Source organism: Anastrepha ludens, chromosome 5 (genome assembly GCF_028408465.1).
Source record: "Anastrepha ludens isolate Willacy chromosome 5, idAnaLude1.1, whole genome shotgun sequence".
NCBI classification, from domain to species: domain Eukaryota; kingdom Metazoa; phylum Arthropoda; class Insecta; order Diptera; family Tephritidae; genus Anastrepha; species Anastrepha ludens.
This window is the reverse complement of record NC_071501.1, coordinates 52,940,709-53,064,952: the sequence shown is the minus strand read 5'-3', so window position 1 is coordinate 53,064,952 and position 124,244 is coordinate 52,940,709. Positions and strand designations below refer to the sequence as shown.

General features: G+C 36.7%; 8 protein-coding genes across 14 annotated transcripts; 3 read left to right on the top strand and 5 right to left on the bottom strand.

Annotated features, from left to right (window-relative positions):
* Positions 1–30,136: 30,136 nt before the first annotated feature.
* On the bottom strand, positions 30,137–36,374 carry LOC128864495 (tektin-4). Its single transcript, XM_054104187.1, has 7 exons — positions 36,216–36,374; positions 36,090–36,167; positions 35,756–36,030; positions 35,465–35,691; positions 31,028–31,322; positions 30,737–30,959; positions 30,137–30,653 (listed from the first exon to the last, which is right to left on the bottom strand). The coding sequence occupies exons 1-7, from the start codon at positions 36,261–36,263 to the stop codon at positions 30,276–30,278; spliced, it is 1,524 nt and encodes a 507-aa protein (XP_053960162.1). The 5' UTR covers positions 36,264–36,374; the 3' UTR covers positions 30,137–30,275.
* A 9,715-nt stretch (positions 36,375–46,089) lies between these two features.
* LOC128863859 (ciliogenesis-associated TTC17-interacting protein) lies at positions 46,090–53,041 on the bottom strand. The gene is made up of 4 exons (XM_054103232.1): positions 52,965–53,041; positions 52,380–52,906; positions 48,549–48,762; positions 46,090–46,694 (listed from the first exon to the last, which is right to left on the bottom strand). The coding sequence occupies exons 1-4, from the start codon at positions 52,969–52,971 to the stop codon at positions 46,237–46,239; spliced, it is 1,206 nt and encodes a 401-aa protein (XP_053959207.1). The 5' UTR covers positions 52,972–53,041; the 3' UTR covers positions 46,090–46,236.
* A 2,090-nt stretch (positions 53,042–55,131) lies between these two features.
* Positions 55,132–69,262, bottom strand: LOC128864248 (alpha-tocopherol transfer protein). 3 transcript variants are annotated; one of them, XM_054103816.1, is made up of 6 exons: positions 69,120–69,262; positions 59,128–59,278; positions 58,962–59,056; positions 55,776–56,120; positions 55,510–55,688; positions 55,133–55,443 (listed from the first exon to the last, which is right to left on the bottom strand). In XM_054103816.1, the coding sequence occupies exons 2-6, from the start codon at positions 59,264–59,266 to the stop codon at positions 55,338–55,340; spliced, it is 864 nt and encodes a 287-aa protein (XP_053959791.1). In that variant the 5' UTR covers positions 59,267–59,278; positions 69,120–69,262; the 3' UTR covers positions 55,133–55,337. The 3 variants fall into 3 exon arrangements, with proteins under 3 accessions (XP_053959790.1, XP_053959792.1, XP_053959791.1); XM_054103815.1 differs by lacking the exon at positions 69,120–69,262 and having other exon boundaries at positions 55,132–55,443; XM_054103817.1 differs by lacking the exon at positions 69,120–69,262 and having other exon boundaries at positions 55,132–55,443; positions 59,139–59,270.
* Positions 69,263–78,460: 9,198 nt separating this feature from the next.
* Positions 78,461–81,530, top strand: LOC128863094 (F-box/WD repeat-containing protein 5). 4 transcript variants are annotated; one of them, XM_054102025.1, is made up of 7 exons: positions 78,464–79,011; positions 79,171–79,328; positions 79,401–79,584; positions 79,638–80,428; positions 80,480–80,817; positions 80,874–81,024; positions 81,085–81,530. In XM_054102025.1, the coding sequence occupies exons 1-7, from the start codon at positions 78,726–78,728 to the stop codon at positions 81,172–81,174; spliced, it is 1,998 nt and encodes a 665-aa protein (XP_053958000.1). In that variant the 5' UTR covers positions 78,464–78,725; the 3' UTR covers positions 81,175–81,530. The 4 variants fall into 4 exon arrangements, with proteins under 4 accessions (XP_053958002.1, XP_053958001.1, XP_053958003.1 ...); XM_054102027.1 differs by lacking the exon at positions 81,085–81,530 and having other exon boundaries at positions 78,461–79,011; positions 80,480–80,794; positions 80,874–81,022; XM_054102026.1 differs by lacking the exon at positions 81,085–81,530 and having other exon boundaries at positions 78,461–79,011; positions 80,882–81,022.
* Positions 81,531–83,896: 2,366 nt separating this feature from the next.
* On the bottom strand, positions 83,897–85,231 carry LOC128863095 (E3 ubiquitin-protein ligase PPP1R11). Its single transcript, XM_054102029.1, has 4 exons — positions 84,935–85,231; positions 84,772–84,880; positions 84,575–84,715; positions 83,897–84,516 (listed from the first exon to the last, which is right to left on the bottom strand). The coding sequence occupies exons 1-4, from the start codon at positions 85,010–85,012 to the stop codon at positions 84,485–84,487; spliced, it is 360 nt and encodes a 119-aa protein (XP_053958004.1). The 5' UTR covers positions 85,013–85,231; the 3' UTR covers positions 83,897–84,484.
* An 853-nt stretch (positions 85,232–86,084) lies between these two features.
* LOC128864003 (NADH dehydrogenase [ubiquinone] flavoprotein 1, mitochondrial) lies at positions 86,085–88,003 on the top strand. The gene is made up of 4 exons (XM_054103460.1): positions 86,085–86,194; positions 86,406–86,762; positions 86,819–87,653; positions 87,717–88,003. The coding sequence occupies exons 1-4, from the start codon at positions 86,149–86,151 to the stop codon at positions 87,901–87,903; spliced, it is 1,425 nt and encodes a 474-aa protein (XP_053959435.1). The 5' UTR covers positions 86,085–86,148; the 3' UTR covers positions 87,904–88,003.
* Positions 88,004–92,128: 4,125 nt separating this feature from the next.
* Positions 92,129–94,528, bottom strand: LOC128863566 (uncharacterized). The gene is made up of 2 exons (XM_054102786.1): positions 94,262–94,528; positions 92,129–93,361 (listed from the first exon to the last, which is right to left on the bottom strand). Exons 1-2 carry the CDS (start codon positions 94,378–94,380, stop codon positions 92,602–92,604), a joined length of 879 nt encoding a protein of 292 aa, XP_053958761.1. The 5' UTR covers positions 94,381–94,528; the 3' UTR covers positions 92,129–92,601.
* A 327-nt stretch (positions 94,529–94,855) lies between these two features.
* On the top strand, positions 94,856–122,183 carry LOC128864197 (uncharacterized). Of its 2 annotated transcripts, none has more exons than XM_054103753.1 (5): positions 94,856–94,938; positions 112,749–113,280; positions 113,342–114,036; positions 115,492–115,751; positions 116,579–122,183. In XM_054103753.1, the coding sequence occupies exons 2-5, from the start codon at positions 112,801–112,803 to the stop codon at positions 116,830–116,832; spliced, it is 1,689 nt and encodes a 562-aa protein (XP_053959728.1). In that variant the 5' UTR covers positions 94,856–94,938; positions 112,749–112,800; the 3' UTR covers positions 116,833–122,183. The 2 variants fall into 2 exon arrangements, with proteins under 2 accessions (XP_053959728.1, XP_053959727.1); XM_054103752.1 differs by lacking the exon at positions 94,856–94,938 and adding an exon at positions 101,732–102,689.
* The last annotated feature ends 2,061 nt before the right edge of the window (positions 122,184–124,244 follow it).

The following is a 124,244-nucleotide window of genomic DNA, read 5'->3' as shown; positions in this document are numbered from 1 at the left end:
TATGAACAATTGCGGAATGCCGAACAATCAGGGAATGACATATAGAGGCCCTGCTTACATACATACATACATATGTGTATGCACATCTACGTACAAATGTATATATGTATGTATGTGTGTATGTACAAGAGCATAAAAATAATCAGAAGGAATAAAATAAAATGAAAAGGGGACGACTAACAACGAAGACAATGAACATGGGGAGAGTCAAACACCCAAGCATCTAAATACTAATGTACATGGAACGTATCAATCGAAGCTTGTAAAAATTAAATTGAACACAATCGAATTATCCTTGCACGCTCCATTTATCTCGTTTGTGTTGGTGTTAGGCGCTGGATTGCGGTATGTGTTATGGTGGTTTGTGGCAAAGGTAAGGAGAAATTGAAGGCGGTAAGTGCCAGTCCTCTTTTGCTGGATTTCTCTGTTTTCGTGTACTCATAGATCACGGAAGCTGTTTCAAAATATTGGTTATCCCGGGCTTTCCGTTCTTATATTATCTGTACATTTATAAATTTGTTCATTTCAATGTAAGTATTTATTATGATACTACTTGTACATAAGTATATGTACATATTTATGCAATAATAAACATTTATATTCAATTTTTTATTTATGTACAATATAATTAAGTAAACAAAAGAAAACCAGTATATATTGTAAGTAAATAGATATGCTTTTATTCACGTACATATGTATGTATGTTTGTAAAATCTGTAAATGTAAGAAAATTTAGAGTATTTCGAGTACATGTCCAAAGAGTTCCATAACATCATAATTTTCCCTTCTCATTACAATTGTATACAACATGCCAACATGCTAACTGCTGCTATTAGTATGACAAAAATTTGCACACCAGAAGTAGAGGAGTGCTAAATTCGTTCGGAACCGAACTTTTTATATCAGGCCAAATTTTAGTAAAATTTAATTTGGAATGGGCAGACGGAAATTTAGACTTAGCATATAAAAAGTGGGAGGGGTTTTTCTTCGCCCTCAATAATATTTACATATGTATGTCGGATGTAAATATGGTCTGGAACAATACGCGTATTAAGCTTGGGGAAGTTTGATTAAACCGTGGCACCTCCCATTTTCCAAAATTTTCCTTTCACTGTATTTGTTGTTGGTATTGTTTTTTGGTTTATCACTTTTAGCAACTTTGAGTAATTTTGCTGTATATGCAAGGGAAGAATTACTTTTTTCTCTTCTTTGTTATTTAGAATTGTATACACACATACTCATATACTACTGGCGTATTCTTACGCGATTAACTGTTAGGGTTCATTAACTTTAAGCGATTCGACCAATGTTATTTTTGTTTACAGTATTTGTAGTTTTCACCAACGTGCTATTCAAAAACTTATGTTAGCTAACACTAAACAGCTGTCTTCTCCTATTTATTCAAACTGATCAAGAATGGCATCTCATCAAATTAAATATCAAAATGAGCGAATAACGCAAAGAAGAATAACAAAAAGATATACTAGCCATGCTGTTAAATTAAATTGACAGTGTTTTTTTAATTATATTTGCACAAACTAAGTAAAATAAAATAAGTGTTTATTTGGATTTTAGTTTTTTTAATACATACTTTTTGTATATTGCTTTAGGATGACATCGACAACTCCTAAAAGATGCCGTGCCAGAGCCGAGCAACTCAGTCGTATGCTTGACTTCTTAATGGAAATCCCGGGCCTAGCAGGATATACTTGTAGGTTCCAAATGCTCCAAGGTAAGTTCGAATGTGACAAAAAGTGGAGCAAGCTAGCAACAATATTAAATATGTAGTTGGTGGAGACAACTTAGCGATCACATTCCGCAACAAGTACATCCCCGGTCCGAAACGCGGCATTGTGATAAAGTAAAACTGTTCGAAATTTTTAGTTTTTGGATCGCGGCACTTGCCACTGAGAACACACGTTCGAAATTTGTTCAAATAAAGCGAGCAAAATTTTGCCCGCTACGTAATTCTAAATCTTTAAACAGTTATTGTTACAAATACTATGGAAAGCCTTAACCTCGCACATTAAATTCCCAACAATTTTACAAACTATACTTTGGCATACTATATGTTGATTAAATAACCATTTCTAAATAAGTGTTAATAGCCACCACGGCCAAAAAGGGACAACGTTGCCGCTAATTAAATTATGGGTGGCACTTGTTAATAAATGCCCCTTAAGGGGTCCCGGAGGTCTAGAGTTCGATAATTTCGGGTATTTTCACTCATTTTTATTTACAATAAAAAAAATGTTTTTTTTAGACTTTTTATTTAACTTATTTTATATTCAAAAATGAAAAAAAAATTGTTGTTTTTTAATTTTAAAAATGGCGCCGAAGTTGACTCTCCCGAAAAATTGGACGTGGTCGGTGTTGTCCATTTTGGCTCTTCTATTTAACTAAAACACAAAAAACCACAAAGTTATCATATTAATCAGTATTTAGATAATCAGTGTAGCTATGTCCCATACTAGAATGAAAAAAAACAGATTGACAAAATGTCGCGACTTTGAATTTGACACTCTAAAAATCGGGTTGTTTACAGTTTTTTAATAAAAAAAAAAATACGAAATAATTGAAATAATTACATATATGATTCTAGTACGGGCGATAGCCATTGATGTTGTGAACAACATATTAAAATATCAGACGATTCGGTTGAATAGTTTTTTTTTTGACAACACCAGGCCGAAAAAAGTCGTTTCGAGATAAATGAGTTTAAAATTTGAAGTACAGGAGCGCGCGGACCGCTCTCTACCTAGTTAATGGCCGCCTGTATAAGCTATAATATTGGGAATTTCCGCATGAAATTTTCACAGTATATTCTTAAGACACTATGCTTTCGAAATATCGAAAATACAAAAAAGTCGATTTTTTGAAATTTCTAGATCATCATTTAAATTTAAATTCTGCCAATAAGAATCTACAGGCGGTTTTTAGAAAGTTTGAACCATTTCCTAAAGCTGTAAATGTAATAAACGTATGTAAATGTATAAATATGTATGTATGTGCATATATCAACTAATAAAAATAAAAACAATTTTTAAAAACACTACAAACTATTACTATTTGAATTGAAATCAATTATATTTCAGTTATTTTGAAAAAAAAATTTCTTAGTACTGAGATCTAATCGCAGGTTTTCTAATTCAACTGCTATCACTACGTCTTTGAATGCACGATAAATATGTGTTATGCTTTTTGCGTTTTATAATAGTTTTCCTTTTCTTTTTCAGCTCATCCAATTTTTTGCTAATTTTTAATTTTCCTTCATTGTAGTCATCCCAAAACTCCTTTAAGCGCTCGTTTGTGCTCACCGTTATTGATGCATATGGAGCGCTAAAATCAGTGGAAGACTCCATTTGTCACTTCATTGTTCATCTCGATTCCTCCAACTGTGTCAGTTGGTGTTTGGTAAAGATTCCACCTCTAGTCGCTAGAGCTCCGAATTTGTTACGAGATATTTCATTTTTATTCCTTCCTTCAACTCAGTCCGTGCCTGAGAATAAAACTAGAACTCTCATTGAGTATAAAATTTATACTTTACTTTCTTCCATCCATTAACATTATTTTGGGAGACCGGCCTGCGCTATTTAGGGAATTTGTTCTTTCTAAGTTTTAACAAATTGGTCATCTCTTATCGCCTCTTGCGATACTCAGTTTATTTTGCATAAACCCTATGATAATGGAATTTTGAACATTATTCTTGTATTTCCCCTAGAAACATGGTTTTTCTGATAAAATTGGTTTCTATAACAACGAAAAATTACTTTACTTCCGATTGGAATACTGAACCGATAATACCGGAATGTTGGGCGCAATTGTCCATTTTTTATCGGTTTCAATTGCGATCCCGACAAAGGTCAGGTTGTACAACACCACTGAATATTAGTCTATGCAAAACGAAAACAAGTAATTATACCACTTGGTAGTAGTACAATTCATTAACTTTAAACGATGCGACAATTGTTATTTTTGCCTACTACATCTATTTGCCGTTTGTATATTTTTATGCTATTCACAAACTTACTTTAGCTAACACTAAACAGCTGTCTTCTTCTATTTATTCAAACTGATAGAGAATGGTATCTCATCAAATTAAATATCAAAATGAGCGAATAACGCAAAGAAGAATAACAAAACGATATGCTAGCCAAGCTGTTAAATTCAATTGACAGTGTTTTTTTTTAATTATATAAGCGCAAGGTAAGTAAAATAAAATCACTGTTTATTTGAAATTAATGTGTTCTCAATCCTTTTTTTATATTGCTTTAGAATGAAATCGACAACTCCTAAACGATGCCGTGCTACAGCCGAGCAACTCAATCAAATATTATTTTGCAGCTTGTCGCTCGACGTAGGTCATGGGAAGTCTGACCTTTGTGCAAAACATAGAACGGTTCATTGCATCCATTGCACAATATTGGACGACTGGTTCATGGATATTTCTCGTCACTCACCTACTAGACGTAGATAAAATCCAGTTGTGAAAAATAACAATGCAGCTAGAACCTAGTAATATAAAGCAGAATGTAGGAATTATTAAGCTTGAAGATTGAAGTTTTTCCTTCGAAATCGCTCTAACCTAAACATCTAAGTTGATTGCCAAGCTGAGAAAGTAGATCCTCAGCAAAGTTTGAAGTTAAACGAAATAGTTTTTGGAACTTCTCTGCAGCCACATCTCGGACTCAATACCTAATCTGCACGCGATAAGTCATACGCCAAATACTCGAAAGACGTATTCGCGTTTTTTTTTAAATAGCTTTTTAATAACGTAATTTCACTGTTTGCATACTATTAAAATTTACACATACTATTTTTTTTCGTTTGATTTACGCACAATAAAATTGTTGCCGATTATCGACTTGTTAATCAAAACAGCTGATTATGTCTTATCGATTTTTGCAATGAAAGGGGTTATCGAACAGCAAAATCGTTAAAATTATATTAAAGAAAAGATAACAATGCGAATATCGTTAATGCAATTTCCGTCAGGGAACTCCACTACAGATAACATGGAACTGTTAGCAGCCTAAACATTTTCTATGCACTTAATACACACGGTTTACATCCATTAATATTTAATTTAATTTAATTTATTTTTATTTAACTTAATTCAAATAATAGTCTAAAAATACAGTATTTCTTACAGACTATGAAAACAGATTAATGCTAAATTAATTAATCAAAGTAAAATTAAACTTATAGTTAACTAGCTTCAATTTTAATGAGTAAAAAGAAAAAAATAAAATTTCTTATAACTTACAGAGAGGATTAATTCATTTTAGAAAGTCAAGAAATACAAAGTTTCTTACTGACTACAATAGAACTAAGAGTATTTATATAGAAGTAGTTGACAAAATTAAAGCTTATTAAACTAAATTAACAAAATATATTAGGTAGTTATTTGGAATTCTTACAAAGGAAGAAATTTTTTAATTGGGTATTAAATACATGTTTCGCTCTGGAAAAGTCTAGATCCAAAAATGAGGCGAGATAGTTAATGTCAGACAGCGTTCTAACAAGAGGTGCTTTGGAACTATATAATGTCCTCCTAACGCCAACATGAAAAATTTTGACACGGCGAAAGGAACATTAAAATGTATTCTTTCAAGAAGAAACGGGCAGTCAATTAGTCCATTAACAAGATCGAAAATAAAAGAAACTGACTGAAACGTGCCTCTGTCACTTAATGGACAGAGACTAATCAAACGACACCGTGAGACGTATGATGGTTTGGGGTCTGAGAAATTGAGTGAATGTAGCGCGAAACGCACAAAAATTTTTTGAACCCTCTCCACTCGATTTATGTGAACTGCATGATAAGGCCTCCAAATAAAAGAGGCATAATCTAATTTGGACCGCACAAACGCGGAGTATAAAATCTTAAGAGTATATGGATCAGTGAAGTGCGATGAGTTACGTCTAACAAAGGCGAGCATAGCAAGAGAATTGGAAACGGCATAATTTAGGTGCGTTATAAAATTAAGCTTTGAATCAAAGAAAACCCCTAAGTCTTTTATCACATCAGACGAGGCAAGATATGTATAATTGATATGATAAGAGGTGTTGAGGGGGTTTTGAAGCTTAGAAAATGTGATTTTATGACATTTTTCAATATTAAGAAATAGACGATTTATAAGGCACCAGGAAAATAAATTATTCAACTCGGACTGTAGGGCGGCTGAATCACTAGAATTTCTTATTTCAGCGTACACTTTAAGATCATCAGCATAGAGAAGAAAATTAGCAAAGGAAAAACACGAATAAATATAATTAATAAACAAAACAAATAACAAAGGTCCTAAAATACTACCCTGAGGTACACCAGAGGTGGCAGTGTAGTGTTTCGAAGAAACACCATCGATAACTACAGTGCAGCATCTCTTTATTAAATAGGATCGAATCCAATTAAGGAAAGTAGAATGAAAACCGAGACCATCGTATGGGAGATTTTATCAAAGGCTTTAGAAAAATCCGTGTATATCACGTCAGTTTGGAAACCATTCTGGAAGCCAGCGTGGCAATCATCAGAAAAAACGGATAAGTTAGTTAAGGTAGATCTTGCAGCTACAAAACCATGCTGACGTGGACTAATGAGACGTTTAACACTAAAATATAACTTGTCTTTAACAACGCATTCAAAGAGTTTAGATACCGCAGATAATTTGGAAATTGGTCGGTAATTTACAATATCACTTTTATTACCGCTTTTGAAGATAGGAGTGACTGAAGTCAGCTTCCAATCATCGATAAATATTCCTTCGGCCAAGGATTTGTTAAAAATTAGTTTAAGAGGTTGAACCAAAGAGCGACAATTTTTAAACAAAGTTACAGAAAGCCCGTCTACATCCGAATGGGCCGAGTTTTTAATCTTTAACAGTCCCTCAATGACATCATCATCTGATAGAACAAGCGAACCAAAGTCAACTGAAGAAGACACTTTCCCCACGAAATTATGGCGAATGGCTGCCAAATGTTCTTCCTGAATATCATCATCAGACACGAAGTTAGATGAAAAGAAATCAGCAAATAAATTCGCTGCATCGCTGACAGAGCAGGCAGTTACGTCCCTATAAAAAACAGAATTAGGAATAGAAGAGGCCTTTTTGATCGATTTAATATATTGCCAAAAATTCTTCGGATTACTTTTTATATTAAGCTCAGATTTGTGAATGAATTCCTTATACAAAGACTTATTTAAAGTACGAAACTTATTCCTGTGGAGGATAAAAAAATCATAATAGCGGGTTTCGTTAGTTAACTTGAACTTCTTAAAAAACTTATTTCTCAAGTTTTTATGATGTTTAAGTTCTTTCGTGCACCAAGGAATCTTATAATTTACACGCTTAAAAATTGGAACATGTTGAGAGCATATATCAAGGACTAAAGTTTTAAATATCTTGAAGCACTCAGCAACTTCAATATTGCCTAGAGATACTTCCCAATCAATTTCACGTAAGGCATTATCGAGAGTTTGGAAATCACAATTAGCAAAGTTAAAGGAGGGCATCATATTGATAAGAGTCTTAACTTAATATTAATTATATTGTGTATGTACATATGTATGTACGCATATACTTGCTCCGAACGGAAGGGCATGTGTAAAAATATAATAAAAAACGACACTACCGCCAACATATGATTTTTATGAGACGACCCTTCCGCACATCATAATATACATAAACTTTCTTATACGAACCGCAAAAATGTCAACCACAGCAATAACAAGTGACCGAATGCGAATAATGATATGTAAAAAATAAAACGGTAATAACACTAAACAGTAGTGACCAGACCTTCGAGTACAATGATACACAGCATCAACTGTTGTAAACATAAAGCAAGCATGCATACAAATACATAAAAGCACCATATTTCGCCAACAGTATACGCACATACATATATGGTATGTTTCATGTATGCATGCATGTATGTATGTATGGATGCCGACCCAGCCGCATGTTGCTGAATGTAGCGTCAAAAATAGTACTTTTTGAAGTACTGATTTATCCGGAAATTATGACGTATCGTCTCTATTAGAAGACTAAAAATCTGGAAGTTCTAGAAATATCGGTTCTTCAATTAGCGTTTGTCATACTTCGACAAATGAAAAAACAATCATAACAAAAATAACTGTAAATTACTGTGTTATGATAGGCACCTTTGATTCGTCGCTTCTCTGCTAGCTAATATGGTCATATCTAATAAAAGTGGTATAACTCAGAGGAAGAAGGTTTGATGTCCAATAATCTAAATTTGGTTCTAAATTTAGTCACAATAGCTCGAATAGCCGCTTCAGTGGATCGATTAAACTGACCATAAAATGCAAGAAGCGCGCGATAAACTTTCTTAACAGAACACGCATTTTTATTATAAAATTCAATAAATTGCAAGCCTTGTTCGTTTGTAAGACGATTCATCGTTAAATTATAGACCAATCTGAAGATGTTTGACAGTGAAACGAAACACGAAACGTGCGTCAGCTGTTTAAACCAACTGTTTAAAAAGATAATAGCTAAAAAATCACCCTTTACCTTGCAATTGTTAGTTTTTAGTCCAAAGTCAACAACAACATTGGGAAGGACGAGAATGCAAAGGGTATAAAAATCGCAAGTAACGAGTAGAAGCACCAAAAATCCCTCTGTATGAACACGCTGTTACTAATATTCATTAAGGTCTTCCAAACAAATGTAATTTTTGGCAGCTATCAACATAACATATGCATATAGGCCTCTTTTTTTCAGTGAGTTATACCAGTTTTATGAGGTATTACTCGCTAGCGACGAATCTTGCTCCATAACTTTGTTATTGCTTTTGTATGTAAATTTTTCCTCAAGTTAGTCAAACAGAGAAGTGGCCAGTAGAAGAGGCCTTATGTTTCTTTATACCAATTGGGTCATCTAATCGCCACTTGCTAACGATTTGCGAACCGAAGGTGCCTAATATAATATTTGTTTTGTTATTCGATGAATAGAGCAACGTCCGGCCGAAAGACGAAAAACCTTAGTCGTTAGTGCAATTTTTTTGAGATTATTTGTATTATATTTAACTCCTTTTGCACCTCTAGTCTTTAAGGTTTTGTAACTGTAGATTTAATAAATCAAATGAAACGTGCAGTGCAGCACATGTTTATGCTTGCTATATCCTCCTGTTTTTGTTCTCAATATGCTAATTAATACAACAACCAAAGCTTGCTGCAACTTTATCATGTGCTCGCATTTGTGCTATTTGTTTTGCCAAAGTCAAAACAACAGCTACAAAGTAATGCTTGCTCAGGTGCGGACGCTTTTTTTTCAAAGAAAAAGCATAGACAAAAGCATTACCCTAATAACTGATATTTGAACAAACGAATCGCTTGCAATCTTTGTACTTATAAAATGGCTTCCTCTCACTTGCGTTCGTTAAGTGATAAAAAAGAATGAAAGAACCAACGCTGCGCACGTAAATTCAAACTTGCTTTAATATCCGATTTTAGAAGGGCACGTGGACGAATTGGGCGCGGAATATTTCGCAACATTGTTCAAGCGCAGAGCGATTCATTTTGGTTCCGCGAAGATATGATACTAACTTTCAATCAAGGTTTCTGGCGGCAAAGAGCTGACAGTGTCAAAGTAACATATGAATAGTGTAATTAAAATAAAAACTATATTTGTATATACAATAAATTAGAACTACACAATAGACCAAATGGACCAGCAGATCCGTCTCTTATTTGCAACCTTTTAAGAACTTCCAAAAGAAACAAAGAGATAGAATAATTGGCCTAGAAACCTTTACGGCACATGCGGATTCTGGACCGCGTTGTGAAAGCTGCCATTTCGTTGCTGCAGATTGGTGGTTATTTGAGCCTCAGCGGTAGTTTGTCATTTGTCGTCACATATGATTTCATTTTTAGTTGTCAAGCTTTCTTGATTTGATTGGCGTGATATGTAGTCATCTTATCATTCTGTAATCGTTTGCCAATAATTATTTCATTCACCAGGAGGAAGATGACGACCAAACGATGCCTAATTACATTTTCCCTCTGTGTCACTGTGACAAGGTAGCCAAAAGAGCAGAATATCAAAGTCGAGAGAGAAGTCAGGCATTCCCCGACTAATTTTGAACAAACCAACAACGAGTCCCGACCATAATTGCCGCTTGGCTGTCAGAGTAAATATTTATCTACCGGTTATTACAGAAACAAGTAGTTTCAGAAGTAAGCAACCTGCTCATTGCTTCTTTGATTGCGGCTACCTCCGCTTGGAAACACAACAGTGGCTCAGTGGCCTGTATTTGAGCTTGAATACTCCTCCACCAACTCCCCAACTTCGAGCCATCCTCAAACAGGTTCAGCATTCCCTGTCTCTAAATGTTGCACCCGGCCCACTCCTCCTTTGAGGGAATATGAGTGTATGAATGAAAAGTGCCAGCCACCCCCAACTCAAATTTTCTAAAGATACTGGAGTGTCTGTAACTTAAGTCTAGCTCGTGACACAAACACCTCAGTCTTATTTCGGCACGTTTAGCGACAGTGTTGCCTGCCATATCCATGTTTACCACATCCAGCATAAACGCTAGAATAAGAATAGTCCGAAACGCCCCACTGATTTCCGACACGGCAGAACTTTGGCATTCTCCAGCTTTTTAACCGACGTCGTTCTCGTCAAATTCCACCAGACGAGGATACAAAAAAATTATTTTATTATATACCAAATTAGTATTTAGAAATAAGTATGTATGTAATGTCTGTAAAAGATCCAAATATATATAGTACGTCAAGAACTTTTTATAAGATTAGAAAAGATTAAGCTTTCTATTATATTTGCATGCTTGGAAACTTATTCTTTCTAGCTAGGGTTTGTAAGTAAATTGAATCTGAAGTAAATGAAATGCAAATAAATACATACGTTATGTCAGTCTACATATAACTACATATATTTAATCATTTCCTTTGTATCACCCGAAGTTTGCAGGCAGTTTTAAAGACAAAATGTAGAGCACCGCAATGGAAGATCCTAAATAATTGCAAAAAAATGCAATGCAAAAACGCATCTGTAGACACTAGTGCTGACTTATACGTTGTCATCCTAATTTGAATGTACTATAATATCTGTGTTTCCAACAGGTATGGAAACAACTCTCACCACTCTAAGTGGCTGGGAAATATGGACCTTCCCAACGCTGGTAGATAGGGATAACAGGATGCCTCCACCTATTTCGGCAGCTATACAGATATGATGCCTATGGTCTCGTATTTTGAAGGGCTTGAAAGAAAGGAGGTTATGATTATCCAGTAAACCACCTCGGATAACTTAGCGGTGAGTCGAAATGTTCTTAGCTTTCTAATCTCAGATATGTACGCAAATTTCTAATCCTAAATTACAGAGTTTCCATTCCGGTTCCTATTATATAAGAACTTTTAGGCTGGGTTTCAATCAAAGAACACGACAAATAAACCGAGGCAAAGTAGGAGTGATGATCGACCACATGTGACAAACTTCAAATGAGAGATCACCTACATATATCACCAGTACTTATCGGGCATTGAACCTTCCAATTACTAATTTTTGGCGTATATGGGGAGAAATTAAATAATGCCTAAGAAATTATAGCGGTAGTTATAATATAATAATTGAAATATAAATAAAATAGAATACTTTATACTTGCCTTAAATTCTGTGACAAATTTTACAATGCAAGGCAAGAAAAAATTCATAGAAAAAAGTTCCGCTATTTTTGCTTTTGTTCGTATGCATTGTCCACTCATAACTAATTCGCAGTTTCGTGGCAAATTTCGCTTGTTAACAAAGGAGTGGGGAGCTAAGGAAAATCGCATTGTAGTGATTGCATTACATAGGCGTGGTAAATGTGCAAGCCACATTTACGAAATGCTATTGTAAAAAACTGAATATTTCGAGGATGTTTGTTTACCGCACGATCAATCGTTTTTCTCAATTGTCTGAAGTAACAGACAGAAAAAGAAGTGGACGTCCTCGCGTGGTTCGAACCAGTACAGTTATAAAAGCGCTGTACTTGCAGACATCGTTCCCGTTACCCGATTTGTACAATAGATAGGCTCAATCGAGCAAAGTTTCTACGAATCAATAAAAATCCCATTATCTACACATTTCTGGAACAACAGAGACATGGGATAAGAAACGGAATCAGAGCAAGTCTTGAATAATGGTGAAGAAACGTCTATTTTAGTGCTGGGCATACGCTTCATAATTGCAAGCTGCACATCGTATACGCAAATTTCAAAACTTCTTATAGTTTCTAACGATCCTCTCCATCAAGACTGAAACTGACGTAAAATTATACTTCTCAGTCACTTTATTTTTTCTTTTGGAGTTAATGAAATGCCAACAACTTTTGGGATGAGAATTAAGCTTCATTTCTACTGTTTAAGCAAAAACTTATGGAAGCTATTGAATTCTCTCCCTAACTTCAGAAAATATAAATGAGCGATCTCAGATTTGGCTTGATTTCAAAGTCCTGAAGACTTTTTTTCGATTTTTTAAATCCGACAATTTTGTATTAAACCATTTATTGGGACCCAGATGGATACCGCGAATGAGAGCTTCCGGCATACATCTATTGTTCATTTGCTGCAAGAATGTCTAACTCCAAACAAAGATAAAAAATGTCAGATAAGTATGCAGAAATTACTATGAACTATGCCTTTACACTGTTAAAAAAGTCTTAATGATACTTAATAATTTTACTTGGGGGCGCATAATAAAATTAAAACTTTGAAGCCGTCTTTTCGACCCTTTGGTGCACAAATGAGCGATATGTATGTGTGTTTAGATGTAAATGAGTTGCAAAACAATTTCTCTCCTCTCCCCTCTTTACAACGCCTTTGGTGCTCATAACTGTACCATATGTATGAAAAGTTTTTCTAGCTTTCATATTTCAATACCACAAATACCTTTTTGGTAGGTAACTATTTTTTATATTCCTTGCTTTTTATTATTTGTGCTTTCATAAAATTTATGGCAAACGCCGGTGCTGGCGCTATCATGGTGTGTAATTGGGTGTGGAATGTCAAATGAAATGCAAAAAATATCAATTTGGCGATTTATGTAAGTGCATATGTATGCTTGTACAAACACACTTACATGCATATGTGTACATAAAGGAAAATGCAAAAGGCAGTAGCATGAAAATATCTGGTAGTATGGCCATTTAGATAGCTGTATGATCTCACATGGTCTGCCACTCTATTGAAACAACTTTTTATCTGATTTGTGTTCGCCCCTCTTCTTTTAATCATTGGCGTTGTAGCATTACGCCAGCGGAAATGTAGTGTCCATTTTGAGCGTAGCCAATTTTTTATTGAATTTCAACAGCGCCCTCAATCGGAAGTTACTAGAGGCCTTATATGTACGAGTATAGTTCAATTGCCAATGATATACATATACAAAATACGAAAAGGGAAAATACAAGAGTAGCGAAAGCTAACGCAGATGGCAAGGCTGTGTTCTTAAAATATAAACTTTTCCGTCTCAGACCGTAAGAGGCTCACATATGGTTGGCATGCAAACAGTTTTACAAACATACGTCCTCTTTGCTATTGACATCTTTTGGTATGCATTGAAAATTAGTGCCGTATATCTATCGATGCGCCGCATACAGAGGGGAGTAAAAAACAAAACGTGAAACTGCTTCTGCCGTTATTAGAAATCGCCATTTGAAGATTAAGGGGACAAGATTAAAAAATTTATTGCGAAAATATTTATGGACCTTACCAATGAACAAAAGGTCAACGCATCAAAATCTTTTGCCTATTTAAAACAAAAACAAATAGCGGCTCATGGCTAAGGCAGCATCGATATCAAACTATTCCGCAAAATGTCACGAAAATCAGGGACAAATGATTTAGTATTCGCTGTGTGTAAATCGCAGGATGAGACGATTTACGAGTAAATTTCTGTTGCAAGGGAGTACATACATATGCACATCCATATGCTATGTATGCACGAGTATAATGTACAATTATTTTGCTTAGTAGTATCATACTATTTATTAAATTGATGATGATGACTTCAATGAACTACGATTTACCAGCCCTTTTTACTCAGATAAGACGGATTTATTTATTAAAATGATCAGCTAGATCTTTTTCGGAATGCAGGGTGTCTGGTGGGAGAATTGGAAATTAAAAACTAAATTAAAGACGAATCAATAGTGATAAAAGTTTATTTCAATAGCTATTACAAAGAAGGCAAGTGTGAATTTTGGTTTTAAAAAGTATTTCCTCTACGTTCACCGTTGCGTCGGATGCACTCTTGGAATTTCCGTACTCCGTGCTACTCGATGGAGAAGTGTTGTCGGGATGTCGTTAACCTCCGAATGAAATAGTGCTGAAATAGAAACTGGGTTTGTTTCATATACTCTACTTTTGAGGCACCCCCCACAGAAAAATGTCCATAGGGGTAAGATCGGGCAATCTTAAGGATGATAAAAAATAATTTGCGCCCTCCGCTTAAACAATCAAAAAGAAGGGGAATTACTTCTTTGTGAAGAGGAAAAGTAGGCGAAAGCAATAGATTTTTCACCAAACACAATAAATTATAGCCACACACACTTTCTTGCCACGGTGTCATCCGCATAAAAACGCAAAACAAAACTGCATTTGGAGGTATTTTTATAGTTCGTGCTTTCACAATCATTCATTTCATTGATTTTTTTTTATCTAAATCTCACAAATCACAATATTGGAAAGCAGCCTGACGCCGGACTTGTCGAAATTGGGAAAAATAAAGTACATGTTTCGGGAAGACGCTAACTTCGGTATTCTATTCGCCTAGGGGCGACCTGGGTGGCCAGGTCAGTTTGTTTGGGAAGAAATCATGCAGTATCGACGTGATATCTCTGGCCCGCGGCGTGGCACCATCTTGCTGAAACCATGCATATATAACGAATGAAGGATTTTCTCTTTTTATTGCTAGAAAACAATCGTTCAACATGCGCCGATAAGGGACACCGTTCACAGAAATTGATTGCCCTTGACGATTATCAAGAAAAATATGCACCAATCATTCCACTGCTTGGCAATGCACACCAAACTGTCCTTTTATGACTGTGAAGTAGCTATTGATGTTTTAATAGTGGGTTCTGCCTTTAGGTGACCAATAATTGCAATTTTGCATATTTGCACTGACATTTAAACAGTCCAGGAGCCAGGGGCCATTTTGACCTCATCATTTCATGCCGACTGATTTTAATACTGAAGGCAGACGCCATCCAATGTATGACGAGACCAACCGTCCAGTACCCAGTAGCGGTGGGTACGCGAGTGGGATCCTGCGAAACGTGTCGAAAAAAAAATTTTTAACAGCTCATTTCATACCGGCTGAAAATTTCTTTCTTGCTTCTATCGCTATAAACGCAGCTTACCATCATTATTATATTTTCATATGTGTCCAAAATTATGTAAAAAAATTTCAATCGGCATGAAGTAGTTTTACTTTTTAATTTATTTTACGAGTTCGCCTGTTCAGCTGACGTATTTTCCCCCCTCTACGGCGCAGCTGTCTATTTTTTTATTTATTCTACTAAATGTCAACAAAACGGTATATAATGAGTTGGTAGAAATTTGTTTTCGACACGTTTCGTACCCTCCCACAATCACACCCACCGCGGGTGCGCCAGCTGACGTTCACTTTCGTTATTCATGAAAGCTAAATCACAAGTATAGTCAAGAATTTAACGGTATAAAAACTCAGTCCAAAATCGACCCCTGGATCTCGAACTAAAATGAAAATATGCTTCATCGTTCCAAAATGTAGTGCTTACTGTACGAAATCGCTCCAACATTGTCACGCAGGAATCCCTATGCAAATTGTAATTGTTAGGCTTAAGCGCTTGCACGATTTGAAATTCGAAGAGGTAAAGTCTAAGATCTTTGCACACATATCATTGGCCTTGCAATAGACTTCGATTGCGAACGCGCAATATCGTAACTATGTAAATAAATAACACGCACGAACAACGAAGCTAACGCGGTCCTCACTCATACGCTCAGCGCTAAGGGAAAAACTTTTAATTTATAACCTAATTATGTCACCGGACACCTCATATTTGACTGAAGCAGTAGACGTCAAATGTTTATTTTTATTTTAGACGAAAAAAATGTGACAGTTACGGTTCCTACTTAATACTAATAATTTGAACTTCAAAAGTACCACAAGTCCAGAAAAAAATTAAATTAAGTTAAATAAATGGCAAGACCAAGTGAGGATACTAATCGGCAACATTTCACTTAATTTAATAACACAGACCCTTTCATTCGAGTATTCGTACCGAAGTGGCATTTAACACGTCAATTGACTACCAAGATTGTCGAACAATCCGGCTGATTTTTTTACAGAAGCACAAGTGAGGGTTATCCCAATGTGATGTCAAATCGCCTATTGGTTAACTATCAATGGTTACAGAAACGGCCTACAGATGCAAATCCACTAGCACAATATCGAAAAAGCTGTTATCAACCTAGTATCCTGTTTTTTCTTCGTTGTAAATTTGTGAGTACAAAAAGTAGAAGAATTTTGCTATCTCGCGAGGATCATCAGTAAAGACGGAGGCTCGGCAGCCGATATACGCAGCCGAATATCAAAAGGCTGTGCAGTGTTTGGTATACTGCGCAAGGTATGGAGGTCATTATATATATATAGGCCCACGAAGCTCAGAATATTCGAGTCCAAGGTCAAGTCAGGTGTATTATACGGATTCGAGAATTGGAACGCGTCGGTGCGTGATATACGCGGTGTATTCAAAAAGTATAGCACATTTTTGAATTTTCGCAAGTTACATATGTATATTCGAATTTCGATTTTTTTGTAACGATATGTTGGTATTCATGTCTCTCATACCGACGAGTTCGGCCATTTTGAATGTTCAGTTAATTGTTGACGGCTGCATTGCTGGCACGTGTTTCGGCTCGTCTTCGATTTTTACCTATTCAAAAAGATGGATCAAAGAACCTGTAACAAATTTTGTGTGAAAAACGAAATTAAGTGCGAGGATGCATTCCGAATGTTTACTGTGTCATACGGAGAAGCTACTTTGGACCAAAGCAACGTTTAACGGTGGTACAAAATGTTCTCAGAAGGCCGAGAAGATGTGAACGACGAAAAGCGTGCCGGACGCCCCAGCACTTCAACAACAGTCGAAAAAATTGATGAAGTGAAGAAAATGGTACTGTCCAATCGTCGAATCACCGTTAGAGAAGTTGTTGAGGACCTCGACATATCGATTGGCTCGTGCTATTCGATTTTTACAAATGGTGCCACGCCCACTTTTGGGTAACAGCTTGTATCTGGATTACAACTCAGTTGAACTCCCCCAAATTTGGTATACCTACATATGTTCCCCACTTCATTTAAACTCGACGCCCACTTTTTATATGTGAAAACCAAATTTCCGTCCGTCTGTCTGATGTCAAAAGCTATAAAAAGGCTATGTGAGCCTATGAGAATTTTTAAATCCAAAAATTAATAGCCAACCTAATTTAAATTATACTAAAAAGTTCATAAATCCAAATGATTTCTAAATCACCAACATAAAGCGAAATTTTGTACCTTTGCGATAAGCATTTCCAAGCCAATGCTCAGTAAAATATATGTAGAGACAAACCCTACCAGACGAAAATATTCAATTAAGACTTTTGAGACAACAAAGACGTAAATTTTATTCATAATTCGTACTTGATTTGAAAGAAAAAAAAATCTATATATGTAAGTAACTTTGATCTAAAAAATTCAAAAGATAAAAAGAACAAATTTCAATAAAGAGTGAATATATTATAATTTAAAATCAACAACAGCAAATTTTCTCATCCTCTCAGCTTTCCTGCTAGCAGTTATTAAAGTATGTATGCTGATGCATGAATATGTATGTATTTACTCGTATATGGAAACGAAAATGTATGTGTATAAACACAAGTACGTATGTATGTATATATTATATATAAAAGTGCTTATGTTCCCGTTAGGGAAAGCTTGAACTAGTAAAACCTAGAACTTGGTACTGGCATGATTTCGCTCTCATAAAATTTTGACAGTATAATGAAAAGATTCCAAAGGGTGGCCAAATCATACCGTTGACCGGTTCTCAGTGAATTTGATAGAAGTAACAGGGGTCGTGACGGCGGATTTTTTACGAAAAAACTGAGATTGTGTTGGTGATACCCAAAAAATCACCACGGTTTTCGTTCATGTTTGTTTCGAGGTTTTCTCATGGAGAAAAAAATTGAAAAGATATGCTCCATAACAGACCGTTATTCGGCTCTGAGGGAATTTAACATAATCAGCTGATAGGCTGAAGATATTTGTGAGACTGTGTTGGTGGTATATCAACACCATGTCTCTTCGTTGCCATCTGAACAATAACTGATTGGACGAGTGTGTGAATATGTGAAAAAGTATTGTGAATATTTCGGCTGGCGATGAGATTGTGTGATAGTGCAGAATTCGGCTAGCGAATCCCCCGTGATGTGGTAGTCAAAGTTGCTCGCACAAATTTGTTTTTACCATGGCGGATAGGCAAACCTTGTAATCTATCATCCTTGAGGCTATGATGAAAATGAAAATTGTGAGGAACACTTCGGCTGCTACGTCACATGGGCACGAATTCTGCACGATTATTTCACACATATTCACACACTCGTTCAACCAGTCGTTTAGACCGCAGCGACTATTTTTCTCCCACTTGTGTTGTTTTTTTTTTCATATATAACTAACACAATCTTAGTTTTTTCGTAAACAAACCGCTGCGTTACCCCAATTTGAGGAACGCCGGCATTGAGTTTCGTAATGCCTTATGCGAAAATACCGATCGTCGATATAAGAGACCAACAACTCAGTAAACTGAATCGGGAGTAGTGTCTTAAGCCTTTCTCATGCAAGACTTTATCGAAAGCCTTTGTGACATCTAGAAAAATCACGGATCATATGCTATTTTTCTCCAGAGCTTCTTCTATTGCGTGTTTTTCTCTGAACTCATTATGTTATGATGTGTTGGTATTAATTGTTTGAGCATTATTATTTATTTTAGACATAAGGCAAATAGTTTCTTAAAAAGTTTTTGGCAATAAGAGTATGAGATTGGGCGATATGATGCTGTCCCATTGGCTTTTTTCCTGTTTTAGGAATCATTATAATTTCAGAAATTTTGCATTGTATGTAGTGGAATACATTTTTATGTAATGCTTGTTTTAATAATAGTTTCTAGTTTTATTAATGCCTTGAAGGTTAGGCATTAGGACTATTCTTTGTTTTCAATCTACAATAGTTTTATTTGAGACAATTAACAAATGAACGAGCCTGTTCCATACTCTCACCACATTATAAATTTTCTGCAATATAAATTACAATTTTTTATGTGTGTTGTGTACGCCGCTATAGTCGAATGGGTTGGTACATGACTGCCATTCTGGAGAGCGGAGGTTCAAATCTCCCTGCATGAAACACTAAAATGATAGAACAATTTTTTTCTAATAGCGGTCGCTCGGCAGACAATGGCAAACCTCCGAGTAACTTTCTGTCATGAAAAAGCTCCGCATAAAAAACATTTGACGTTTGGAGTCGCCTTAAAACCGTAGGTCCCTCCGTTTATGGAACAACGTCAAGACGCACTATTTTCGACCTCTACATTTAATTATAGAATGACCGAAAATCCATCATTATGACCGAACCGAACTTCGGCGAATTTCAGCTGAAGCGGAACCGAACATTTTAAAGGGCCCAGGTAATAAAAAAGCAATGTGAAGTGGAAAAAAAGCGAAAAATGTTCATAAGTCGCAATCACATTGATTTCAGCTTGAATAATTATATTTAATACAATTGTGGAACAACAGCAAGACGAACACCACAAATAGGAGAAGGAGCTCTGCCAAAACTTAACAGAAATGTTAACGCCAATATTTTTTTTTTTAATATGTATATGTAAAACATTAGTTTATCGGCATTTTCACTTTGCTAGTGACGTCGTCTACCAGTATAGGGCTGACTTGCAGCACTAAACAGTTGCTTAATCGATACAGGAGCAAGCGATATTTCAAAGCAATTTAAACAAATTGTTTGGGTTTTGATATCAGAATTAAAGAAATGTTTACAGAAATGTTCGCCCAAAGGTGAAATCTATTTTTGTCCACGTGCCTTCGTTTTCTAGTTATAATTAACAAAAATGGTAAAGATGGTACAATGGATACATAAATTTTTTCAAATTAACGGTGTGACTAAAGTGGCTGCTAAACCTGGAATAAAAATTTGTTTGAACACGGACTGACATGGTATTAAATGTTTCCTATAAACTGTCTTTTAAAACCAGACCATTCAAGAGAGGCCCTCAACATAGAAACTTTTTCGCGAGGAGCTTGGGTTGACCATTAAAAAACAAGTAAGTTTTTTTTTTCATTTTCTTAATTTATTGAATCTTGCTTTTATTAGAAACTAGCAATATGTTTCCTTGCCAGAGCTAAGAAAGTAGTTCATTGCTCAATTGAAATATATAAATAAGTACTTATATATACATACATATATGAATTCATCTTCTTTATTTGCAAATTCTTAATATAGAATGTAAGCGATCACAGTAATTGTCTTATGTGTGCCGTAGCCAAGACATTTGCTTCCTTCCAATTCCTCGTTTCCCTTCGATTTTACCTTGTATAGGGTTTTTCAGTAAGAGCGCTTCAACTTTTGAACTTTCTTGAATAAAACACAAACGGTTTGACTTTTTTAACAATTTTTTTTTTCATTATCGAGTTTGAACATACATATACATTTAAGTATGAAACTCGATTTCTTTTGCATGACCACCGCGTGCACGTTTTACGAAGTCCAATCGTTGAACCCAATTTTCGACCACTCTTTTGCATAAATCGGCCGAAATTCCAGCAATTTCGCGTTCAATATTGGCTTGAGCATAACCCCAAAACGGGACGGCTTGTTAAATGGACCGTAAAATGGCCGTAATGCTCTTAAAGTAGCAGCAACAGAACGATTATTTTCATAAAAAATTTGCACGATTTGCAATCGTTGCTCAAGTGTGTAGCGTTCCATGATGAAATGTATACTAATGAAGTTTACAAATGATAAGCGCACCTATTGAATAACCCATTACAATCATATACAACAACTCATATTTAGGACTACGTACCAAATATGACTAAAATATGCGGGTTTTCCGCGGTTTATAGTTAATAACAGCTCTCTATCCTTTCTAAGTTTCGTTAAGACTTCTTTGTTACTAGCTTTGTCGATATTTTCATCATCCGCCGATAGCACCACATTTCAAAAGCCTCTAATTTATTCATACTCGTAACCTTTAGTGTCCATGCTTCCACACCGTACAACAAAACAGACCAAATGTAACATTTAAGGTACCGAAGACGTAATTTCATGTTCAAGCTTTTATTGGAAAGAACTTTTTGGTAATTGAAGGAAGCTTTCCTCGCTGTTTCAATCCGATAGCAAATTTCTCTGTCATTTGTCCATGTTTCGCTAAACCAACATCTTAAATCAGGACTTAAATCGGAATACTCTTTGGATCGGATTTTCATATACATAAATAAATGTTTGAATTGGTGATTTGTTGAAAGTTTTTTTAAACAACCATGAGTTTGGTTTTTTGTGTGTAAATATAATACTTAGGCCGTCTTACAGACTTTTTCCGCTGACTTTTTTAAGGAGATATTGCAGGTCATTAATTTGGTCAGCCAATATTGTGGTGTCATCAGCAAATCGTACCTATATTATTTCGCCGTTGACTTTTATTCCAAAGTTGACTGATGCCAAAGCTTCTTCAAATATACATATATTCCGAGTATAAATTGAAGAGCATTGGTGATAAAACAGATCCTCTGCGAACTCCTCTTTTGATTTAAACATCATTCGTCATATTTATACCATTATACCTCATTTTGATTGTGCAAGATTTTTTTTTCGGGTGGGATAGATGTGGATAGAGGAAGCCGAAAAGAACGGGCTTCCAGTCTCCGATTCTGCGAAGCGGAAAGACCTAGTTTTCAGTCTCCCTTAAAGCTTCCGTTATCCCTCGTGCCGATTGTTTACGTTTTTTTTTTTGTTGGATGGGTTGGAATTGGATGAAGGGAGCCGGAAAAGCCTAGTTTCCAAACATATAACTGGTAATACACCTGATGACTGTATTTTGAAGGGTTATTTTAATAAAAGTGCTAAGTGGCCCAACCATTTCGTTTTGGATAGCTCAGAACTAGTGCTTGATACTGTTAAAATTTATATTCACATTTACGAGAGTTTCGTTTAAGTTATTATTTATCACACATTTTCATGCAGGTTATCGTCATATGTAATCAAGTTAAATCCGTTGCTGGTTTTGTTTTTTACGCATTCTCGGTAGTTGTGGAGGCGCTTAAGAGGAAACGAAAATCACTGTCGGCAATTCAATCAGTGGAAATCGAAGTGGCAAAAACAAGTGCCCGAATAAATATCCTGCTAACACGCAGCTTGAGATATGCACTCACACATATAAAAATATATGTAGATTATACCCTGGGCGCATTGATGATGCTTCTGCAAATATTTAAATCGCTCACTTATGGAAGCTGTTGATATTGGCAGTTCCTCTTGTAATACACTCGTCAATCGTTCATTTCACGGAAATCAAACAACAAATTCATTACAATGAAATTATGTGCATGCGAAATCAATGCTAACAAAATGTCCTCGTTCGAATTTATGAGGGATGTTGGCAAATAATACAAACAATACAGACAATATTCAAACAATGCGCACAGTTCGTCTCGTAAGCCTTGCTCGCTTCACGCACAACCACAAATATATTTGCGCATTCAACTTGTACATACATAATTTACAAGATAATCTGTGTTGCACAATGTACCATGTTGTGAGCAGCACAAAATTGCGAATAAGCTTCCCTCTGCCGCCACTATTACTTACGAAATACGACGGGACAAAGTATTTATCAGAGCTTTACAGATAAAAATGTTGCTACATTCTGAGCCAACAGCTTGGCATGCAAATTAATATAGTATTACTACCTTTATCATTGCGGTTTTGCTTAATAATATGTACCATTAGAATTCCGCTAGCAGTGCACTTTTACTTGATTCTAGCCTGTAACCTCGTCTGGTGTTTACTACCTACCACAATTTTAGCACTTATACATATACATACGTGAATAATTCGCGTATAAATCCTTTGCAAGGCGTTTAGGCCGATTTTTTTCTCTTACTTGTGGTGCGTATGTTGATGAAGTCCCAAAAATAATAAAATCTTATAACGTTTCAGAACTCCAGATGGTTTTTAAGAAGAGCTTTTTCAGGCTTGGCAGGACGTGGGAGTTTAATAAGGAAACACATATTTTATGATTTGATGCTTCGCACCCGCATTTGCCATCGAGCCTAGAACCAACCGATGGGTAACCACGCACACTGCCACTTGGCTACTGCGGTCATTTACATTATTATTTTAATTGGCCTAATGTAAATATTTGTTCACCTTTTTAACCCTTTTTAATAACGTTAAGTGGGCGCATGCAATGTAAAACGTACGCGTGGGTGGAAGAACACCATGAATCCATAAAGCTGTTATCAAATATTTGTTTTCTATTTGCTAAAATCATCGTTCTCACACCATTATTATAATAAACTTTAACATCATTAGCATCATTGCCCTTTTCTTTGTGGTAATATTTGAAAATATATTAGTTTCTCAAGATATGGGTATGCTTATACTCGTAGATACTTAACGAACAATTCACTTGCATTAATGAATGTGTGCGTGTTACTCATTAGGTTCGCCCAGCTTTTAATAATTACAAATCCTGATTCTATTAATTTTGGATTTACTTCTTATTTTTTACCAGCGTCGCCTGTGCAATTTCTAACACTGAATGTAAGGATGCATTTCGGAATACGCTGACGTGTTCGACTTTTGATTCATATTTCTAAAACTGCTTTTCATCTCACACCTCCATGTACATGCTCATGGTTGTCTGTCAATCCCTTCCGATATCTGATAAGACGCAAATTCATTAAAAGTGGAGGTAATAGTATAAAAAAAGGAATTATTTTTTTTTTGGAACTTGGAATTTGGTGGTTTGAATGTCAAAATCAGCTGATTACTTTCCTGGAATTCGACGAACTTTCCACGAATATCAATCCAAACTACCAAAACGAAAGAGCTGCTCTAGTAGCATCACCTTACAGGAATTCGCCTTGCTTTTCTGTTCCACTATAATAACTGTATAGCTGTATAAACGAAAAATCTGTTCTGTTTCAGAAAATTGTTGTCGGGTCGGTTAAAGGCACAAAGCGCCGAAACAAAAAATTTCCAATATTGTCGATTATTCGCTTTTGCCTTGATCTGGGACCACGTTAAGTTTTCGTCGACTCCTAAAAACTCGTGAAAAGGCTACTTCGCCATGACCCTTTAAACGTCCTCTGCGACGATGTCCTTGAGGGTTCCAGTCCAACGCCGTTCTGCTTCTTTTGTTAGCTGGTTTGCGGATGGTGTGCCGAACGATCCCGTATTTCCAGTTGACAAGCCACAATATGCGTAGGATTGTTTTGAGACAATGGTTAAAAAATAATTGTAAGCTGTGTGTGGTAGATGTTGATACATGCCAAGTTTTATAACCGTAGAGAAGAACTAATTTTATAATCGACTTAAAAATTCTTACTTGTGTGCGTTTTGTCAGTTCCTTCGAGTACCATATATTTTTTAGGCTGGCGAATGTCGCTTTGGTTTTTTAATTATTGCACTTATATCAGTCATTATTCCGCCATCTACCGTAATCTGGTGATTTGTTCACCGAGTACATACTGTAAAATTGTTTGTCTGCGAGGTGTTGATTTGCATGGATTTAGTTTTGACCAAATTTATACATAGACCGACGCGCTCTGCGTGGAAACTAAGGTAATCCAGTTTCTTCTGCATGTATCCGCTACGCTGCGAGAGGGGGGGCAATATTGTTAGCGTAGTCGAGGTCTTCCAGGTGCTCCATACTAATAGGATTTCAGAGTATTCGTATTCCAAGGCCGGTAACAAGGGCGTTATTTAAAACATCATCAAGTGCTTTTAAAAATAACAATGGCGATATTATCCAGCCTTACTTAACTTCTGCTAAATTTCATTAGTTTAAATTTTTCCTGAAGAACCATATTTTGGACCTTTTCCACACGACTATGTCAATATGATACCAGAAAAGTGATAATATAATTTTTTGTTTTTCGTGGACTCTGAATTTTATAAAATACTAATGAAGTTACATAAAACTATTTTTAATCCATATGGATTTACAATCATTACATATGCACATACATACGTTTAGTATAAACATTAAAATTTACTTTGCCTTACCTCCTTTCCTGCTTTTAGGAAAGTATTATATATAAGTATGTTTTGTTCTGCGCCCACCCTTTGCCTTCCCTCAGATGTACTAAGTATGTGTATACGTATACATACTATATATATTATACATATGTACATAGCTTTATTTAATGTCACACTTGTTTTTCTAGAAATGTGCAGCATTGGCCTACAAAGGGCTACAGTTAATGCTACAGTACATTCGTACAATTAAGGGTTGATTACCTTCTTGACATATCACGTGAACTTACCATCCCCTCTCGACGGTAAAAGTGTTAATGTCAACTTATCAAGTGTCAAAAGGTCGACAACGGTGAAAGTTACTTCCCACAATACTGCCTTTTCTCAGATAAGGCTAATTTAAACTTAATTGCGTTAAATAAAATGGTCAGAGAGAGTGATTTATCGCCAAATGATGAACTAACGATTCATTTAATATACTTAATTATGTTTTGCCAAAATCGTGAACATTGAGTCCTCACCTGAGTGAAAGAGACGTAAATAATACATCCGAACGTAAATGACGCCCTTCACCTGACAGGTTTCCTTTTAGAGTTCATCATCGCACTTATAACTTGAGCATTGCAACTTTTTTAAGTTCGCGGCGTATTTTACATTTTTTATTCTACTATAAATGAAGAATAAGAGCTTCGAGAGAGATTTATAATTACATATATCACTTTTGAATATAGGAGTCATATAAGCGAGCCGTTAGTGAATTTTCCAACGACGCTTGGAGTGTTCGAGAGAAAGATTCTGCGTAAGATTTTTGGACCTTTGCACGTTGGCAACGGCAATTATCGCAGGCGATGGAACAATGAGCTGTATGAGCTTTACGACGACATAGACATAGGGCAGCGAATAAAAATCCAGCGGCTACGTTGGCTGGGTCATGTCGTCCGAATTGATACAAACGCTCCGGCTCTGAAAGTATTCGATGCGGTACCTGCTGGTGGTATCAGAGGAAGAGGAAGGCCTCCTCTGCGTTGGAAAGATCAGGTGGAGAAGGACTTGGCTTCATTTGGTATGTCCAATTGGCGCCGGTTAGCACGAGAAAGAAACGACTGGCGCACTTTGTTGAACTCGGCCAAAACCACGTGAACGGTTATCGCGCAAATTAAGAAAGAAGAAGTGAATTTTTCAGAAGATAATGACCTATTGAAAATCATTTTCAACGAAGCCACCAACTGCCAAGCACGGCAACTTTTGAATTAAATAGCCGAAGGAGTATCAAAATCAGTTTGGAAGGAGTTTTTGAGTTTTGAGATCCCAGTTATTTTATCCTCAGTTGAGAGGGAAAGTGGAAAATCATGATAAAATGAAATATTTTTTTGGTGATACAGCGTCATCGGAAACGTAGCTCGATTTAAAAAAATGTGTAGAACTCGCTAATTTTTCGTTCAGAAAGACTGAACATACTTATCGTGGAACATGGTTTTTTTGATTTGATAAAGCACCATTGTTACAAAAAATGAAACAAAAAATTTGATTATTTACTTATTTTATTTATTTATATTATTTTGTCGGTGCAGTAGGACATGAAGCCGGTTTATTGTACAACCGTTGTTATATACTACAACATTTTTAAGCTTGATTTAATTACAAACTATAAAAATCAAAAATGAAAAGTAAAGAGAATTGGAGGTGGAACATAGGTGAATAAAAATCAGCATTTTAAAAGCAATTGAAAAGAACTAGAAAAGTTAGTGATATTTGTATCTGCCCTTTTGAGGCACCCTGCATATAATATATTTCTCATTGAAGTCGGTACCGAAATCCACATTCCGGCAGCGCTAACAAAACACAATCTAGCTGCCGTTAAACTTTAATAATTTGGGACAACAATGTTATAGGCGCGAAAAAGATACGCAGGTTGCCGAGTTCTAAGTTTATTTTGTAAATGATTTCGAAATGTACTGCTTGGCAACACTGTGGGCGAGAGAGCAATCAGCTGACAGGGTTCTACGGGAATTTTCAAAAATCGTGAAATGAAATCTACGATACTACGATACGGAAGGAAGGAATTTTTTATTTACATAGGGTTCTCATTAGTTTGATCGTAACAGCTGCGTTTACGTCGGTCACTGTTTTCAGCAATTTTAATTTTGTGCTCTAGGGGCTGCGGTAAGGGACTACGTACGTCGGTGACTGTTTCCAAATAACTTTGGCTGTTACGTAAAGTTGGGTTTTGTCAGCAGTATTGTGCGCACTCATTTCACACGTATTTTTACGCTCTTCCAATCAGTCGTTGCTCACGCAGCAACGAAGCAACATGGGTGATTGAATTTTTTCGTGTATCATCAACACAATCTCGGTCCAGTCAGCAAAATATATAAAATCCATTACCTATTCTAGGAATTCTTCACATAAAAACTTGCGAAAAAGAGAATGGAAAACAATTTGAAGATGAAAATTTCATTAATTCATGCGAAAAGGGGATATTTTAACAATCACTTAAAACACTCTTAGAACATAATTAAATTATTGGCAACAAGAAGTTTGACACAAAGCCAAGAGGAGAGTATTTGGCGTTAATCAAGAGAATGGAAGTGTGTTTAAAAAGTACGATGTCACAAGACCGGACGTCACACTATACATCTAACTATAGAGAGAAAGTCAAATTCCCACGGAGGAATGAATTCTAGAAAACTTTTTAGAAATCAAATTATATTATAGTCTTTTCATTTTCACATATGAATATCTTAATTTGTTCCATTGTGATTCAGATTTAATTTATTTCCAATAAAAATTTTTTTACTTTTTTTTGTTTTATTGTAAGTAGGAAAAACGTACTTTTATTTATTAACATAGAATAATCTATTGAATAATTTTAGTTATTAAAAGATTATCAAAAGAAACTCAGTTGGTTTAAATATATTCGTACTTATTTTGTCTCAGCTTTTACATTACTTTAAAATGTATACTTAATTCATCTTCAGAATCAGCCATTTTGATTCATAGAAGTAAAGTTATCGAATCGCCCAATACTGTAATTATTCGTGAAGATATGTCGAATTCCGATGCTGAACATATTTCAGAAAATGGGAGTGAATTAGATCGTAATATAGCCGTGAAAGATGAGACAGTTTCGAAGTTGCAAGAACATACAAAACCTTTCTAACGTTACATCGTCACTCTCGTCGACATGTACCATTTCTACGCCACCTCAGTTATGCATCAAACGCAAACGTCATGTTTGCCGACGCACGCATAGCGCGCCTTGGCGCTCATCAGAATAATTCCGACGAATATTCCACCCGCATAATTACTTCTGCTGCCAACGCTACTGCCGATTTAGATAAGACGCGTGCCAACGTTCTCATGAACAACGCCAACGCTACCTCCGCCGACGAAATCGAAACTTATTAGCAAGTCTACAACCAGCTCCAGCAAGACTACCCCCACCAATCGCCACATAGTGAACGATGCAAGCCGTAGAACATGTAATTTTTCTTCAATTTATTTACCCAACGTTGATTGACCCAAAGTTCGCTTAACGGGAAACTCCCGTAGTAGGATCGAATCTTTTTTAACAAGCTTCAATGCAATCATGTCGAAACCACAGCTTTACTTGCCTATCACTGGCGTACACCTCGCAACAATGGTAACTAATTTTATCGCCCTCCTCAAAAATGCTAGTGCTCTGCCTCACCTCTCAAATACAGAGCTTTTAAAGGAGCCTGTTAGCTAATTTAGCCAGTTAGATTAGATTTAGATTTATGTGAGGTTTGTCAGCTAAAAACGTGAGCAATGCGCTCGCCACATATTTGCAGTAAATAAACCATTCAAAAGTTTAGCATCTGATTGCAACAAATATCAATGGCAACTGTACTAATGCACTGATGTACATATATTATTGAGATCGGATAATAGCCTCGCTCACTTTTTGTATGGTAGGACTAAATTTCCGTCCGTGCGTCTGATGTTACAAACTATACCTTGAGGAATGGTTGAGATGCTTTTGCGAAACTCGGCAAGGACACTTATCATGACACAAAATAAGCTTATGCGCAAAATAAAAAATCGGTCTTAACTACGTCCACCTTATAATAGTAATTACCGAAAATGAGAAAAACGCAATATCTCTGTTATAAGTGAAGCCAAATTACTCAAATTTGGAATCCAATTTAAACATTGGCCCATTCTCCTTTACAGTTTTCCACTGTATGTCCGGAATACTTTTTTCTGGAAACCTTTTAACCCGAAGAAAAATATTCCCAAATGCATAGGTGCTCCTCTGCAACCAGATGAGCCTATGATGAAGTAACACTCGGATTTTTACTTTTTCTGATACAACTGTTACTGCATTAACACTGGCCAAAAATACATTTCGAAGTTCGGTGCGCACCGAATTTTCTATCGGAACAAAAATTTCGTCATCGGACCCTATACTAAAGTTTAAAAAAAAATACAACTAAAATATGTAATCAATTAAAAGTTTTATTGCTTTTGAAGACAACGCAGTCGATTTTGCAAACACAAAAAACAAAAGTAAAGCGAAAAAAACAATGCAAGTAGTCGTGAATAGCAAATATTGCCACATTTTTGAAATTCTATTTATCACATGGCTGGCTGTATATCGACCTGCCATATGACTCCCACATCTAGGTTCATAAAGATCGGGCACAATACGCTTAATTTCGGCTTCAATTGCCGCATAAGCCAATTTATCGTGAAATTACACGATTCAGATGTAAAATAAGGCAATACCAAAACTTCTACAATTAAATATAATGAGATTAGAAGATAGTCCAAAATAGATAGCAGCTCACTTGCTTTGAACATTTGAAATTAGATTATATTATGGTTTCAAAAGAATATGTCAAGTGTAGTATAAGTATAGGCATGATAGGCATGAGTGTTCTTTTACAAAGCTATTAGCGATAGGTAAATGTGATTATACACTTATAGTTACATGCTAGCAAATCCACTTAAGGCACTAGCTGATGGATAGTGTGAGCGTAGTAGCATGCAGCGGTCTCGATCCAACCACAATGTACGCCGCTTCAACATGATTTCACGTTCCAAAGTACTACGTGTTAGCATAAGGCCAGTTTTGATATCCTCTGCCGCGTCCAACTCGGATAACAAGGCCGTGACTCCGCTTTGTATTGTTGCCACCTCGTCGATGAGATCCTGTTGTGCAAAGTCACGACAATTATCGACGTTTGGTCTGAAGCTGCGATTATCCATACGAGTCTGAGCCACCTTCATTGCCGCATCAAGACTACGCACCGAGGCATGCAGTTGAGTGATGCGCGTCTCGGTGTCGGCGAGCTTTTGAAGGCACTGAAAACGGTTGAGATAATACAAATTAAAAAATATATATATGTATGTATGTATATTTTAATTTTAGAGTCTATTGAACATACATCACGTAATTCATTTTCGAATCGTTTCAGATTTTCTTGAGTACAGTTGATGCGCGCTACAAGAACACCTTCTACTACATCAGCCTGATTGCGTATATCACGTGCGGCATTCATTAAAATAGAGTTGAGTGTCTGACGTAGTTTTATAGATTTTTGTCGGCACTTCTCACATTCTTCTAATGTTTCCTTACTAAAATGTTCCCAATACTGCTCGGATGCTTGTCTGAACAAAACTTTATTTAATAAGGATCAAGAACTCATTAATATATAATATGTATATTTTATACTTACTCAGCTGGCTGGCGTATTGCGCCTGGTCGAAACATTATGGTTTTCGAAAAATTGTTAAGACTCACATTAGTGGTGTCAATTTCGTACGCTTCTTTTTTGTCGCTCCAATCATACTCAAGGCGTTGACGCGCTGTGCGATTCTCTACTTGCTGTTGCTCGAAATCCTCGAGCGTTTTTTTCAACTGTTGGCCGATCTCTGCAATAAGCGCCAATTCGTTGATAAGCTCTTCTTCAGGTAGATCTCTCACTAATTCAGTATCGGGTCGGCCGGCACGCTTTTCTAAGCACTCTTTGGCTAAAGCATAAAAAGTATATAAACAGTTTATTTTTTATTTATTTAGAGCAAAAAATATGTTTATAGACCACAATAATTATATCATAAATACAGTGTACAGTGGAGTATGCCTTATTTAGGTATTGTGATTTAATTTGGCAACTGCTTATACATTTCATTAGAATGAAAGATTGAGGTAAAAATTCATTGGATAAAAACTAACTGAGTGTTTTACATATGAGCAGCGTTTACAATTTGTGGAAACTTATTCAAAAACCCCGTTCAGGGATGATGCCTACTTAACGCTCAATTGCTTTGTGAAAAAGCAATTTGTGAATTGCGGAAAGTTCGCATTACACGCGGCACTAATGATAAACCATCAACTTCTGATATACCCTGAAAGGGCTCTGCTTACACTCTGTGTATGTTATTGTCCCCGATCTTCTATCCGGTGTTTTTTAGCTGCATGAGAACTATCGATATCGATAACTATGATTTGAGAGCTGAGTATTGCAAATTGTGTTGATATTTCTTCTCAGTAAGGTTTGGCAAGTCTCCATGAATCGTCCATTTTACGTGCGGTTTATACGCTAGCGGTATCTCGGTTTTTATTTCTTTCAAAAAGCGAAAGGAGCTGCCATTACGTGAACAGCGAGTGAATGGAAAATGGCATGAATCATCTACCGGATTATAAAAAAAATTCATTCGAACAATATTTCTGCATTGTATTATCATTTAAAGGCGAGCGGTCTGATGTTGACCACACCTTCTGAATTATTTTCATCATTCCAGAAAAATCTGAAAATATTTTTGAATCCCAATGGACTTCAACAAAGTCGGCATCTGTGTGTCAGTATTCCGATTGAATTTGTTTTGCGGTATCTTCGCTGTATTGCTTTAGCGGCTTTCAATACACATATTAAGTCGGGGAATAAATTCGTAGCGTTTTTCAGGAGCCAAAAATCAACATTTCCGACACCTGCTCTTTTTTGCTTTTCATCGGGGTCAAAAAGCTATCGAAGCAGCTCGGGGCATTTACGACGTGTATGAAGAAGGTTTCATAGGCGAGTCTACAGAATAGAAATTGTTTGCAAAGTTCAAAAATGACGACTTTCACGTCGATGACACGTCTCGCTGCGGAAGACCTTCTGAATTCGATGAAAAACGTCTCAAATCACTTTTGAAGGGGAACGGTCACCAAACCAGTTATGAATTGGCGGAAAAAATGAACTACGATCATAAAACGATTCTCAATCACCTTCATTCAATGGGATTTACCAAAAAATTGGTAGCCTGGGTGCCTCACGAGCTCAACGAAAAAACCCAAGAAAGTCGCCTTCAAATTGCTTCTCTGCATCTAGCCCGTCATGGAGCAACACGCCGTCATAAGCAGCGTTTTTTGTACCGAATTGTCACGGGAGATGAGAAATGGTTCCTATGCATCAATATAAACCAAAGAAAGAAGTGAGTCGCTCCAGGAGATACGCCAAAGCCTAGAGTCAAGTCGGATCTTCATTCAAAGAAGATCATGATATGTTTTTGGTGGGACTGGCAGGGCATGGTGCACTGGAAAATGCTCGAAAAGAATTCCCTACATTGCCCAGCTACACTGCGTGAATGAAGCTATTCGATTCAAAAGACCTGATCGACATGGTCAAACCATACTCCTTCAGGACAACGCCAGGACCCATGTTGCACAAGTCGTCAAAACCGCACTCAAAGAGCTTGAATAGGAGGTCCTTGAGCATCCGCAGTATTTTTTAGACCTTGCACCGGCCGATTACCATCTTTTCCACTCCTTTACAAACCATAAGAAGGGTGTTACCTTCGATAGCAAAAAGGTCCTTAAAGACTGGCTCAACAACTTTTTTGACACCAGACCAGGCAATTTGACTTCAAAATATTACCCTATAGTCAAATATTTCCCAAATATTCAGATATAAATATTCTGACCACCGCCGAAACCTACAGCAAGCTTCCCCAACATAAAATCAATAACATAACAAAATACTTAAACAGACATCATTTTAATCTACATAAAACTCACTGCCAAACTATCATGTTGAAAATTTTGCAATGGAATACATATGGGTACACATGGTAAATTCCACCTAAAACGGCCCTATGCAGAAAAAATTACTTTAGTTGTTTTTAGTTAAATTCAGTCAAATAATGTCTGCCAGAGAATAATATATATGGGAAAATCAAAAACTATATTTTTGCCATAAGTTTAATAAGTTTGGCAACACTGTGAACTTCGCCTATACTGAAAAGTGAGTTTACATTCTTTTTACGATGTGTCTTTATTTTGCATTTTCTTGTTCTTCCTTTATGACTATTGACAAAACCCCATTATATTTGAATATAATATGCTATTGCTTCCATTCTTTCAAAGTTTCGACATGGTACATTATAAAATAAAATTTTTATCGATTTTTTAAAACTTTAAAATTTTCGGTCACACCCGTCCCACTAAAAATTGAAAAAGTCCAATTAAATTGGTACTGTACATTATAATCACTTGATACTTTGCAATGATAACAAAGTATTCGTAGTAAATCGTTTGGTGACATTTTACTAATTTTTTATTCGCGTTTTGGCAATTCAGTAATATAAAATACTTGGTCACACCCGTCACATAAACGCGAAGTGCTTGTTTTTTTAATGGATTCGAAAATCAGAAAGCGAGAACAAAGGAAAAAACTTAAAAACAATAAAGAAAAATATGAACTGCATTTGGCTTTAGAGAGAACAAGAGATGCCAAAAAAATTACAATGGATGAAGCGACCTTGGAAGAAAAAAGGAGAAAAGATAAAGAAAGAAAGCGAAAGAGTAGACAACGCAAAAAGGATGAGCAGAAAGTATCAAGTGTTTTGAATACATCTGAAATTGGTAGCTTCAAATCACGTCGTTCATTGAAAAAAACAGTCAGATGGTATAGGGGCAACAGTAAAAAGAGCATTATGGACAGCCATTAAAGCTAGAGAATGTATTATGAAAACACCGCTGGACTGTTTCAAATATCTTGTTGCAAAACACAAATTGAATAAGATCAACGTTTTTTACGCATCAAAAGACGACATCGATCAGAATAGTTCTTTCTTAAACGAAAGATGAGAAAGCGTTAAAATGGTAAAGAACCTTCAAAAAATGCATGCCTTTAAAAGAGTAGATGCGGTCTCTGTATATGGTTCCTATTCATATTTATCTGAATTTAAACAAATTTCCTTGAAAAATACAGGTCTATAGTATTGTGATGTCAATGATAGCGAATAAAAAAATGAAATGCTATTTTATGTGTTTTTATTCATAATTGGATTCAATAAAAAGTTTTAGTTCAGCAATTTTTTTGAATTTTCATACTAGGTCACACCCGTCACATAGAGTGTCACACCCGTCCCTTTTTTTGAGCTTTTTTTTTTAAAGAAAAAATATAATGTTTTTAGAAAAGTAAGTATGACATACAACCAGAAAGACTTCAAACAATGTGCCCCTCCAACATTTCTATACGTATTCTTTGGAAAATTTTACAAAAACTTCAATGAGTGTAAAGTTTTGTTGAAAGCTTAAATATGTAAGGTCACACCCGTCACAGTCTTCAAATGGCAGCTATGGTCGGAAATGATGCATTTTCAGTATGTACTTGGTATCAAACAACTTGAATATTCACATGGCAGGGATTAGTGTCCTTTAATTTAAGTAACAGTTTTAAATTCTAAAATTATAACGAAAAATGTCAGTAACACGGTCACACCCGTCACAATGGAAATGACCACATATAACTAACTCCAACTCGAAATTATTCTAAGCTGAGATTTTTGGATCCGCCGATCCCATCGAAATGCTAAAAAATCCCACCGTTAAAAATGCACATTTAATGTACGAGTACACATAACTTTCTGAAAAAGGTTGATCTGGTCAGACGAATTTAACACATTCCCTTAAAGCAATTTATAAATTTCTTAGCATAAGTTGCAACGGGCGGCCGAAGTCTTCCATAGCGCTGTGTATTTGTATAATATTTAATTTATTGTACAAATAAAATATTATTATTACTATTTGTAGGGATATACACAATATAACCGAAACTTAATTAGCACACTAGCTACTACAAATAAATTAAAAATAAGTTAAATTTAATAAAAGCGCATGCATTACTCACCAATGGATTCTGGGACACCTAAAATAACAAGAGATTTTTTCAAACGAATTCGTTCTTCCTCCATTGTACTAATTTCGTCTGCCATATTTTTAATAGCTGTTTCGAGCGCAACCTTCCATTTACCCACCAATTGAGCCCGTTGCGTTAAGTTTTTCGTTGTTTCCGCCTGCGTTTTGTCGACCATTGCAGTTATGCGCATGAAAGCTGTTTTCGAGCTGTACTGATTCCTGCCAGTATTTCAATAAAGAGGTTAGCTAAATAAGACATAGGAATTCGCAAAGAATGAAATACTTGGTAGCTTTGTCGAAGATGTCGTTGGTTTTTTGTAAAATATCATGGTTTTTTGCTCGCCATTCATTTGGACTAAAACGTGTTATTGAGTAACGATCCACAACTGGCCGCGTCCCTGTTAGGCCAGCCATTGGGCTCCAATCCACTTTTCCTGTAGCCCACGGACCGATGGGTCCCATCGGCTTGAGCGCATCTTTAGAGGGAAGCTCATCGCCAGGTTGTGGAAGATAGCATGGCGGATTGTCAAATTCATCAGCTGTGGGATTTATTGCCAGCTATTGAGGTACGTAGTCTTAGAAAAATGAAATTATAAAACTTAAATTTTTTGAATTACAGCAATGTTCAACTCCTTATTGTCTGGCGGCTTCAAAGCTGCATCCATCGGCTTACACTCATCGATTAGATTCCGTTCCTATAAGATTCAGTTTGGTAAGTGAGAATAGAATATAATATTTTTTACCTGTTCCTCCTTTTCCAGAGCTTGATTTTCGTAGATATCACCTTCCATTTCAAATTTTAAAAATTAACAAATTAAATAACAACAAATTACGAAAAACAAATTTATTTCACTTCAAAATTATTCTCTATTACTGTTTTGACGAGGTAAACAATTTGGTAACTAAGCTATTTACCAGCCATATACAAACAAGTATATTTATCCAAGTGTACGTCATAATGAACAATATAGGAGGGCGGGGTGCAACACATGGAGTTAGGGCATGGCAAATATGTTTACGTATGGCTCGAAGTTGGTCGGAAGAATTGGTGGGGGAGTATTCTATGAGGAACTCCCCAACAAGCTCATGTTTAGGCTTCCGGACCACTCAGTTTTCCATGCGGATATAGCCGCAATTAAGGAAGCAGAGAATTGGTTGCTTACTCCTGTAATTACTCTAAAGGATGTTAATATCTTCTCCAACAGCCAAGCAGCAATTACAGCCTTATCTCGTGGTTTGTGCACTCGAAGTTAGTAGTGGAATGCCTGACTTCCTCTCAATTGCATCCGAATACTTCGATATTAGACTCATTTGGATTCCAGCTTAAACCATTTGTGGAAAAATTTTACGCAAAAATAATGAATTTCTTTATCCCCAAACTATCATAATTACGCCCGAATTAAATATGATGACGAGCTTAGTGAGTCGTTGTCGAGACGCACACATTTGCCAAAAAGTGACCGTAGAACTTCCCCTTTTCTTAAATTTGACTTCCGTCATATTTCTATTTTTGGGTCCATCATTTGCTTATTCGAATTAATTGCCTTAGTTTATTACAGAAATATCGCGTTTTTTACGTATTTAAATATTACCGATTTCGCTCATTGTCAAAATTGTTTATATGGTTTTTTGGCTATAACTCGTCGACTAATTGATATTTTTTTAATCTGTAAAAGCCAAATTATTGCTAGAGACCTGTGCAACAATTACAATTTTTGAAAAAATTGATTTCGAAAATTTTTGTGGTACTTATGAAACAATATACCGAAAATCGGCTCCGATTTCGAACTTCGAAGGCCGATTAAAAAAAAAACGAACTAACATAAAAAAACGGCGCGATACGGGTCTTCTAATTTCGCCTCTATTTTCACCCGCCACTCTCAGAATGGACCTAATTTTTGCTAACCTGAATTTGTTGCACAGTGTTATTTGACTTTTTTACATTCAGTTTCATGTTCGGAAAATGAATTTTTAGTAAAAATAAACAAAATAAACTATGAAAAGAAGCTATTTTTCTTGTTGCGGTTACACTGTGCAACAAATTCAGGTTAGCAAAAATTAGGTCCATTCTGAGAGCGGCGGGTGAAAATAGAGGCGAAATTAGAAGACCCGTATCGCGCCGTTTTTTTATGTTGGTTCGAATTTTTTTTTAATCGGCATTCAAAGTTCGAAATCGGAGCAAAATTGTTTATATGGTTTTTTGGCTATAACTCGTCGACTAATTGATATTTTTTCAATCTGTAAAAGCCAAATTATTGCTAGAGACCTGTGCAATAATTACAATTTTTGAAAAAATTGATTTCGAAAATTTTTGTGGTACTTATGAAACAATATACCGAAAATCGGCTCCGATTTCGAACTTCGAAGGCCGATTAAAAAAAAATTCGAACTAACATAAAAAAACGGCGCGATACGGGTCTTCTAATTTCGCCTCTATTTTCACCCGCCACTCTCAGAATGGACCTAATTTTTGCTAACCTGAATTTGTTGCACAGTGTAATTCGAACTTTAATTCATGTATTTAAGCTATTGTCAAAGCGACACGGTGCATTGTCTTGATGAAAAGAATTTTTTTATTATTTGTATTTTTGGGTCTTCTTTCACTATTTTTTTTTCCTGTAGCTGGTCTAAAAGGAAGAAGAATTTATTGTTTTACCAGTACACAAGTAATCCACAAGCAAATTTCCTTTCGCATCCCAAAAACTGATATATACACCTTCTTGCTGATTTCTGGACACGAACTCGTTGCGGAAACGAAGAAGCAGGTTCACACCACTCGTTAGCCTCCTGTTTAAAAGCTCTAAATGTTGCTGAGTAAGTCGCATTCCAATGCGAATGCCTACAACCAAGTATTGCTTACACTGTCTAATGAGATGCTTAGGACTTCTACTAAATCTCTTTCAGTTACTCGACGATTTTCCAATATGATATTCTGAATTTTTTTTTAATTTCTGGTGTTTTTGCTGGTTTTGGACATCCTTGACGTGGATCGTCTTGAAGGCTTGTCCTCGTTTAAATTCAGTAACCCATCTTCCAAAAATAAAAATTCAATCACTGCCCGATACTTGATTTTTACCATTGTAGAAAATATTGTGACACGTCGATACTAAATGGCTTGTAAACAAGGGACAAATTCACGGATTGAAATGAATCTTCACATACGTTTATATGAAGAGCGTACTAACATAATACAAAAAATTTGGGCTAGTAGCAACTTCCTCTCTTATCGAACTGCTAAACTTATTGAAACGCCCTAGTATAATAGTTATTTTATTTAATATTTATATCACATAAAAGAAGATAATTTCATACTTACCCTGCATGTACAAATTGTTTTACTTGAATCCTTATTTGATGCCTTGAATTAATAAAATACAGTTAAATTTATACTTTGTGCTATTCAAAATGTTACCTCAACTGCTTCGTTTGAGGGTGAGACATACTCTATGCCTTATAAGCTATCATACTTACAAGCTAAGCGGAAGCTGGCTGCCGCAGTTGGCACTGCTGGCTGCTTGTGATGCTACTGCTTAGAATGTTGATGTTGTTGCTACTGCTGCCTGTTGCTCTTATTGAACATGCGCGTAACTTGATCCTTATTATTTTTAGGCATATTAGATTGTTGTTTCATTTCTATTTTCGCAAGCGCATATGCTAGCTCAGCAATTCCCGGTGGTCCAAATTGTGATATTGTCAACATTTCCAGAGGATGTTTGCTTGAAAATACTTTGTTGACAATAACTAATTTTAACTTGCATACATAACTGCTGATAAAAATACATTATTACCTACATTAGTGGTCAAGAATGTAAGATCATTATCATTACAAAGCCGAGCATAGTTTCAGTTTTTTTTTTATGCGACTAAATGTCTCAATTTTTCCATTGTGAATTTAATTTGCTTTCATTAAAAATGTGTTTGCTTCACCCAACATTTTTTTAGAACATTGAACGTGTTTTTATTTTCTTTTATGTGCCAATACGTAGTTATAAACCTGAATATGAATGTCTGTTATTAAGTTTTTCTTACTTTTTATGAAATGTAAGACAACTGGTAAATATTTACATATTTTATACACCTATCCCATAAAGTCTTCGTACACCTTACAAATATTTTTAAATTGATTACAAACACAATATAAGTTTATAGTTGAAAACTATATTATTTTAGTTATTCACTCTTTCATAACTCCCATAAGTTACAAAAGCAAAAGAAATGGTCAAGATTCCTCGCTTTATTTTTTATATAACGGTAAGTAAGTACAGCAACATGTAAATATAGCAACCAGAAAGTTTGCGTGCAGTTTTAAAACCTATGGAGCTTTTTAAATAATATACAAGAACGAAAATTTATATAATATTTTGTGGGCTTGCCACGATGTGTAAGGATTTGACTCAATGTTTGGCAATGCGTTTACTAGTTTCTCTGTTTCCTCAGTTGTAATCTTCGCTCATTCTGTCCGTTTAACACTTCGTAAAACCTCCTTATTTGTTCTTACATGCTGTCGAATTCTTTTTTCTAATAGATCCAACAGATGCTCAATCGAATTGAGATTCTGTGACCGAGAGAGGTGCAAAGGTCCGAAAATCTTACGCAGAATCTTTCTCTCAAACACTTCAAACGTCGTTTCATTGGATGTTGTCATCGTCCAAGCTTCTGCGCTACGTTAGGACGGGCATGATGAGAGCATTGTAGAGTATTAGTTTTGTTCGTCGAGAGAGGACTTTACTGCTCAGTTGCCTACTTAGTCCAAAGTAGCACTTGTTGGCAAGAGAGATTCTACGTTGGATTTCAAGGCTGACATTGTTATCGGTGTTAATGCTGGTTCCTAAATAAACGAAGTCTTTTACAACCTCGAAATTATAACTGTCTACAGTGACGTGGCTGCCGATACGCGAGTGCGCCGACTGTTTGTTTGAAGACAGGAGGTACTTCGTTTTGTCCTCGTTCACCACAAAACCCATTCGCTTTGCCTCTTTATCCAGTTTGGAGAAGGCAGAACTAACAGCGCGGTTGTTAAGGCCGATGATATCGATATCATCGGCATACGCCAACAATTGTACGCTCTTATAAAATATTGTACCTGAGCGATTAAGTTCTGCGGCTCGTACGATGCTCTCCAGCATCAAGTTAAAGAAGTCACACGACAGCGAGTCACCCTGTCTGAAACCTCGTTTGACATCAAACGGCTCGGAGAGGTCCTTCCCAATTCTGACTGCGCTGCTGGTGTTGAGCAACGTCATCTTACATAGCCGTATTAGTTTTGCGGGGATACCAAATTCAGGCATAGCGGCATACAGGTAGCTCCGTTTCGTACTGTCGAATGCAGCTTTGAAGTCGACGAAAAGATGGTGTGTGTCGATTCTCCTTTCATGGGTCTTTTCCAAGATTTGGCGTATTGTGAATATTTGTTCGATGGTAGACTTTCCAGGTCTGAAGCCACACTGATAAGGTCCAATCAGTTGGTTGACGGTGGGCTTCAGCCTTTCACACAATACGCTCGCTAAAACCTTATAGGCGATATTTAGAAGACTAATCCCGCGGTAATTGGCACAAATTGCAGGATCGCCCTTCTTATGGATTGGGCAGAGCACACTTAAATTCCAATCGGCAGGCATGCTTTCATCCGACCATATTTTGCATAAGAGCTGATGCATGCACCTTACCAGCTCCTCGCCGCCATGTTTGAATAGCTTAGCCGGCAGTCCATCGGCGCCCGCGGCTTTGTTGTTCTTTAGCCGTGATATTGCTATTCTCACCTCGTCATGGTCGGGTAACGGAACGACAATTCCGTCGTCAACGATTGGGGTATCGGGATCTTCACATTCTCTATGACATGCGCAGATGTCACTGTTTAACAGGTTCGAGAAGTGTTCCCTCCATAATTTAAGATTGCTCTGTACGTCAGTCACCAGATCGCCGTCTTTGTTCTTACAGGCAAACGCCCCGGCCTTAAAACCTTCTGTAAGCCGCCGAGCTTTCTGATAGAATTTTCGGGCGTTGTTCCTATTGGCCAGCATCTCAAGCTCCTCGCACTCACGTATTTCGGTCTCTCGTTTCTTCTGTCGGATAATACGTCTCTCTTCCTTTTTCAGCTCTCTGTAGCGATCCCACATGGCTCGCGTTGCGCCCGATCGCAGCGTGGCTCTATAGGCGGCATCCTTTCTTTCTGCGGCAGCATGACATTCCTCGTCGTACCAATTGTTTTTTCGGGCTCGCCGGAATCCGATTCCTTCTTCGGCGGCGGTACGTAGGGAACGAGAAATGTTGCTCCATTGCTCCCGCATGCCGGTTTGTTGGGCAGTGCTCTCCGAGAGCAGGAGTGAGAGTCGAGTGACGAATCTTCTGGCTGTCTGTTGAGATTGCAGCTTTTCGATGTCGAACATTCTTTGCGTAGGTAGATGTACGTTTTCTGCTGCACAGAGGCGGGTGCGCAGTTTGGCTGCAACAAGGTAATGATCCGAGTCGATGTTGGGTCCTCGGATCGTACGTACATCTAATACACTAGAAGCGTGTCTTCCATCTATCACAACATGATCGATCTGGTTTCGCGTTTTTCGATCAGGAGACAGCCAGGTAGCTTGGTGTATCTTTTTATGCTGGAATCTGGTGCTGCAGACTACCATGTTTCGGGCCCCGGCGAAGTCGATCAGCCTCTGTCCGTTACCGGATGTTTCGTTGTGCAGGCTGAATTGTCCGACTGTGGGACCAAGAATTCCCTCCTTGCCCACCCTGGCGTTGAAGTCGCCAAGCACGATTTTTATGTCGTGGCGGGGGCAGCGCAAATTAGCGAGATGTTAAAAAATCGCGCTTTAATGCGGATTATTGCGAGACGCTCGTCCACCGGAGTGAACGACAGTACTCGGCGACGAAGTCTCTCTCCTACAACAAATCCGACACCGAAATTGCGCTCCTTTACATGGCAGCTGTAGTAGACGTCGCAAGGCCCTATGGTTTTCTTACCTTGCCCCGTCCATCGCATCTCTTAGATGACAGTGATGTCAGCCTTTACTCTCACGAGGACATCAACCTGCCGGGCAGAGGCACCTTCCCTATTAAGGGACCGGACATTCCAGGTGCATGCCCTCAAATCATATTCCTTATTTCGTTTGCAGGGGTCGTCATCAGTAAAGGCAGTTCTCATCCGAGGCTTTGCAGTTCTTTTCATTGGGGCGGATTTTTAAGTGGCGGGTCCCAAACCCAGCGCTCAACCAGCTATCCTGGAATGCTTCGCCTTCTCACGTTAGCTCACTCCCGAACGGGTGTTCGGAAGCTACCCAGAGGATACGTGGGATAATCCCGGCCGTTGTGAGCTGCTTGAACCATATGTAGAAGAATCGTCCTGGCCACTCCCAAGTGAATGGCGATCAGTAACTTTCCCCACTTGCGTGGACTTCTACACATGGAACCATCCTCCAATATCCAATTACGTACTAATAATTGACAACTAACAAAACAACTAAAACAGCAAAAACAATTACAAGGTAAATTAAATATTTCAAAGTAATATTTTCAAAGCCCACTTTAAATACAGTAGAAACTCGATTCATGCATGCCTCGATACCTGCGACATGTTTTTTTGTTTCATTGCGCACTCAGTACTTGCAACATTCGATAATTTCTACCTCGATACTTGCAAAATTTTTTGTTCTGTCTTTCTCGTTTGGTCCATTAATGCGTTAGCTAAAAACGTTCACGTTCATAAATCAACAATAAATCATATGAAAAAAAATGAACAAGCCATAAAGAAGTTTGTTAAGCGATCTGAATCCGGTCCAAGTAAAAGGAAAACTCTTAAGATTTCTGAGTTTCCAAAAATGGAAAAGACGTTGGAACATGGAACACGATGGCTAAAAATTTACAGGAAAAATTATCAAATAAGAGTGGATCCATTAATCCACTTTGAACAAACTTAACAAAACAATTTTAGATTTACGTTTGACAAAGGAGCAGATATGCATACAATGCCGATGAGACTGGCTCTAACCCGATAAGACTCTTGTGCGCTCAATAGAAACCTCGGTTCAGTAAGGAGCGAATAACGCTTGTACAATTACTGCTGGAAATCATAAAGTAAAAATACTTCATTAAAAAGTGTTACAGATATGCCTGTTGCCTACAAAGTAAATAAAAGTGCTTGGATGACCTTAGCTTAATTTGAAGAATGGTTTCACAGAGCATTTTTTCCAAAGGTGTGTTTATTTTTTGTCAAAACAAAGAATCCAGTTTTAATCCAAAATTGATCAAATAAATAAGCAATATAGTTCCTTGCTGCGCAAAATCTTCCGGAAAAAGCACTTCTTCTTATTCGCGTCCCAAAGAAGGTGAGTTAAAGAGCTACGACAACAAATATTGATAATGTGCTTTCCTCTAACCTTAATGGCTCTAATACAGCTAAATTGAAATGCACTAATTTGAACTACAAAAAATCCCTCTTAAGTCACATTGATGCTCATAGAGAATCTGTCGATGAGAATCTGCGAAAATCGACCTGAAAAATTCAATATACACTTAGAGGTTTTGACAATACGTCCTCTTTCGGAGTTACGATTACAACAAACTGATGATGCATTCAATATTCAATTCATTGCAACTATGCTTCGGGAAGTAGAACCATTGCAGCAAGTCTCTCAATCTGAAATCGAGTAGTGGATTGTTGAACCTCATTCGGAACCCACAGCTTCAAATGAAAAATACTGCAGTGAAGACGACGAAACAGTCGATGAAGGAACCAACGGTGTGATGTTAAATACGAATAAAATTACGTTGGAGGAGGCAAAGCAAAACAATGATTACTTAAACGATGCTAGGACGCTGGACAGGCTCAGAAACTGTGTGGTACTGAACAAATGACTGTGTACAAAACCAACCTAAATCGAAAAAATCTGTAGTTTCAAATGAAAATTATCGGTTTAAAGTGTATTTATTTACTGTAATATAGTAAAAACATATAAACTTCGATTGTTATCAGTGAAACACTACTTTAATTTATATGGAAAAAACCGTAGTACTTGCGACAACCTCGAATCTTGCACAGAGCCATTATTTGTGTCATTACGTGCAGGAATCGAGTTTCTACTCTGTCATCAAAAATGCAATTTTAAAGTAATTTATTTATATATAATATTTATATTTTACAAAATCAGAATTGGGTTATCCAAACCCGAAAGTTGTTTCTTCTTATAAAAATCTTCAAAATTATTTTTAATTTAATAGGTCTATTTATAAGTTCGTGCGGTTTTACAACAGATGGCGTAACTTGATTATTATTCCATTGATCCACATTTCCAAACATTCATTGGAGAGCTACTGTCGTAAGGCACAAACGTCAGTATAAGTTTTTTATTTGAAGCGTAAACAACAATATTTTTACCACACTTGAAAATGTCGAATTTCGTGCCAAATAATGTGTTTTTGCGGGGAATTCTTCTTCATTATTTTAATATGAAGAAAAAAGCAGCCGAAAGTCATCGTATCTTGGTGGAAGTTTATGGTGAGCATGCTCTATCTGAGCGAACGTGCCAGAAGTGGTTTGCACGCTTTAAAAGTGGTGATTTTGGCTTGGAAGACGAAGAACGCGAGGGTGCGCCGCCAAAGTTCATGGATACCGAATTGGAGGAATTGCTCGATCAAGATCCGGCTCAAACGCAAGAAGAGGTTGCAAAAACTTTGGGAGTTGATCAATCAACCATTTCCAAACGTTTAAAAGCCATGGGAATGATCCGAAAGGTAGGCCATTGGGTGCCGTATGAATTGAAGCCAAGAGACGTTGAACGCCGTTTTATGGCATGCGAACAACTGCTTCAACGGCACAAAAGAAAGGGTTTTTTGCATCGAATTGTGACTGGCGATGAAAAGTGGGTCCATTACGACAATCCAAAACGTCGGGCAACGTATGGATACCCTGGCCATGCTTCAACATCGACGTCGGCGCAGAATATTCATGGCCTGAAGGTTATGCTGTGTATCTGGTGGGACCAGCTGGGTGTTGTGTATTATGAGCTACTGAAACCGAATGAAACGATTACGGGGGATGTCTACCGACGACAATTGATGCGTTTGAGCCGAGCACTGCGAGAAAAACGGCCGCAATACGCCGATAGACACGACAAAGTTATTTTGCAACATGACAATGCTCGGCCACATGTTGCACAAGTGGTCAAAACATACTTAGAAACGCTCAAATGGGATGTCCTACCCCACCCGCCGTATAGTCCAGACCTTGCGCCATCCGATTACTATCTCTTCCGATCGATGCAACATGGCCTGGCTGACCAGCACTTCCGTAATTACGATGAAGTCAAAAAATGGATCGATTCGTGGATTGCGGCAAAACCGACCGAATTTTTCACAAAGGGAATCCGTGAATTGCCAGAAAGATGGGAAAAAGTAGTAGTAAGCGATGGACAATATTTTGAATATTAAATTTGTAACCATTTTACGTCAATAAAGTTTCAAACTTCGAAAAAAAACCGCACGAACTTATTCATAGTCCTATTAGTTTTAATTAAAAATTAAGTAAATGAATATTATATATATGTATGTATTATGTTCACTCCCATTGCGATTTTATTATTATTTCACTTCCAAAGGGAATTATATTAAATAATGACGAAATTTTGACCATTTATGTATATAATATTATATTTCACGATTAAAAGTTTTGAAAATACCTATTTATGTAAACAAAAGCCTGAACACTTAAATTTATAATGAACTCAAAATTGTTTTCTAAAAAATATCTTTAACTCCGAAACACTTACGTCAATATGTACTTTTCATATTGTGGAAGAACTTAATTGTGAAAGGAAATACTGAATCTGGTTTATACTTGAGCAGACTGAGTATATAGTCGTATATGAAATCCACTGCTTCGGGATGAGTTTGTAAATATTGTGTGGCACTTTCTAATGTTAGTTTTCTTTTCTTTTGGTAATGGCTAAAAAGCAAGTTGTCTCTCTTCCACATTAATTCCAGTTTAGGTAGTATTCGCTCTTTCGGCTTTTGTGGGCAACGTGTTGTATGCAGTAGGTAGTTATAGTCAGGCCAAAAATGTAATACTATTTTGCCATTTGAAATAAAATATGTTTCGGATTTCTCTTCAGCGACATCATTGAAATATTTGCAGTTCTTTACAACAATTACGTCAGCAAAGTTCCGATAGAATATGCGCACCTTTTTACGTTCCTTCTCTACTGTGATGATACCACGTAACACTTTTCCTAAAATGAAATGCCGTTTTCCAGAATTTGACAATAAAAACTTAAGGATTATTAATTGATAAAAAACAATTAAGATGTATATATGTATGTGTGTCGCACCTTTTAAACATTTAAATTAAACATCAATATGGAATTTTGAATCAGAAAATATGGAATTTTCTACCAATAAAAATATGCTAATAAACATTTACTGTAATTCGTTTGTTTATATTTTTTTCATTATTGTGTATGTATATATATCGATATTGACAAGCATCAAAACATAGTTGCCACGATTCGATTAAAATGCATCGCATAAAAATCGCATAAATGAACACTATTTCCACGATTTAATATTAAAATGTAAGCAAACCCAAGGCAAACAGGCTGTGATGGGTTTGGGTAATGATATTGTATTATAAAAGGTTTTCCAATAAGAGGTGTTATTTTGATATTCAAAGAAAAATGCTATTTTTTAATATAAATGATCGGATGTTTATTTCATTATAAAGAGGAAGGTATGCCGTTAATAGTGAAAAATAACATCAGGCAAATGACCACCGCGACCACGCTTACAGGACAATATCCTTGTTTTTGTCACATTTTTGAATACTTCGATCAAACATATTTTGGTTTTTTTTACATTTCATTACACTAAAATTTCATGGGCTAAAAAATTACATGCTCAGCCATTTTCCATAGAATATCTACAGAAAGTATAATATTAATGTAACAATTCTTTGAAATTTTTTAATTTTTTGTAAATTTTTCAAAAAGTTAGGAACTTTGATTTATAACATTTTTGTTATCAGTATCAGTCTTTTTGATTCATAAAATTGATTTCATCCCATTGTGTTATTTCATGACTTATTTGTACGAGTATGACATACTTTTATTTCTTTTTTTCGTTATTTACATTTCAAGCTTAGTGTTAACGCTGCTTTTTTTAGTAAACTCTTAGATAATAATGGCCAGTAGGAATTAATCTTCGGTTGTTTTGTTTTGTTAATATTTAATTTAATTTAATTTAATCTAGTAGTGGTTTCTTAGCTTCTTCTTATTGTGAATACGAAGTAGTTATAAGTTCTAGTCGAAACATGACTAAATATGATAATACTTTCTCTGATGAAGAAAGTTTTGATTCTAATTTATTATTTACTTATCGCAATAGTAGAGATGCAAATAATTCAAATCAAATTTAATTGCTGTTGATCGATCTTTTCATTATTCTACTGTCCAGCTTGAAAATAGTTACTCTCTTCTTAACCAGCTTTACGTATGTCTCAATGAGCATCATGCCAATTTATTTATTTGTGTTTTTACATTCCGCCTGCTAGCACTGATTCTTTGTATCATACACTGAACAACATTTTGACTTTTACCAAAATAATGAAGTATACAATTTTTATATTCTAAGTGACTTTAACTTGAATAATAATATTGAAAATTTCGGTGGAATCAACTTCAAGGATGGTCTGTTTAGTCGTCTGTAAATCTAGCATGCTCTTTCTATAGAATTTGGTTCAGTGTCAAATTTCAACAACAACAAATGCCTTTAATTTTCGGGGTGCTAATTTTGACACTCTGAATTCAAAAATTGTTGAAATTCATTATTTATGTTTCGATGCTTTCTTGCTGAATGTTTCGATGCTTTCTTGCTGGAAACCATCGAAATTTTAAGAGCTGAGCTAATAAGTTAACCTGATACAGGAAAGGTTTAAAAATATTGAAGAATTGGAGAAAAAAATTATTCAATTTTATCGGGAGTTTTTTTTTAAGCTGCATGAGAACTATCGATTACGATAACTATGGTTTCACAGATGAAAATAGCAAAATGTGCACATATATTCTTAAAAAATACATATGTTCACTTACCGAATAGGTTCAAAGTATAATATTCGAAGTTCCCAACAAAGTTATTGATAATTAAGTTCCGCATCGCTAGTTGTACACCACCATCCATGATAAAAACTGGCATTCGATCTTTGATATTAATTACAGCTTTAAATTTTTGTGAGTCAGCATTTATTTTGGTTTCTCGAATCACCATCAATGTATCTCCTTTATTACGGGCTTCCATATTTTTCTCCTACGTTAATCAAAAACGGTTGCATTCAATTCTTTTCAATTTAGGAACCTAAATACATACTTTTGTACGCAATGACGGATCAATGTACTATAGATCTAATGATCACTTGATCTGTGCAAAATTAATAACAGCAACAAAGTTAGCAACTTTCATTGCTAAGTTGAAATCCGTTTATCGAATCATAGAAATTTTACTACTTTTAACTTTACTTCTGGTTTTAAATATTCTTTAGCCATTTTGAATACAACTAAGAGTTTTTTGGTGTGATTATTTCTTCAAAATAACTTTACAATTACCTCGATAAAATCTTACAGAATGTTTTCTAAGATAAAGGCATTCTAAGAGAGGCATTATTTATTTTGGATACCTTTTGGAATTGTGCTTGACCATTACTACTAATACAGTTTCGAATACCTCCCTTTACGTTTCAATAATTATTTTAACTATATGCAGTACAAGAGATTCAAACTCTTGCCTTTCGATAATTTCCCTTTATACCCACATATCTCATCCACTAATATCATACAACTTTTCACTTCCACGTGAAAATATTCTTTCATATGTAGAATATTCCTTCATAACCTAAGCGAAGACGATATGGAGCACAAGAACTGTTGCCTGTGTTGTCGCCCTCTTGCTTTGCGATACTCACGATGACTCCGGACAAAAGGCATGCATTGGCCAAGACACACAGCCAGCGGCCACCGTTGGGCGTCAAACGCTACTGTACAGGGTCTCGTTGAGCACACTGAGGCAAAGGACGAACCGGACAGCCAACCGCCGTTCAATTCGCGGACCCCTGCGAGATCTCCAAAGCCTAACTACCGCCAGGCATCAACGAATCAGCTGGTGCAACCAAGTGTCATCATCGCACTCAAATCCTAATATATCTCTTAGGTTAATGGTTCACGACTTAAGTTGAATACAAAATGTTAGAGTTCCTCAATACTAAATCGAATATTTACTTTTAACTTAAGATAAAATCCACCAACTTAGCATACTGCCTTTTTCTGGGATAGTTGAAAATGTATTGTACTACAGCGCCATAGAAACCTATCTACTCAAGAAAATCTCAGCAGTGAGAACAAAACAATACCAGCGAGAACAAGATATCCTCCATACTTTTCCTCTTATACCTAGCATTTTTTACCCGATGATTTTTAATTACGATACCAAATAAGTAGCGGTACTCTTCTGTCGATATTTTTAAAGCACCAACAAAACTTTTTATTTTAAATAAAACGATGCCACTCGTATAGTGGAGTTCACGAGCCAAAGCAACTGCTCAAGCAAATAGAGATTTATTCTGAACATCAACAAAATACATTTGATGCAGACTTGCTACCTATTAGCTCCCTTACATGAACCCTTAACTACATTTGTTTAGTTAATTTACCATAACTCCTATCATTTTCGTTGCCTTCCCGGAAAAGGTTTTTGTTTTTTTTTTTATATAATTAATTAATTACAACTTTACTCCATCTTTCAGGCAGCATACGGATTCCTCTGACGAAAAATTCAAGTTCTTTTGACTTGATCCATTCATTGAACAAGTTTGCGATGCTCTCGTAAGAAGTGAGCCGCTCTCCAATAAGGACTGACTGCATTAATAGGAACAGATGGTAATCAGAGATGCAATGTCTGGAGAATACGGTGGGTGGGGCAAGATTTCCCAATTCAGTCCGTCTAAATATTTCTGAACCGATTTAGCAACGTGTGGCCTGGCGTTGTCATGCAGGTGGTGCTTCTTTCGGTGCAGGCGGTGCTTCTTTCGTTTCTTTTCACCCCTAACTTTCCGTACTACAGTCTAATTTCTAACCGAAAAACATACCTTTTTTTCAAAAGTCCGCCATTTTGTTATTTTTGAAAAAAAAAAAATCCCGTTGTAGCACCTGTCAGAATGACAAACCTACAGAATAATAATCAATTTAACTTTTTCGTATCAGATGTCCTGAAGAGCCAAAATCCTGTTGACAAGCCACTTATATTTTTTTAATACGCTTACTTTGGTGCCACACTACTACAAAAAAATATGTCAAAAAAAATTCTTCTTGTATACTATTTGATGTCAATAATAACATACTATAAAATCAAAACGATCGCATTTTATTTTCTTAAAAAAGAAACCGAACGTAGACATTTTTGACGTCGGATGAAAAAGGATCGTTACACTTCAAACGAATGTCAACTACTGTGATCAAAACTTCATATATACACCTTCAAATCACCAGTATATTACTAGAGCGAACACAAAAATAGTATCAACAGTGACACCTCTTTTACGAGGGCTGAAACTTATTCCCATACCCTATAATATAGTAGAACGGAGCAATACACCAATAACATAAACACAATTTGTGGACTTTACAATACTCTTGACGGCGGATTTTTTGCCGCGGGGTATTTTAATTTCCAAACGCAAAGCAACTTTCAAAGAAGCCGTCAAATCAAGTAAGGAGCTGAATTATGTATTTACTTATAATACATATAATATATATATATATACTTATAATATATATATATCTCCGAAAAAGTCTGCATATGGACCCACTGATCCTGAGTTGACAGATTTAATAGACTTTACCATTGAGGGAAATTATATATATATATATATAATTGGCGCGTGCACCCTTTTTTAGGGTGTTTGGCCGAGCTCCTCCTCCTATATGTGGTGTGCGTGTTGATGTTGTTCCACAAATGGAGGGACCTACAGTTTCACGCCGACTCCGAACGGCAGATATTTTTATGAGGAGCTTTTTCATGGCAGAATAACACTCGGAGGTTTGCCATTGCCTGCCGAGGGGCGACCGCTATTAGAAAAATTTTTTCTTAATTTGGTGGTTCACCGAGATTCGAACCAACGTTCTCTCTGTGAATTGCGAAGGGTAGTCACGCACCAACCCATTCGGCTACGGCGGCCGCCAAAGAGGGAATAGTATAATACAATCAAATTATAGTGTAAACAATTGCTGATCTTCCATAATTCTTTACCTAAACACAATAACCACAACTGAAAGCTATTTAAGCGCTCACATAGATCTTAACCTAAATCTTGATACAGCGACTTACATTGAAAACGCGTTTGAATCAGCAAGCAGCTCTATTCTACAATCTATCTAAATAAAATAAAAAGTCTGAGGTATCAAACCATCAAATTCAACTGCTTGTCAAAGAAACGACGGGAATGGCGCCCTTGGTTTTGTTTATAACGTCTATTTCTTAAATTTAATTTAGTTCGCAGGAATTTTATATTGGTGATCAGTGAACCACTTTCATCCAATATAACTCTCATAAAAGTAGACAATTATTTGTTCTGTTTGCGAAGTTGCATTAAAAGTCCGAAGAACTCCCAATTGCCTGGGCACAACTTTTGAACAAGCATTTAGCGTAAGTGCGAACAATTTGGTGCGACTTTTTGATCCGCCAGTGAGTGTATACAAGGTGGCGCAAAATTAATCACTTTATCGGAAGAACTAGCAAAGAAGCATGCAATTTTAATAAAAAGTTAGTAAAAAAGTTATTCAAAACCACAATTGGATAATTAATTGTGTGCCACCTTGTACTTAGTATGTATGAATGTACTTGTTTAAACGTAAATATTTATTTGGATTACTTACTATTCTCGCTTTGTCTATGTAATCGAACTCACTACGCTTCTCTACTATTAGTAAAAATTTGTCATTATATTTGCCCCGCAAACAGTGGCCACAAATATTCTTGCTTTTCCCTTTTTCCATTTGACTGCGGCTAAATACTACATAACCATCATAGCTTTCTTCTATGTTGAGGTTCATGTAACCAACTTCTTTCAGCTCACTTTCCAGAAAAATTTTGTTTTCTTCATTCAGTTTGCAGGGCCCAGTTTTAACTTGTGATATATAAAGCTTTTCTTCAAAGAGCAGTGCCTGTTTCTCATTTCGCATTTCCTTAGCGGTCACGTCCCATTGGCATTCTTGAAACTGCTTCTCTGTGGGTTCGATGATAGAGAGTAACGCGGAAAAGATGCTGTCTAAGCTTATCTCGTCTTCCGGCCTCATAACGAATTTTTTCTGACAAGGCTTATATTCCCATGCATCCTCTGGCCGAGATTGAGTGATGTCCTCAAATTTGGGCGATTCAAGTAAACCGCAATCTTGAATGAATGCTTATAACAAAATTGTATGGGTAAATTTTTTATTAACTCATTCAAAGATATTACTAACCCATCATTAAATATAAATATTTGTTTTTTCTTAAATATTGAAATATTGTAAATTATTCCAAATTTCAACTGCCAAATACGAAAATATGAAAAACAATTGAAAACTGGAAAAATGCACAGCACAGAAAAGTCATGAAGAAATAAAAAATTTAATCATGATCTAAAGGCATCTTGACATGTTCAAATTCTACTTCAAATCTCTTTGGTTGATGATCTTCATATAGGTGTTTGGATATTTCTTCTTAAAGCGCTTTTACATTCTCGTGAGGTATTCGGTTTACCATCTCTTGCAAGTGGTTTTATACAAGGCGGCGCAAAATTAATCACCCTGTCGGAATATTTATAATAGCGTCGCACATAATTGACGTGACGAGGCAGCTCTAATATTCAAAAACATTTGCAATAAAGCGTGTAAAGTTCAACATAAAGATTTCGATCTATCAAAAAACTATCTTTTTATTTAGAAAAAAAGTTATTCAAAAACCAAATTGAACGATTAATATTTTATAAACCTTTGAAGTTCTGTCGACTGATCGTGATTATAATTTTTAATGAAGCCAGAGATCCACCAGGCCATTTCTCCAGATCTGAAAGTTAGAAGAGACAGTTGGGTTATGTGGCGAGAAGCTCAGCGGTCGCAAGTTGAAGCTCGTCATAAAAACAAGTTGAGTTTCAACCCCTAAGCCGAACTTTTACAGCTTCAAAATATCGAAAATCGAAAATTACAAACATCAATAAGTCTATTTATTACTATGAAAGTTTCTTTGCTACGTTATCAGAGAAAATTACATTTAATAAACATTAATAACTGAGATAACGTGTGTTATATAATATTTATTATTATTATGTATATTACTCTAACTGAGTATTACTCTAACTGAGTAATATACTCAGTGCTCATCTTTGCACTGTACCTATTCATCGTTCGGCTCCGCATTCATTGCCAACGAGCTGTTCAAAAATCAAGCCTCTCAATGTTACGAAGAAAAGAATACAGTAAATTTTGAGTGAAGATTCAGATTTAAAATATCAAAATAGACTAGCTGAACCGAAGCTTACACCACGCCACCAAGCAGCTAGAATCGAATTCGTCGATAGTCATTAGTTCTGGGATGATGAATGGCAATCCGTCATTTTTAGCGATGAAAATAAAACTTAATCTCGATGGGCCTGATGTTTGTCAGAAGAATTGAAGAGATATTCCCAAGCTACGACAAAGGCGTCAATTCCGAAACTACCACAGTGTTTCTCTTATGATACCCCAATTTATTTCATTTCGCATACGAATAACGCAGAAAATTACGTAGTGGTCTTGGAAAATGTTTTATTGAATTTTGCCGAAGAATTTAACTTCGAATCTTAGACGTTAAAAGAGAACAATGCTCAAATCCACAGCGCTAAGCGTACAAAGGAGTTTTTCGCGACAAAAAATAGTCCTATGCTGAAGTGGTCCGCTGTTAGTCCAGACCTGAATCCAATAGAGAGCTACTGAAACAAGTTTATTAACCTAGGTCCAATAGGCTATTCAAAAGCTATTCAATAGGAATGGGCAAAAATCATCCTTAGGGTCCTTCAATCACTCGTAAATTCGACGACGACTAACATAAGTTACAAAAAATAAAAGAGGACATACAAGCAAATAATTTTAGTTTACACTGTTTTCTCAGAATTTATGTTTTTCTTAGGTTTAATGTCCCATATAACTATTTCCTTTTATGCCCTTGAATATTAATAAATTTTTACAAAAAAAGCCTGAAAGAAATGCTTTATTCTTACGTTTGCTTTCTTCCCTTATGCCGAACCTTAACCTCTGATTATTTTATTACACAAAAAAATTTGTTTGTTCAGTGTCCTGCTTCGCTTAGTGTTTATGTGGATATATCTATCTCGATTCCCTTATGATGTTAAATTCAATGCTCATCTGAACAAAATTAGAATACCCTTGTGTACCTATCAAGGCGCGCGGATATAATAACTTATTTTTCTAATAAACAATAAAATTAAAAAAGCGAAAACTATACTATCATAGATTAAGTGAAAATTATAGCAAATTTCTAAAAACTTCTTACTCTTATATATACCAGCATGTAATATATATATGTAAGTATGTATATATTAATTTGCTAGGTACATAAATTTCATCTCTAATAAAACCCGAGCACGCGGGTATTTAATTTTTCAGTGATATTTTGTATTTTTATTTTTCCATAAATTACAACAAGGCTTGAGAGAGTGTGATAAATAGTATAAAATAAAGCAATACAAAATTTAGATTTACATACGAGTATTGACTACACACATACTGTATAAGACTCAGTTCAAAGTGATAGATGCTTAACATATTTCAAAGGTTTTTATTCAAATTTAATGTTACTTAGAATATATATCCTAACTGGCCTAACTCCTTGTGTATTCTCTGATTATCGATCAGATTGTCCATCCATAGTTGATACGGGTAATCATCATGTACACCACCATACCTTTCCAAAATAAAAAATAAAAATAGGATGTGTAAACAATTTAAGAATTTGTTCAATATATTTCACCTCTTCGGCAAGTGATTCGGGCTTATATGCTTATGAAGTGACTTCATATCCGAGCCATGTATGAACAAACGTTCCTTCATCGCGGCATTCATAAATGGCTTAAACATGTTGTATGCAGCATTGAACGCCCAATTTTGATTTACAATGTGCAGGGCTGAAGTTCTTACTGGCATAGATGTCTGAAAAAATAGTTTTTGGAGGATATATTTTTGGATTTCTATATATTTTGTAAATCACTGTGTTCTTAACATTTTTTAATTTCTTACCACTAATAAAGCGATCATTTTCTGCACCACGCTTGGACTTAAGTGAAATACATGGCTCAAAGAGAGATCTTTCAAGTCGAATATGCCTATACCGCCTATCACCTGTGCAATTGGCTCTAACGAGCCCAATTCGAGTAGAATGATCGTGGCACGAAATATATCGTCGACAGAGATTTTGCCTGGTTTCCATGCACCGAAACGATAAATCAAAATACGATGCCCTTTTTGATCCCGATATGGTGTTACTGTTATAATATCCTCATCGCCTAGGGATTTTAGCTGCAGCGGCCTCACTTTTTCATAATATGTCTTATTCTGCTCACGAAATTTGCAATAATTGACCATCTATATTTTTGCAAATTGTAAAAGTTATGGTTAAAAATAGAGACTCTTTGGTGTACAAAAGTAAATGACAGCACTTATATATATCTCTCTACATATAAATCTTACAAATTAAAGTATCAAAATAGGTGCATGTGCCCTAGTAACTCAGCTAAAACTTAATCGATTTATTACATTTCTAGACTGTCAACGCGAAATCAAATAAATTATTTTCAAGAGTAATATCTACATTCAAATTTTTTTTTTTTAAGAATTATAAAATAGAATATATGGCATACTCGCTTCTCTCGCCCCATCAATTTGTGGAAGTAGGCCGAAAATTAAGAATCTGAAATATTTATGTAGGTTCTTAAGTGAGCAAAATATATGTATATTTTATATGAACAAGAATTATCGATATCGATAACTATGGTTTGACAGCTGAGAATAGCAAGCTGTGTTGACATTTCTGTTCAGTAAGGTTTGGCAAGTCATTATGAATCATTTAACGTCAGAACAGTACTTCCAAATTATAGAAATTACTTCGAAAAAATAAATCTATTCGCGAAGTTCATAGAGCACTGGCGGCATCATCGGTACTTATTTCTTTAGAAATGAGGAAAGAGCTGGGGTTTCGGTGAATGACGAGCGCTATCGAGCCATGCTGACTGAATTTTTATTTTCAAAACTTATCCAGCTAAACATCGACGACATTTGGTTACTACAAAGTGGCGCAACTTGCCATACATAGCGCTTAACAATTAATTTAAATATTACAATATTCAAGCCACTATTGACGCCATGCGGTTAGATTTATTAGAAAAAGTAGTCAAAAATTGGACTGATTCAATGGTCCATGTAACTCGTACCATGCCATTAAATTATCTAGCAGATTATAATAAAAGAAAATTCATTCCAACAATGCTTCTGGTTTGTACTAGCATTTTATGTTATCAATTGTTCCATTATTATACGTCACATTAACTCTTTTGTGTGCATCCGGACCTGGCCAGACCAATTTGAATTTTGAATTAATTTTTAGTAGGTTATGGCAAGCTACCGGGTTCATATCTCAAGATATCCTCAACTGATCCTTTCTAAATATAAAAATAGAAAGATCGAAAAATTTGTTTGCAACAACAAAGCTGGAATACTGCAAACGATTTTTATGTGATATTCAAGGGTTTTTTTTTTGTGGATTTTATAATTGCTCACAATTTTGATGTTTAGAATACCAGAATGATTAATTCAAATTTGGCAGAAGGTGCAGGTGAGAAAGGTGCATAAAATCTGTGAGATCGCGAACGCGAGACATCAGATATTAACGACGACTTGACCGTACAGCAGTTCATCGGAGGATTACGACAATGAACTCAATATCGGCATCGAATATAATCATATACGGTCCACCAGCCGGAAGAGTCCACAACATTTTGTCGCGAAACCAGAACTGGGCAAAGTGAAGAGTTTCATTCCAATTTAAATTTAAATGCACTGCAATATTGGACTTTAAAAAATATTTCTCCAATTTATTCCTTCTGGAGCGGTTGCCCCTCATGCTCTAATACATGCAACATTGAATGAATTTAATGAAATTTCAAATACTTTGGCTTTTCATCTTCTAAACAATCGTCAAATTGTTACTGAATGAATTTAATATAAGTGTAAACTATTATAGTTAAGTTTTTTTTTTGTAGTCTATAAGAAGTCATGTCATGGCGGTCGCCGTAGCCGAATAGGTTGGTGTGTGACTACCATTCGGAATTCAGAGAGAACGTAGCTTCGAATCTCGTTTTTTCTAATAGCGGTCGCCCGCTATTCTGCCATGAAAAATCTCCTCATAAAAAATATCTGTCGTTCGGAGTCGGCTTGAAATTGTAGGTCCCTCCATTTGGAGCTCGGCCAAACACCCAAAAAGAGTGTACGCGCCAATTACATATTTTCTTATTTCCCAGAAGGTGTACAATAATCGAAAAAACTGTTTTTTGTAGTTTTTTTTCGGAAAACATATTTATACATATTCATAAATTTACAGAAATTAAAATGTTTCACGTGCCTTGTAACAAAAAAAATTTACAAACCAACAAACCTACCTACCATTATCAATCACTGCTTGAAGGCGTCGTGGCATTGATCCCACAATTTGGGTAAACTCTTTCCGTGTTCCATTAATCCGTCAACTCTTTCTTTGTGATTTTGCGTCAATTACTATACTTCGTCGATTTTTTCTCTCTAAAAGTTCCTAAACATGCATTTAAATCCGGACCCTGCGGCGGTGTTTAGTTGTTTGGGTGCGTAATACTCGTGTAACAGCCATTCCTTGACAATTAGGGCCATTGTCTTGTTGAAAAACCTAATCTCGCCCAAGACCTAAGCATTCTACTAATGGCTTCAAATGCTGTTCCAATATGTTTTTATATTTATATCGGTTCACAGCAGCTTTAATAAAGGTCATCTTTCCAACGCCAGGTGCAGCTGTAGCTCCCCAAACCATTACGCTACTGCCGCTGTGCTTGACAGTTGCTATCGAATTTCTTATTTTCATAATCGAATTTCTTCTCCTCCACATTTTAGCCCGACCGTCCTTTCCAAATATATTGAACTTCAATTCGACAGTAAATAAAAAACACAAGCCAGGAAGTAAGCAATCATATGAATACAAAAAAATGAATTCCAAAAAATACATCAACAATTTTTTTCAATTATATACCTTCTGGGAAATAGTAAAATATGTTATTGTGTATAAATTTAAGTCCTTCACTGTACATATGTATGTATTTCAAAATTTACTAGGATTAAATAAATAAATTAAAAATGTGATTTTACGTGCTTGAATAACAGAAGAAATAATTAGCTTTTGTTTACCAATTCGAAACTGCTCTCCACGTCCCAATAGCGTGCACGTAGAAATTTCTGCAAATAGTCATCATCAGTGCGGTGGGGCTTACAGTTGTCATGTTCTAAAAGCATTTTGGACTACCAATGTTAATACTCATGCAGCCGGAAAACTTTAAATAACTAAATTATCTACCTAGGATGTACCTGCGAAAGTCGTCAATGATCTGTAGTTTTGTATCATCACATTCACCCTGTTCTTTGGCTATCTTTTGGATCTCCTCTGGCAACTCAGGCTCAAGATCTATATCGTGTTTAATTTCAACGGATGACATTATTGTTGAGATCTGAAATTTGAAATGCAAATAAAGCTGGTCAGATTTCAATGTCACACAAACAAACTCTTACATATTATACTTTATTATATAACATATGTATATATATATATATATATATATATATATATATATATATATATATATGTATTATGTGTTGTAGTAAGATTTTCAACAATTGAACAGGTAGAGCAGCAAAATAATTGTAAATAATGCACGCTCTTGCAGGCACGCATGTACTCGGGTGACAACAGAATTAATCACCCTTGCGGAATTTTTACAATTTTCGTCAATTATATTTGACACTTGTGAACTATACTGTATTATACAAACAGGCAAACAATGGAGTGCGTAAAGATCAAAATTAAAATTTCTTTGACTCAAGATCATTTTTTTTAATTCAGTAAAAAAGTTATTCAGAATGGTTGATTAGTTTTGCGCCACCTTATATATACATAACATACATGGCGTTCACGAGATTCCAAGGTCCCGGAAATACCGGGGTTGGCTTGTTTTAAATCCATAACCTCGAATTAAAAGAGTAAAAGTTTATTGCAAAATTTTATTACAACAAAAGCTTTTCAATTTCCAAGCCTCTAATTTAAATCTCAAGAAATTTAAATAATTTATTTCTAACGCATCCTAATAATAATAGAGTTTGAGAATTACCACGATTTAATATTAAAATGTAAGCAAACCCAAGGCAAACAGGCTGTGATGGGTTTGGGTAATGATATTATAAAGAGTTTTCCAATAAGAGGTGTTATTTTGATATTCAAAGAAAAATGCTACTTTTTAATATAAATGATCGGATATATATCTCATTACAAAGAGGAAGGTATGCCATTAATAGTGGAAAATAACATCAGGCAACGCTTACAGAACAATATCCTTTTCATGAAATTTTCCATAACCGAATTGCAAAGTGGCTGCCCTATGTCCTCGATAGCCTCACGAATTCCATCTTTGAGGTCTTGAATCGACCCTGGGCTGTTGGCGTAGACCTTATCTTTCACGTGGCCCCAAAGAAAAAAGTCTCAAGGTGTTAAATCACAAGATCTTGTTGGCCAATTGTGATCACCTCTTCGAGAGATAAGACGGTCCGGAAACTTTTCCCGTAAAAGATCAATGGTTTTGTTGCTTGTGTGGCACGTAGCGCCGTCTTGTTGAAAATAAACGTTGTCTAGATCAGTACCATCCAATTTCGGCCATAAAAAGTCGTTAATCATCCCTCGAAATAGCACCTGTTTTTTCAAAATAACACCTGTTATTGGAAAACCCTTCATTTGGTTTACCAACTGTTTTAGCTGATGTTTGTGCTTAAATGCACTAGCGGCAGCAAACCCAAAAGAAAGCTGCGGTGGAAACGTTATATATTATATTATAGTTTTGTAATATGTCATCTTTGGCTCAAATTCATAAAGAGCTTGAAAACATACATCAATAATTAATTGGATCTTTTTGTGAAGAAAACTTAAATGGATGTACTCACAGTATCACTAATGTAAACGGCTCCTTAGGTATGGGTTTATTTGAGAAAATATTTGCATGTGCAACGGATTTAATTTTTGGTTGCTTGGAAGTACCACTCTGGCACTTACCAAGTAGCACTAAAACGCCATGTTGATACCATTATAAGACCTCCAACAAGAGGCTAGAGCTGTTGATAAAATGGAGAAGATGGGTTGGCGCACTGCCCCAGGCTGTCGATGAAAGGAGCACCCAATGACCTTAATCGTCTAGCTGCCTAGCCCAGACATTTACAAAAAAAGTGCTCAAGAGTCTCCTTTTCTGAAAGGTCCCCACAGCTTCTGCAATGGGGGTTAAATGGTGAGCCTAGCTTTTCCGCGTATCCAATGGCCGGTAAACACTGCTACAAGTTTGGAAATTGAATGACGTGGTGTCCCCATGACTTTCTGAGTCCTCCGTCTATTGTATTGTGGCCAAAGGGTTTTCAAAATAGCACAAGAAGAAATGGAACTCCAATTTTTCTGCCCTTCCCCTAAAATAATTTGTGTAATTCCCTTTTCACAACTAAAAGGGGGATGCCAATGACTGGATAGCAGGCCTATGAGACCAATTCAGCCCTCTTCTTGCCAAGCTCATTAGCAATTTCATTTCCTCAATGCTCCTATGGCCTGAAACCCTGCACCCCCCAAGAGATTGTATCTCCTCCTTACAGGAGTTTACTAGTTTAGATCTGCAGTATGGCGTCACGGCTTGACTATCGGAGAAAATGTTAATATCTCCCTCGCTCGCATGTTCCCTAAGTATTTTGCATGCCTGCTGAATCGCAAAGACTTCTGCCTGAAATACACTAGCAGTATTCTGCAATTTTAAAGTGATAAATTGGTTGGTTAAGACAAAACCCCTGCTAAGACTCCCGATTCCATCTTGGAGCCGTCAGTGAAGACAGAGGTGCACGCTTCGGTGCAGATTTTCCCCTGGATCCAATCCTGCCTATTTGAAAATATTGCCCTGCGCGACCTTCAAATTCCAATTTGCGAATAGAGAGATCTATCCGAAATTCGGAGAAATACGGTGTTAACTGCCCGAAAATGCTACCATGTCCCTTGAGAGATTGACTTCAGAGGCCAACCTCCGTTAGCCTGAATATAAATGGATGGAAATAACGTAAAAGTCCATAGGAAGTAAGTCCAAAACACCGTTCAAGTTTCACATGCTCCGGTGATGCCAACCACTGCAGCCCTTTGCACCCTCCCCAGTTTAGTGATATTATAGCCCTTCCAAACAGCTTCCAACCAAACCAGGCATCCATACGTTAAAATTGGCAGAAGCAGTGCGTTATACATCCACTGCACAACCTTCTCTAATGGAGTTTGGAGTTAAGTATCTCTCCAAGATACCTAACTTCCAATGAAAACGGGAAAACGTGGTTATTTAATTTGGGAAGTCTGAAGTGTGGAGGTTTATATTTTCTGATAAATAGCACCAGCTCCGTTTTGTCGCAACTGGCAGCCCAGAGACTAAGTACAGCCTTTCCAAAATCTCAGCCATGACTGAGGGAAATGTTCCCGATACCATTAGGACCAAGTCATCGGCGTATACTACCACCTTAACTCCACCCTTATTTAACATTTTCAGAACTTCGTCAATAGCAACTAGCCAAAGTAGGGGTGAAAGGACAGTGGAGTAGTATGCAAAAGCAGTACGTTTTACGTAAGAATTCATTTATTTCTAAAATATTAGTGACATATGTAGTATTCAGATGACTTCAGGTAATTAGAATTGCAAAACAAAAATAAATTAATATAAACAAAACGCGTCATCCTGCAAAAAAGCGTCTCATGACGCGTTTCAGACGTCAAATCTACCCAGGGGTTTAAGGAAAAGTTGGATAATTTTTCAATATCAATAATCAATATACTATACATACGTTAACTACCTTAAACTGAAAAACTTATAATTTATTAGACGCGCTGATAAAAGACTTTGAAATATTTTGTAATGGTGGAGATAAAAAGCTTCGAATGGCATATGATGATTTTTTTATGAAGAGCTTTTTCATCGTAGAAATACACTTCGGAGGCTCACCATTTTTTTTTTAGTGGGTTAGGTTTAAAATGACTTCGCACTTACAGTGACCGTCGTTTACGGCGTTGAGTGGTGTTGCCACTAACCTTTGGAGACACTCCGGAACTACTTTCTTCATTACTTCAAGAGGGCCCAGAACGGCATCTTTAATCCAACCAATTCTATTCAGCTTTCATGCTTTAAGCTTGTCTTCTTATGTCTCTGTCTATGAAGTTTCGCTTTGTCGCATATGTCGAGGTCTACCTTTTGTTTCCGTAGTACGTCCTCGATGTATCTCTTTGCCGCGTTCCAGTTATCCTCGCGTTCGAACATCTGCTTCCTCAGAGCATCTCTTTCCGCGAGCTATCTGAGCCACAACAAAAAATCTGGCCCCAGAAAATGAGCCTGCAGACAAGTTGAATATATAGGTATTTTCCTACTTCTTGGTTCACTAGCAACGTGTCAGTCTTATGTTTGGCGAGCTCCCCGCTATGTTCCTCAAGCCATAATTGCGTCCTTATCATAACTCGGTTCAGCTTCCTCCTAACGTCCTCAGTGGCCCAGGTTAGTATGACCGCCGCCATATCGTCCGCGTATCCTACTAGATATGTATCTTCTGGCATTTCTATGCTCAAGATCTCGTCGTAGCTCAGATAGCAAAGATCGGGCGGAGAATAGATCCTTAAGCGGCACCAGGTGTTACCGTTTTTGTTGCCTGACCATCTGGCGTATAGTAGAGCAATTCACGCTCTGGAGAATCCTTAGCAGGTATGCAGGCATTCGAAACCTTGGTCGTAGTGTCTTTATAATGTCTATATTTCGTAAGCTGTTAAAGTCGTTTCGTACATCAAGCGTTGCCTATTTACTAACTCCTCTATTGCGCCAAGAGTTGATTTTCCGCGTCGGAAACCATATTGCCTTGCTGGCAATCCTCCTACACTCTCAACTCTGTTTCCCGGCGCTATCCAGCATGCGGACGCCAGGCTGACGGTTGCGCTGGGGCGTCTTTAGCTTTACTGATCAGCGCCAGCTTCTGTTTTTTCCACAGCTGTGGAAGATGCTTTAAGCAGCCCATGCTTTATAACCTCAAGCACCACATATAGTCGGCTTTTAGCCACAAGTTTAAGAGCTTCAGTTGGAATGCCGTGTGGGCCTGGAGCTTTATTCCTTTTGGGGTTTGTTGTCACGGTTTTGAGTACTTCCTCAGTGAAGGATGGAAGTATCTCGTCACCTTGGAGGTCTCAGCCCCCGCACAGAATAGGGTGTGTAGGAAAAAGTCTATCCACTATTTTGCTGAGGTTTGCAATTAGCTGCAGAGGGACGACCGCTATTAGAAAAAACTTATTCTGTCATTTAGTGTGTCATGCACGGAGATTAATATAACGTATTATATAATAATAATATACAAAAATAAAAAACTTCACTTATTCTTTTTGACATTAAAATCTAATAACACAGATAATATTTACACACATTGACGCAAATTCATTTTTCAAATCGCTTTAGCTTCTCACGTGCTATTTCAATTTTTTGGCTTCTAAGAGCGCTTTCTATTGCTTCTCGCTTCTCTAAAAATTCTAATTTGTTTTCTATGGCATACTTTTTGTAATGCCAATTTTTAATACTGTTTAAATTATGCAGCATTTCCTTTTGTGTTTTTAACTGCTCGGACGCCAATAGCATTTTTATTTATCCCACCTTCGGACTTCTTGGCTGGAGCGTCCATGCTCCAACGTTAACTTAACGCGGTTCATTGGTTAGCCGATTAATGCCCTCTTCGGTGACATAACCAGTTAACCCAAACGCCAATGACTTGGCCCGAGGTAGCTTTTGCCTCCCACAATATCAGGGTTTTTTTCCACTAATACGACAATGCGCCCAATTTGTTGATTGTTTGATATTTTTCGAGAATAATTTTTAAAATAAATACAAATTTTATATTTTAGGTATTTCATCAGAAATACTTACATTATTTTTTCCATCTTCTCAAAATTATTACCACAACTGATAAATAGTAGTTATTTGGTTTTGACAGTTCATCTAACCACAAGTAGGTCTAGTTATGAGTCGTAATAGATGCAAAAACTTAACGAACTCAACTGAAATGAAAATTTGAGTTGGGTTCTGATTTATCAATCAACGCAATCACAATCAAGCGAAAAATATTAAAACAACTATTGGCAATGACAAATATGATCAAATCTGTGCTGATCTCAACCATGTCAAGGATTTCGATACTGTACTAACGAAGCGGAAGCAAACGTTTCCGTATAGAAAAAACCGTTTATTCAACTTGGATTTGGAATATCATTAAATATTAGATGAAGCCCCTAAATTCGTATTTTTTTAGATAAGATATTATATGTTATTGATATAATAACTGGCCGCCGTAGCCGAATGGATTGGTGTGTGACTTACATTTGGTAGGGCATGTGCTCAAAGCCCCGTGGGCGCATGAGACACGAACGATTTTTTCTAGCAGCGGTCGTCTCTCGGCAGACAATACCAAATATCCGAGTGTTTTTCTACCATGAAAAAGCTACTTATAAAAACCATGTCCCTCCTTTTGTTAAAAAAACATTAAGACGGCCACCACAAATTGGATAAGCTCGACCAAACACCTCAACAGAGTTGTACGATCCAATAATAAAGTATATCAGCATTTTTGCTATGAGGTTTCGTATATGTGACAACGCTGAAAAATATTTATATACATATATACATATATTCTGCATTTCATGAATGAAATTGTTTGCCATACGCTGCGTTTGTGTGAATTTATTAACACATAAATATCGAGGTGGGTGCAAATGCGTTAAACCGTTGGATAAATAAGTGTATGTATGTCATAAATAAATATAATACATGTACGACAATATCTTATGCCTATATTACTACTACTTGTATATATAAGTATGTGTACGTGTTTTATATTAAATTTACTACAGCACTAGAGAGAAATTAACTAAATGTATCTAGTGCGATAATATATTAATATATTCATACTTACGTATGCGTACATTTACATACTAGAGTGTAGACGCATTTGTATTTAAAAATATTAATATTCATCAGCCGACAAACGATAGCACATAAATATTGTAAACAGTTTTGACTACAATACTTAAAAGAAGGTAGTTCCACTTAATGACCTTAGCAGACATGTTAGTCAGCTGACTTTTGCTGTTACTATGACACTTTCCACGAAATGTACCAGATTCAAAACCGTTATTAATTTTTTTGTTTTCATTTGCCTTCAACTAAATTCAAATTCAATTTTGTAAAGAAAAAATCAGTTCCTTATTAAGTCTAAGAGCTCTTTGACAGAATCGCTATGTGTGTGACGTCCCGATGTGCAATTTACTCGTGTGTTGTTTGTGTAATTTCTTCTTTTTCTTGCATTCTTGTTCGCATTTTCACATCTCTCTCAAACAATTGCACCAATGTAACGTCACGCACTTTCTGGTGAGCGCAATCTTGTTTCAAACATACTTGAATATACAAAGTCCGGCACTCGAAGTTTAACCAATTTCAGACCGCATCAGCTGTCTGTTAGTTGGCTAAATGACAGTCCAGAGTATTGTTTACAAGCGCGCGGTAGGATTTTGCCGAGAGTAAACGCGAAAAAAGAAAATCAGTAATAGATTTCAAACGTAATAGTGTGATTGCATTATATTTGGCAGGAAAATCACAACCAGCGATTGTGCGTGAGCTCGAGCATCTTAAAGTAAATAAATTTTTTGTTTATCGCACTATTACTCATTACAATGATACTGGTAATCGCGAAACGTCATGGTGATCATCAAAAGACTGCAACGTCACGTGAAATGGTTCAAAAAGCGAAGAAGCGACTTCAGCGAAATCCTCGACGAAGTCCCAATCAAATGGCGAAAGAACTGAAAATATCTGACCGTAACATCCGCCGCATACTGATCTCGAAGTTAAGCCTTACAAGATTCAAAAGGCGCATGATCTCACACCAAAGCAGTAACAAGTCAGACTTGAGAGAGCGAAGGAATTGTTTCGCTTGGTCGAAAGCGATCAATTTCCGAACATTGTGTTTTCTGACGAGAATATTTTTAAAAGTGAGCAATTCGTATACTCCCAAAACGATAGGGTTTATTTCACCGATCGATCATACGATAATTTGAGTCATCGATCATCACCAGGAGGCAGCACTCGCCACAGGTAATGGTTTGGGCCGCTGTAACCACAGATGGACGCTCTACAATCGTTTTCATCGAGCCTGGCGTAAAGATAAATGCGAAATATTATCGGGAAAGTATTCTGGAGATTGCTTTGAAGCCGTGGGCAGACAAATATTTTGGTGGCAGACCATGGATGTTTCAACCGGACTCAGCAAAGTCTCGGAAAGCTCGAGTAAACCAAGAATGGCTAAAAAACAACGTTCCGAACTTCATAACGCCCACACAATGGCTCTCAAATTCACCAGACGCGAATCCGATGGATTATTCTCTTTGGATCATTTTGGAGAGCAAGGTCCGAACTAAAAGATTCACCAGTCTTAAAGCGCTGAAAAAAAGTCACATTCGGGCAGCTTGCGATTCGTTTCTGGACAGTCTCAAAATCATAGCAAGCAAAAGGTGGTCATATCGAGCAAAAGTAAATTGATTCTTAATTTTGTATTATTTTCACATATTTTTTACTCAGAATTGAATAAAAGCAATTTTCCAAACTAAATTTATGGCCTTTTTAATTGGTTACACCTCGAATGCCGGACCCTGTATATGAAAACTAAGTAGAATCTAAGTATTGACAGAGGCATTGTGCGCTTTAGCACAATTGAAGTTGAAGCGCTCTAACTGAAAAACGCTTTATAATCCTAGGTACATAAAGAAGACAGTTAAGCACGGTGGCCTAAGTATAATGATATGGGCTTGCTTTTCTTACAATGGCGTTGGCCCTATCCATATGATAAATGGCATTATGGATAGACATGTTTATGTAGATATATTACAAAATATAATGCTACCATTTTCCAGTTGGGAAATGCTTATAAAATGGGCATTTAAACAGGACAACGATCCGAAACATACGAGCAAGCTTGTGAAAGATTGGTTTGCATCCGAAAAGATCGGTCTTATGCTATGGCCACCTCAGTCCCCTGATCTTAATCCTATCGAAAACTTATGGGGAGATGTTAAGCTGTGGCAACTGCAAATGCTTCAAACAAAGCTGAGCTTTGGCATGCGGTTCAGGAAGCATGGTCTCAAATCCCTTTGAAGCATTGGCAGGACCTTATCCATTCCATGCCCCGCCAATGCGAAGCCGTTATTAAAAATAAAGGCTATGCAACTAAATATTAGACTGTATTGAATATGATGAACTCATAAAATCATTTATGAATGAAGTTATTCGGTTTTATTTTTCCTTTAATGTAACCACTACTATAATTATGAACAGCCACTTTTCGATGCACTTTGCAAAAGTCATCAAAAAATTACACAAACCAATGGAAAACAAATGGTATCTTTTCACTATTCTATTCTGTGTATGCTATTCTTAGAAATATATAATATGAAAACCCGTTTAATTTGTAAGGTTTAACATATGGAAAAATGAATATGAATGTTGTGAGGTGCTGCACTACTATATTTTTGAACACAGCTGTATATATATATTTTACAAAGTACGAAACTTGGATTTATATGGTGTTTGTTATAGAATGAACTATATTATATTTGTATAAAAAAAGTTATTTAAATTAAAATTACATAATTGAAATTTTCAATATGTGATGCTATTGTAATTTTGCAACATGAAACGTTTTTGCTGAAAAAATTCACAAAATAGCACAACGTGCGTAGAATCATATCACTTTCTAAGTTTGATTCAAACTTTACTTGATAAATTTTCGTTTTCACGTAAATTCTATGCCTTGCTTCATTTCACTTGTGCGATTAACACTTCCATTGTTCATCAAAATTAATATTTTTAATAATTAATATTTATAACAATGATTATTGTATTTTTATTATTATATTATAATAATTAATATTTTTGAGTTAACTTATGTTAAATGTAATTTAAACTTCATTTTTCATAACATTTTTATTTAGCGCTGCTCTGTTGTTCTAATCTAATTAATATTAAATTTCATTTACAATTATATATGCGCATATTTCATTTTCATTTGTTGTATATTTAAATGGCGCAAACTGAATATAGCTTCAATTGATTTGAAGTTAAAGTTTAATTACGTCAATAATTTTTAGTGATTAATTTAATTTCAGTTCAACGAATTCCGACCCTTTGGCAATACCGGTGTTTATTAATTTCCAAGGTCGAATTTACATACCAGTTCGTTTATATTTAGAAACCGCAAAAATCTATTCAAAAATCTAAATTCACTTTTGTCCACAAGCTTAGCATTTAAGAACCTTTTTCAAACAAAGATCGGTATTAACTGGCGCTTTAAGCGCTGGAATCACAGTAAAAATGTGGAAGCTTTTGTGCTGCTGGAGGAAACACTGAAACAAAGAGCGAGATATGTATGTTTAAATGTGCTCAAAAACAAAATTATATATGCATACATACATATGTATGTTATTATAGCTTCAAAGAATTAAACGACCAGTTCTAAAACGCTGAAGTGAATTCGCCCGCTCAGTGTTGAGCGTTGAGCGTAAATCTTTCATGATTGGCGACATACCTATACAGTATTTTTATATATGTATGTTTACGTGAATGGATACTGTATACATGTATGTACATATGTATTCTAAAATACTCACAGCCGTCTTCAACCTCTTCATCCTCAACGATCACAATCAAGCATTTTGTGGTCCACACGTACACATACATATCCATATAATACAATATATACATATGTATATTCATATATAATAATAATAAGTACTAATATAATCTAAAACATTCAAACATTGTACTAATTATTCAAATTTAATAAATAATTTAATCCCTTTCCCGTATTATCAGTTATAACGAACAAATGGTGTCGCCCTGTTTGTTTGACCTTAGCCTGCTTCGTTGTTCCGAGGGGCTTTTGACATCTAGCAAAGTTGTAGTAGGAAACTTGATAATATTGAATGCACTGACGGCAATATGTGCAGTTTTAACATTCCGTTATTCAGATGATTACAAAATTGCGATCGTATGCATGCTCTTTAAAGCAGTGAAATAATAATTTGTATATAAATATACTTTTCAAATTGATAAACCACAGGAAATTATTTTTTTTTTCTAAAATGTAATTTTGCTTCAATCTAAATCAATATCGTTATATTAAGGAAGATACTTTTGATTTTATAATACGTTTTCACCAGAGCCCACCCTTGACTTGCAAAAGCCCAAATATGGCAATTTGGTTTATAGACGTAGCCAAAATGAGCGTCACCGCAGAACACCATAAGTTGGCCTGAGCGCGATGAACACTTTTCACAGAGCGTCAATTTTAGTAATGCAATTGACCAATTTGTCAACGTTGTTGAGGCGTAAGTCTTTCCATGATAAAGCTTCAATGAATACTGAAAAAAACTATGTATTTAGTTTGACAGTAGTCACGCGTGATCTGTCAAAAAAACCATATTGGAAAAAGTACCTCCAATCTGATTACCCATTACTAATTCGAACTTAGCTCAAGTGGTAGGCATTCATTGGTAATACATAATGGAGCTGCACATTTTAAACCCCGGCAGCCAATTAAGTTTTCCCGGTATTGACAAGAGCAAAAACCTTTTCCCACATTTGGTGTCTCATGCCCACACTGGGATTCCAACTCGAATGGTACTCACGCACCAATCATTCGTCTGATGAAATAAGTCGCGATGTTTAATATGTGATTCCTTGCAGGAAACTTTGCTTGTCGACTCTTCGTTCATGCTAGGTTTGATTTGCATAATTTTGAAATGACATCCGAGACCACAGTGGAATCGGCTCATCTCCCGCCGAGACTCCTTCCTTTCTTTCATTTCAGCTTAGATATTTCCGACGTGTGTTTCGCTTTTGATGTTTTTCTTCTAATAGGATTTTTTTATGGTGGTTTTTAATTCAACAAGATAACGATCCCAAATATATACTCGTAAGTACAGCTTAAGATGTTAAACTGTAAATACTTCTCAACACAAAGCATTTGAAAGCACCTGCTCACAGTCCTGACATAAACTGTAGAAAAAATCTCTGGCCCTTGCACGAGAAAGAATAATCATTAGTTTACCGTTATCAAACCTAGCATAGCAGTGGACTAGCTAGGAACTTTATTCTGTATGTAAACTTTTTTCAACGCTGTTTTATGTTACCACTACGGGTCATGCAAATAAGACTGTGATCAGAAAGATGACCACCATTCAAAACAGCTTCCTTAGGAGAAGTTTGGGGGTTCCTCCAGCTACACCAGTCCCCTTGCTGTATGCTGTTGCCTAAGAGTTACCACCCACTGAATTATCTCTTTGGCTTACTGCCAAAGAAATCTTGAAATTAAAACAATCAAATTCTAGCATTTACAAAATGATTGAAACCTCTGCAGAGGTTAAATCCAGATATAGCTTTGTTTTCAAAAAGTTTAAAGAGATTTTTGTGAATACCAATGTAAACCCAATGACTGTAAACTGTGAAAATATGATGGTGATAGATGACTCCTTGTCTAGAGCTAAAAGCAAATTTTCTAATTAAGAAATTAAAGCTATTTTTGCTGACAAAATCGATGAACTCAAGCGTAACGGTGTCGATCTTCTGGCAACTGATGCGTCTGTAGTGCTTAATGCTGTTGGGTGTGTCATTTTTAATGTTACAAACAACACGGAGCACTTGTTTAAAATAGAAATGCGAACCTCCTCCACTTTTGGTGAGTTGTGGGCTTTGCTTAAGGCCTTAGATATTGCGAAAGAATGCAAAATGAGTAGGATCTGAATTTTTAATGATAATCTGAGTTCACGTCTGCTGCTCAAGAAAGCAAGCTCCAACAACTGTTGTGTCACTCTTTTTAAACAAAAGGTAAATGAATATGGCTTTGATAGTGTTCGGGTGATTTGGTCGCCTGGACATGTTGGTATTCCAATAAATGAAAGAGCCGATTCTATTGCAAAAAAAGCTGTTTGCTGCGGCTCAATCTTGAGCGCAGAATTCACTTTTAAAGAAGCAGTCAAAATTATAAGAAATTTAATATTCAGGAATTGATATGACGGCTTTCGTTCATTCTCAGAAGAAAAGCCAAACCTTTTTGCCAAACTAAATGATTACTTACCGACAAAACCTTGGTTTTATAAAGCTTCATTTGATGTCAAAATTATCAAAATGGTAAATAGAATACTGGTAGGATGTGCTTATGACAGCGTATATTTGTTCAATAACACTGATCTTTGTATATGCGGTGAAATCAACTCTTATGTTCACAGAATCTCTAACTGTCTACTCTTTGATCACATCAGAACAAATTACAGCTTTTTTGATTCATACACAGACCTTGTTTCCATATTTAAAAACAATGAAGTCTTCAAGTCTTTTATTTCATTTTTTAGTGCTGCCAACGTTTCCTTTTAAATAATGTCACTTTCAAAACTGATGCACCAGACCACTTAGTCTTACATACCGAAAATAAGTATTTTTCAATACCAAACGTTGTGGATGTAAAATCCCGCCAAACACTTCTTAAATTCTAAAAAAAACAAAAGTTTTGGTGTTTCACCGAGACTCGAACCTATGTCCTCTCTGAATGCCGAATGGTAGTCACGCACCAACCCATTCGGCTATGGCGGCCGAATAAGAAAGAAAATATATATTTTTTTTTTTTGCAGAGGCGGTTAAAATCGAAAATGTCAAACATCATCAAAGGTGCGGTCACACAAGTGGTATGTGGGGCATGCTCCCACTAACCCTATATAATTCCTCCCCTCTCGGCTGCTCCACCCTGACACTGCTAAAAGCAAAAGCTGTGTTTATGCCTTTTAAACACACCGAGGGTTATACGCTATCGAAAGCATCCATTGGTTTATCACCAATGGGGCATCGGAAAATTGCAATATCGTTACTCGAAATCGACTTGTCATCTACTGTATTCACGACCAGACGACCAGCACGAACGCGTGAGGTAAAGCCTCAAGACGAACTCGGAAAATTGCAATATCGTTACTCGATGTCGACTAGACGACAAGTCGTGTCTTCGTGAATACAGTCATCCCTACAGGAGATCTGTTTCAAAATGGCTTATTTGGGTGACGCATCTAGGTATCTCTTGGGTGTTCTATATTGGTCGCATTCGCTTTGCTTCCCCTCTCACATTCTAAGTTTCGCAGTTTTATTAATATCCTTGCTGCAGCTTCCCATTTCTCTTTTGAGTTCAGCATTTGCATTACGAGGTTTTCTGGTGTGGGGACGACGCCGAGGACTTTTGCGAGCTCGAATCGCTCTTCATAAAATCTGGCGCAGTGAAAAGTCGAATTATCTGCTAGTTTAAAACGGTGGAGGTACGCAAGAAATGGTGGCTCCGCTGAAATTTGCGTTAGATAGTAATCCGTTTCGCCGTGCTTTCTGCTTAGCATACGCATGAGTACGTTATTCACTCTCATTGCCTTGTTGCTGGTTATTTTCAGATGGCCCTTGTATGTTAGCTCCTCATCGATGTGTACTCCAAGATACTTTACCCATGTTTGGGTTGCAATGTCATGTTCCCCACCCCTTGTATGTTAGCTCCTCATCGATGTGTACTCCAAGATACTTTACCCATGTTTGGGTTGCAATGTCACGTTCCCCACCCGATATAGTGAGGCTCTCGCTTCGCCTATTTTTACTGATAAGGACCAGCTCAGTTTTTTGCGCCGCCAGCTCTAGGTTAACGTTGCTCAACCACCTTTGGATTCTCGCAACGGCATTTTTGCACACATGCTTCAAGCAGTTTTTACGTTTATCAGTTACCACTAGAACAATATCATCTGCGTAACCCCGCACAGTTACGTTTGCTGGCATCATAATCTTAAGAATCCCGTCTTACATTGCATTTCACAGTGTTGACCCTAGAACGGATCCTTGTGGGACACCCCCCGTTACTATGTATCTTTTTGGACCTTCTTCTATATTGTAAAACAGGACTCGCTGAGTGCGGAGAGGATGTTCTTCAAGTTTGCAGAGTTAAACGCATTTTTTACGTCGTAAAATCACGTCGTAATCACTGCGCATTTTCCCCCTTATTGACAGCATTCTTTGCAATATCAACCACCTTTTTTATAGCATCGATTGTAGATCTGGCTTTTCGGAATCCGAACTGGTTGTGAGACAGTCCGCCAGGCCCTTCTAAATGTTCCTGTAATCGCTCACTTATTATGCGCTCAAAGACCTTTCCAATAGTGTCGACCATGCAGAGAGGCCTGTACGCTGTCGGCTGGTCAAGTTGCTTACCTGGCTTCAACAGTAGGACTAAGCGCGGTTTTTTCCAACTCATGGGGAACGTGCATTCGGCCAAACACCTGCTATAAAGGTTAGAAAACACAATTGGATTTGCACGAACCGCGGTCTTAAAAGCACTACTCGCTTCAATGGATTTTCTTAGTTTTCGGCGTTGCGCTCGAATTTTTCATGACGTTGTTCGAAAAACGGTCTGCCCCTTGCTCTCTGCAATCTCCTTCTCGCCTTTTTGCATATTTCTCGCAGATCTGCTATTTCATCTGACCACCAGTAGACCGGTTGTCTTCTGCTATAAGATTTGCATCTGGGCATTGCTGCATCACATGCTGCCATTAGTCGCTTCTCTATAAGTCCTGCCATCATCTCTGCTGAATCGGACTCTATTTCGCGGCTTTGCCATGCTCTGCGGAAAGCGCTTTCTTTGAAACACCCTCGTTTCCACGCAAGCTGCTGGGCTTTGGTGTGGCGAGGTTTACTCGCAGCTATATTGGTCGCCAGTACAATGGAAAAATGATCGCTATGGGTGTGAATATCTTGCGCCAGTTTCCACCTAAGTTTTGACGCAGTCGCACGATCTGCAAAGGCTAAATCAATAACAGATTGCCCTCTCCCATTGTCGGATGTGCGTACTCCGGGATCGTTCAGAAGTACTATATTCATGCTCGCGAATGCTTCGTGGAAATGTGGTTGACCACGCGTTGAAGTCTCCAGTAATTACTATTAGTCGTTTTCCGCTCAGCTCTGTTTCCATAAGTGATAGCATTCTTTCAAATTATTCGATTGACCAGCGAGGAGGCGCGTAACAGCTCACTAGGTAGGTGTTTTGTACCTTAACCCAGGTATTCTGCCGTCATCCTACGTTGAGCACTTTTGTCTCTAGTTACCCAAATCGCAGCAAGATTCTTTTTTATTGCCGTCCAATCACACGTGTGTTTAGGTGGTACCGGCTCCGATAAAAGCACCGCATCAATCTTTTTCTCCGTCACCAATTGGTCTAAGAGGCCCTGTGCCGTTTTGCTGTGGTTGATATTAAGCTGCAATAGTTTCATGGTTTTCGCGTTCTCACAGCCTCTTGGTAAAGCGGACACTTTGCACTTCCGGCTGCATGTGCGCCTTTGCATAATGCACATTTCTCTTTTTGCTGCAGTGCACTGTTTAGTGCGATCAGGCTCCTTGCAGGCTGTGACAACGTATCCATATCCCCAACATCTATAGCAGTGCTTGGGCGACACTTCTTCCGAGACTCGACATCTTATTCAGCCAACTCTTAAATGTCCCAAAGCTAGGGTGCTCTTCTGCCGGAAGCTGTATGTCAACAGCGTGGGGACCTCCAAATGCTGCGCAGGTACTCTTTATAGCACCTTTGTCTGGCCTTTTATTATGCACTTGCTCCACCATGGCATCCAATATTTCATCTGTCGAACTTAGCTCCAATATTAGGTCTCTAATCTGCACTGTGACCATGTAGCCATATATATATTTGGAGGCGTTGATTTCACTTCGGTGCTTTAACTCTATAAGGAGTCGTCCTTTCTGTGTTGGCCGAATCGTTCTCACCTCCTCGCTAAATTCCTTTAGCACGGAGTAGGAATTTACTGCCTTCAATATCTTCGCGTAGGAACTACCGTCAGACGTTTTTGCGATTATAAAGGCATCTGCCCTTGGTTTTATTGCTATTCCCTTTTTGCCTTTCTTCTGCCTGCGAGCTTTCGTCCACTATTGCTCCTTTTGCGTTGTCCTTACCTATTGCTCTTGTTTCTCCGCTGAGGCTACAGCCCTCCTTTTTTTGCCTGCGGAATCTTCTCAAGGTCTTGCGAATTTTCCTTGGGACTCGATTGAGCCCTGAATCGCTTACCACTTTGTGGTGGACTTTGTGTAGCTATGGCACGGCTGTCGGCTGTTGTTTGGACTTCCACCGTCTTGCTCATTGGAACAGAACATGATGGCTTCTGGTCCGCCTCGACTTGCATAACTAGCTCCATATGCCAGCGCTTAATTATCCTGCACTGTTTTTTGATATCGTCATGCACGTTGTGCCGCGGTTCACAATAACGGATGATCTCATCTATTTGAAAACCCAACTTGCCGACGAGATCTCTGAGCTTCTTATTTTGCGTTGGTAGTACCATTTTGTACTTTAATTGGACTGTGGAAAAATCCCTTCGTTTACTTAATAACAATAACATAATAATAAAAATAATAAGAATCACATTTGAGTGGCGCATTTCACCCAGGCGCTTTAACTTTGAAACAAACAGGTTTTTTCGTGAATAACTTTTGTTTATTTTTAGTTTTTTATTTAATCTGCAAATGCGCCGCAGCAAAATTCAGTGAAGGTCGCTTCTGCCTCATTGGATTGTTGCATTGCCAGAATCACGAATTGATTAATTTATACATATGCACTTTTAAACATTTTTAAACATGAAAGACTAGTTTAAAATCGCTATAGCGTAACCCTGACCGTTCTTTTGAAGCTAAACATTTGACATGTTTTTATTTTGTAGGTGATATTTCGCATGTATGTACATACATATGTACGCATGTATGTCTGAGCAAAGCTAGAAGCGTTTAGTTTATTATCATAGAAACACATACTTGCACATATCGTGCATTTGCTTGAAGAACGTTATGTTCAAAATATTATATATAACATCGTGGAAACCGGTCTGAAACTTTTCAATTTGCCATTCCGCCCCGAATTATGGCACTATTCCGACAAACAATATCCGTACATATGAATATTGTTCTATGATAAATTAAATAAAAAATTTCCATTTGCGTATCAAACCAAAAACATTAAAATTTCTAGATATAGTTACTACTTAATTTTGAAGGATAAAAATTATTTACTAATTGGTTAGAAATGTTATATAATGGCACTTCCATATGATAGAACACATTTTAAATCGATTTATTTTGTATGAACTTGGTTATAGGTATATAATATTATAAGACGAATATGCATATTAAACGAAAAGTGGTGTGTAATTTCTATAACTATTTTTATATATGTATGTAGCTGGCGTTGAAACAAAGCATCCCAGCACAGGTATGAGTGTACTGTTAAATTTCAATTTAACTGTTAAATTGCAATTGGTTTGGTTGGAAAAATATCCAGTTTCTTTTTTATACAAACTCTAAAAAGTTAAGTACAGTAAGCAAAATATGTATAAAATAAGCAAAACAGCTTCAAGTTGATATTAAGACAAAATTAAAAGTAACTGTTTGATTACTTATCCATAAATAAGTACATTGTATCACAAATGAAATGTTAAATGCATGCTTTTTTTTCTTTAAAATGCAGCCGACAGCCGAGAAAATTGAGAGCTGCTAGTTAACAGAATTAACTGCAGTGTATTCTCGCTAATGTAAGTATCATACATTCTGTCTCTGTCACTCTTTTTGGCTTCTATAGGCAATCAAATTGATTAATTGCCGACTGTATTTCCCGATGCGTATGAATATTTGCCAATTTCTATGTTCCTTTGTAAAATGAGATCTTATTCATCCATTTTTTATTATATATATATATTATTAGAGCGATTAAAACATGGAATCTCCAATTTGTTAGAGAACATTTTGTTAGAGATGAACATTTACATGCATTTTGTGTTTTCTATTTGGTGGTAATACATATTTACAAGGTAGAAGCTGTAGAGCAAAAACAGCAGTGGCGTGTATTTGTTTATTCTTTGAATTCTCTGGACTACAACAAAGTAAAATGTTAACAAAGTTTGACAAAATATAAAAAAAAAGCCGAATTAGCAGCTCCACTACTACTCCCTTAATATGTCGTGGTTTGAATGTTCGAATTTCAACGTGATTGTGAACAAACTATGAAAAGCAGGTCACTTTGAAATTTAAACAAAATTGCAAAAAAAAAATTGTAAAATTGCGTTTAGTACCACAATTGATATTTGCAATAGCTGCCTAAATTTAGGTATGTTAACTATTTAACAAAATGGTGTGTTGAAAGCGTTTTATTTCCCCGTAGTGCTTCATTTTGACCGATGTTGCCAAGTTTTCGTACTATTTTCTCGGTATATTCATGGAGTTGCGTGTGGTTACGTACTATTTTTTCAAAATGTTGCGTTCTAACAGGCCAAAAAACTAATATTTTCTAGCCTATGCCAAAAATGAGGGGTACCTGTTGACAGATTTCGGCAACGCGAATGAAACGTTTTCGAAATGTTGCCATATAATGAAAATGAATGAATACAGCTGCATCTACTCGTAAAGAAACGTACTCATTTTCACCCAATTAACTCGTTGAAACTTGTTGACATTCAGCTGTATTCGCTCGCTATATTTGTTTTTATTTATTTTTGGTCACAAAATCGCGGCGCCAAGAGAAAGTTATTTTTGTCCACTTATTTTGCGTTGTTTAGTTTTACACTACTAAATTATAACTTTTGAACTAATGTAGCCCTGTGATAGACAAGTGAATATGTAGGCTTGGAAAAATTTTCATAAAGCCATACAAAACGTACCACATTACTTTTGTTATAAAGTGTGCTTGAATTAGGAAATACTGTGACTATTTGTCTCCATGGATGACAATAGTGGCATATTGTCCGAGGCTCTCGAAAAAAGCGAAATCGACAGTATTGACGATGATGATAGTTTTGGATGCGCTATTGGAATAGAGGAGTTAAAATGGTGGTCCATACCAGAGCCAATACTATTTCGGATATATTGGATGTTACCAATAAAAGACTTACTAAATGCCGGAGCCACATGCAAGCGCTGGCACAATCTAGCAAATGACGAGCTCATGTGGAAGCGGAAATTTTTGCTGCATTATAATGTAGATTCGACGTTAAGACTCAAGCCAGGTACGTTTGTAGGTCAATCGAAGTTTGTTTCCGCACAATAAGTTGGCTCTGAGGAAGTTTATGTATTGTTACAGTAGTAACGTATTTTTTGTATTCCATTGCGTTAACCCACAGATTTTTGAAATCATTTTTTTCCTTGTTGGTTCGTAACTCGTATAGGAGCAGAGTCGTGGAAAAGTGAATATAAACGTCTGAGCTGGAATATACCCTATGTACAAGCACAGCGTATTGAAGGCCATACACATCAGGTACTCCATGTGAGCTTCTCACACAACGGTGAAATGTTTGCTACTTGCTCTAAAGATGGTTACGTAATCGTATGTATATTGTGATGTGTGGGACTACGAATTCCACTTATTTGTCAAGTAACTAACTTTCGTTATTGCAAGGTCTGGAACTCAATTCATCCTTGTACAGAAAGGTACTCTCACAACATGAAACAATTCAGCTGGAAATATACGCAATATTCGCAATTCAACCAAAGTGACACACTACTTCTCGTATCCGGCGTTCATTTCGGATCGCCGCACAGTACATCGGGTGAAATTGCTGTGTTTACGGTAGACGGCAAAGGTTTTTATGTTCTTTAATACTTTGTTCTAAATTTAATATTTCGCATTTATTAGATGAATCACGTTTACGGTGCCGTGTGGTAAATCGTCCGTACGACATATTCGGTACATGGTTCAGCGATCAATATTTAATATCGGGAGATTTGCATTGGCTCGCGCATCTTCTAAGCTATTCTGAGCTATGGCTAAACAAAGCCAATCAAGAAGTTGATTCCGAGCACGTACCAATAATGAACAAGTTGTATAAGTTCTATAATAGAAATGCAAGTTCCGTACGGGCCATAATGGTTGCCAAGTGTCCATGGTTAGACGATTCGAATGATCCCTTGACCGAGAACAATGCATCCAACAATTTGAAACAGACTTCCAGTGACTTCGTTGATATAGATGAAACAAAGCCATCATCTTCTAGTTCTGTAGGGAATCCACTCTCACATGCAGCCACATTGCGTCGATCGCAGCGTAGCGCATCGCCCGAAAACCTATTGGATATTCTTCAACAGACTTCATCGACCTCAAATAGAACGGTTGGGTCCGTAAAAATTGCGCTTAATCATAACGATGCGACTATTCGATATTTAGATGAATATCGGCGTGAATACCCAACGGAAAATGAGAATGGGAATTCATCAGACGACTCTGATGGAATGGAGTGTTCAGATGATTATGACGACGAAATGGAGAGCGCTGTCCCTAAATACTTAATATTCTCTACAGGCTCGAAAACATATACTCCACATCAAATTGGAATAAAGCGTATAAAAAATGTGACATTTCCAAAGAAACTCGACCCAGGACCTTCGCTAAAAGAAAGAATAGCTGCCAAAAAAGCTGCAGAAAGAGAAGTAAGAAGCAGATATTTCCTTGTAATACATTTTCTCATCTGTGATTTTTAGAACCAACTACGGGCGGATCCCGATTGGTGGGATTACGAGTCAGTTGCTCACTTATTTGACAATGTAGATAAAGTAATAGACTTACATGGGCACATAATTGGTATGGCGTTAAGTCCTGATCATCGTTATTTATATGTGAATACACGACCTTGGCCGAAGAATTATATTATAACTAATGCGCTGGAGCCACCGCCTATTGCACAGGAAATTGACATTCATGTTATTGATTTGATGACGCTTAAACGTGTTGGTAACATGCTTCGTGCTCATAAAGCCTATACACCAAGCACCGAATGTTTTTTTATATTTCTCGACGTAAGTGAAAATTATGTCGGAAGGTAATATTTTATATTAATCAAAAATTGTGAAGTGCTTATAAGTACTTACTTTTTAGCGGAGCAGAAGATATGCATGCTTACCTTTGGGATCGGTTTTATGGTATATGCCTTACCAAGTATAGACATGCGGACGTAGTGAATAGCGTAGCATTCAACCCTCGCGACCCAGAGATGCTTGTTACTACTAGTGATGATTACACTATTAAGGTGCTTTCTTATTATCGTTAAAAGTAAATATTGTTTTCAAGTCTTTTATCTGTATCTTAGATTTGGAGGTCCCGGGCAAAAGCAAAGGAATACAATATCGAACCTTCGAATACATCCGAAGTATTCGAACTAAAGAAACGTTTTGTATAACAGCTCTAGCAGCTAGCTCACGCCCGTCGTCGCCTGTGCAAATTTTAACATTGAATGTAAAGATGAATTTCTGAATACGCTAACGTGATTGAATTTTCGTTCATATCTCTGAAACTGTTTTTCATTGTGCACCTCTATGTACATATATGCTCAGTACCTTCGTGGAGAGAGGAACTATCTAAACGAATCTTCCCTAAAATTTGCGAGAATCTATACGAAACAATTTCAGTGCGATTTTGAATTCAGCATAATTAATTAATTAACTGAAATTTAATTGTTTTAAAAATATTTATTTGTGTTTATAATACTTTCATCTTAACGCTTGGTGATAAATTATACTTTTTGTTTTTAATCGACTCTTGAGCACGCCACGTATAACTGAACATGGCAAAAAAGGGGATCTGTAGGATTACTCGATACACTTCTAACGATTGACTTTGTGCTGATAATTTGGAACTCTTTCGTTGTGAATTCTTCTTCACGAATTGGCCAAATTAGATGGAAACGAAATGAGGCTAGTGAAATCGTCAACCTGAATTTTTCCATTGTCAATGTCTAGCAATTGTTGGGACATTTTACAATATACTTCGCATATTTGTGGTAAATTTGAAAGTTTTAACAAATCTCCACAAATTCGATTACTTCAAGTAAGTTTAGTTTCGGAATGACTGGCAGAGTTTGGCGAAAATCGTCGAATTGGTTCTACGTTACCGGAATTACTTGGGTTTTCCCCGATAAAGGGCTGCCGGCCCAGTAAAGTAGCCCTGCCTAGTGAACCGTTTATCATCAATCGGACCGTCGTTGACCGCTGTTATTAATGTATAGACACGACTCTCTGTTGCTGATCCAAAAGTGGAACATTTGTTTGTATTAATTTACTCAAACGATTCGGAATTGACATTCCTAATGCCACAGAAGTCCTCAACGCCTCATCGATCATTTTTGCGATGGGCCGTGACTACTTTGCTAAATCTGTTTATTAAAGTTTCTTCTACCTTTTGTGTTTTATACTTCCCCCCGAGAATTGGTGTTTACTTAATACATTTTAATAACTAAAACTAAATACTTACAGTTTTATGATACGTTGCCAAGGCACGTAATTCGCTCTCTCATTCATAATTCACTGCCCAATTATTTTTCGAATTACTTAATTCGTCATACAAGAGTTAATCCCCTCTACCTCATACCTCAAGTAATTCAATATCAATCAGCCTGCGAACTAATTCCGCCTTTTTATTGAAATTAGCTGTCAAACAGAAGTAAACCAAAACAAAAAAACATAGTGAAACAACGTAAAATAACAACCAGAAAAGGGTATTTAATAATAATGGAAGCAAAAAAGAACTTGTAAACAAAGTTATTATGTCGAGGAAGTTGCCGCAAGAAACATACGATTTGAAAATGTCAAAAACAAAAAGACGCCGATTTCGAATTCAGGCACAAGTCTTAAAAGTCTGGGAGTACTTCAATGACAATTACACCGTGCAAGCATTTTGGAAATCGTAGACGCATAAGCTGGGGTAGGTTCGAGACAATACCGGCTAACCAAATTAACTCAGAGCTACAACTCGAATCAACCGTTGATGAGCTGACGTAAGCATTTCAATCCACGCAAAAGCAGCTTGGGTCACTAATATAGCAATCTTATAAGGCAATACTGAACTATGGATAATTCTCGGGACGGATATAAGGATTGCCAACACAAATTTAAGTATAGCATAAGGGCACCTACCGGAAGCCGTAGCCGAATGGCTTGGTACGTGACTGCCGTTTGGAAGTGTCTGGATTAGAAACCCCGGGTACGAAACAATGGTAAAACTGTAGGATCCTCCATTAGGGGAAAACATCAAGACGCGCGCCATAAATAAGACCTTCTCCACAAGACAAATTATCCACAAAGAGTGTAGTAGGTTTTTCCCCCCAAAAGCGGTCGCCTCGGCAGGAAGGGGAAATCTCCAACCGTATTTCTGTTTATGCTCATCAAGACGTACACAAAAATTGTAAAACACACAACGGCAGGTATATATAACCTCGCCTTGATAAGAATTCTTTCAAAAGATAGGAAGCACTTCGGAGGACAGTGGATTCCGTAAAGTATTAAAAAACATTTTAACTATTATGGTAAAAAAACCTTAATTTAAACTAATATTTTGTAGGGTTTCCTCTTCTGTCAATAAAAGCTTGGAGCCCCTTTGGAACCGATTGAACCAAGTTCTTAGTATATTAAGAAGAAATCATGTGCATTCTTCTTTTATTAACACTTTTTAAGTGTTAATTTCTTTATCTTTATCAATTACATTCAAAGCTGGCAATTGTTAAATTTTGTGTAATATTCGAATATTTGTGCCTGTGTCCTGTGTGTTTGACTATGCTATGCAGATTTTGCGGCTGTAGCTCTGCATTCGGTTTTCTCCAAACAAAATTTTTAACGTCTGATCTGAAAAGGTTTAACTTGCTTTCGTCAGCAAGAGTTATGGTGTTCCAGAGGTTCTTATCCTTAGTTATACTATATGAGGTTTTCGGGAGAAAAAATGGCTTATTACGGGTTTTGTGCCCATAAATATATGAAACTAAATAATTAAAAAAAAACTGTTGAGGTAAAATATTTGGCAGATTTTAACTTAATATTGCCATAAGTGATTTCCGCATCAATCTGGCTGTGACCCTCGGTACATGTAGCTCATTTACTTCAATAGTGTCATAATACAAAAATACCACAAACTCTTCGTGATAAAAATATATTTACTATTACTTAGGGAGGCATCAGTAAATTGAAAACTTTGAAGCAGATTTTCTCGAAATTTTGGGTTCTTGAGTTATGACAGTATTGAAGAAAGCGAGAGATATGCCCAGCATGGGAAGGTGCGAAGAATGCATCGTATTGTAAAATTTAACGTTTACCAAAAAGAGCAATCTTTTTTGTTGAAAAGGCCAGTGTATTACATTTAGACAATTATCAAAATAAAAACAATAATCCAACGTTTACTTTAAAATGTTAAATTTAGTGCACTTAGCTCTAACTAGCGATCAAAAAGCGTGTCAAATTTCATTTCATTTGCGTGATACATAAATACTCACTGTACACTCATACCTATAAGCTCAAACATTAAACAGAAAAACAAAAAATAAAGTTTCATGGTTTTAAGTATATGAGTGCTTCAGCGGCATAATCATTATTTAATTCAATTCTGTGTTCTCACCAAATTGAATGAAACAATGGCATAAAGCAGACCTTTACTTTGTCAATACTGTCAACAAACTTCAAGTTGCTTATCATAGTGTCAAAAGGGTTTTGCTGAAGCATGGCTGCCTATTGAGAAGATGGGTTTCCATCGTCACCTACTGAAGATTGAGAACAAGCTTCATCATTGTTATTTTATATTACTGTCGTCTTGGTTACCGAGGTCTTTGTGTTCATGAGTTTTATGTTGATTTAAATTTTTTCGACGTTTTTCAGGATGGCCAAAACAGTGTTCACATTCCTCATCGTCTGAAGAAGAGCTTTCGCCGAAATTTAAAGGTTTTTTATATATACAGCAACCTAAAATTTAACAGTAGGATAAGATAAAACCAATTTTATCTTTCAATATTGCTCACACTTGGATTTTTTCTTTCCCATATCTTCGTTATCCACTGTGCCTTCACGCCAGGCAACTTGTCGGTCCGGTTTGGGTTTTTTTAACCGTAGGCGGAGAACTGGTGCTGACTAAATTAAGCAAAAATGTGAATATTTTATATTACATTAAATATATCCTCTTACATCTAATACATCTGCAGAGGGTGCATCATTTACTACAACAATCTCAGTTGCAGAGTCACGACCAGCGATCGCTTCCATTATATTGTATATCTTGATTTATTGCGCATATATTTTTGTATACGTAATCTCAACTTGGTCACGGTTTAATAGATGCTTATAACAAAAATCTCCTTAAAACTTGCCCTTAAAAGATTGATTAAAAACGAAAGCGGATAAGTAAGCAGATATATAATACGGAAAATTCTAATTCGTCCACCACACACAAAATTTTTTTATACTACAGCTGGTAGTCAATTTGTGAAATACGAATGTAGTTGCCACATTATAAAACAAAAAGATACCTTCAACTTTTAAAAATATACATATAAAATATCATTAGCCTGTGTTCCCAATGCCCGGTTAATATTATGTAGCGTTCATGCGAAAACTTAAATGAGTATGTAGCACTTTCGAACATCGGTTTTTCGAAATGTCTTCATGATGCTGCATTTACTAAGTGTTCATTTACTTGCATTCAGAGTCATATGTCTCTTCTAGTTGTGAAATACTGTATAGTAGCAATACTTTACATAAAATCATTTCTTTTATTCCAAACGAATTCTACCCATTTTTGTTCACATACTATATACCTTTTCTCTTATTTAAGGAGTATTAACATTTTTCCTTCCGCACTTTCAGTTGGAAGGCATTAAAAAAAATATATTATATAACATAGGCTTGTTCATTTTCTCTACTGACGACAGTCAATAGTAAAATTCGCGAAAAATAAAGTAACGGTTTTCCGAAGTTGCAACCTTCTGTATTCTTTACATCGTGCCTCCCACAAAGAATGTTGGTTTACCAAAGAAGCTTCAGGAAGTACTTTTTTCTTGCTCACTATAATTATATTCAATCGATTTCTCAAAAAGTATGGAAGCATGTGTACATGTAGTACAACCTTATAGTTCAAAATAATACAATGTTACCACAGCTATCAGCCATGTTTGTAACTTAGGTTTGAAACCGTATTCCTCGTGTATGCCTTGCTTTAAAGTTCAGAGTGAACGCCGCATAATACCGTTTTAATGAAATGCTCAAATTCGTTACGGTAATTTTGTTGCGAAATTTCTATTTTTCATAGAATTCTGTCCGAATGGTAACGCTGATCAGATGTGACATATATGTTTTTTTTGGTCACAAATCCATAGATGACTATTTGACAAAACTTTGCGAAAATGGTTGGGGCGCTAGTGAGGATAAATTTTCTTCAAAAACATTTTGGTAAGAATTTTAATTGCTGTAAAAATTAAAAGGTTTGTAGGGTGGTTTGAAATTCGTATCTTTGCGTAAGGGTATGTGCGAGTTCTTTGCAAACCTAAAAACAGTGAATTTCCTATAAGTGAAATTATGTAATTTAAATGGTATCGCTAAAAAAAACATTGCCGTGAGAAATAGAAACAATCGTTTCATTAAATTTTTTGTATAATCTTAGCATGTTCCAGTCTGCCTGTTGTAGCACAACGCCGTTTACAGGGCACGGCTGCGCCGCCGCCAGGAACACCACCTCCGCAAACAAGAACTAAGTTTGGTTCACTGGCCGATCAAGACCGTATTTTCACAAATTTGTATGGACGTCATGATTGGCGTCTAAAAGGAGCACTTAAACGTGGTGATTGGTATAAGACAAAGGAAATCTTGTTGAAGGGATCTGATTGGATAATCAATGAATTGAAAACATCTGGTCTTCGTGGACGCGGAGGTGCCGGCTTTCCTTCTGGTATGAAATGGTCTTTTATGAATAAACCATCGGATGGACGTCCCAAATACTTGGTTGTGAACGCTGATGAAGGTATATTTCTACAAAACTATATAATCATGAACACAACTTATTTGTATACCTTGCAGGAGAGCCAGGTACATGCAAAGATCGTGAAATTATGCGCCATGATCCTCATAAGCTGGTTGAAGGTTGCTTAGTTGCTGGCCTTGCGATGGGCGCACGTGCTGCCTACATATATATTCGCGGTGAATTCTACAATGAGGCTTCCAACATGCAGTTGGCTATCGCCGAAGCATATCAAGCCGGTTTAATTGGAAAAAATGCTTGCGGCTCTGGATATGATTTCGATGTATTCATGCATCGAGGTGCAGGCGCTTATATTTGTGGCGAAGAAACTGCATTAATTGAATCGCTTGAAGGCAAGCAAGGAAAACCTCGACTAAAGCCCCCATTTCCAGCTGATGTTGGTGTGTTTGGGTGCCCCACCACTGTAAATAATGTGGAGACTATAGCAGTTGCTCCTACAATAATGCGACGAGGAGGTGCTTGGTTTGCAAGTTTTGGCCGTACTCGTAACTCGGGAACAAAATTATTTAATATTTCTGGTCATGTCAACAAGCCATGTACAATTGAAGAGGAAATGTCGATCCCACTCAAGGAATTAATTGAACGTCATGCTGGTGGCATTCGAGGTGGATGGGATAACTTACTTGGTGTAATTCCCGGAGGCTCATCTACACCCGTAATCCCCAAAAAAGTTTGTGACGATGTGTTAATGGATTTTGATGGTCTAATTGCTGCTCAGACTTCATTGGGAACAGCTGCGCTTATAGTTATGGATAAGTCTACAGACATCATTAAGGCCATTGAACGTTTGACTGCGTTCTATCGTCACGAAAGCTGTGGGCAATGTACACCATGTCGCGAGGGTATTATATGGATGCATAAAATAATGAAGCGGTACTGGCGACATTGATTTCCGAAAACATAATCAATTGTATAAAATTTGTTATTATATTTCAGTTTTGTTGCCGGCAATGGTCAACCCGAGGAAATTGATATGCTATGGGAGATATCCAAACAAATTGAGGGTCATACAATTTGTGCTTTAGCTGATGGTGCCGCTTGGCCTGTACAAGGACTTATACGGCATTTCCGACCTGAAATAGAAGAGCGAATGAAGAAATATGCTAATAGAGCAATTAACTAAATAAAGTTATTAAATTTCAATATCTCTTTATAAATGTACTAGTTTGCATATTTTGCTGGTAAAAAATATATGTTATCCTCAAAGGAGCTATGTTAAATGATATTAAGTTGCTTGAATCAAAGCAAATAATCAAAGAGCCGCAAAAATTACAAAATTTGGGTTGCAGTTTCTACAGGGTGGGCCATGTAAAATTTGCTTTTTGAATCGGGTATAAAAAAAGAGCAGATCAATATTTTTTCAAACTTTTTTTTTTATTTTGAAGATTGAACATTGTCATTTATGAATGAAAAATAATATCGTTCAAATGACTGCCACGAGTGGCCTTACAGTAGGCCATTTGATCAACCCAATTTTTAAGCACATTTTCGATTGTTTGGGCTCCAATTTTATGAATGGCAACTTTGATGTCGTGTTTTAAAGCATCAATCGTCTCTGGATGGCTTGCATAGCATTTGTCCTTAACGGCTCTCCACAAAAAATAGTCCAACGGGCTTAAATCACAATCGCTGTTGAAACCAAATGTCGTCAATGTCATCCCCTTCAATTTTTGGAAACAACTCGTTGAGCATGTCACGGTAAGGCTCGCCATTTACTGTACCGCGGCTCCTCGCTCATTTTCGAAAAAAAAGGGCCCGATGATGCCGCCAGACCAAAAACCGCACCAAACAGTGACTCGTTGTGGATGCATTTGCTTCTCTACAGTAACGTGTGGATTTTCTGAGCCCCAAATCCGACAATTTTGCTTATTGACGTAGCCACCGATGTGAAAATGAGCTTCATCAGAAAAGAAGAAGACTCACCACTTTGGAAAAAGGTTTTCAATACTTTCCAATTTTGTTCAAGCATATAGCGTCCCATTTCGTAAATGTCAAACCTTTAAGTAAATTATGAACACATTTGACATGTCATTTGTGTTACCATTCTCAAAAAAATAGGTGGTTCAAAATGCATACGCTATATGGCCCACCCTGTATATTCAAGGACCCGTTTTTTTATATTTACACGCTTATCAGAGTTATTTTACCGACGTTAATAAGAATCACAAATGTTCACTTGGTATATAAACATTTATTTTATACAGGGTCCGGCACTCGGAGTTTAACCAATTTCAGACCGCTCCCATATACACGGGCATCAGCTGCCTTTTAGTCAGCTAATGACGGTTTTCTAAGGAGAAAATTTTTCAAATGGAGCAATTCGTAAAGTCATCGATTGGCCACATTGGGTGCTGCCCCCTGACCCGCCACAGGTAATGGTTTGTGCCGCTATAACTGCAGACGAGCGCTCTCCAATCGTTTTCATCGAGCCTTGCGTCAAGGTAAATGCGAAATATTATAGGGAAGAAAAAAAAATGTACATATGCCGTTCGGAGTCGGCTTGAAACTGTTGGTCTTTCCATTTGTGGAACAACATCAAGACGCACGCCACAAATTGGAGGAGGAGCTCAGCTAAACACCCAAAACAAGGGTGTACGCGCCAATTATATATATATATTTATCCTGGATGGCTCTCAAATGAACCAGACGCGAATCCGATGGATTGCCATTTTGGAGAGCAAGGTCCGCACTAAAAGATTCACCAGTCTCGAAGCGCTGAAAAAAGCCTTTGCCCACGAGTGGGCCAAAATACCTGCAAGTCACATTCGGGCAACTTGCGATTCGTTTCTGGACCGTCTCAAGGCAAAAGGTGGTCATATCGAGCAAAAGTAAATTGATTCTTAATTTTGTATTATTTTCACACATTTTTTACTATGAATTGAATAAAAGTAATTTTCCAAACTACATTTAGGGTGCGGCCAGAGTGAACGCTGAAAGCCGAGCCGAGATTGTCAGTGCGATAAAGATTGTCAGTGCGATAAAACTGGTTACATACAAGTCAATACAAATAAGCTTGTGTATAACACAGTGAGCGCCGACAAGAGCAGAGAGCAAAGCCGATGAGTGCGAGAAAACAGTTTCAAAGCGTTTTGCTCGCTTTTTTGGATTGTTGATGTTTACTTTTTAGAGTGCAGTTCTGTTTTTAACACACTTTTATTAGGTCGGGTTGTATGTATGTATGTATGTATGTATGTATGTATGCATGTAAAGGAATCTTTGAGCTTAATTTTCACTGGCTTCTAAAAATCTGATCGACTTGAAATTTTGCACACCTATCAAGGACCGATGACAATGCAATAATTTGATAAAAGTTTTCCATTATCCTTATTAGGATTGCCAGGATTAATATTTTCTTTTTTTTACTGTGGGCAAAAAGAAAGGTGAATTTGGTTGTAAAATGGGATACATTTTGCTTCACTTTCATAACCCTCTGTACATAGGTAGTTGCCAATAGAATGATTGTAATATTTACTACATATATCAAGCATCCCACGCTTTTAACTCGAATTTAAATTACTCTATTTGTATCTTAATTTTTCTTATAATTCTGTTCTGAGGTAGTTGACTATGACTGATCCTTCAAGTGCTATTACTTCATTATAGGTCTCTTTGTCATTAAAATTTAATTTATACTTTTTAGTTCGATTGGCAATAAAAGCGTCTTTTTAAGTTTTTATAAACTATTTTTTATTTAACGTTTTAAAAATAAACAAAAATGGAGATTGACCAATTAATAAGTGAAATTTGGCTGAGCTTTCCTTTTCTACCACGATATATTTGCTTATAATGTCTAAGTGCGTGGACCGAATTTAAAAATTATTACACGCAAATGTAGTCACTATATCAGCCTTTTGATTTATATTACTTTTGATAAATTGAAATTAAGAATTAATAGCAATATTTAACGTTAAAAATGCAGCTTTTTTGCATAAGCTTAAAAAAATGCCCTATTACAGACGCTTATTTCACATAAATACAAACACAGAAAAGTAACAAAATCACTTATAAACATTCTTTATTACATTAAGATTCGATTTAAAGCTATTTTTACTAAATAATAGTCCAAATTCTATTAAAATTCTAGTATTACAAATGTTCTTCTAACCGTTTGTAATACCGTGCAGAATAAATTTGAGGAGCGAACTGTCAAACGGACGATGAGAGAGAGAAGAACAAAGCGAAATAAGAAAAACCCAGTCAACCAAAAGGGAACAATTCTTTTATTATTTATAGGGGCGCTTTTTTAGTTTCAAATATACATAATATGACAAAAACAAATATTTTTACAAATACTGAAAATTTGGAAAAAAATCGCGCGATTTTTAGTCCAAATTTTCGCCTGCGGCGCTTTTTTGATTTCAAATATACATATATATTATAAAAACAAAAATTTTTACAAATACTGAAAATTTGGAATAAAAATCGCGCGATTTTTAGTACAAATTTTAGCCTGCGGCGCTTTCTTGATTTCAAATATGTATACATATATATTACAAAAACAAAAATTTTTACAAATACTGAAAATTTGGAATAAAAATCGCGCGATTTTTAGTACAAATTTTCGCCTGCGGCGCTTTTTTCATTTCAAATATGTATACATATATATTACAAAAACAAAAATTTTTACAAATACTGAAAATTTGGAATAAAAATCGCGCGATTTTTAGTACAAATTTTCGCCTGCGGCGCTTTTTTCATTTCAAATATGTATACATATATATTACAAAAACAAATATTTTTACAAATACTGAAAATTTGGAATAAAAATCGCGCGATTTTTAGTCCAAATTTTCGCCTGCGGCGCTTTTTTGATTTCAAATATACATATATGTTACAAAAACAAATATTTTAACAAATACTGAAAATTTGGAATAAAAATCGCGCGATTTTAGTCCAAATTTTCGCCTGCGACGCTTTTTTGATTTCAAATATACATGTATATAACAAAAACAAATATTTTTACAAAAAAAAAAAAATTTATAAATAGTGAAATAATGCAAAATCGGACAATTTTTGACCTAAATTTTCGTCATCGGCACTCATAACTTTTACGATAAAACAACGTTTTCATAAGTGCTATGAAATATAAAACCTAAGTCAAATGCTTGTTGGGTTGACGACTGCTGTATACTCTTCTCTTCAACTGTATTTCAGTACAAACTGCAAATGCGGTCGGAAAAAACCTAATTTTTAAACTTCTCCTGGGGGTTCTATAGGGACACTAGGAGGTTGGGACTTTCACAGTTATAATGGTGTGACCTTGTTCTTTCTAATGGGCGGGGTGGGTGGTGCCACGCCTCCTCCCCCTCCGCCCCCCATTCAAATATATCGTGGTAGTAAAGGAAAGTTTTGCCTGAAATTTTTTCCCGGCCTGCTTTGTGGGACCAAAAAAACAAATTATATCACAATCGTGTTTGTGTGGAAAAACTGTGGACATCAGTTGCAGCAGAAATAAAAGTACCAAGTAAGTAATATTACATATTATTTGAGTTTATTGAGGCATAGATAGTTACAAAAGTGATCTCTTATTAATCTACCATTCTTGATGCTAGTTTTATTGAATTCATTTTGCGGTTCTTTTGTGTTTTGCTTCTCAACTTCTTCTCTCAAGTTTTCATCCAAAGCCTCTCGATCAAGGTGGATTTATTATAGGTGACAGCATTCACCCAGCTGAATTTTTCGCCGTAGATATGGCTTACGTCAAAATGATATGCTTTGTTTGTATGTATTGGTATGTTTACATTCGTATGTTTACATTTGCTTGCTGATTTTGACATGATGCTTGCACCAAACGCAACAACAAATACATGTAGGGTTTTACTTATATGTGTTTGCTGTCACCTGTAATAAATTCGCCTTGCTCTCGATCAATGATAATATTGTGCAGTAGGCAAATTGCCTTAATAATTACTTCGGCAAGGGAAGGATCGGTTTCTATCGGTTTCCATAGAACTCTAAATTTGGCATTTATAAGTCCAAAAGCGCATTCAATGCACTTTCTAGCCCTTGAAAGGCGCGCATTAAAATACTCGTGGTCTTCAGTGCAGTCTTTTCTGCTATATGGCCGTAATAAACATTCCAAAAGGGGATAGGCTTCATCACCAAGAAACACATATGGCAAAGTTTGATTAGTATTTGGTAGATTTGTGCTTCGCGGTACCTGTAGTTCCCCAGTTTTTAAAAGTTTATAAATTTGAGAAGAACTGAAAGTACCACCATCACTTTGCTTTCCATACCCTCCAACTTCGATCGCAATAAATTTGCAGTTGGCATCGGAAATACCTTGTAACACAATGGAAAAAAAATGTTTGTAATTATAAAACATTGAGCCAGAACTTGCTGGACACTTGATACGTATGTGCTTTCCATCAATAGCACCAATGCAATTTGGGAAGTTCCATAAATTCCAGTATTGCGCTGCAACTTCTTCCAAGTGTTTTTTAGTTGGCGGCGGCATATGGACAGGAAATAACTCCTCCCATAGCGTTTGAGTTGTTTCTTTAACAATTAGTCCAACAGTTGATCTGCCAAGTCTAAACGAAAAAGCCAGCGACGCAAACGATGCACCAGTAGCCAAATATCTAAATAAAGAGATTGTCTTTTGTTAAAATGTTTGTAATATGAAAAATTTGCTTTTTCAGAGGAAGATTTGAAGAAAAAATGGAAATATTTGCGCGACCAATTCCGGAGTGAACTGAGGAAGTTTCCAACACCAAAGTCTGGTGATGCTGGTGACACTGCATCACAAATCACTTCAACTTGGCCATACTTCCAGTCTCTCCTTTTTTTAAAGGATCAGATGAAATACCGAAATTTAAGTGGAAATTTAAAGCCAGGGAAATTTAAGAATAGTCAGGTGGAGGAGTATGAAAATGAAGACGTCCACAACACATCACAAGTTGAGGAAAGTGAGGAAATGTATGAAAGCTTCGAAACAAACCCTGAATAATGCCCAAAGAGGAAACGGACTGCGAACAGCAGCAGTGCCGAACTGTTAGAAATAGAAAAAAAAAATTACTTTTGCTTGAAAAAAGAAATTCAGAAAAAAAAACAGTCTTGGACGAAGATGAGGCCTTTTTCTTAACATTACTGCCGCATATTCGGAAATTGGAGCCGGAAAAAAAATTTTTATGCAGGATGGAAATGCAGAATACACTGTACAAATATGTGTATGGCAAAGCCAACAGTTTGCCAGAACTGCGCAACGAACGCTCACGCTATGAAACAATTTCCTCTCCAATTAGCATCTCCTCTGAGAACGTGTACTCAATTGATTTGAGCACATCAGGACATTTGCAGTCCAGCACATTTGTGCCAATTAAAATCACAAATGAACCAACCACTTCATCATTTGCCTCCATACAAATTGGAAGTGAGCCATTATTGGACCAATTACTCGATACATAAATAGTTTTTTTATAAATACAAATTATTACATGAAATACAATTGAATTAAACAAAGTATTAAATAATTATTTTACCTCAGAGTCACTATCAATCTTTCGCAAGAAGTTACTGGCACCTTAATAAAATTTGTCCAGTTTTTGTTTAGTTTCACACCTATCTTGTCCAGAATGTAATCAAATGTTTCAATTTTCATTCGGGTATATTGTTGAAATTTAGCTGGATATTTTCTTAAATCATTATATAAATGATGAAATTCACCAAATTCATTCCTTTTTAGTGTAATTGGATGTTTTCCAAACTCTTTTGTGTTAATAATTGCATTAATCACACTAGAAGAAGCAAAATACTCTTCATCAGATGAATCCATTACCGTGTACAGCAATTTTATAAACACAAATGAACAACAAAATTAAATGACATAAGAGCAAAACACATGGAATAAACAAAATTTCAGCGCTGATTCTCGCATTCACTGTGTTATATACAAATTTTCTTCTCGCATGAAAATAAGCGTCAATAAGCTCGGCTCGGCTCGGCATCAGCGTTCACTCTGGCCGCACCCTTATGGTTAATTGTTTAATTGGTTACACTTCGAGTGCCGGACAATATACACAAGTATGTACATTAATTCGATTTTACGGTTGTTTATTTTTTTGTTTAAGGGGTGTGGCTTCAAAAAAAAAACCAGAAGAAAGAGCACCGTTTAAAATTAGAGGAAGTCTGTCCTCTCCACAGATCCTTTGGGAATGGGGTAAGCTACTATTTTTCGAGAGAAAAGTTCTTTAAACCTAAAAATCCAACGAACAGAAACTATAGCATTTTTAAGTAGTAAATTTTGAGTTTGCTTTTATTTATATGCCAATATTTTGCCTCAATTAGAAATCATCTTTTTATATATTAATATATATATTATATAGTATGCACAAATACAAATATAGATACAATAAAAGAACGGTAATTTTTCCAAAACATGGTTTGGTCTGCTACAACAACAACAAATTGCACGGTGGATCGCAAGGGTTTAGGCTTCAAATATGGATATAAATATAAATAAGTATATAAATATAAAAACGCTCCTCGCTACGCGCCAATTATATATATAATTAAATATAAATGGAAACAAAAAGGATATGTATGTACATATATTATATATTTGTATTCCAAATTTCCAACAAAACTATACTAATTCACATACACATATTGTACATATGTATAACACAGTACTCACTTTATGCTCTTCATGCGTATGTCCCCCTAAGCTAAAATTCTAAGCCTAACGACTACAAAAACAAAATACATTCTTAAGCGCAGTCGTAGCAGCTAAGATCCACTTAATTACGATGACACTGAGCCTAAAATATTGTATAGCACAACAAAAACCAGTTCGCGCATGAGCCGCCCATATGCCAATTTTTCACGACAATGACAAAAATCTAAACCTAGGAGTGAAGAAATCACTGACGACCACCCGAAAAAGTCAATATTGGAATATTTTTTATTATTTAGAATTATCTGCCAGCTTTCCAATATTTCATGAATTTTTGTGGACGAGTGCTCGCGGCTTCGTAATAATAAGAGAAGAGTGACCGGCGAAATTCAAATATAGAAAACTTTCATTAAAAATTAATTATTACAATACCTCTCCAAGGCAAGATCATTAGATCATTGATTTGTTTGTGACAAAACCGAGTTTATCGTTGCGTAAAGCTAAAGCAGTTTTAAGGAAAATTGGTGTTAAAGTATCCAAAGAAACGATTCGAGAACGTTTACGTGCAGAAGACCTTACGTATTATAAGTAGATAATCTACTTTTTCGTGCTTAATTGCAATTTGCAGCTGTTTCTCCGAGAAAGCATGTGACCGTTTATTTGTGTTTACCATCAATTTGAATGCAGTTGTGATGAATTAAACTTACCAAAAAACATTATTACCGTAGGGTGCGAAGATGTTTATTTATAAAGTGGAAAAGGCAAAATGGGATTGAAATGTTGGATTAGCCTTCACATTCGCTTGATGCCAACCCGATTGAAAATGTTTGACAAGAGATATGAAAAAACTCAAAGCAAAACAAGTGTGGGCGGTCAAACAGTTTTCAAAGCAAATTCGGCTAATTTGGAACTCGGAGATCTGAAGCCATTATAACTAGTGGAAGTACTATACATTTTATTGAATACATTGCGTATGATAAATATCATAAGCACATACAATGCAATTTTTTGGAATCGAATTGGCCAAATATAAGTAGTTTCTAAGTTATGGCGATCACGCTTCTATTAGACAGACTGTATGTATTCACCCATATACATATGTACTCCTATGTATGCAAATATGGTATGTCTTCTAAATGCTCGACAGTCACAACGCATACAGAAAGACTCTCAAGAAGTTTATAAAACAAAGTTCTGTCTGGCACATTTCGATGCTTTCAAAAATATCCTTGCCAAAATTTTGAAAACTATTTCTATCTTTCCACAATTTTACAATTATTTTTCCACTTATTAATTTCAACAAATTATTTTCAACTTTACAATTATTTTCCAATTATTCTTAAACTATAAAACGTAGACTTTAATGGCTATGTGGATATGTACCAAATATGTGTGCAAATACTCTCAAAAGCAGGTGAGTATCTTCAAGTGCTTATTTTATCATTATAAATAATTACAAAAGGGCTCAGCGACGTACTCATTTTTCTTCTAGCTTCGGGAAAAGACTGAGTATCTCACTTTGCCATTGTCAAATTATAGCAACATATATAAGTGAATGTCATTGCTCTACAAAGGCAAATCAAATAATCACTTTTATGCGTACAATGCAATTACTGCTGACTAAAAACTGATCGTTGCTGTTATCACAAACTCCGCAGTGTCTAAAATGCTAAGCTGTGTCTTGTATTAAAACAAAAGTAAGTGAAATTATTTGTTTGTGAAGAGGAAGAGCAAGCGAAAGTAATGAAAACTGCCAAACAGAAGAAATTACACATATACACACACACGGCGTCATCGGCAAAAGTACGGAAAAAACTTACGGTATATAGAAACTAAAGGTGGCGTTTTCCGAAAATCGCTACTTTATTTTTCGTGATTTTAACAATCGATTTCTGTTAAATCATAACCATTTTAAGAAGGTAAAGTGCGATATTTTTTTATCATTTAGGTTACATCGATGGAGTGCACATTACCCATTGATCGACCTGCTAAAAATAAGGTTATGTTAGATAAAAGCGATTGTCCACTGTGGGACACACTCAAACTCGTAGCCGATTTTGATGTGATGTGGAGAACCTGTCCTTAACACTCCTAAAACCAAAGTGTACTTTTCAAATATGTTACTAGATCCCTGATTTCTAGTAAAGTGAGATCTTCCAACTCATTAAAAAATTGTCTACTTAAAATGGTAAGCCTACGTCTGGATAGAGCATGACAATGGCAATGGAGGTGCGAGATCGTCTCTGTGTTTTGCACGCCCTACCTTTATCATCAGTCAACTTGGTGCCAAGTCTCGCTAGTTCACCGGCCCTGCAGTTACTCTCAATGACACAATTGCCAGGTACTCATGTTACGTTTAGGTGAAATCGCTCAACTATCTCGTTAAGAGATGTGCAGCATTTCATGGCTACCTGGAGGTTGTCGACTACTTTGTGAGGGCTTTTATTATTGCCATTAGTTCAGCCTGAATGACACTACAGTAATAGAGAAGCCGAAAACTAAAGGAGATCCCCAGATGTTTGGAATATATGTACACCTCCGCCCACCCTGCCCTCGAGCTTTGGTCTTCCCTGTCTTACATCGTCCAGTTCCTACTCTTCCTTTGACGGTAGGAGAGCCGTGAACGTTGTAATGGTAATTGCAGGCGGGAGTGTCCACCAATCTGGACAGTTTCGAAACGCCTGCTATGATTTTACCGTGGCTGTAAGCCATGTTTGACCACTTGCTTAGGGTGTTCAACCTTACCGCTGGTAGAAAAGAAAGAGATGTTATTGTATTGATTATTAATAACATTCGAGTGAAGGAATATAATTTGGTTCAAGTGATTTGAGTGTGAGATAATCAAATTTCGTTCCTTAGAGGGTAAATTTTTGCTGAGACAAAAGTTTTTTTCAGAAAGAGCGCTACTTGATTTGTATTGACTATTAATAACGTTCGAGTGAAGGAACATAATTTGGTTCAAGTCATTTGTGTTTGAGATAATCAGATTTCGTTTCTTAGAGGGTAAATTTTTTGCTGAGGGAAACGTTTTTTTCCGAAAGAGCGCTACTTGGTGTCTTTTGAAGCGTTTTTGAAGTGAAACTTCTTAGGCGTCGATGGACGAGCGAGAATGGAGAGTCAATTTCAAGACCATGCAACGTTTTGGGCACTTTCGTTCCGCGAGAAAAAAAAAGATATAACGTAGAGGAAAAGGAGAGAGATAGCTATAACTTATATATATATATTCGATACACTTTAGGCTATTTTTCCGGAGTTTTGCCTTGTGGTTGCTAATTTCTAGTGAAAAATAACACTGCCTACTTTTTGGCGCTTGTTTGTTGGTGCAAACTTGAGAGAAATATATATTTGGTGCCTACTTTTTGGCGTTATATTTCCTTGGTGCCTACTGTTTGGGGCGTTTTTTGGTCCAAGTTTTCTGGCGTTTTTTTTTTTTGGTGCCTACTTTTTGGCGCTTATTTCCGTACTATAAAGTTCTATCCATTCCGGCCTCGGATTTATTGGTATTGTCTTGCAGTAATTTGTGCCATTCCTGCGGTCCTTCGGCTTAACTTTTAGCTCTTATTGTAATTAGTCCTATAATTTGTGCTTAAATTGATTTTGATAATTATTCGATTTCAATATAATTGCAAAAAACCATGGCATTCGCAAGACACAAAAGCACGGAACGGAACAAGTTTTCGCGCTAAGGATGCAAATATCAGCGAACCTAACGCAATATTTCAATATGATTGAATATGATTTTGGAATGTTGTATATTGGTGTCTCTTAAACAGACTTTTGATTTTACGCAAAAATTATTTATACTTCACGATGACCCAAAAATGTTCGAGTTTTACGAACCGTCTCTACCAAATTTTCACCATGTTTATAGTGAAATTTAATAACTTCAATGCGTTGTTTAAGCGTGTATTGTTCCATTTTTATTAATGGCGTAGTTTCTCCTTTTCAACTATCAGAAAATGACAGCTTCAAAAGTGGCATCTACCGAAAGAGCGGGTTATTCAAAATAACACCTGTTATTGGAAACCCCTTTAGCTTTTTTTTTTTAACTGAACAATAGCACTGAGATCTTAGGGGATAGTTCAGCATGCAATTTTGATAAACGTCTGAGCCGATGATAGCTTTGGTTGTTTTTAGGATAATCCTCCTCGTCTGGGATTAGATGTGATTGTGAAAAGGTGTGAGTTCTAGAAGAACCTCAATTGTTGTCGTGAGAGATACTTACTAAGTATACAGTCTGTGTCAGAAAATAAGAACCGCGATTATTCATGAAGTATAAAAGATATACAATTTTTTTACATGAAAGTATGTACAAAACTACGAGTCGCAATTACTCAATAACCCGTGTAGTCTGCATAGTTATCGAGTATAGCCTGGCACCTTCTTCATGCTTTGAACCAGCTTTTCTGCGTAGCTCGTCGTCAAAGAGGACTAGATTTTGCAAACTTGATGCACGAGTTACTTTAAATCATGGACTGGCCTTCCGGCAAGATGCGTTTTTATAGTGCTCCACACATTTTCAATGGGGTTGGCGTCTGGGGATTGGGAAGGCCAGTCCAATACTGTGACGCCATTTTCTTGTTTTGTTGTTTCTCAATGTGTTTTTCTGAGAGCAGTGGTCTTGATGATGTTGGACGGTAGGATATGTTCGCCTCCTTCAGTCGACGTTCGATGGGGCTGATACTCACATCTATTCCCTTTTCAACAAGAACTAATCGTGCTTGGCGCAGTCACAAGGAAGGGTCCCGCTTAAAAAGTTGGACGATCACTTTATCCTGCTTTTTTTTCATCACTTGCTTCAAGTCATCAACATTTTTGTACACCTTACACCGCTGATTCCACATCACAACGGGACCGCTACCAGAAGCTGAAAAAGGAAGAGAGACGTACAGGTATTATCAGAATGAAGAAACGAGAGGCCGAAATAGGTAAGTGCGAGAAGCTTGAGATGCTGGAAAAACGCCCTAAAGTCCGACCAGAAAATTCGGCGGCTTAGGTTTTAAGCATACTTAAATAATCAATCTGCTAAATGCTGACAGCTGCGCGTGTTACAGAGAATGTGAAGACCCCGATCGTTGACGACGGGACTGTCGGGACTGTCGACGACGATAACGCGTCTAAAGAACAACAAAGACGTGGGGGCCAACGGACTGCCAGCTGAGCTATTTAAACATGGCGGCGAGGAGCTGGTAAGCTGCATACATCAGGTCCTATGCAAAATCTGCCTACCTAATCCATAAGAAGGGTCATCCTGTAATCTGTGCAAATTACTGCGACGTACTAGCTAATTGGACCTCATCAGTGCGGCTTTAGGCCTGGAAAATCTACTATCGATCAGATATTCACAATACGCGAAGTCTTGGAGAAGATCCATGAAAGGAAAATCAACACACACCATATTTTTGGCGATTTTAAAGCTGCTTTCTACAGCTACGCCGTCAGAATTGGGAAAGATGTCTCCGAGCCGTTTTATACAGAACAAGGTTTCAGATAGGATGGCTTGCTGTGTTGTGAGCGTACAATTGTTGGTGTATGCCGATGATATTGACATCATCGGCTTTAACAACCGCGCTCTTAGTTCTGCCTTTTCCAAACTAGGCGAATAGGTCTGATGGTGAACGAGGTCAAAACGAAGTACCTCCTGTCATCAAACAAGCAGTCGGCGTACTCGTGTGTCGCGAGGTTGCGAGAAACTTCGTTTATCTACAAGTATGAACCAGCATTAACACCGATAATAATCTCAGCCTTGAAATCCAACGGATTAATTATGCCAGTTTACCTTTACTAGACTTCGACTTTATTTCGTTTTCTATAACAATAATCAAATTTTCTTCTCTTCCATGTCATGGTATCAATAAATTTAATAAATGAACCTATTCATTTTCAGCCTCCAGACTTTCGTCCGTTGCTGCGATAAATACTGCGCGAATGTTACACTCTTCATACAAATATATTTTACTTAACTGCCTGCCACACAATTTTCCATAACGGACGAAAACTATAATCGAAGATTATTCGTGAGCACCAGTCGAAATTTTTTGCAAAACATCAACACGTCACTGTCACAAAAAATATTTCTTTGGGCCATATGTTGCCGATGAATTCGATGACCGGTGTGACCACCCTTTATATGTGTATTTACATACATATGTACAATTCCACCCTCAATTCAAACCAAAAAGCAAAAGTAGCACACAAAAATATAAGTCATTGTATGCAATGAGCTTTAGAACTCTCGTCGAGGGTAATGCGGCGAATTGGTAAGCTGTAGCGGTTAACTTTTTAGTCTCATGAAACCAGACCAGCTTTGGCTTAGTCAGTCTTCCGCATAGTCCTTTTGAGTAATGTCCTTTTTTCAGAGATACAAAATATTCTTTTAGCTTTGTTTTGCAAAAATATAAAACCTCCAGTGGAGCAAAGTGAAACTACCTGCGTCTGATAATACTTTATAACATACTTTTATTTAGTTTACTGAAGTGAATTTATGAAAAAAATTAAGAGAAAAATCACCTAATATTATGTATAATCAACGGCAATCTATACCAACATTAATATTAGGTGAAGTGAAAAGTTCTGAAGGTTTTCCGCTGGATGCCTTTAGTGAGCCGTATCTCAGGATGTATATATTGCATCGGGCGATTTAAAGGACACACTACGCTTCAACCAACCATCTTTTACAATTTTGTGTTTGCGTTACAGCGTTCTAAAACAACATCGTTTTGTATCACTGTGACCAAGGTGAAAATTTGAGCAGGCGGGCCAAAAAATTTGTGCTATTTCTGGACGCAACGCAGTTTCGAATACAACAGCAAAGAAGTAGTACTAACGGTCTCGTTCTGAGAGTCCAATCATCGACAACGTTGACAAAATCAAGGAAATCGTCAACCAGCATGTGAGCAAAATAAAGCGAAAAAACGTTGAGAGCTTTTTTCTTCACCTAATATATTCAAAGATATAGTGAAAAAGAAGCATACACATCTTTTGCATATTCTATATTTGATAATAGAAAGAAAAAAACACATATATATGCATTAAGCAAAAGGCAATGTCAGCAATAATTTACTAAAACGAAAAACAAAAAACAAAAAACTTAAAACTCAACTTGCAATTTGTGCCTTTGTATTTTTTACTGGATATCTGTAATAATTAACTACCATTTCTTCTGGTGTTAATTAACTTTTGTTCACATATTTGGTTATCTATGTATATCTACGTACTTAATTCTATTGAAACAAAAAATGAGTGCCAGTGACAGTCAATTGAATCGGGGAACGCCGTAATTCAGGACAAACTTGGTGAGTAAGATATTTGATATCGCGTAGCTAAGGAAATAAAGCATAGACGTAAAATGATTCAATCTATGGAGGATGATTTCACCCGTAACTCATTTCAGAAATGTAATTGCTTAACTGTAAATATATGTACAAACCACTTTTAAAAAGCATTAAACATCTTTTATGGAAAAATCTTTATTGCGTTGCTGATGAAAGAAAAACATTTATTATCAAATTTGAATACAACTGAATCATTTCCATTAACGTCCATGAACTCAAGTTTTTGGTGAATGCAATAACTTATATAATATTATTCAGAACTGCTCTTAATATAATATAAAAAATTTAAGGGGTATATAATGTCGCACGCTTTGAAAAAAGGATGTATCATAAATGGAGGATAGGGGTGGAGTGTATCCTCATGCTAAAACGGAAAATCAGAAAACCTTCCAGAGGCTTACACCTTTCAACTTATTTATTGTCAAAGTTATGTAATTGCGAAAAGTTAGTGCTGTCAGACACCTCAAAAAAGAAAAAAGTTCGTATGCAATGAATGAATTTTAAAGAGATGTTGAGTAATAACGTTAGAATTTTTTGCGTAGAACTCTCCGCGTAGGCTGCTTTCGTCAAATATATGTGTGTAGTGCGGAGGCATCTCCATCATCAATCCTGAACTGAAAAACCTCACTTTTATTTGTATTTTTACTTTCATTTGCGAACATCTGGCAACACAATATTATTTCTCGTTCAAAATTGGGAAAATTTGATATTGATAAATGCATTTGCATTTAATTTTCATTGATATGTTTTGAATACATGTATGAAAACAAGTAAAAACACATGTGTGACTGCATATTTTATGAATTGAAGTGAAGTTTAGAAGAAAATATGTTGTAATAGGTCAAGCTATAGAGAAGTTGCTGTAGGACTTTGCAGGCAAATATTTGTAAAACTATTATTTCCGCCAATTTCCGCCACAAATAAAATTCCAAAGAGGTGCTATAACACGACCGGTGCGAGACGAGAGGTAAATTACTAACTGAAACGACGACACAGTAAATCCATTGTTTCACGGGCTTTATGGCAAGTAGCGCCGTCGTGTTGGAACCAAATGCTGTGGAGATCACGAGCTTCAATTTCCGGCATTAAAAAGTCGTTTATCATGGCGAGATAGCATTCGCCATTCACTGTTACATTGGCCGCAGCCTCGTCTTTGAAGAAATATGGGCCGCTGATTCCTCCAGCCCATTGGCCGCACCAAATGGTTGTTTTCAATGGATGTAATGGCTGTTCTTGAATGGCTTCGGGTTGCTCTTCAGCCGACAATTTTGCTTATTGAGGAAACCATTAAACCAAACATGGATCTAATCGCTGTACACAATAAGTTGGCCTGGCGCTCGATGAACACTTTTTACAAACCGTCGACTTTCGTATTAGAATTGTACGATTTGTAAACGTTGTTGAGCGTGAGCTGCTAGAGGAGTACAGGGGCAGAAATGATGCTCGAAAATTCTATCAACAAGTCAAGCGTCTGACACAAGGTTTCAAGACCGGAGCATCAGCCAGCAGAGATAAAAACGGAAATCTGGTTATGGATACACAGTCCACACTGGGCATATGGAGGGAACACTTCTGCAATTTACTTGCTGGCGATGACGCACACAATTCCGACCCAGTAGAAGATGACCCGATACCGCCAATCGACGATAATTTGGACGTTCCACCACCTAGCCATGCCGAAGTCAGAGTTGCCATTCAGCGGCTCAAGTAACAAAGCGGCTGGCGCTGACGGCTTGCCCGCTGAATTGTTCAAGACTGGCGGCGATGTGCTGATAGGGAGCATGCATCAGCTCATTTGCAAAATATGGCTAGCAGAAAGCATGCCCGACGATTGGAATCTCAGTGTCCTTTGTCCTGTACTGAAGAAGGGTGACCCGACGATCTGCACTAACTACCGGGGCATCAGTCTTCTAACCATAGCATACAAGGTCCTGTCTAGCGTCCTATGTGGAAGACTTAAGCCGTTTGCCAACACACTGATCGGGCCTTATCAGTGCGGCTTCAGAAGTGGTAAGTCCACCATCGACCAGATTTTCACATTACGCCAAATCCTGGAAAAGACCCATGAAAAGCAAGTCGACACCCATCATCTTTTTGTCGACTATAAAGCTGCGTTCGATAGCCGGATAAGGGATTGCCTGTACGCCACCATGGCTGAGTTCGGTATACCAGCAAAGCTCATACGGCTTTGCAGAATGACGTTGAGCAACACAACCAGCTCCGTCAATGTAGGAAATAGCCTCTCCGAGCCATTCAGTACCGTTCGAGGTTTCAGACAAGGCGATCCACTGTCATGCAACCTCTTCAACTTCGTGATGGAAGGGGTGCTCCGAAAAGCAGGTGTACATCGTAATGGCACTATTTTCTACAAATGTGTCTAGCTCCTTGCGTACGCCGATGACATTGACATTATCGGCCGTTGTAAGCGAGATGTCACGGCTGCGTTTTCTGCTATCGAGAAGGAATCATCACGAGTGGGTCTGGCGGTGAACGAGGGTAAAACAAAGTATATGCTGTCTACAACGCGGAACACACGGCGTGTAGGAACGCACGTCATTGCGGACAACTATACTTTCGAAGTTGTGCCAGAATTTATTTATCTTGGCACCGCCGTTAACAGCAACAACGATATCAGCCTGGAGATCAAACGGAGAATCACTCTTGCTAATAGGTGTTACTATGGGCTAAGTAAGCAATGGAGTAGTCGAGCCCTCTCTCGCATGACCAAACTGACACTTTACAAGACGCTCATCATACCCGTGTTGCTTTATGGCGCAGAGGCATGGGTAGTGTCACAAAGCGATGCAGCCGCTCTTGGGGTGTTCGAGAGAAAAGTTCTTCGTAAGATCTTCGGTCCTGTGCGCGTTGGCGAAGACTACCGTTCAAGAATGAACCACGAGCTGTATGAGCTCTACGCCGACATTGACGTAGTTCAACGCATCGCCATCCAACGCCTGCGTTGGCTAGGGCATGTCGGGCGTATGGATGAAGAAGCTCCAGCAAAGAAGGTGTTCGAGGGCGAAGTCCAAGGGAGCCGACGCAGAGGAAGACCATTGCTCCGGTGGAAAGACCAGGTGGAGGAAACCCTATGCTCGCTTGGTGTACAGAATTGGAGAAAGCGCGCGCGGAGCAGAGGCGCCTGGAGAGAGCTAGTGAGGTCGGCCGTAACTCGGTAACGGGTTGTTATGGCCACCTAAGTAAGTAAGTAAACGTTGTTGAGGCGTAAGCCTTTCCATAATGAAATGTCAATGAATACTGAAAAAAAATTATGTATTTAATTAGCCAGTAGTTACGCGTAATCTGTCAAAAAACCCTATTGGATAAAGTGGCTCTAATCTGAAAACCCTTTACCTCACTTTCGTTTGAATAACTATTATAAAAAGACATACTTGTGAATGGTTATGAACTAGTTAAGTAAAACTGTTATGAACTCACGAGCTTATTATTTATTATTTTTGTGTTTAACAAAAGGCGCATACATGTATATTAAAATGTGTAAAATGGTCATGTGTATTAAAATAAAAAAAAAAATATATGTCTAGTGAAAAAAGATTTCTTCCCAGTTTCTGTGATTTTCTTTGGTTTTTTAAAGATTTTTTCTTCACTTGTAAAATTTTTAACGCAATTTTGCCAAACAACCTTTTCTTGACGCTTTCGTCAATGAATTGGCGACATTTTTTAACTATATTCGGATAAATCGGTTATATATAGTATATATATAATTGGCGCGTACACCCTTTTTGAGTGTTTGGCTGAGCTCTTCCTCCCATTTGAGGTGTGCGTCTTGATGTTGTTCCACAAATGGAAGGACCTACAGTTTCAAGCCGCCTCCTAACGGCAGATATTTTTATAAGGAGCTTTTTCATGGCAGAAATACAATCGGAGGGGCGACCGCTATTAGAAAAATGTTTTTCTTAATTTTGGTGCTTCACTGAGATTCGAACCTACGTTCTCTCTGTGAATTCCTAATTCCCTCTGCACTAAACCATACGTAAAATGAAGTATCTATTAAGAGTCTATCCATCTCTGATATAAAAGTACCGTTAGCTTTGGAGCTCACAATCTTTACATTTTGTTTTTTACTAAATTAATATTTATGGTTCAAGGAAACATTTCTTTTTTATTAAAATAATCTTTGTTACTCACAATGAGAAGCATTTTTATTTCAACAGTTAATAGTACTTCCCATCAGCCAAGTTTAATGGAATGAAAGGTAAAGAAATATCAGAATCTACATACATATGTGACCATCTTTAATGGGACCAAATTTAAAAGCTGGACTGTCAAAAATGTCAATAATCCTTTTTGCTCTACATCTACTATTTATGCCATTTATATTCTTCTAATGTTTGTACAGAGTAGTCTGTTTTTTAGTTATGCTATTATGCTGATATCTCGGAACCCGTTAAAGCTACTTCCATTTTTATAACCACTTTTTCATAAATACTGATAGCTAAAAAAAATTATATAAATACACTTTCGCCTTTATATGTACAAGTAACAATAAAACAGCTTAGTTAACTTGACCTCCCTTCCGAGCAACTTGGTAACCATACAGATGCACGTTCACTGAGCACACAATTATGAATGTATGTATGTATGTATGTCTTTATTTTTCGTTTTTATGAAGAGGAGGCATCGAAAGTACCGATCCCCCCGGTAACGGCGGGGGGTTTGGTGGTTTACGCACTAGACTCAATGTCTGTTACTGTCCTGATGCAATACGTCAAAAGTAGCATCTGCTTGTTACCACCTACTGTTTAGGTCATTCGATGACACAGCCACCCCTGTTGTATCAGTACTCAAAATGTATGTATGTGTGACAATACCTTGAAACATGTCGCATGGTCTGCTTGCGATGTAAACGTGCCATCCAACTAAGGCGCTAATTAGTATTTTGAAATATTGTACATAATTTACTGAACTTTGTCGATTTAAGCAAATCACAAGGAAAATACCGTCACATCAACTGGAAATTTTATGAAAGGCACGGCTAAATCGATGGGAGTGTGCAGTTGAGTGAACATGGTTGAACGGTAAAAGTTAAACCGATATGGCTACATAAATAGAGTCAAATTTCCCTCCATTTGTGGAACAACATCAAGAGGCACACCACAAACAGGAGGAGGAGCTCGGCAAAACACCCAAAACGGGTGTACGCGCCAATTATATATAAGCGCATATTATATATTATATTTATATATATATATAAGTGCAGTACACCACCCCTATGATTTAGTTAATAGGACTATGAATAAGTTCGTGCGGTTTTTTTTCGAAATTTGAAACTTTATTGACGTAAAATGGTTACAAATTTAATATTCAAAATATTGTCCATCGCTTACTACTACTTTTTCCCATCTTTCTGGCAATTCACGGATTCCCTTTGTGAAAAATTCGGTCGGTTTTGCCGCAATCCACGAATCGATCCATTTTTTGACTTCATCGTAATTACGGAAGTGCTGGTCAGCCAGGCCATGTTGCATCGATCGGAAGAGATAGTAATCGGATGGCGCAAGGTCTGGACTATACGGCGGGAGGGGTAGGACATCCCATTTGAGCGTTTCTAAGTATGTTTTGACCACTTGTGCAACATGTGGCCGAGCATTGTCATGTTGCAAAATAACTTTGTCGTGTCTATCGGCGTATTGCGGCCGTTTTTCTCGCAGTGCTCGGCTCAAACGCATCAATTGTCGTCGGTAGACATCCCCCGTAATCGTTTCATTCGGTTTCAGTAGCTCATAATACACAACACCCAGCTGGTCCCACCAGATACACAGCATAACCTTCAGGCCATGAATATTCTGCGCCGACGTCGATGTTGAAGCATGGCCAGGGTATCCATACGTTGCCCGACGTTTTGGATTGTCGTAATGGACCCACTTTTCATCGCCAGTAACAATTCGATGCAAAAAACCCTTTCTTTTGTGCCGTTGAAGCAGTTGTTCGCATGCCATAAAACGGCGTTCAACGTCTCTTGGCTTCAATTCATACGGCACCCAATGGCCTACCTTTCGGATCATTCCCATGGCTTTTAAACGTTTGGAAATGGTTGATTGATCAACTCCCAAAGTTTTTGCAACCTCTTCTTGCGTTTGAGCCGGATCTTGATCGAGCAATTCCTCCAATTCGGTATCCATGAACTTTGGCGGCGCACCCTCGCGTTCTTCGTCTTCCAAGCCAAAATCACCACTTTTAAAGCGTGCAAACCACTTCTGGCACGTTCGCTCAGATAGAGCATGCTCACCATAAACTTCCACCAAGATACGATGACTTTCGGCTGCTTTTTTCTTCATATTAAAATAATGAAGAAGAATTCCCCGCAAAAACACATTATTTGGCACGAAATTCGACATTTTCAAGTGTGGTAAAAATATTGTTGTTTACGCTTCAAATAAAAAACTTATACTGACGTTTGTGCCTTACGACAGTAGCTCTCCAATGAATGTTTGGAAATGTGGATCGATGGAATAATAATCAAGTTACGCCATCTGTTGTAAAACCGCACGAACTTATAAATAGACCTATTATGAAATGGGGTTTTTCCCCCGAAGAAAAATAACTTTCAATGCAAAGTACTACAAAGCATCGGATGAGACAACCTTCAGTTCAACCGGACTATGATTTCAGTATATGCATTTGAAATTTCGGATCCCTTAATGGTGTTTCTGGCCTACTGGTTAATGTTCTACTAGGAGCAACGATATTGACTTCCCGCATAGAAGGGGGTAAACTTCAATAGTCATCGAATCTTGCTATGCCTTCTTTTGCTGTATGGTAGATGAGTACATGGAGAGTATCAGATTTGTGTATCCTGGTGGATGTGTTGTTTTAATCATTTTACCATTTTAGCCAGCCGATTTAGCCATGTCTGTCTATCCGTCCGTCTACTCGTTCATACAATAACTCGAACAAAAATTAATATGTTTCAATGAAACTTCGTAAACATATTACTTTTTGTCCAAGATTGGTTGATATGGAATATGGTCAGTAACCACGCCTACCTCCGATATTACATATGTTATATTACTCATATTGACTGTAATGGGCATGCACAAGACTTTTTTTACTCGGCCTAATTTTACACGGCTGACTAATAATTATGTATACGAAATTTTCGTTTTTGCGCGAATCTCAAAAGAGACGAATAAAACATAATTCCTAAAAGAATGCCTTATTAAGTAAAAAGTTCCCTTAATAAACTAAAGATAGAGCTAGGTTTGGCTGAGCGTATGTGCTTTTTTTCTGACCGCATCTGGCCGAGATATCTCAACCTACTTCGCGTCACTTTCGAGAAGAAGGTGCTGGAATCGGCGCAGTCGAGACAGTAGTCAGTGAATATGGTTCCCAATTCTATGCACATGACTGCGCAATCTGCAATGACCTGTGAGAATGCCCATGAGCAGTCCAAGTTCATTTTTAGGGAGGCTTATGAATTGCTTGAATCTCCTTTGCTTATACCACCCAGTAAGGACTTCGCCTGGGATAGCCTCATAAATTGGTGCCAATTAACGATCTTAGCCTTAACTCTTCTTCTATTTGATGCTTCGGCTTCTCATTGATGTACTATATGTTGTCCCATAGCCAGGAAGTGCTCGGAAGTGCCCAATTAATAACAATGCCGCAGCCTCTCTCCCTAATGCAACCGCTACTGATACATAACATATTACGAATATCCAAACAATTTATATTCACTGTTTTATCCATTATTTGTTATATGGGGTCCGCCATATAACTTTACGGAATTAAAAATGCTATAAAAAAGAAACTACTCAATATTTTTCCAAACTGTTTTTTTTTTTTATTTTGAAGTACAATCCTTCCGGTTAATGATGGAACACAACTTCATTCATATGGCTGCCTCGGCTACCATACCAAGGTCTTTACGCAAAATTCGTCTCAATGATGTCTCCGAAATGTCCAATTGTTGAGAACGACGGTGAACTGATGTTCCTGGTGATTCACGAACACTCTCGGCCACAGCAGCAATATTTTCGGGTGTACGCACGGTTTTTGGTCGGTGACGCGTTGGTTTGTCAATAAGCAACCCACTTTCTCTTACTTTTTTCGCAAAGTAACGCACATACGCTTCATTCGGTGCTTTTCTTCTTCCCATTGCCGTACGTAATTTTCGTACACATTCTTCAACATTACCATGATTTTCAAAGTAATGCCGCAATATTTCCCAGCGTTCTTTGAGCGTATACACAACCATTTTCGTTCAGCGGAAGAATAAAACTATATTTCTGTCAAATCAGATGACAGCTAAGTGCTACCATTCTTCAAATAATACCTAGTTCAAATCCGTAACGATAGATGGCGGGCCCTTTATAATTGTACATGTCAACAATAATTATGTTTAACTTTACCTCCATAGCAAAAAGAAAAAAAAAACAACATAAAACAAATTTTGTAACCAGTACGATTCGTTGAAGTAATCTCTTTAGGAAAGAAGTTGAAAAATATTCCGACGATTCCTCCTATTTTTACCATTATTTATACGGAGTTGATGTATGGTGTGCGGCGAGGCGGTGTAATGACATCCCCAAGAAATGCGCTAAAGTGAGAGTATTTTTCATTCCCAAAGGCGGAAAAAGCACACATGCGAGATCGCATTAGGACTAGTATATCACCCTTCTTGCTAGAATTCCTAGAGCCACGGATGTTTGCTCACTGATAAAAACTCGCCTATCTAATAAGGGCAAATCAGTGGAAACAGCACTTCGCTCGCTGGTTGACACAACTGAGAATATCTTCTCTATAAAGAATATACCCTTGCTACCTTTTAAGATTTCGAAGGAGCATTCAATAAAATATTCTCTGACACAGGGCGATAATCTCGTTTAAATAACGAATTCTAGACCTGTGAACAAGAAACAAGCACACCTCAGGATGGGAGAATATCACCACTACCAGTAAATCTGCTGGCAAAATATGAAGCATAAGCACATTATCTGTTCCCTTGGCTCCCGTTTCTCGAGTAAAAGTCGTCAGAAGCTACATATATAAAAATCGATTTCAAAAATTGTGCGTGAAATTTCAAATAATTTTAGTACAAAGTATTGATGATAATAATGAAAATGAGTAATAAAAAAACAAAATTGTGCTCTCGTTCCGTTTGTTTTTTCTTTGATATCTATTAAATCAAGGCATGTTAAAGTATCGTTTTAAGTAATCATGTATCAAAAACCTTCGCTTCTAACTATCTTCATAGCTTCCACTTTTTCAGCAGATTCCGACTGAACAGATTTTAGTTTTCCTGGGATATTTAAAATTTTAAAAATTTCTGTTATTAGACAATTTAGAAAACCCCGTAAGCGCACAACATAGTTATTTTTTACTATTAAAGCTAGAAAGATATGACGGAATAAAAGTTAATAACTAAAATGGAAACAGTTACCGGATTTTTAGTTCTTATCAAATGTCATTGTAATCGTAATCAATATGGCACATTTGAGTACATCTTTTGGACAAATGTCAAAATAAGTCAAGCAACCAAAATGAAAAACTTAGTATTTTTAAGCTAAAAGTACGGCTATAATGTTACCACAGGATTATCTAGTTATTGTCCCAACCTCCCTGACAAAGGAGTGTATGCTAATCCAGACTTTAAAATTTACTGAAATTATCATTATCGAAAAAAGTTTAGGTAACCACTTACCTCTGGGTCGAAATTACAGAATATGCAAATGCAAATTATATCAGCGATTGCCGGTTACGAATGTAAAACTACTAGGTATTGTGACAGAAATATCATTTCTGAGAAATATTTATTTAGAAATATTATATTCAGAGAAGTAAAAATAGAACGTGTTCTAAAGATTTGGAGCAACCGCCCTGACTCGATGTTTATTTACTACATTGTTGTTACTACTAAACTTTTCTATCATTTAAATTTTAAAGAAATTAAAGTTCTGGCAATAGAAACCACTATTGTTGAACTTCGAGTTTCAAATTTTCTACGCCTATTTCGCCTAATGGTCTGCTTAATAATACAATAATTGTAAAATTTCTTTTCAGGACCAAGTGCTAAGAAGTATCAAGTTCTCATTGTGAACAGATTTAAGCTACAATGAGCAGCAATAATCTGCAGCAATGGTGGGAAAACACATATCGTCAACATCAGCTAAATCATGCTTTCAATCCTTACAACTTACACGATCTCCAGTCAAAAAGCGAGGCATCGGAGTTAAATCTGTTTCCACAGATCGGTAACAACGATTACAGCGCATCCACAAATTACACTTTAACAAATAATCCATATGACATAAACACCGTCGAAGATAATTCCATATCTTCGCTAACGTTGCTTATCATGGCCATATCTTTTGGACTTGTAGTATTTGGTGGCGTTTTAGGCAATGCGACACTATTGTTTACGCTTTGCTCATCTTCTTCAGTGCGCTTGCGAAATCCTCTATTGCTAGCCGTTTGTCTTGCCGACTTACTGGTAACTGGCATCTCAGCACCAATTACGCTTTTAAATGTAGCCTTAAACCGTAGGAGTAATACTTTGCCGCTGGTAATATGCAAAATCATTCATTATGTGCAGGTAAATTACAAATATTGATGCAAATCAAATTATAGTTTCTATATGATTTACATAATTGCAGGTTATGCCGGTTGCCGCCAGTACCATTTCATTGCTAATGCTCTCATTGGATCGTTATGCTACAGTGAGGCACCCGCGTTTAGCACAATTGCGCCAGAGTCGCTATCTGCATGTGTCGCTAGCTATGTTTTCATGGATAGCTTCAGCCACCATCAGTACACCTTTTTTGTTTACTTACGAAATAACAGCAAACAACGCAATCACCAGGAGAGATGACAGCATACAATATTCGACCTCAACAGAAGTTTTGCAAGGAGTTATCGAAAATACTGATATGGAACGATATTTACATTCTACTACCACTCCAATTTCACCAAACGTTATGATCAGTTGTACTTCGGATTCCGGCGCCAGTACCGTTTTAATATCTTTCATTATTGCCCATACCTTTGTTGTTTTTATTATACCAGGATTTGGTGTGTTATTAAACCATTATGGTGTCCGTCAGAAATTGTGTGCCCTCTCTTTAACTGCACGAGCTGCTCACGGTGAATTACCGCTTCCTATGCCCATACTTCGCCGACAAACTCATATGGTAATTGTTACTGGACTTGCTAACGCTCAGCAAGCAGCAGACTGTGCCGCCACAGATGATACTTCTAATGGGCCTGACATACAAATGCAAAACTTGAATCCCAGTCCATTCGTTAAAGACGGTCACGTTTATGTCAAATCGTCCAACCCCATCTCGCCCAGGTAAGTTCTAAATAAAAAATATATTAGAAGATATACGAGCATAAGCATTAGGTCTACGTACAATCTTTTCAGTAGCATATGGCCATCGCGGCATCTGTTGCACTAGTTTTCGACTACTTTTTCGTACATTTTAAAATTCTGTGGCATACGTTTTAATATGTACTAAAACCAAACAAAAACTCGTGGAGCCCTCTTTCTAGAATCTGCATCGTGCATTTCTCGAGGTTCGCCGGTAGGTAATGAGTCACCAGGGGTTTAGCTATTCGCTGTTTTTGCTGGAATGAATTTACCTCCACAAATTTCGGCTTATTTTTCGGAAACATTCGCTCCTAAACTAAAGCTTTATAATTATGTAATATATAATATTTCTATACCTCTACTACGTTTATTAAAAATGCATAGAGCATCGCACGCTTATTCATTGTTGCTTGCTTAAAAAACAGATTCAAAAAGACTCCGACAGAGGTCATATTTTTAAATTTATTTCTTCTGCTTAGCAAAATGGCTCGGCACAATGGGGCTTCCAAGTGAATACTGATTTGGAGTAAAGGGCTCTTCCTCACAGCTATTAAATGATAAAAATGTTTAAGAGGCGCAGAACGATGACTTTCATCGGTAAACCTTTGGGCCGGTGATATATCGTATAGCACGGTTTTTGTTGTTCTTATTAGTCTTTCCCGCGCTCCTTCCATATGGGGAGCTGACATCGGGTTAAATTTGCAGATGTCGAGTTCTATTACCGAAGCGTTCATCTTGCAAAGGGGCGAACGAATACTGCCAAACTCGCTGCTGGCAAGGGTGCCATATGGGGCGCTTACGGCATTACGCTTACGATTTTACTTACTTGCCATTTATTTCATACTTTCGTAAAAACTCGTCCTCCTGTGAAAATAAAACATGTTTATCTCACTCACTGCTCCAAAACCGAGCCAGCGCCGCAATCCAATTAAAAATTTTTTCTATATTTGGCTGTCTCAACGACATTGATTGAACAGACCAGTTAAGTTTATTTTCACGTGAGAGTTTCTCAATAAATTTTTGTAGCAAAATTCAATTATTATATTTAAGTCGTTTGTTTACTTAGGCCCCACTCCTTTCCTCGTCTTCCTCATTCTTCCGCAAATCATTTGCTCTCGTTTTTCTCATCATCTTCAGCGCTCAAATATTGGGTCCAAAAAAACTCAGACAACTTTTTTTTTTAATCGGACCTTAAATCCGATTTTTCAGAATATCTCGCCTATTCTTAGTGTGCTCAAACAAGCTCGTAACCCTTTCCAGACATACACAAAATAACTCACTAAATTTCGTCGCAACGAATAAGCCATTTACTTGTAGTAGTCTGTAAATCACAAACTGACAAACCATCACATTTATATTATATATAAGATATGTATATATATGTATGTATTTAATATGAGGAAATGAAATATTAACACTTTGCTTGTTATCTTGTAGAGCAATGCGCGAAGTTCGAGCCCACGCCCAACGTCAGCGTATTAGCCATAATCCAGGAAACCGATGTCCAGCAGCGCCGGGCATACCGCTTCCACGGACTTCTACATTGCACTCAAGGCGGCGATTGGCGAACATGCTCATCACATCAGCGTTCATATTTATAATATGCTGGACTCCACACGTCTTTTGTATATTCTACACCACCTTTGGCTATAAGTCCTATTGCTCCAAAACTTCCAACTACTTCCATTTACTAATGGGTGAGTGTCAAATGTTCATCTTGGCAGCTAATCTAAATAAATCCAGTTGCGTCAATTCAGCCTTAATTAAAAAATATGTGCATTTGAGAATTTATGCAGATCTGGGTCGACTTGGCATTGAGAGTTATATATCAGAGAGTTGCATTGCGCGATGTTTCGAACTTTGCGGAATTGATATGGGACATGTATAAGTATATATGTACGATATGTTAGGCTGTCATAATCTGAAAAAAAAAACAAATTTGTATATTCAAAAATTCAGTATTTCCCTTTAAATGTTTTTCTTTCGGTCATATCCACATATGTATACAATGCGTCAAGTAGCCAAATCAAAAAATTGAGTCCAGGCGAAGTACCAGCGAAGTTTCTTCCTCAAGCGAATTCAAAAGTTAAAAATCAGTAAGAAGTGTAATAGATAATTGAGCTTCGGGTAAAGCTTTAACTCATATTGCCACATATTTAAATTTAAATTGCCCAGCATAACATATCTACCACACAGTACGCAAGGTGCATGAAAACCTTAAAAGCTTTTACATAACTATAAGAGAAGATTTAAACTCCCTCCACTTAAGACTGAACATAAAATTTGCGGATTTGTTCAGGTTTCTGATGACGATAAAAAATAAGTTTCCTTGCCATGTGGATTTTGTGCTGAAATGGGTCCAATTCATTTCCGAAGTCCAAACCTTACATTCAAATAAAGACTTCAACAAAAACAAGCTATGCTTTAAAAATGTATGGCGGGAATTTTCTGAATATTTGTCACAGACACAAAAATGCTATCGCCTGCTGATTTAATAATTTTATTGTTCTTCTTATATTTACAGGTTATATGTACTCTGCCTTTAGTCCCGTCATATACTGGATTCTGAACCACAACACACTTAAACAATCTCCCTGTGCGCCAATTATACGTCTACGTTCCATGCAGAATTTCCTACGATCTCGCTTTCGCTCCAACACTGTGCCGCCGCCGCCATCGTCAACTAATGAAGCTGCACTTGGCGCCTTTAATCCGAAATTGATTAAACTAACTCCGAAACAATATAGAGCTCAAGCCTCTTCCCATTATCTCTATTAGCTAGTGTGATATTTATTAATTCAGTCTTTCACATTAAAATCATTGTATGTATGCATGTGAACATATTTTCGTGGATTTTAAACTGTTGTAGAAAAAATGTGCCAAAATGAAACTATTAGTTATACATTATTAATAACTATACCATATATATACATACATACTAGAATAACGCCAACAATATTGCAGATTTAAATGACGTAATGGATTACAGTGCTTCAAAGCACAAATATATACCTCAATATAATGCAGAAAGTCGCCTTTTCAAGCTGAACTACCGAACGACTAAGCTTTTTATAATATTGTTTTATTCTATGTATTTACAAACGACTAGTATAACAATTTGAAACTAATAGAAAACTATAAATATATATAAATAACTGTGCATTTAGTCAAGGGCATCTTTTCATTGTGTTCACAATATGGATCTACTTTTACCAACAAACTTGTATATATTTGTATGTATGGCTGACTTCTAAAACGTCAGTTGCAGTGAATAAGTCAATATAAAATATAGGCGCATAATCATAGTCCTGAGTTAGAGCACACTAAAGTTAAAGTAATACTAAAAGGATAAAACCGACTTTATTTACAATTATATCATAGCCAGTTTAGTGTCTTGTTCTACCAAGAGCCTCCCTTGCGCGAACCTCTGTTACTTTAAAAAAAAACTGTTACTTAATACTCGTACTATTAAACAAGAGTTTTGGGGTTTATACCATCTCATTGTTTACTTGAAATTATTTACTTGTTGCACTGGCTGGGTGGCTAGCAAATGAGATGAATTGCCGAAGGTAGAGCAGTTAAAGGCACAAATTGCATGTGGGGGCGGATGAAAAAACATGCTGAAAAGCAATCCGCGAAGTTGCATGCTTTCAAGATGAAACTTCTTTTTGTGCAAATTCAAAAAGAGAGATTACCCCAAAAGTGATATACAATATGTAATTATATACATATGTATGTATGTACATACATACATATATGTATATTTTTTAATAGAACGGGTCACGTAGTTCCTTATAATCGCGAATCATTTATAATATCATATCATTTATGTAAAATAATATACATACATCTCAATTTCTTCATAATACATACTTGTATTCACTCTTTTTCACTCACAACTTTAAAGCTCCGAACACGCACAATATGAAAATTTCCTTTTGTTTCAGATTTAGTAGCAGCTTTAAGGACAGATTTTCGTCACTCTAGCTTTAGAGCTAGTGCTAAGCAAAAAAGCCGACTCTAACGCGACTATAACTAAGATAAAGTACACTTTTAAATAAAGTATAGTAAGTATGTTCTAACTTGTTTAGAGCCGGCTTTAACTGGACTATGATTATGCGCCATAGTGTTTCATCTTGGCGCAGAATGAAATGTTGTCCATGTATATGTACATAGCAGGTCAAAACGTATACGAGACGCAATTAAAACTCGTTACCATAGCAACCGGTGCATCCGTAATAAAATGTGTCCTTTGCATGCATACGCGTTCGAAATAATAAATAATAATAAATACAAAAATACGTAGGTACGTTTTAGAAGCCAACCTACTCGACTTTTGCTGAACTTTTGTATCATTACCAGTATACTTTGTAGAAAGAACATTTCGTATAAATGACATTTAATACTTCCTTTCTTAAAAAAAAACTACAATAAGTTCCCTAATACGGATAAATAAGTAAACTTTTATCAGTCAAACTTCTATAGCTCGCACAGCATTATACAAAGAAAATATTCGTCTTATGGATACTTCGAGTTATAGAATATTATTTGTTTTCTTTTAAGAAACTACCATTATGTAAGATAAATCTTAAATAATGAAAGTAACAATGAATTAAAGTAATCAAGAATTAGTAACTGAAAACCTACCTTCCTTTTGGAGTTTTCAGCAAAGAGAGATTCCATTTTATTCGAAGCCTTGTAGTGACCGTTAGTAGAATTACCATTCGTTTGCAACTATAAATGCAAACTTCTGAAGCAATCTTTTACAATGTAAATAGTGTAGTGCTTAATAATGTCGTAATCTGTAGGAAGCCTGCTATGCAAACTGATTAACAAACGTTACACAGAGAAGGAACGTCAAAAGGAAACCAGCATTCGCTTTACAAATACATACCTAGATATTTACTTACCCAAATACCAGTACATAATTTGGGACTTCCTCCTGAATAATTCGACTTAGAGAAGCGTGTGGCAAATTCTTTTTCTGTGTATGGAAAAACTCGAGTTATAGAAGTTCGAGTTATGGAAGTTTGACTATACATGCATATGAATATATGAATATATATTTATGTACAAAAGAATACATACAATTGGTATACAGTAATCCCCCCTATAATACGGTGGATTGGTTCCGCGTTGTAGGAGTATTCTCGTATAACTCGCCGTTGTTGATTTCTTACCATTATTTAGCTGATCCAAAATATCAAATTTCGGTCGTAGAGAAATAAATTTTCTTTTTAGCTAGGGGCTTATTTCATTCTCACTTGTTATTGCTGAGAAAAAAAATTATTTAAAATAAATACTTATAAAAATAAGATTTCTTTACTTTTATTTATTTATTTATTTATTCATTTGTTTATTTGTCTTTGAATGGATACATTCTTACTGACTATGTTAAGCTAATGTACAATAGTTTAGTAATTACTAAGAAAAAACGAGTTGAGATGGTTGACTAAGATGCCATACGCCATGTAAAATCAGCACCAGAAGAATTAGCAAACAAATTTTAATCGGAGCATTCACCCCGTAATTGGTTCTCGAGTAGCCAATTTTCAAGGTTTCGTACTGTCGAAATTTCTTATAAATATTAAATGGAATTTTAACCAAAAGGGAAGGCAAATCAATAATTCCGGTAATGATACGAATAATAAATGAGCACGATAGAATAGATCGTCAATAAACATCGAGAGCGGTACGACAAGTTTAAAGATCGGAGCGCAAAATGAAGAAAATCTTTTTCAACTCCCTCAACCCGATTAGAGAGTCATATTTGGTACGGCGTCCCAATAACAACGGCATACTCTAATCTTGATCTAACAAAAGCACAATACAATGGTTTGAGAGTGTGTGGGTTGGTAAATGCAGAACAATTTCGGCGTACGAATGCTAGCATCGAATATGACCGTGGTTAACGTGGCTTATGAAATTCAACTCAGAGTCAAAAATAACGCCCAAGTCTTTAATTTCTTCAACGGATTGCAGGGGTGAGCCAGCAATACTATAATATGTAAAGTATTGGTTACCTATCAGTACATATACATATGTATGTATGTATAATCAATACTCTTGCACTTCAAAAACTATGGACACAAATAATTCACAGTGCAGGGACATAAAATCGAATAGTATGAAATCGCATTATACAAGTACCGCATTATAGAGGGATTACTGTATTTTCATAATATGTGTTACTATTAAGCCGACATTAACAAAGTCATGCCATCAAACAAAGCGGCCTGAATTCAAATTTCCACCCATTAATGGGTACAATTGAATAGAATATATGCATATACATAAATAACTATATTATAAATATGGATTATCACTTTGTAGAAATAGCGATTGTCATAATAGAAAAATGTATGTATGTGTAACTGATTTCGGACTCAAGTTATTTAGATAAACTCTAAGCTTGTAGCTGATATGCACATGTACATATGTATGTATGTATTTAAGGAATTGAAAAAAGCTTGAAAAACTGCTATGTAAGCATGTATGTATGTATGTAACTCTCCTTTGGATTAAATATTATATTATCTTTATAATCTTCACATTATATACATATGTACATGTGTAGATGCAGTCGACGTTCAATAATACGAGATATATATGCACTTACATATATAATGTCAGGCCTCTTCATAAAATCGGAAAGTGCATATAATTGGATCTGCACTTTTCTTCTCAGTTACATCAATTATCATTTGCATTGAAGCATTGAAACGAGGACATCGTCCGTCTCATCGAATTCGTAGTCATAAATAATTCTCGTCATATTTTCTTCAACGACAAAATAATAAAAAAAAACTAATAAATTGGCCTGCTACGTGCATATCTCAAGACTTTCAGCTAATGCTAACACTGGAAACAAGGCGAATCTATTCAAAGGGATAGCTGTATTTTGCTTTTGTTCTTAGCTTTCAGATTGTGAAAGCAAGCAGATTATTTCTAATTATTTCTAGGGCGAATGAACTGGTTTTAACAGAAATATTTTTTTTCATTGTTGGTGATTGGATTAAAAAATACGAATAAAACCGTACACAATTTTCAAATCAAAATGTAAATAAACATTATACTTTGACAATTCCGAAGCCAAGGCAAATAAAAAACATCAAATCAGCCGTTCTACTATTATCAAAACGAATTGAATACTGAAGGTGGCGCCTTTCCAAAACTTTATTAACTTATTTTTCGCGATTTTGACAAATCTGACGTCAGGCTCCTTTCCAATACAAAACAAACAAAAAGGCGAGAAATTACATGTTTGTGAAAGCTCAGTTAATGGCTTGGTAATATTGTTATTTAGATTTAAATTTGGCAAACTAATGAAAACGAAGTGCAATGTGTTAAATTGTGAAGGCACAAATTAATATAAAACCTTCAAATGTAGTTTTTTTGCGTTTTGCACGTTTTGTGTGTGTGCGCGTATAACTTTTTGTGTTTGGTTGTTTCCATTGTTTTCGCCGGCTCTTCCTCTGCACAAACAAGTCATTCCCCTTCCTTTTGTTTATTCAATAAGCCTGATGACACGACGAATTTGGAAGGCGCAACCTTATATTCCTTATACTGATATCACCTTGAATAAATTCGCCTAGAAATATGATTTACAATTTGAATAAAACCAAGAAGAGTTCTTACAAGGTGCTTTTAATTTTTTCCAATTTGATAATTTGATTGTCAAAATTTTAATGGGAGTATAAGCAAACAAAAAAAGTAGCGTACTTTGACATTGAAACCAGCAATCCGCAAGAAAAAAAGTCTGCTGCTATGACGAAGTCACCTTATATGGATTCGCCTTGATATGCAACATGATGTAATTGCTAAAAGTGTGTAATTGCAACAGCACGATTTGGTGCGCTCTCACCTCAATGTTGTATTTTGGGAATAGTGGTAGTAGGGAATCTACATTTTCGTAGCCTTATGGAACGTATACTACAACGGAAAATTAAGAACTTTTTATGCAATGTACTGAATAAAATAACCATTTTAAGTTTTAACTCACTCGTTTAAACTAATGACTTAACGACGAGTTAACTCTTATACGATCTTCAAAAAAATCTCACTTCATATTGTTACGTTTTCTTCTGAGTTCGATCACTGGATTGCTAAATAAAACTCATAAATTAATGGGAACACATCTTGTTTGCTTTATTTAATTTCACTATTTAATTACGTTTTCACGTTCAGCTTAAGACTGTTTACATTATACATATATGCACCTCAATTATATACATACATGTGCTTAAAACCTATCGTAATTTGTAGATGTGATAACTCATAATTTCTGTCAACTTCTTTCTCGCCGTCTGGCATTCATGTTTGGTTTCAATTCCTCATTCAATCGGTATTGTTGCCAAGCGTTTCGCGAATGTTCATGATCCGTCACGCTACCCTCCGTTTAAGTCTGATCGTCCCGATTAGACACCAAATTCTTCGATCCAAACGGAGTTAATATCTTCAGGTGAACTGCTTTGACTTTCCCTAGTCTAGTTTTGCATTGCTGTATACGGTACATCATATAATTCAATCACCTTGTATGACCTTCCCAGGATCCTTAATTTTTTGCGGATTATAAAAAAGTAGCAAGTTACCTTCTCTTAATCTTACTGAGTTCACAGCGCGGTCAAATCGATCCTTAATCTTATTACTCATTAGCTGTGTATGTTGCCTCACATGATGTTATATTTCATTCATGTCATCCTACTGTGTTTCACGATCACTGCCTTCGTCTACAGCATTAACGGCACCCCTTCCGAACGCTAAATCCCAATGAAGCCTTAAATTGCTTCCAAAGAAAGCACTTGCGGATGACTGATCGGTAGTTTCATGTACAGTGGAAGCGATAGGCCAACAGGAATATTTGGATGTGTTTGCCCCAATTTCGTTGGCGCTGTCCCACTACATTTTGCAAATGTTCCTCCAATTTAAGGTTGAATCTTTCCACCATTCCATCCGCAACGATATTCCTTGGTCTGAATGTAACTCAATAGATACTCCAAACCAAGTTACCCCATTCTGCACAAAAACTCAGCAATGGTTCTGGCTTCTGGATTCTCTATAGCATACACTTCTAGCCACTTACTCTAACATAGTAGTCCAGAAGAACGGGTACAAATGTGTTGGCGTAGCCACTAGTTGGGAACGGACCCACCACATCCATGGGCACTCGCTCAAATAGTGCAGCCGAGCTGTATTGCTTCAATCTTTCACGACTTTGACTTCATGACCTCCGCTTGGCCCATTATGGAATTTCTCTAACACGGATGTAATTCTAAATTTAGGAACTATAATCAGATTACGGGCACGATTTACGGCTACGCTTTCCATAATGGAAGGCCAAACCTATCATCCAATCTATCATCCTTGCGTATTACTGGACGTCGTCTGTTTATGTATTTAAATTTTCTAGTGATCGAAGTGAATTACCACAATTTGCGGTTTTTACTGGATAGATATATCCAATGATCACTAAGATTATTTTCTAATTTGTAACTCCAAAGTTAAGTGCTGGCTCCACAAAAAAGTTGTATAAATGTAAGTAAACACATTCGGTATCATTTCGCACAATTGGCAAAACTACGAAGTGTACTAAACTCACCTAGCTTATTTCAGCCTGCAAGGCATTAATTGGTTGATAAAGAAAAACGGAACGCAGTTTGTTTATTTACTCTGGACTTGCGTGACGAATCAAATAAAGAAATACCTGCTTACGTAGTACACATATGTACATATGTACTCGTACATAATCATTCATTGTCTGCAGTTTGAAAATCTTTCTTTTCAAAAGCGCACATATATACTTACTTATACATGTACATATATATGTGTGATATATGTAAAATATTTCTCGCAATGCTTAAAAAATCTGAAAAAAATTTCCACCTAGGATTCATTATAAGAAAGCAGTTTAATTTGCACAATACTGTATATATGAGTATAATAGAGTATTTCTTCTCTCTTTTTCACTTATTCAACAAAAGTACCTAAAAACCATTTGACATAAAACATGAGCCAAATGAAAGGTAATGTGGTGAATTGGGCGCGATGGGGTTCGAACATTGGAACCTCATATGGAAAGGATTTTTGTATATATATTTTATTTCTATAACATATGATATTTCTACTCAATGCTTGCTGTGACATACAATAAAAGAAAAGGGTCGTAAATTCGAAACAAAAAATTTAAGTTT

Excerpts from the sequence above, each read along its gene's own strand:
- LOC128863566 (XM_054102786.1), bottom strand. The coding sequence starts at position 94,380 with ATGAAAATTGAAACATTTGATTACATTCTGGACAAGATAGGTGTGAAA. Across the intron at positions 93,362-94,261 it reads AGATTGATAGTGACTCTGAG|ATATTTGGCTACTGGTGCAT; the intron begins GTAAAATAATTA and ends CTCTTTATTTAG.
- LOC128864495 (XM_054104187.1), bottom strand. The coding sequence starts at position 36,263 with ATGGAAGGTGATATCTACGAAAATCAAGCTCTGGAAAAGGAGGAACAG. Across the intron at positions 36,168-36,215 it reads CTCTGGAAAAGGAGGAACAG|GAACGGAATCTAATCGATGA; the intron begins GTAAAAAATATT and ends TGAATCTTATAG. Across the intron at positions 31,323-35,464 it reads AGGTGTCCCAGAATCCATTG|CCAAAGAGTGCTTAGAAAAG; the intron begins GTGAGTAATGCA and ends TTTATGCTTTAG.
- LOC128863094 (XM_054102025.1), top strand. The coding sequence starts at position 78,726 with ATGGATGACAATAGTGGCATATTGTCCGAGGCTCTCGAAAAAAGCGAA. Across the intron at positions 79,012-79,170 it reads GACGTTAAGACTCAAGCCAG|GAGCAGAGTCGTGGAAAAGT; the intron begins GTACGTTTGTAG and ends TAACTCGTATAG. Across the intron at positions 81,025-81,084 it reads GTGATGATTACACTATTAAG|ATTTGGAGGTCCCGGGCAAA; the intron begins GTGCTTTCTTAT and ends TCTGTATCTTAG.
- LOC128863859 (XM_054103232.1), bottom strand. Across the intron at positions 48,763-52,379 it reads ACATAGACAAAGCGAGAATA|GAGAAAAATATGGAAGCCCG; the intron begins GTAAGTAATCCA and ends TGATTAACGTAG. Across the intron at positions 46,695-48,548 it reads TTATACTTTGAACCTATTCG|GAAAAGTGTTACGTGGTATC; the intron begins GTAAGTGAACAT and ends ATTTCATTTTAG.
- LOC128864003 (XM_054103460.1), top strand. The coding sequence starts at position 86,149 with ATGGTTGGGGCGCTAGTGAGGATAAATTTTCTTCAAAAACATTTTG. Across the intron at positions 86,763-86,818 it reads GGTTGTGAACGCTGATGAAG|GAGAGCCAGGTACATGCAAA; the intron begins GTATATTTCTAC and ends TATACCTTGCAG. Across the intron at positions 87,654-87,716 it reads ATGCATAAAATAATGAAGCG|TTTTGTTGCCGGCAATGGTC; the intron begins GTACTGGCGACA and ends ATTATATTTCAG.
- LOC128864248 (XM_054103816.1), bottom strand. The coding sequence starts at position 59,266 with ATGTCATCCGTTGAAATTAAACACGATATAGATCTTGAGCCTGAGTTG. Across the intron at positions 55,689-55,775 it reads AAATGATCGCTTTATTAGTG|ACATCTATGCCAGTAAGAAC; the intron begins GTAAGAAATTAA and ends CTATTTTTTCAG. Across the intron at positions 55,444-55,509 it reads CCGAATCACTTGCCGAAGAG|GTATGGTGGTGTACATGATG; the intron begins GTGAAATATATT and ends TATTTTGGAAAG.
- LOC128863095 (XM_054102029.1), bottom strand. The coding sequence starts at position 85,012 with ATGGAAGCGATCGCTGGTCGTGACTCTGCAACTGAGATTGTTGTAGTA. Across the intron at positions 84,881-84,934 it reads CCTCTGCAGATGTATTAGAT|TCAGCACCAGTTCTCCGCCT; the intron begins GTAAGAGGATAT and ends TGCTTAATTTAG. Across the intron at positions 84,716-84,771 it reads GGGAAAGAAAAAATCCAAGT|GTTGCTGTATATATAAAAAA; the intron begins GTGAGCAATATT and ends GTTAAATTTTAG.
- LOC128864197 (XM_054103753.1), top strand. The coding sequence starts at position 112,801 with ATGAGCAGCAATAATCTGCAGCAATGGTGGGAAAACACATATCGTCAA. Across the intron at positions 113,281-113,341 it reads AAATCATTCATTATGTGCAG|GTTATGCCGGTTGCCGCCAG; the intron begins GTAAATTACAAA and ends ACATAATTGCAG. Across the intron at positions 114,037-115,491 it reads TCCAACCCCATCTCGCCCAG|AGCAATGCGCGAAGTTCGAG; the intron begins GTAAGTTCTAAA and ends GTTATCTTGTAG.